The 144,179-nt window shown below is 40.1% G+C and overlaps 3 protein-coding genes across 5 annotated transcripts; all 3 read right to left on the reverse strand.

The window, feature by feature from the left end:
- Positions 1-13,797: 13,797 nt before the first annotated feature.
- Positions 13,798-36,214, reverse strand: LOC306843886 (ubiquitin carboxyl-terminal hydrolase CYLD-like). 2 transcript variants are annotated; one of them, XR_013781874.1, is made up of 17 exons: positions 35,874-36,206; positions 30,328-30,959; positions 29,745-30,041; positions 27,366-27,471; positions 26,391-26,483; positions 22,223-22,614; positions 20,057-20,222; positions 18,662-18,803; positions 18,329-18,451; positions 18,096-18,187; positions 16,952-17,018; positions 16,701-16,833; positions 16,260-16,368; positions 15,965-16,083; positions 15,714-15,732; positions 15,516-15,630; positions 13,798-15,395 (listed from the first exon to the last, which is right to left on the reverse strand). XR_013781874.1 is itself a non-coding variant. In XM_079375584.1 (16 exons), the coding sequence occupies exons 2-16, from the start codon at positions 30,817-30,819 to the stop codon at positions 15,211-15,213; spliced, it is 2,733 nt and encodes a 910-aa protein (XP_079231710.1). In that variant the 5' UTR covers positions 30,820-30,959; positions 35,874-36,214; the 3' UTR covers positions 13,798-15,210. The 2 variants fall into 2 exon arrangements, 1 of the variants encoding a protein (XP_079231710.1); XM_079375584.1 differs by having other exon boundaries at positions 15,516-15,732; positions 35,874-36,214.
- Positions 36,215-36,449: 235 nt separating this feature from the next.
- Positions 36,450-45,207, reverse strand: LOC306843895 (nucleotide-binding oligomerization domain-containing protein 2-like). Of its 2 annotated transcripts, none has more exons than XM_079375600.1 (12): positions 45,122-45,207; positions 44,929-45,008; positions 44,076-44,600; positions 43,567-43,693; positions 41,518-43,282; positions 41,043-41,126; positions 40,858-40,941; positions 40,639-40,722; positions 40,471-40,554; positions 40,186-40,269; positions 39,993-40,076; positions 36,450-37,388 (listed from the first exon to the last, which is right to left on the reverse strand). In XM_079375600.1, exons 3-12 carry the CDS (start codon positions 44,553-44,555, stop codon positions 37,316-37,318), a joined length of 2,949 nt encoding a protein of 982 aa, XP_079231726.1. In that variant the 5' UTR covers positions 44,556-44,600; positions 44,929-45,008; positions 45,122-45,207; the 3' UTR covers positions 36,450-37,315. The 2 variants fall into 2 exon arrangements, with proteins under 2 accessions (XP_079231726.1, XP_079231727.1); XM_079375601.1 differs by having other exon boundaries at positions 44,076-44,603; positions 45,122-45,202.
- A 14,296-nt stretch (positions 45,208-59,503) lies between these two features.
- Positions 59,504-99,274, reverse strand: nkd1 (NKD inhibitor of WNT signaling pathway 1). The gene is made up of 10 exons (XM_079436891.1): positions 99,108-99,274; positions 98,964-98,996; positions 98,621-98,760; positions 71,846-71,903; positions 68,727-68,830; positions 68,209-68,304; positions 67,598-67,745; positions 66,304-66,385; positions 63,952-64,079; positions 59,504-63,008 (listed from the first exon to the last, which is right to left on the reverse strand). The coding sequence occupies exons 1-10, from the start codon at positions 99,130-99,132 to the stop codon at positions 62,500-62,502; spliced, it is 1,323 nt and encodes a 440-aa protein (XP_079293017.1). The 5' UTR covers positions 99,133-99,274; the 3' UTR covers positions 59,504-62,499.
- Positions 99,275-144,179: the final 44,905 nt, after the last annotated feature.

Here is a 144,179-nt window from a genome sequence, read left to right on the forward strand (position 1 = left end):
AGTGAATTTTCACCCACCGTGGGAGCTATTGAACCAGCCATTTGATATTTCATATCGGCTCAATACAGTAATTACCCACAGTTTGGCAACCTTTCCATCAGAGAATATAAGCCAAAGGTGTGCAGATCTACATCAAAACAAAAGTGTGAATCAGCAAGATATGTTTGTTCGGTTTTGGTTGCTTGAGAACATGCAAATGTGTGAATGTGTCTGGTTGCCTTTTTTATCCATTTGAACTGAAAGTTACTTTGCTGAATGTAAATCCATCATATTTGCTCATGCGTGGTTCTCACTGGCGCACAAAATGGCGTCTACATGTTCAACAGCTGAATAACATCAGTGTGTCTAAGAATCCCAAGAACTACCACATCTGTCCCTGTCAATGACCAACATACTGCTTCCCATCAATCCATCTCTCCATCTTTTTATCTGTTGGAGTTTTGTCCTCCATAATTCAGTTATTGTGGGAAACCATAATGAAATTTCTGCATTGTTTGTTATTCTCTCACAGTCTGTAATTCATCCCATCATACAACTAAGTTGAAGTGTCCTTCTTCCTGCTAAATGCAGAGAAAGAGTCTCTTTATATGACCTGGTTATATATCAGGCTGCCTGTCTCTCTGAGGGGAATTAAGTTAAGCATGTGGTTGAAATGGTTGGTTATGAGTGGAAGCATTACAGCAACAGGCTTTTAAAATCCATTTTGTTTTCTCTGATTAGATTTGGTGTTATCATCACTGCAGTGCTGAAATGACTGTAACTTGTTCATTTTTCAGAAGAAAAGCATAAATCCAGCTAATCGGAACCTGTCTGCTCCAGTTAAGGCTGATGAAGAAATATTGCCACAAAAACCACAAGTCACTTACGACTTTCTTCCACGCTGTGCCTGGAATCTCTCTGTTCCTTTCTTTCCCTCATCCATCCATCCATTACAGAATAATTCTATTTCAAATTCATTTTCATCTATTCATCAAAAACTCCTGAAAAAACAGATAGATAGATAGATAGACAGACAGACAGACTAGACAAACAGACTGGACAGACTGAACGGACGGATGGACAGACAGACAGACGGATAGATGGATAGATGGATAGATAGATAATATAAACAAATGTTTCTTGATTGCCAGAAAACATAATAATTATTATTATTAATATTACAAAATAATAAGTTCACAATAGTGCTGTTTTTACTCTATTTTGCTCAAATAAATGTATACTTATAGACCGGCAGTGTACATTATTTAAAAACAGCATGACATTTTGGCAGTATTTTAGGGCTGCCAAATTTCAAAGCCAAAATCCTACAAGTGAAGTCAAACTAACACGAGAGACTCACACAACATTTACAATGCTAAATCCTTTTCCTCAGGGTTACATTACCGTCATGGCAAAGTGTAAAGCAAGCAGTGGTGTAAAACTATCCTAACCTGGCAACACTCATGCAGTGAACCAACACTACAAAACTGGCAATCACAAAGTCTGGGTTGCCATTCACCTCGAGTGTGAGCAAAGCTAAAACTCCCGTTTTTGCCAGGGTTCCTAGCACCTGCAGAGCGGTGGAGTGTGTTGTAATTGCAGTTGTATAATGGCCTGTTTAACACTATGAATAGGAACAGTGCACCTGATGAAAACAATGAGCAAACCCAAGAGATTGAGTGTCTGCCAACACTAAACCCAACCATTCAAACTGCACACAGATAAAGTTACAGTTCACTTCTCTGGACTGCATTAAACTAATGGCGTTCATTGATATGGCTCAAAATGGAGCTGTTTTTCTAAATATTCTTTAGAATAAGGAACGGCTTGAGTGCTTAACATATGGCTCAGCAGATTACTAATTGAATATTCCGTCTCTCATTTTGTGTATCACCTTTCGTCAAGGCAGCATACAATCGCTCACATATTGCATATGTTATTCCGTCCATAAATTACATGTGGCGTCACATGATATTATCAGTTGTAATCATGAATAGGGAGGCAGTTGGCCATTAGCGTGGGAGGATGAAGATGAGTAGATTAACTCATCGCATATCACATTTTGCTAGAGAGCATGTGAAATCTATACAATACACACCATATTTAGATTGAAAACGATCTCTGTAATATATATGGAAATTTTGGTTAAAAAGTTCAAAGAGAGCATTTCTGATTATATTGGACATTATATACACTGTTCAAAAGTTTAGGGTCAGTAAGGTCTTATTTTCTTTATTTTATTTTTTGCAAGAAATTAATACTTTTATATCAGCAAGGATGCATTAAATTGATCAAAAGTGACAGTGAAGACATTTATTGTGATACAAAAGATATACATTTCAAATAAATGGTGTTACTTTGAACAGTCGATTCATCAAATAATCCAGAAATAAATTTGATCACAGTTTCTGTAAATACATAATCATCATTTCGTGAGGTGGAAATCAGTATATTAGAATATATTAAATGCTAGTATATTGGACTGGAGTAATTGCTGGAGAATTTTCAGCTTTGCAAACACAAAAATAAATCACACTGTAACCATTATTTTTAAGTGTATAACAATGAACCTGTAATAATATTTCATAATCTTACTGTTTTTATTGCATTTTGATCAAATAAATGCAACCTTGGTGAGCATTTCACTTCTTTCAAAAACATTTAAAACCTTGCCAACTCTTAATTTCTACAGAGTAGTGTGTATAAATGTTAAAGTGGGACATTCAAAATGTGCTTTTGTTATTTCATAATAGCTAAAGCGGTGTAGTGGTAATGCTTGGATTGTTTTTAAAGGTATAGCAGAAGCTGAGAGATTTCCATTTACATCCCTTTTTAAGAGATTCTGTTTGAATGGTTTGCTCAGATTAATATATGTTAAAAGAGGAAGCAATAAATGATTTTAGTTTGCTTTTAATGCAGGGAGTGTAGCCTTAACCATAACTCTGACACAAGCCCACTGTCTAGGGCTGTTTTATGATTACATCACAATGGTAAAGTTATGGTATAGCTGTATTGTTTTGGATCAGTGGTATATTGCTTTTGATATCGGTGCTTTTATAATAAGTACAGGCTCCATTTGGGTCATTATGTTCTCTACTGCCTGTTCCTTTTGTCAAAATGTCCAACAATACATCTAGCGAGGCATGCTTTGTGTGAATAATTGAAGATATCAGAATTTTAGAAGTTAATAAGCTCAGCGTTCAGTCATGTTAGAGGCGTACTTTGACAAATGCATTATATTTCCTCCTCCCTGATGCACTTACTGTCTGTTACAGCTAATATAAATATGCAAATCTGCCTGTTGAACTTTGCTGGGGCTGCTGTGATTCGTCTCTTTAAGATATTCATTTGCATGACCCATGCATCATGCCAGTGTCATTCTGAAAGCAAATATTAATCAATTTTGTGTGATGTAACCCTTCCCCCAGCAATCCTTGTTTCTTTGTTTGACTGTAACGTTTGCTTTTTTTAGCGTTCACTTGCTTTACAATTTAAAAAAGGTCTTTGTGCATGACCCAGCTATTGTTGTGTCTGGCCCTAGTACAATAGTGAACAGAAATGGTGACATGATGAAATTGATTCATCTGTGTGAATTACTTATAAATGTAATTAAATTGAGTTATGTCCAATATCATCACAAAGGTTCTTTTTGACCTTTTAACAAATATTTCAGGAGCTGGTGAGGAGTTCTTGGGTTCGGTTTCACAGGTTTGCATGCGGCATGGTGGCCAAAAAGGAGGACACTTCACAGCATTTAGTGGAGCCAGGGTAAAAACTGAAAACAATCCCAAACCTACAGCATGATTTTTTTTTTTACCTTTACAAGGCCACTTTTCTAACCTTTTTAAAGGGGTCCTATTATGCTCTTTTACAAAGTCTTGATTTTGTGTTGGGGGTGTACTACAACATGCTCTCATGCTTGGTGGTTCAAAAATTTTTCACATAATTTACATTATTACAATACCTTTCTCCCCACCCTAGCACAAATGGCTCGATTAGTTCCGGGTTTGATGTAGGCCCGCCTTCCGAAAAACAAAATGTGTTGAGAATTGAGATTGGTTAGCTGTACCAGTGTGTTGTGTTTGGCGAACAGCTTAGATGGTGTTGTTGGAGTGGTAGAGATCGAGGTTTCCCCAGTGTTCCCCGCTGTACACAAAGCAGAGCTCCGCTCACAAACGCTGCTTTATCAGACATTACATGCAAGATTAAATGAAAATGACATCCCAAATTTTCTGAAAACAGTCAGTTTCCATCAGAAATACAGTGATATAAAAACACCCGCACCAGATTTTGATTCTGAAACGTGCAGTGCTCAACCAAGTGTTCTCCCCACCCACCAACCATTCGAATTTCCGTAGGCGGAATTTATTTTTGTAATATTACAAATACAGGAAAACAACTTTGTAGTCCAAATGAGCAGTTCATTGTAGTTCTAGAAAAGGGATTTTTTTTTTTTTAAACGAAATATCTGCCTTTGGAGTGGACTTTGAGACTTGTAACTTTGTAGATCTTTTTATGCCCAATCATACACACTACACACTGACTAAAATTCAAAAAGTGAAAAAATATAACAGGACCCCTTTAAATATGTGCCTCCCTCTTTATGCATATTTGTAAATCTATTCAAGGAATGCAACTACAATAAGAAGACATCATTACCAATATATAGAGCTATTACAATCAAATTAAATCAGTTTAAACAGTCTTTGCACTACAGAGGTGCCACAGAAGCTGCATTTGAAGTGGAATTGAGATCTATTTACAGACAGTTTAATGCTGCTCAGAGATGCCATGAATGCATGTACACTGCAGTTGCAACTGCAGAAATAATGTTATAAGATAAATGTTTTAAATATAAAATATACTAAAAAATAGAAATATGAAATGTAAAAAATAATAATAATAATTTATACTTCATGAATGAAACTACCACCAATAAGTGGCAACAAGTCACTGTCTTAATGGTTCATTCATTCTGGAACAAAGCAAGTAATTGTCTTTATCAATGGGTCATTGAATAACTGACTCACCCGATTTGTTCTGAAACACTGAATCATCAAGGAATGAAACACCACTGTATTTGCAGAGATGCAAAAGTTCTTCTGTGATTCTGTTTGGAACTGTTTTCACTGGTGGAATAGAGCAACAATCAATATTTACAATAATTTGTCTAAAACCTCACTTAATATTAATTAAATAGCCTTTAAAAATAATTTCCTATTGGATAAAGTCTAAAACAGTCAGAAGGAGGACATGGTATTTTAAACTCGGACAAAACTGGACAGATGGCCACCCTACAGGTTGGCATTATATACTGTTAGTGCATACAAACCCTGAATATACACTTTTTTTCTTCCTGTTTTATTCCAAACTCTACTGCACTCAGGAACCTCTAAAGAAAGAAAAATACGTGTATGACTCACTCTCTGGATTAAGTTTCCATCATGATTTGTTCATATCAGAATTCAGGGAATGGCATAAGAGCACAGTGTCAGTATGCTTCCTTTTTTTGTTTACTTGATGACTTGCTCATTCAATTTCTCACTCACCCTCTCCAGCAGGGTTAAGAGCACTGAACCGCACACATTCATAACATATATGCTAAATGTTAAATGAATATCCAGTTTGTTGCAAAGCTCGAAATAGAAAGCTCAGAACAAAGTACAAACCCATTCAGAGGGCCTGCTCTTTCTCTCTCTCTCTCTCTCTCTCTCTCTCTCTCTCGCACATGTACACACACACACACACACTGCCCCTGTGGGATCCCCAGTCAGACAAACAATGATAAAGTAGTGCTCTTATGTCTTTGACACTCTGAGGAGATGCAGACCTCAAAACGCCTAACTAATAAACGCTGTCTGACTGCCACACACCCCGTGTACACAGATATCAAATGTAATGTTAGTGATGCCTCAGTGTCTTTCTCAAAGAATATTGTTTATTAAGGTATCACATGTTTTCCCCGGTGCCATTGGAAAAGGTCAGAAATCGACTAAATCAGGCCACTTTTTGTCACTGAGATGAAGTGTACAGAATGCACCCTAATACTCGCCCTCAAACATGAACTGTTTTGACATCTGAGCTGACCGCTGAAAAAGACAACACATGGTCCAGATGACCAATCTTTCCTATCTGGCCATAATAAAACGGCTGGGTTTCATCTGGGTCGAGGCTTCCGAAGTGAAAGGGCACATGAGGAGAGGCAAAAGTTTGATTGTGAGCGAGACCCGCGAAAAAACCTAAGGGAGAATGGATGAGTGGACGGGTGGGGGTGCGGTTGCCGAAAGGTCAAGCATGTAATATAAGAGCAGGATCTCGGCCGTCTCCGTCAGACAATAGCCTCCCGCAGCAGACACTCCGCTGTTTTTTCTCTTCTCTTAATTACAGTGATATCACCCCTCCGCCGCCGCCTGTCCTTAACATATTCCTCTTTATTTGGAGTCCTTTTTTCTCAGCTAATGGAATGTCAGCTCTCTGCTATTCCCTCTCCTCATCTCACGTCGATCAAAGTGACCTCTGCCTCTCCGCCGGCGCGCAAATCAATACGTGCACTGACAGAAAACCACACAACATATAATAAATGACAATCCGTGCACGCACGCACAGAGGCCATCCCGTGGCATATCTGACAAAAGACTTTCATAGCAGTCATTCTGGCACGATGGCAGTGAGTTATGTTTAAGGGAGGATTGGCGGAGCGCTCAGCTCTGCGCAGGTGTGGATATTACAGGGCAGGGTGGGTTTAAAGCATCTCTCCTCGATGTGTGAGAACGCCCGTCCCGGCCCGGGGCTGACAGCACCAATGCCATTACAGTTGTAGCTGTTTATTGTGGTTGTCTTGCTGGGAGAGGTTCAATCCAAAGCAATTTTCCTCTTAAGGGGGCAAATTGCTGGCGGAAAATTGTATGTGCTGTCGCTCAGCCATGATTGGCAGGGAGGCCGAGTTTGGCAACAGCGAATAAAGAAGAATGAAAGGATTTCATACTCGGAGCCGAGAGAGAGTGAGCGAGGGAGGGACGGATGGAAGGAGGAACGAGGAACGAGAAAAAGCACAGTGCATATTAAAATGTGTTGTGAAAAACGAGTGTGAAGTTTCACACAATTCTGAAAACGACTGCTGTTCTTCCAGGTGGAGAGAGAGAAGCCAGGTGTTTGTGAAGACCTCATAGAACTAGTAAATCTCTCTCTCGATCTTTTTCCACTCTCTTTTTTTTTTCCATCGGTGTGCGCTAGCTTTGTAAAGGATCAGGAGGATTTGTAACAGCTGGCATTCTTCCAGTCACTTGAAACAAAGAGTGAGTGAGAGAGAGAGAGAGAGAGAGAGAGGGAGGAAAATAGTGAACTGATGGAGAGAACGACAGATGCTTGCATTCTGCAAACTTTGATAGTTATTAGCTACAGCCACTCTTGGAGAAATAAAGGGGTGAAGTGCTGTGACCTTAAGTTGACTAAACTCTTTAGTTTTTGTTTCTATTGAAGCCTCAATGAGTGTTCTGTCTGGTTTGTTTTTTCTGCACAGACAAATATTTGTTCCTTTCCTCCATCTCTGAACAATACTTTAATTCTTTTATTTCATTCTCTTCCTTTCCATTCTATGCATTTTCTCTTTCTTCCTTTCCTTCTCCTATTCATGCTTCCGTTTCCTTTCTTCCACCCTTACTGTCCATATTATTTCTTTCTCTCACTCTCTCTTTCTTATTTCTCTCCTGCTCTATCTCTCCCTCCCTCTGCAGATGGCGTTTCAGCCTCATCCATTAACTGTTATTGTTTTTCCTAAACATGACATTGATTCAATTTAACACAGATCAATTTCAAACGCTTCTGACATTCAGATCTGACCTTAAGGCAAACGACTCATGAACTATGATCAGAATTAAACTTTTGCTAACGAGGTGATCTCTCAGCCTTGCCCAACAGCAACGTTTGCTAAAAATTAGATCAATTATTATAAGGCAAACAGACCCTAAGTTGATTACCCTGCCCTCACTAATTTGTGTAATTAATAACCAGCCCTGGACCAGAATAAGAAGTTTATTAATCCATATCTACAAGCCGGTAATGAAATTGCGTGGGCAGGTCATCCATTCAGATGGTAATGTCATAATCAATGCCACCACACCATACATGTTAATGAGCATTGTTATGAATTGTTACAGTTAGAGGTGTGTGTGTGTGGCGATGTCGGCCTTTTTGTGTTGTTATGTATGGCAATCAGACGCGTGAAAATGGCAAATCTAATTAGGAATTCCGACTGGAGAGGCTGGGAACACTGAGAGCAGTAGACGGTATCGGAGCTGACAGCTGCCAGCCGGAACGCCGAGTGTCGGAACAAAACCAGCATTCTGCGCCACAATGGGAATGACAGGAAAAAAGCATGTATCACAAACGAATAATTGCACTCTGCATGGCCTCTTGCCATATAGGACAATAGAACTGCCAGCACAGGAAGAAGATGCTATTGTGTGTGTACAAGCACTCTTTATGAGTTTTACCTCTGAGTTGAGGGGATAGACTCGTGTCATCTGCATGGCGATGAGGCTCCTGCTCTCGCATTCTGTCTTCCTCTGCAGGCCCTGTGTGGTCCTCCGCTTCTGCATGCGAGATACTGCACTGCATTCATCTGTTAAATTAATGCATGTAAATTCACACATAGAGGTCTCATACATGTCATAGGGCTCAAATATAGAGGATTCACACTAATTCATAACGTAATGAGGAATGTGTTTCCTTAAGTTATGAATTAGTCTGTGTTAAAGTTGTAGACAGGGGGCCTTGATGCTTTACCATGAGAGATGTCTACCACATTGAAACCTTTGGGTATTTTTGCAATTAAATTAAATGTAATATAAGAAAAATATTAAAGAGTCTGTATATATTTTTTTATATTTTGAAAGAGGTTTTAAGATGTCTTATGCTTACCCAAGGATGCATTGATTTGTGACATTGTGAAATATTATTGCAATTCAAAATAAGATTTTGAATACATGTATATATCACACTTTAAGTATTTAGTGCCACATTATCTCTCAAAAATCATTCTAATATACAAAATTGGTGCTCAAGAATAATTTCTTATTATTAGCAATGTTGAAAATATTTTTTATTAACGCTACTTAATATATCTGTGGAAATAATATATCTGTTCTTTAATTAACATAAAATGTTCTTTTTGTCAATTTAATGCATCCTTCCTGAATAAAGATATTAATTTTTCTCCCCAAAAAAAAATGATCCCAAACTGATGGCCATATGAAATATCTAAAAATAAAAAGCTAGCAGGTGGAACTTGTGTGTGGGTGGGGGGGTGGATCACATAAGACTTCCTTGTGTCCTAGTACGCACCTGTAAATAATGCAGTGTTAGAGACAGACGAAAGGAGAGAAGAGAGAATGAAGGGTGTGCAGGTGTGCAGTCAAACACACCAGTCCTGCCACAAGTCGCACATCGATGCTAACTGCTTTTTGCACCTTACACATGCCACCGTGTGTGTATGTGTGTGTGCTGCCTGTTATGAGGTTAAATATTTTACACAGGCATGCTGCATATGTAGCTCTGCAACACCTGTTCTTCAGAGCCAACAGCAGCATCTGCTACACAGCTCATTAATGACTACACAGATACACACCAAAATGTATTAAACGAAAAGCACACAATGTGTATTTTTCTCCTGTCTCTCACACCTTTCGGTGTTCGTAAACCTTTATAAATTCCCCTTTGATTAGTAAAGACTGTGTTTTACAACTAAAATGACATACAGATAAAGTTTGATCTAAGTTTGATCACAGGCATCAAGATGATCATTAAGAGCTCAAGATGAAACTTAATCAAAGAGATCGTTTAAAGAAGGGTGAATAAGAAGAGGTCATGCTATCATCAGTCATCATTCCTGCATTACCTGCTCCAGTTTTTGAGCTTTGAAGACGGCCAATAAAAGCTGCTGTTAGGATGAAGTTAAAGTGATTCTCTGGGTTTATATTGGGTTAGTACTGATTGGCTTTAAATTGCTCTGTCTTGAGATTCCCTTTCATCTTTACTGCTGGAAATCACTGTTTTCCTGTTGTCTGAGTAGGTTTAAACATTTACTCTCTCTCTCACCGTGGATGTTTTCCCTTGGGAACGTGAGAAGAAACAGCTCAAGGAGTGAATTGCAAAGAACTAGCAGTATAGGTAAAGAATTAGACAGGGTGAATCAGAAAACAACTGTCAAATCACAGCCAGTGCTTGTATATTTCCATTCTGAGTGCACAGATTATAGACATGTGCACTCACTATGGAAAACAAGACATAGGCAAAACTGAAGGCCTGACCTAATGCAATGAGTTTTGTCAACCTGTGAGAGATGCGTAATTACACACAGTGTTCTTGAGTCTCTTTTCACTCATTTTCAACATAAAACTCCACTTTATCTTTGTGTCAAGAAGCCAAAAGCTCAGAAGCTTCAAATCACTATTGCCATACACTCAAAAATATTTTTGGCTTAACTTAAATTTAAATGTGGATATTCCACAATGTTGCAAATTAGATTTATTCACATGGAATTATATAGTCAACTCAACTCAAATATTTTGTATCAAGCTGAATTGACCGTTTGCAAAGACCCGCCCTCCTTAGTTACTGTTTCCATGACCGACAAACAATACCGCTCTCAAACTACACTCAAAATACATCGCAGAGCAAAGAGGAAACTGACAACACACCGACAGAGAAGACAGAGCAGGTTACTTCTGGTATGAAACAAGGTCTCAGGACCCCCAGGTTTTAAATTGTGTCAAAGCAGCTCAAAAAACTAGCTAGCAATAGCAATAAGCTAGCAATAACGCGCACTAGCAAACATGCTATGTCAACGTATGTCCACTAAAATCTCAGTGTTATGTGAGTTTGTGGTATAGCATTCTCCCATAGCAAATTATAGTAGTAGTAAACTCTAATTTTTCTATTAACTGTCACAGGTGTGGAATGCTCAATTCTGATTTCTTGATTGGTTCTACGGTGTGCAGTAAATCCACAGTTATGAAGCAGTTTCAGGTCTGTCAACTGCATTACAGTTTTATATCACTTTGTAAGGACCTTTGAAATAAACTAAATGGTTTGGCAATGTACAAGAACTGAACACAACAAAAGACACTGACCAAGACTTGGTATGAGAAAATCTGACAAATGTCTTGGAATAAAACATTTGAACAATGTTTTAAGTTGTCGTAACTATGGTGAAATGTGGAATAATTAAAAATAATAAAGATCCAAGTGAAGTGATTCCTCATTAATAGTTTTTTAGATATGAAATTATACACAACTTCTTAGTAATGAATTCCAGAGGTTTTAAATACTTGCTTTGTCCTGTTGTAGGACACTCAAGATTTCATTATGTGCTTAATTTCCATATACTGAACTGCACCAAAAGTGGCAGTGGAAAGGTGGAAGCGCTTTTTAATAGAGTCCAATTTCTCATTGAGCAAAGCAATGTATACCACAGTCATGAGCTAGCATTCTCAACCCAAGCACAAGTGCCACTTTTCAGCATTATGGCAACCACCAAAACTCAAGATAAGCGCTTCACCCTTTTATAATCTTGCTCAAAAACATGTAAAATAGCACTTAATTTCAACATTTACTCTGCCCATCCAGTCTCACGCAAAGCATGAACCACAAATCTTCTGGCCATGCAAACATAAACAGATTAAGTAAACTTCTGTTTTACAAATTTAGGTGGACTGCACACAGTGACATTGAGCTGATAAAATGTTCAAGAACTGTGTTCCATTAGCTTACTAAGTAAATTGAACAAGTAGCAAAAATCTTTTTTTTTGAGTGTACAGTACATGGACTATCCGTCCATAGAGAAAGCACACACAAAACTAATCCTTACATTCCTGAACTCTCATCGGGAGACTCTGAGGTAAAGCTCTGACAACAGCAGATCTTCTGTTTAAGAATCAAAGTCGACATAGAAGTACTCCATATGCTTTGATTTTATTTGACATTCACCCCCAAGGCTATACTCTAATGGTGAAAATGGCAATACTGTTCTCCATCTGGTCAGGAAGCGCCAACATAGGCTAAATTAGCACGTGGCACACAGCAGGCATATGCCACAGCATAAAGCTACATGAGAGCATTGTGTGCCAGCTGTTGTGATGACAAATACTAGCACGACAATTGCGCAGTTCACAGGCTTGAAGTGTACAAGACGACAAGGCTCAGAGGCAGTGCTGCTTGAGTATATACATTTTTATTTGGGAGACACATGATTTGGTAACACTTTACAAAAAGGTTTTATTTGTTAACATTAGTTAAAATTAAAAGATGGTGTAGAAACAATTTTCACTAAGAAATAGCTAGTAAATTTCACAAATAATTACAAAGAAACACAAGTGAAATTTTGAAGTAGAAACATTCTTGCAAACGTACTCCAATAATCAGTTTTATTTAGAAAAAAAGTTTGCTTACAGTGCATGGACTAGCAACAGACAATACTTATACAAATTGTATTCATCTTAATTATTGTTAATCTTAACATTTACTAATATATTTTTAAGATTTTTATTAACTAACATTAACAATGGTTAATAAAGGTGCAAGCATATGTTGCTCATTGTTAGTTAATGTTAGATAACGCATTAATTAATGTTAGCAAATGAGACCCTATTGTAAAGTGTCACTTAAGATTTATGAAGCACTAACAGACCTATTACAAGTATCCAAATGTACAGTGGACAATCAACGATTTGGGAAATTTGTTAGCACTTTATTTTAATGTGTCCTTCTTAAACATTACTTGTATTTATTATAGTAATAAGAGTAAAATATTTCTTATTATTAATAACTAACACTAAACCAAATCCTAAAGCTACAATATTACTCAGAACTTATTTGTGTAATCACACTGTTAAGGTCCTTGCACACTAAACAATTTTCATATGCGTTTTTTCGTTGTTTTTGTTTGTATTTGTCATCTTTTCCTATCAAAATGCTTGCTCTGGATGCGAAAACTATGAAAATCGAACCTGGTCCAATATTTTTTTTTTTATGACAAACGTTTCAGAGGCTGTGTGTAAATGTGAATGACACAACGTGAGGTCGTATTTATTTTTTAAAGTGCGAATATTTTGGGGCGAGAATTTCGGGGTGCAAAGACCTTAACAATTAAACTAAAATAATTAAAATATAGTGTGACTTGTATTGCTACATCTACTGGTACAACTGAACATGTAATGGCTGTGACCATATGAGGTCATCAGGGGTGGAGACTTGATGTGGCGCATGTGTGTGTGTGTGTGTGTGTGTGTGTGCACACGTCTGTGTCTCCACCTGCTAAGCCTTCACTACAGATCAGCCCCATCTGTCCAGCTTTGGTGTGTTTGCATCCGAGACCACATCATGCCCTGGTCGTGACACCATGTTAATGAGATCCACACAGGTGACAGGTGAAAGCAGCACCGCTGGCAGTTGACAAATCCCCACACAAACACTCACAGACTTATGACAACACTGAAGGCAACGGACATCCAAACACACCTCGCCCGTCTGCCTGCTGAAGACACACTCTCAGACACATGGCAGATGAAAACACTGCTGGTATCAAAGCACAAATGCTGCACACATCTCAGTGACATGTGAAGACAGATTCTCACAGCTTGGTGACACATCTGTCAACTTTTCAAGGTAAATATTCACTTCACACACACACACATTCAAACTGCACTCCTTCCTCTTGCTTGTCTTCACTTCTATTTAAAAAAAACACACATACACATTTTAACAAACAATCCCAAATAAGCAAATCAAAAGCAGTGCAGCCATTACCACAAAAGCTGTTTTCAAAATGGCGTTTTAATTTAGTTAACATTTAAGAGAACAGCACAGAGATAATAAAGTCCACCTGGCTTCATTTTACACAAGTACACTAGTCGTCATCCTTTCTTCCATTACAGCCGCTCACGGAGAATCTCTCCCATAGTGTACGGTTACATCAGCAGAGATTAAAAAACAATCCCAATGCATGTCTTTCCATAACCCTTCAGTTTAAACCAGGCCATGTAAACACTCCGATAAACCATAGCAAAAATGTTCACAATAATCAATCCAGTATCTCGTTGAACAGTGTTACTGCAAATTAGCCAACAGCACTGAAGTTTAGCGTGAAACAGCTTCTGCCCATTCAGCCTCCACCGTGAACACTCAAAACAGAGCATGTCATGTACAAACAGGAACTGGAATCAGTTCTTTATAACAGGAAAATGTCCTCGACTGCAAAACAGTAACTTTTGGAATTTCATATCATCATAATACTTGCAAAAAATTGACTCGTATCTGTAAGAAGTAATTTACCACTAATTTACAATTTTGAGAGCATGGCCTGGGAAGCAGATAGTATTTTTTTTTTTCAATATTTAAAATAATATAATTTCCACATTTATAAAAACCAAATCATAATAAAATGAAATAATTAATCTTTTAACAAGAAAAAGCTCAATTATATTATTCTTCATGTCAAAACACAAAAAAGTGTGCTTAATCATCTCATCCTTCTGTCTTGATCTGGGACCAGAGCATGGCAGTCAAGGGCTCTGCTGTATATGAACACACCTGACAAAGACTTCACAGCAAAATATAAAGGCAAAAACAGGGACTACACACAAGGCGTCTGAACTATAATTAATGCTGGACACTGCAGTGCATTAAGAGGGTTGATGACGAATGGATGAATTCAGACAGAAGGGAATCATCCTGTTTTGGTCATTCATCCAAGGCTTCATTTACAGGGGTAGAATGTTATGTTGTTTGGAGGGGTCAGTTCTGGCGGTAGGTGGCGAATCTGAAGCCATCAGGTGAGCGAGCGTCTGAGAAACACCTGAGGGCTGGAAAGATTGCAAATTCTCTCCGTGCAAAACACCGCTCCGAACACTCAAGAGTTTGAGCTGAGCCAAAGATAGAAAACAACAACGACACTTCAACAAACACATATGCTCTCACACAGTGCAAATAGGCTTTTTAGTTCGTTCTCTTGGTCTCGCCTTCGCTCTCATGACTGAATTTACCCTGCAGTATGTACAGAGAGATACAGAACAGAGGATGAGGCAACCGGATGTGGGAGTGCGTCTTCCTAGGAGCTTTTTTCCTCCTCGTTCTCTCTTCACCACAGCCCCTTTCCTCTGTTCCCTCGTTCCCTCATCTCTCTCCTTCTTGGCCATTCCCTTTCCTACCTTTCCATCCTTCTTTATTTCTCCCTCTCTATTTATAGAGGCTCATGGTGGGACTCTGGTACATGCACATATAGGCGTCACAGAGAAGTCTGCGTGCATAGCCCTGGATATTCTTGGGGTCCAGTGCGTGGAGTTCCTCTGGGGTCATCTTCAGGTAGGCCCCTACTTCAGGGCATGGGGACACCTGTGGGATGTTAAACCCGTTCTGACCGCCTGCCACCAAAAACAGAGAAAAAAAGATGACAATTCAGTAAAAGTATAGCGAGTTTATTCAATAAAACTCAAGAAGTGGGAGCTTTATTAAAATGATATTAGATAGAAAGTCCTCTGTACCGTCACGATCAGCCATACTGTCGAAGAATAGCCAGGCCGAGTCTGCAGATCCATATTTGACAAAGGCGACATAGTGGCTCGTCTCAATGCAGAGCACAGCAAACAGCTCCATCTGCTGGTGAGGACAAAATCCCTGTCTCCAAACCGACTCCTGCAGCTCTTTAGGTATAGATAACTTAACATACCGATGAGACTTACGCCGTGGGTGCAGATGTACCTAAAGGTCCAGGAAATTAACACATATGTGAGGACAGATATACAGGGAAAAAAAAAAAAACATGTAAACATAAATATGGATATTTAACCACTGAAAGGAACTACTGTTGACAAGCGCGTTTAGGCATTATTCATTTAGAAAAGTCTCCATCTAGAGGATATGAAAGGTACTGCAGACAAAGGTAATTGAATTTTCTTAGAGCTTAGAAGAAGGTTTGTGTCTTGTGTCCTACCTGTGTATTGCACTTTTCGCAGAACTGCTTGATCTTTCCTGGTGTGATGTCACAATCTTCATAGCACTCTCTGCACTCATAAAGAGCCAAGCCACCGCAAATTCGGCATTCTCTAGGAGCTGAGAAAAACATATGCTATATCATTTTCCTTTACACACAGAAAACAGAGTACAGCCAGAATGATGCATATTAGAATAATATTAGTTCTTTATCTCAAACACAGATATGTTACTTTGGTATGTGGAATGGTATTCTAATAACAGCACAAATCAAATCAGTTATTGAACTGACTCACTGTCATCTAATAGATCTGTGATGTCAAGCTCCAGAGAAGGGAAGATCTTATTAAACATCTTAAAGTCCTTCCCAAAACGAGGCATCTGAATAATAAGGCAAGAAGGGGCCTGGACAGAAACAAACAGAAAAGAACATGACACGAGAGTGCCCTTCATTTGGATGTGGAAATTGTCATCTAAATGCATCTTAATTCTCTCTTTTTTTCTTTTCTTTTTTTTTCATTTATGTGCTTCAGCAAGGATACATTAAATTAATCAGAATTGACAGTAAAAACATTTAAGATGTTTCAAAAGGTTTCTTTTCAATGTTTTCTTTAGTTTTTTTCTCAGAAAAATAAAAGAATATGTTGTAAAGAACAATAAAACATGGAAGTGAAAATGGCCTCTCCTCTAATTATGTTCAACAAAGGAAAGATTCAGAGCATACCCTGTGTACATACCTCTGCAAATTTGAGATCACTGTTGATGAAGGACCACTCCAGAAGTTGCTGGCTGGTTGGCACCAACACTTTATCGTTCTTATCCATAAAGATTTGATAGAAGTAACAGTCCTGAACCTTCTGTCCTGCAGACCTGCAAATAATACAATCATGTTTTTACAAAGACAAAAACACCACTTTTTAATAACAGCTTTGTGGAGTTCCCAAGAATGCTGATTCTAGCATGGATTTGAAGGGCGTCAGAGACGCACCGAAGTTTGAGAAGAGGATCAACTCTCAGGATGTGATGAAACAGGATGTTGAGGAACTCCTCAGGATCTAAACAGAAAGAAAACACCTTACTATGTCACTCCACACAGAAGCTTTGATATACTGTAACGCATTTAGATTTTTGAACTATGGCAATCAATCAATTTATTACAATTGATCTCACAATTCTTTGTAGTTAAAATGTAGATCATCTTGAAAGTGTTTTTTAATACAATAAAGTTTTCTGGTGTTGAACATACAGTACCTCCTCGAGAGGTCCCACTTTATATTAAGTGTCTTTAACTAGTATGAACTTATGACAAAAAAAATAGTTTTGTACCATGTATTTTTGATACATGTAAGGTTAGGGACATATTTCATGGCATGGGTTAAAGGTGGGTTAATAGTGTAATTACAGTGTACTTAACAGTGTAATACATCCTTTTTCTTTTTAGAAGTACAAGGTTAAAACATGTATACACATAAGTGCATCTTATCAAATTATTAATTTACATGTTAGCACACAGAAGTTAAATATAGAAACTATAAATAATGCGTTTATAAATAAGTACAATACAATAAATAAAGTGGGGCCATATTATGATAACAGTTACACTTTATTTTAATGTGCCCTTGTTACAATGTAATAATACATTTAAGTACTGGGTAATATTAATAAACTACATATACTTACTATATGGTAAGGATTAGGATTAGGGCTTGGCTTAGAGTTGCTTGCATGTAATTATTCATAATTTACTGTTATTATAATAGTAAGTACATGTAACGTGTAACAAGGACACCTTAAAATAAAGTGTTACCATGATAACTTTGACTACCGTAATATAAACATACAGTAAATATTTTGCATTTAATACATTTTTGGCAGTCTATATCAGCGTAGTTTTTTTTTTTTTTTTCAACCAGTACATTGCAATATAAACATTTCCTGCAGAAAATAAAATCATATTGGTGCACCTCTAATAATGAATGCTCCACCCATTCTGTGTTGTTCTTCAATATTACAAACACTCAACATGAAAATATCTCAAAAGCTGAATAAAACAAGTGCATAAGAGCTTCCGTTTGCATCTCTAGAGGGCAGTATTTCTTTATCAATGCATTTCTTTATGAGACTTTTCTGACCTTTCTCTTCTGAAGTGAATCCTGACGCTGCCTCCACTTTCTCCAATATCCTCCTAAGTTTCATGATTTTAGTGGCGCACACGTAGCCATGTCTAACAAATTCACACACAGAGATTAATAAAAGGTCACAACCAGGTCTGTCACATAGAATGAGTAAAAGGGAACTTAAATGTAGACTGTTTACAAGTTGTATGAGACAAATAATATGCAGTAATAAACTGTATGCCACTCACATTCGTAGTGGGTTGACTATTTCTGTGCGCAGTAAGTCTTGTGTCTCTTTGTAATATTCTACATCAGTTTTAGATCTTGGCCTCAGGAGCACTGTATCCAACACAGAACTAAAGGAGAAAAGACTGACATGCAGAAAGAGACAGAATAATACATATTTACAAATTTAGCATTAAGAAATGATCTTTTAAGCAAATTCATTGCAGTAGGGTCAAACAAGTGTAATGTGTAAAGCAATTAATTATCTTAATTCTAAGTGCAGATATCATCGAGATACAGAGAAATGAAACACTGTGTGTGTGTGTGTGTGTGTGTGTTTGGGTGTGTATGCTCACCAGAACAGAGTAGAGTCCAGATAGCAGGAGTTGTAATGTCCTTGTATTCCTTTCTTTTTCCCCACCATCACCTCTAAACCATCATTTTCTGTCCGAGGAGGAGTGTTCTCATTAACTACTTCACTTAGGTAACCCCCAAAAGCTGCAGATAAAAAAAACACTGATCAGTCATTAATTACAATGTGAGCTTCAGTGCTCAGAGATTTTATAAATTGTGTTGTGACATCAACACGTTAAGATCTACTGTAGAATCTACAGTGCAAATGTTAATTTCTACACAAAATAAACTTTGACTTTCAGTTTATAAAATGTATGCTATTTTCAACATATAGCCACAAGATTTGTTTATTGTACAAGTAAACAATAATACTAGTATGACAGAATCACTTCCTTTTCTCGTCTCTGCAAAATTTGAGGTCATGCATCATTTTCAAAAAGATACCAGAAAAGACATGACATCAGTAAAGCAGTTTACATGGAGGTAACTACACCTACATGTCTGTACTGCAAAGTAGTTCATCCACTTACATACAAAAAGTATACAAACAAAGGAATTTAAAAAACTAACCTAAAAGAAGAAGAAAAAAAAAAAGCTTTCTTTAACGAAAACAAATACTGGAATGTAATTTACTTCCACCGTTATGCCAACAGTATTTTCCCCTTGTCCGGGTTTCGTTCCAGCTCTCAGACAGTCTATGTGATGTAAATTTTGTCAGAACAATCTGCTGTTGTCTGCACACACTGTCCATGTCCATGATTTTTTTTTTATGCGTGGACCTAAAATCACATCATCGGTATGTACTAGTGATCTGAGCTCTCAAAGCACTTTGCACAATCACAACACAATCTATCAATGTTCTGGGTCAACAGAGTATACCTTTACAGGCTTGTGCTTTCAATTATGCACTAGACAGAGTAGAACACAGAAAATGAAGTATACCAAGGGCTTTAGTGTGTTAATGTACCTGCAATTTTTGCTCCAAGTTGCAGTTTTTGCTCCAAATTGCTTGAGTTAATTTTTTTTTTTTTTTAAGATAAATCAAAATGATGCCGCAAATGCTGTTTATAAAGCTATATAGCACTGGACATTAACATTACATATCCCTGAATCTGGGTTACTATGTAAGCAATCATAATCATCAGCATAGGAACATGGACTCTGACAATTAAAGTGTATTTCTTATCGGGTTGTGCGATATATCGAACGCGATGATCATGCGCATCTCATCAGTAAAGCCGGTTCTGTGATTAGTCGTAAATCTCAGCACTGTGTATTAAATGCCGCTCCATTTGAAAGCAGGTGATAGAGATTTACTGATAATCACGGAACAGGCTTTACTGACGAGATGCGCATGATCATCGCGTTCGATATATAGCGCAGCCCTAATTTCTTACCTATGGAGTTGCATCTTTCTATGGGGTTGGGTGAATGATGTAAGGATGGGAATCGTGAGTCAGGCCTGCAGCACCTCAGTTTGACAAACAGAGCTTTTTTTGGTGGACACGTAAAATAACGAATCCCTTTAAACGTGCCATCAGTGCAGCCCACACACTCCTCCTCCTAAACACACACAAAAGAAACACATAACAGAGTTATAACAGAGCAAAACATGTTTTAATGTTTTTGAAAGACGTCTCTGATGCTCATCAAAGATCCATTGATTTGTAATATAAATATAGTAAAACCAGTAACATATACATACACACACATATATACATATATATATATATATATATATATATATATATATATATATATATATATATATACACTCCCCTCCAAAAGTATTGGGACAGTGAGGCCAATTCCTTTATTTTTGCTGTAGACTGAAAACATTTGGGTTTGACATCAAAAGATGAATATCAGACAAGAGATTTACATGCCGGCTTTTATTTCCAGGTATTTACATCTGGATCTGATACACAACTTAGAAGATATCACCTTTTGTTTGAACCCACCCATTTTTCATGTGAGTAAAAGTATTGGAACAGATAGAATTAACAGATTAAAGTGAAAAAGACTTAAAATTTAGTTGCAAATCCTTTGCTTTCAATAACTGCATCAAGCCTGTGACCCATTGACATCACCAAATTTTTGCATTCTTCTTTTGTGATGCTTTTCCAGGCTTTCAGCGCAGCCTCTTTCAGTTGTTGTTTGTGGGGGTTTCCCCCTTCAGTCTCTTCTTTAGCGGGTAAAAGGCATGCTCTATAGGGTTTAAATGTGGAGATTGACATGGCCAGTCTAAAACCTTCCACTTCTTGCCCCTGATGAACTCCTTTGTTGTTTTGGCAGTGTTTTTTGGGTCATTATCTTGCTGCATGATGAAGGATCTCCCAACAAGTTTGGTTGCATCTTTCTTTAAATTGACAGACAAAATGTTTCCATAGACTTCTGAGTTCATTTTGCTGTTGCCATCATGTGTTACATCATCAATGAAGATTAATGAGCCCATCCCAGAAGAAGCCATGCAAGCCCAAGCCATGACATTACCTCCACTGTGTCTCACAGATGAGCTTGTATGTTTGGGATCATGAGCAGATCCTTTCTTTCTCCAAACGTTAGCCTTTCCGTCACTTTGGCAAAGGTTAATCTTTGTCTCATCAGTCCATAAAACTTTGTCCCAGGTTTTTTTTGGCAAATTCCAGCCTAGCCTTCCTATTCTTCTTGCTAAAGAGTGGTTTGCATCTTCTGGTGTAGCCTCTGTACTTGTGATCATGAAGTCTTCTGCGAACAGTAGATTGTGATACCTTCACTCCTGCCCTCTGGAGGTTGTTGCTGATCTCACTTACAGTTGTTTTAGGGTCTTTCCTGACAGCTCTCACAATGTTTCTGTCATCAACTGCAGTTGTTTTCCTTGGTCTACCTATTTGATGTCTGTTACTTAGTACATCAGTGCCTTCTTTCTTCTTCAGGACATTCTAAATGGTTGAAATGGCTATGGCCAATGTGTGTGCAATGGCTCTGATTGATTTTCCTTCTTCTCTCAGCTTCACAATTGCTTGATTTTCACCCATAGACAGCTCTCTAGTTTTCATGTTGGTTACACCTCTTCACTATAAATGCAGTTTAAACAGGCAAAACCCAAATCTGAAACTGAGCGTAGACGTTCAGTGCTAATTACTGTTTGAATAATCATTGTGATAGGACACACCTGGGCAACAAAACACACCTGTCAGTCACATGTTCCAATACTTTTGCTCACATGAAAAATGGGTGGGCTCAAACAAAAGGTGATATCTTCTAAGTTGTGTGTCAGATCCAGATGTAAATACCTGGAAATAAAAGCCGGCATATAAATCTCTAGTCTGATATTCATCTTTTGATGTCAAACCCAAATGTTTTCAGTCTACAGCAAAAATAAAGGAATTGGCCTCACTGTCCCAATACTTTTGGAGGGGAGTGTATATGATTTATTTTTTTATTTTTTTAAATGTGATTTAGTTCTGTGACGGCAATGCTGAATTTTCCGCAGAAATCATACTGATATGGTGATTTGGTGCTTATAACTTATAATATAGTTGCAGTAGCTATAACAAACAAACACGCATAAATCTACTGACCAGCTCTAGCCCAGCTAGTGGCTCTTGTAGTCCTGGAGGTAGACCAACCCAGCGGATGACCCCGCAAAGCGGTGGGTTCTCTTTGACCTCCACCAATGACCCGACCTCCAACCCTGGTTGACCTTGTGGTGGTGAGGGAGGCATCTGGACAGGAGTGGAAGCAGGTGGCAGGACCTCTTGCTGCTCCCCCATCACTGAGCCCGCGGACAGGGAGAGAGGGCCGTGGCTCATGCTCCCACTGGAGCCAACTTTGTGGCTCAAGCTAAAGGGCAGGGAGTGGAACTTGTTATCATTGGAAAGCGAGGAGGTTGTGGGCGGAGCTCGAGAAGGGGACGAGCTTGGGTTGAAGTCTGGGGGCATGTCCGTCAGGGATTTGGCCGGGTCCTCACCGACTATCAAGAAACAAAGCCAAAGAAATAAGAGGCTGTACCAAGAGGTCATGATAACCAGATGATGCATCAGTGTGGAGGACCAGGAATTGCTCAATCAATATAAATTGATCAGATGACATCATAATAAATGGATTTAATGGATTCACAGATACTAAACGGTTCACAATAGAATGGGGGAACTATGACGTCACTTTGTAGGCAGATCGGCTGTTAGCATGAAACTGGTTCCCTCAATAAAAAGTCAATAGGATTTTTCCATAAGATTTTGCATTATCGCAAAAAATAAGCTCTAAAATAAGTTCAATCATAGTTCATGAAACTTACACGTTTTGTCCATCAAGATAATCTTCACAAAATAATATAACTTTGATGAATTTTGAAGCCTAAATAAAAGCGCCAGAACGAAAAAGCTAAACGAACCATAGCACCACAGTCGCTTGCCTTCAGCGTTACCACCACCACGATACCGACAACTGTTTCAAACTTGTTTTAACGTTCAGTGAAATGGATTTACACTGTATATGAATTTTAACCCACGCTACATGAACCTTTTTATATAAACTGGAATAAATACAAAACTAGAGCCAAACTAAAACTGAAATGAGACATTAGTAATAAATAGTATAGTGAATAAATGAAATAATCTTAACTAAAGGACATTTGAAAGCACGTATAAATTTTGAAATAAGGTGCATTAAAAGTAAAAAAATCCTTGATTAATATTTTAATTAAAAACGTATCCCCACGTACTATTCAATATAATTCTAGTGCATTTAATCTATTAAATAACAGCAGATTGAGCGAGTTTTTGGATATGGTAAGATTCAACTTATTTTAGTGAACAAAGTGCCACATTTCAGCTATCATTTTGTACATAATGCTTTTATCCTTGCTTCCAGGAAATCCTCAATCTATATGCTTTGTAACAGCTTTCTAACAAATGTGGTGTTTAAATGTAATATTCGTAATATGAGTTTACCTTATGGTATGAACCATACCTCTCCGCATCACTAGGAAAGCGATAAAATGAGCATTTTCCCTCCGAAAGCTTTGAATTTCGGGGCAAAGCAAAAAAACACTGTCGAAAAACAATATAAAATGCGGGAAAATATTCATTGGTTATTGTACAATTAATTGAATTACAAATTATACTACAATTGGAAAATACTTTAAATTGATCAACTATTCAGCGTGATGACGTGTAATGTCTCCGACAGCGCTTGTGGTCCCATTTAGCAACTTGTTAGCAACCGTCTTTTTTTATGAAACATAACAGTTTAAAAAAAATCACGAGTGTGGTGTAACTAGTGTGGTTGATGTCATAGAATCTAACGTGAAAGTATCTTGAGCTTGAGTGAACCACGGACCTTATTTAAGGGATTTAACCAAAATCCAATTAAAAAAACCCATCGACTCTGGGACAATGAAACCGGAAGTGCTAAAATCCTAACTCACTTCTGGGTTTTTGCCTACAAAGTGACATCATAGTTCCACCACTGTATAGCATCTTGAATTAAATAGTCATCTGTCATTAAGAAGATTTATATACTGCTATATTGCCGTTCAAAAGTTTGAGGTTCTTTTTAAATGTTTTTGGTGAGCACCCTCACCAAGGCTGCATTTATTTGATCAAAAATACAGTAAAACTGCAATATTGTCAACATATTACAATTTAAGAAACGTTTCCTAGTGTCACATGATCCTTCAGAAATAATTGTAATGCTGAAGTGGTGCTCAAACAACATTTCATATACATTGAAAACTGGTAAAATATCCATTTTAAATTCCAGTATTATTTGATGAATAGAAAGCTCAAAATGTGTGTGTGTGTGAGTGTCCGTTACTTTTGATCAATTTAATGCATCCCTGCTGACAGAAAAAAAAAAATATTCCTGACTCAAACTTTTGAACGGTAGTGTATACATAAGTAAAAAAAATAAAAAAATAAAAATACGATGTCCTTTCAAAGCTGATTAGTGCTGGCTATTTTCTCCTCACTGAAGCACACACCAACACATGAAATATGAAGATATTGGAGAAACACTGGGCTACAGAAAAAAAGTCACCACTGGAAGACTGACAGTCTGGTGAATGAGAATGAAAGCAGCACAGGCCACAAACACAATGTAAACCCCTTGACCAATCACAGACTGCCCCTGGAAATTCTCCAATAGTGCTCATTAGTAAAGAGTGACATGAAATATGAAATAATTACACAGATGAAAGCAATGTTTAAGGAATACAGCCTCCCAATGTGTTCAGTGCCAAATACAAACATTCAAACACGCACAATTACACAATGGATGAGTGGAGAAATATCAAATACGCCTGATAGCAAATGTAAAAGGCTTTCACAAACATACTTAAAACTGGCCATTAATACTAAACATTATATGTGTGGTGCAAATTAATGCAGTTTTCTAAAAAAAAGACTAAATAAAATAAAAATAGAAAATAAATATATAAATATTAACTGACTTGAATAAATAAATTTCTCTTTTCTTATTGCCTCATAACTACATTCAATTGAAAGCTGAACTTGAAATACAAACACAAATGACTGCAATACAGAACATCACCTGAGATTTTCTGATCAATGATGTCATGCTATGAGGTCACGCGCCATTCACGTCACAGTGAACCTGGTTCCCAATAAAAGATCTCAGCAGCAAGTTGCCTTTTCAAATCACCACTGATGCATTCAAAGGCATCGATTAACATATGACTTTTTCTTTCCAAGACTATTAAAGGTAACTAAAGTTGAGTGTACTCTAATTTTAGGCTGAATATTAGCAGGAAGGCACCTTGCTGTTAAGATGTTTATTATTAGAGTTTCCCTGTCTGTCCATCTGTGTTGATTATTGATTACCTTCATCTATGTACCATGTGCTTTTGGCTTTGGACTGAGCAGGGTGATCAACCGAGCTGCCATTTAGCGTATAATAAAACTCAGACTTGCTCCTGCTGCCAGGCTGCAGGCCTAACCCTGAATAACAGTCACGATAGGAAGATAGGAAAACAGGAAGACAATAAACAGTGAGTTTGTGTGTGTGTGTGTGTGTGTGAGAGAGAGAGTGAGTGAGTGAGAGAGAAAGAGAAAGGTATAGGAAGAGAGAATACATGTGGGATTACACGTTCAAAAACCAACACATTTGTGTGTGCATTCTAACCAAAATCACATGTCTGGTGACGATTTCCCATGATCCATCAGGACAGAATTTAGGACAAATTTACAAATTTAAGCAAAAGAGCAGCAAATGACATTAGAGCTAGTAAGAGCAAGAGACAGAGTGTGAGAGAAAGTGCTTCATCCTTAAAGGTTTTTCTTTCATTCTTTATTTCCTTCCCTTCTTTTGTTTTTTAAACTATTTTTTTTTTCAAAATAGCAGTTTTCAAAACCACAAACTTTCTGAAAGTAAAGTAAATTGTATTAAGTCTGAAAGCAACATCAGCCTAATATACCTGATGCTGTATATGCTGTTAGTGGTACTCAAACAAAAGGAGAAAAATCACTCATTTCTCTTGATTGAAAAACATTTTTAAAAAACAGTTTACTTTTTTTCAATAATTACTTGAGCTCTTTTTACTCACATTGGTTAGAGTAGTCTTTGCACTGGTATTGAAATAGTGAAATCCCATTGGTATCTAAATGTTGGTGTTGTAAAATTATTTCCAGCAAAAATTAACTATATAATGAAATGATATTACTCATATATAAAAGTTTGCTCATATCGCCAACCACTATTGACTGTATAAAGATATAACAGGAATAATACCTTTGCTCTTTGGTTTGTTCTGGCTGCCAGGTTTGTCACTGCCGCCCCTGCAGGCAAAGACTTTGGGCAGCCTCTGATCCTGCATGGAGTATTCTGCAAACAAAGGCAAATAAGTTTCAATACAATAGTTTTCAATAGATATTTTTTTCAAACTATAGGTACTACTTTATAATTGTGGAATATATCAAACATATTTGCGTAAAACTTTCAACAAATATATCATGATACATGTGTTTACTGTTATTCAAAATACTAATACGTTGACATAAGATTTTGGTAATATCACATACAGCATCACACATACAGGAGCAGGTTACACCCTGGTGACTGCATTTACAGATCCCTTTAGTTTCACAGATAAACTAAGGAAGAGTGGTAGCTTTAAGACATTAACCAAGACAAGACGTTTTGCCCACACATACACATACACATGCACACAAACAAACAAATCAATGAATAGAGGGAACAAAGAAAGCCCCACACACTCACAAAAAACAAGGCCTTTAGACAAAAGAGCTTCTGTTTCCTGGTTGTTAACATGACTCACACACACACACACACACACACACACACACACACACACACACACACACACACTAGAGCCCTTTGCTTTCTGACAACAAATATTTAGCCTACACCCTGACTTGAAAACTAAAACACACAAAGAAATATCAACAATCTATAAACACTCCATTGAAAAGCAATTTACTTACAATTAAAAAAAATAAACTGCATATTCATTTTAATAAATGCAATGAATGTATTTAATTTTCTAAATTCTAAATTTAAATTCATTTATATTTTTGAAAACGTTACGTTTAACTTTTGTACTTTGAATCTGAGGTACTCAAACTCAATTTAGAAACAATCAGTGCAATTAACACCAGGTTTCTAGCAGTAAGCAATCTCAAAGCCAGAATAAAATCTACTTCCCTCATCTGAAAAAATACAGAAGTATGAAGCGAGAGCCCTTACCTGGCATCACATCACAGATGGGGACGAGACGGGTGTGTTCAAGACTAGCAAAATTACACAGCTGTTTGCCGTCGATGATCCCATCCCAGTCTCCAATGGGATTGTCCTGAGGGCGAGAGGTACAGCACCCTATTACTGCACCGGACCTAGATCATCTCATAAACGTTGGCATCTACAACACTGTAATTTCCATCTCAAAATAAACACGTGCCAAACAAAGGTTGGCCTGTCTCATCTGTCTTCATCTGCATTCTTGTTCTGACCCAAACAGGACCCGTCTCACTAACTGAGAGCTGTAATTCTCTAATGGCTACACTACACAACCTACACTATCATCAGAACGACTGATGTCTCTGGACTCTAAACCCACACCCTTTACATACCAGATCTCTACTGTCACGTTTTAATCTAGATTTCTAATGTATAGCCTTTTACTAGGTACTATTTTATGTTTTCTGTTCAGACACATAAAACCAAACTCATCAAATCTTCTTTCTGAAAGTGTATATTAAATTACAGTTAAAACAATAATTCATGCATTGACTTAGACCCAAACATATTTTAAGTCTAATCTATACAATCCATTACTCTTCAAAACCTAAACCTATTCACATCTACACTTAGATGTCAGTGATAGCAAGTCCAGCTGAGCTCTGCTGAAAGAGCAGTGACAGAAGAGACAGAAACAAAGGGTGAAAAGACGAGAACAGTGGAATGGCGTGTGTTGGTTGTGTCTTGTGTGAGCATTTGGCAGCATGCCATTATGGTGGTTACACAGAGAAAACTGAGCTGTCTCTGCATCTCTCCTTCAGTCCATCCCTCCACGCTGACATCTGTCTCCCTGGAGGAGAACATCCAAACTATTTTGACATACACTACCATTAAAAAGTTTCAGAAAGAGAGTCAGAAAATCTTTTTTTTTAAGATCTATGTTTGTCGTTTTATGCCTTTTTATTTAGATAGGACAGTAGGTCGACAGGAAGCCAAGTGGGTGAGAAAGCGGAGGGTGGGATTGGGAAAAGTCCGCAAGCCAGGACTCGAACTCGGACACGAAGCGAAACGATGTTGGTAGGCTGCCCACGAGGCCATTGGCGACGACTAATGTTTTTAATGTTATGAAGTTATGCTTGAATAAGTCTGCAAAATAATATTGTGAAATATCATTACAATTTAACCGTTTTCTATAGTAATACATTTTGTAATTTATTCCTGTGATGACAGCAGAATTTTCCGCAGCCATTACTCTTCAGTGTCACATGATCCAACAGAAATCATTCTAGCATACTGATTCGGTGCTCAAGAAACTTTTTTTTCTTTTTTCCCGGGATTCTTAGAACAGCATATATTTTAGAAATCGTTCATAACATTCTAAATGTTATTATACATTTAATATGCCCATTCTAAATAGAAGTAATATTTCTTTAAAAATCTTAACGACCCTAAACATATGAATGGTAGTGTATTTTAAAGAGATGCACAATATATTGGTCCCATCACTTAAAGTTAGTCCTTAAAAACACTCATAATTTAATAACACTGTTAAATTTAATCTTTATCAAATCTCAAAAATATGTTATTTAGACAAAATAACATAGAATTAAATGGTTAGTTCACCCATAAATGAAAATTCTGTCATTACATTAATAACTCTATACTCATGTCATTCCAAACCTGTAAGACCTTCATTCATCTTTGGAACACAAATTCAGATATTTTTTATGAAATCCGAGAGCTTTCTGACCCTGCATAGGCAGCAACAAAACGGACACATATCACAGATCCAGAAACATAGTAAGGAAATCCTTAAAATAGTCCATGTAACATCAGTGGTTCAACCTTAATTTTATGAAGCTACGATAGTAGCATGCATCGTGAATGGCAGCGGAGACTGACCCAGAAGAGAAGAAATCATTGAATAAAATCGTTATTTTCGTTTTCTTTGCATGCAAAAAGTATTCTTGTACCTTCATAAAATTAAGGTTGAACCACTGATGTCACATGGGCTGTTTTAACGATGTCCTTACTACCTTTCTGGGCCTTGAATGTGGTAGTTGCCTTGCTGAAGTTTGGCAAAACATGAGGGTGAGTAATTAATGAAAGAATTTTCATTTTTGGGTGAACTAACATTTTAATGAATTAGCAGACAAAACATGAAACATGATTACGGTTTCATCGTATCAGCCAGAATTTGTATATCGGTGCATCCTCGATAATTTCTTAATAATAAACTTAATCAACTTAAATAGCACCTTCTAAAATATCTGACCAGCCAGAACAAATATATTTCTTAATGAAAATTGTAATATAAAACATACAGAGCATGCAACTGTAACTTGCAGCTAAGAACAGCTATTCACCACCACCGTCTAATTCATTTACCATATCAACACCAACGTAGTATCCAAGACTCTTATTGCCAGGCAGCAAGTTACAGAAAATAACAGTGCCCCGTTCCGGGCCATCCCGTGTCTGCACCAGCACTCGAGAGTTGATCTCCAGTGGCGGTCCTTCGCCTTCCACTTCCTGGTCATTATCCTCTAGCGTCACACGTTCCACCTCATCTTCCCAGAGCTCAAGTTTATCCAGTGCAACAAAGACACCGCATTCATCTTCACAGCGAAACAGCTGCTGACCCTGATAAGAGCCCTCGGTGAAACCTTGACCCCGGCCCTCCTCCTGAAAGACAGAGGAGCAAAGGACATTACATACACCAACACAGACATGAGAACTCACATAAATAACATCACGCATGTGTCATATAAGCAAAAGACATTGTTGACTTGTGATGGTAGGTTTGAGACTGGCCTTCACCCACACGAACAGCCTACATGCTTAAATTATGTTTGTCCAAATCTCCCAGCTCACCCCCGGAGACAAATGCAGCTTTGTTCTGTTATGATCACATGCTCAAGGACCAGGTGAACCCAAAACCAGACAAACAACGACAAACAGTGTTGCTCACCAGCAATTCAACACCAAACCAGATACCGCTCAGCGCTCGGTCGGGCAGCAAAGCTCCTTTAAAGCGGACCACACCAGGAAGGGGCTCGTCGCCAGACCTCAGCTGCACTTGAACTTTTGATCCGCAGTTGATGTCACGGGCCCTGTCCAGACGCGCTCTGTTGCACAGCAGGCTGTAGCGCTCTTCGCAGTTGGTGATGGGGAACAGCAGCTCCGCCAGCTTCTCCTCAAGCTCCATAACATCCCGTTCATCCACGCTCACCAACACATTGGTCTGGTCCAGGATACGCAGGCTGCGCTTACCCTTGCTGGGTGGGATTGTGCGACCCAGGCTGTTGCGTTCCTGGCAAGCCTGGCCGAGGCTGCCGCGTGGGATGCGCAGAGTCTTCTGGCCCGGCTTTTCCACCGTGCACTCCTTCACCACAATGTAGAAGCGCCAGTCGTCCCGGAAACTGCCTGCTGGCTTTTCCTGGCTCCATAGCGCAGAGCTCATGGCTGCATAGCATGAGAGGGTTGAAGATGACAGGAACACACGTCAGTGGGTCAGTGGGTCGTCAGGGGTCAGTGGGACTAGGAAGAGGGAGCTTTCATGACCTTTTCAAGGGGATGGAAGGACTGAATGGACAAAAAGAGCTGGAAAAAGAGAGAAAGGGAATAATTTAAAAAAGAGAGAGTATAAAGGTTTAAGAACAAAGTTTGTTTAGTTTTTGTTTGTCTATTGTCTTTTAGCTCATGATTTTGTCACAGTCGGCAACAGAGAAAACCTGAGCCACTCCTACATAATATGGTGAAAATTGTAGGGGTCACAATATACCTGTATTGAGGCAAATATTTAATTTTTTTTATATTTGTATCAACATAATTCTACATATTGTTGTTAATCCAGTGCCAGAAACTATCCGGTTGACACTACAACATCATAGGTGGCGGCACTGCACCTATATTTTGGTTGACACCCATCATTACATAAAAAAGAAGAAAAAACTGTGTATAGCTCCTACTACTGCACAACATAATGTCAAAGGAGATGAAGACAAAAGCGAGACACTCTTGCCAGTGTGGGAGATTTTTTGAATTCTGATTAAAAAAAAAAAAAAAAAAAACAGAGTGTCAAGGCTCCAACATACTTCAAGAGAAACTGAAGAACTAACTGGTGTGATGTCATTTCTTACAAAATCAGGCAAAAAAAAAAAAAAGTTTGTTTGAGATCCATTCAGCTTGCCAAAGAAAACTTTCCGGAAAAGTTTACTCCAGTTGGTACACATCTTCAAACTACCTCTGGTCTGTGGCGATTATGTAGTAGGTAGGTGTGCGTTGGGGCTCTGCTTTCTTTGACAGAAATCTTTTTTCTGTTCAGTCCGTCGAGGTCAGAACATGAACACACCAAAGAGATGCTTTATATCTAACATTGTAATTTTAACTGTAAATCTGCTTGCTTTAAAGCAATCTATTGTGTAAAGTGCTTCCGGCTGAATTTTTCAAACTTTTTGTTACCCCTAAGCGAAGAAGGAAAAAAGAACTGCAGGATGTCTAGACTACAGGATGTGCCCGTCATCAGTAAGATCTTTTTGTGTGCTTTTGTACAGTTGTGGTAACAAACACTGCACATTTTGAGTGTGATTCATTGGCCAATTTGACTGATAGTATTTTTAAAAATAGTATCGTTTTCATGAATTCTTGTGATAATCGTTTTGTGAACATCTGAAATTGTGTCACCCCTAGGGGAAATCAAAAATGTAGGAATAAAAGTCCTGCTTTACAGAGCCAATCATTTGTTTGGGCTTATTTACAGTTGGCCACTTCATGCATTTTTACCAATCAGAAAGTTATGTGATATGTTAAAACCATTTACAATTGGCCACATGCTAATTAAATCTTCAATTCCTGTGCTATATTCTTATTCACGATACCAAAAGCAACCGTTTCGGAAGGGCATTTACACCTGGCCTTACACTATAAGAGAACATGTTTTAATAAGGCCTTTGTTTATTCTAGAACATGCATGTGCATTAGCTTGATTTATTTATTTATTTTTTGAAAAATCTGATAAAGAAACACAATTTACATAATTATTGTCAGATTGTATTCCTGGTTTCAAATAAGTTATTTACATACAGTGACAACAAACAGTTTGTATATTTTATCTTTTTCCATTCAAAGGGGTGGTGGTGGTGTGCCTATGGCTGCCGAGTGAACTAACTAGCCTTAAAGGGAATTTGGTACCCAATGTGTGTTGCATCCTTCCTGCTCCCCTCCAGGGAACTAGCAGTGACCCACTAGCATTTGCCATATTATTACCATAATTAGAAACTGCAGGGCTATGGCTGGGAACATTGTGCAAGGATGCATACAGACTCAATTACTGCAGATAAGCCTAAACATGACATGAAGTTAATAAATATACTGTAAGAATGTCTCAGTATCAAAAATGCTGTCAACACCTATCAGAATAGTTCTGTTAAATACTGTCATCAATTTTTAAAATAAAATAAAGCACATAAAAACAGACTGTGACTTATGATAACTATTTTCAATATAATTTATGCAAATGAATGAAATGAATTGTGAAAAATGGAGCACACACATTCAGAGCATGTTGAATGTGGTTCTGTTCTTAACACAAAGTTGTCCTAAACAGCAAAGCATGAGTGAAGTGATCTGAATGGAAACACCATGGAGTCAGATTGCTACAGGACACTGAGAGCTGTCTGTTTCTACCTCTTATACACCACAAAACTCAAGCATTAACATTCTACCTACACTCCACCTCTGCTGCCCCCCCCCCCCCCCCCCAAGGATTGGACACGCATTTAAATCAGTGAATCTTGTTTACCCAAAAAATTTAATTGTCATTATTTATTCACCCTCAAATCATTCCAAACTGTAACAAAAATATTTGTAAAACACAAAAAAAGTATTTTGAAGATATCTCAGTGTTTTTGTGCACACAATGAAAGGTATGGATAACGTTTTTCAGCATCTTTTAAATATCTTCTTTTATATTCTAGAAAGTAAGTCATGCAGTTTTGGCTCGACATGAGGGTTGGTAAATGATGAAAGAACTTAATTTATGGGTGAACTACTCCTTCAAGCAACATCACATGACAGCCACTGACTAGGCTAAATGGCATACTTCATCATTGACCACGACAACTACAATAACCAGCCGAATACACTTGTATCAACACACAGACTGTGTGACTGTTTGGTTTTTCCCCAGCAGCAGGGGAATTCATGCAGCAAATTAAATCTCCCTCAGAGCTTCCTGTATGCTCAATAATGGTGCACAAATAGCACTACTGCATAATGACTAGTATAGAGAATACAAGACGAGACAGAGAATGCTTTACTGCATGACCTTTTACTGATATTGCACGTTATCTCCTGTCTGAAATGTAAGAAAAATCCAGCAGTTCAGGTCGTCCGGCAGTGATTTGGGCCAGCCTAAAAAGGCCAACACGGTTTTGAAAATTACCATGCTGGTAAATATTAGGGATCTGGGCAAACGCATCAAGGGGATTCAAGTCAAGCCAAGCCTACTTGATTTCAGGCTGAAAGGATCAAGGATGCCAATAATACCTGGACAAAGCAATCTGTTAGCATTCCATGCAACCCCCTCTCCCCTCCCTCCCCAAGAAAACAGGGTTAACAACTACTAAATCACTGTGAGGGACTCCAGCTTTGAGTGACAATGTTCATGTTGACTGCTTTCCCTTCCACATCATCCATCATTTAATATTCAACAGTGATCTGAGGACCTGATGCCATGTCAACTAGAGATCGACCGATATATCGATTTACCGATATTTAAGCATTTTTCCATAATCGGATATCGGTTTTGTAATATCGGATTCACCGATAAACACGTTTTGAGAATTGCGCGCAGGATCGCAATTGCAGCGCATCTGAGGGGAGCAAAAACAACGGGGTGCAGTTACTTGATTTGCTGTAGTTAGTAAACTATTTAATATTACAGTCATTAATGCACAAATTAGATGTATTACATAAATGCCTGATATATAGTTTATGCAACTTGGCTCTAAGAAATATGATAAATAAGATACTCTGTCAAGCCCTGTCCCTATAAAGATATAACTTTGCCTGAAATAACACAGCCATGAATTAGAGCATGTTGGAAATAAAAGCGCTGAATTGAATTCTCTCTCTGTGGTCTATTAGTCTCGTGAAGTCGGTGTCACGTAGATAATCCGTCAAGTCCTCTCCAAATAAAGACGTAACTTTGCATGAATTAAATAATACAGCCATGAATGATTGCATGTTGCAAATAAAAGCGCTGAATGTAATTCTCTCTCTGTTGTCTATGCTCATCATAAGTCTCGTGAAGCCGCTTTCATATTGCAGTTCACTCAGCGGTTGATGCTCAAGAAATGCTCAGCACGGCCACTGCATGTAACTTTTAACAAGATTCACTTTTTTGAAGCACCCTAAATTGTATTAACACTTACTATATAACCATTATTTTGTTCTAAATTAATACAACTCTATGGAAATTCTCTGCAATCGATCGCAGTTTGAGTAGCATATAGTTCTGTGTAAATGCATAGATAAACCGCGCTGTCAGCAGCATAATTTAGAGCATGCCAGCTGAGAAATGCAATAAAATACAATGTTTGCTATATTCCAATATTCCAGAGAATATTATTCCGTGAATTAACATTATCCAGTGAATTATTCTTCACTCTTTAGCCTATTAAACAGCTTATAAACCTACTAAAACTGTAGTTAAAAATGAAGTTGATATGACTCCTGTACTTTATTTATTTTCTCCATTTGAAAACATTAGACATTCTACGTTTATTTTGCTTACTGCTAATATTAGTGTTGCTGCTAAAGCTTTTTATAAATAAAATGTGTTTTATTGTTGTAATACGAAGATTAAATTTAACATGACAGGGCTCTAGACTGCGACCAAAATGGTAATTTTTTGCGAGTTAAAATTTGACGTGGTCGCATTTGTACGAGTGCATGGTCTGTGCTGCTCCAAAGCGTCTAAACTAAATGAATAAATATTGGTTCTGAATATCGGTTATCGGGCACATAAACATGCAAATAATTGGTATCGGTTATAAAAAAATCTATATCGGTCGATCACTAATGTGAACACAAAAAAACATGCAGAGCTGGGAACACCCACCTGTAATACCAATACATCAGCAATATGGACAGGCTTTTAGAAGTGCAATTACTGAATTCATTATGTAATACATCAATGTAAACATCACATTAGCGTTATGCACTTTCTGTAGACTGTGACAGTGGCTGCTGGGTGAAGACGATGCAGCAGAGATGGACAGGCCTGACAGAGACTGATCAGGTACAGGATGCAAACTAACAGCTTCCTATTTAGCTGTTACTCCTAGTCCTAGAGCTCGGTTTAGATACAGTGTCATCGCTGGATAACGCTGTGTTGTCATGTATAATCAGTGGATCCTGTTACAGTAACAGATCTAAAGCTGATCATGTATCAGAGTCAGACTCTAGAGGTAAACAGGTGACATCAGCACGAGCCGATCAGACTCCTCTTACCTGATGTTTAAATATCCCGGTGTTCACCCGTCTGTCTTCGATGGCATTTGGAAAAAGATTATTCCAGTGAAGGTCTCGTGGCGCTGCTAGTGATGATGGTGTTTATGTGACATTATCGGGTGGGTTTAGCTGAAGCCAGCTCTGGCTACACTCCGCATTACTACCGGTTAATGGAGGGACAGCCGCCTCCTCCGTGCACTTTAAAACGGCTCGAAAAAATATCGGCGAGAATTTGAGGGAAGCAAGAAAAATCCGGTAATATTGGTAGAGCCGAGGACGTTGTTTCATTTGAAATCAGTGTGAGTGTTATTTACAGTGCGTGAACGTGTAGCTGATGGCTCAAACAAACATGCTACATTAGTGGAGAGAAACTTGCTCTCCTATTGGCCGATGAGTGACAGCTACAGCTTTCATTGGTCATTTCGGATGTCTTTTATTTTGCCCCGCCTCTTGGGGTTTTCCAGTGATTTGGCCGAGGAGTTTAAGGAACTGGCAATGTGACAGGTTGTACATTACAGTGTATTTCCTTCCAAGCAGTTAAGTCTAAATGCATACGGCAAATATAAATACATATTTAATTAAAATGTAACCCTTTTTTATTATTCATTTCGTACTTTTTACAGCATGTTTTACATAGATCCTAGATGGAAGCTCCTGTATAAGTAAACAAATGTTTAATGAATTTTGTGTGAAAACAAATACATATGTGGCTATTATGCAGCTTAATATAAGCCATAGAATGTGTAAAGCAAAGGGAAAGAGAAATTAAAGCAAAGGGATTCAAACCGTCATAAGAAATGGTGCAAGTAACAGATTAAATAGATTATGAATATACAATACGAAAAAAAAACTATTATCTATGTACAATAAATGTAAACTGAGAATGAATGCATGGTATACAGCCAGATAAATCGTGTGTGCTATTTGTCCCACCTTTAGAAGTTCAGTTTGTGTACCATTGCTTCTTGACAGTTTGAATGTTACTTATTCATTTTGTGAGGTTTTCTTCTCCAAAAAAAAAAAAAAAAAACTTTTACAGTACTTTTATCTCATTGGAGCAACATAGAACCGATTCAAGACACAATGCTAACACAGGATATGACAGTCATTGTCTGGCCCCATGTGACGTTCTGGGCTGTGTTTCCCAAAAGCATAGTAAGCCTAAGTACATAGTAAACCCTTTGCCACCAATGGATCTACGATCAACTTAGGTTTATGATGCATTGGGGCAATGCTGCCCTGATACCATGGATATTTAGCTTTTAAGCTATACCACAACTCCATATAAGCATTTTAGCTACAAGACAAGCAGTTTTGACTAGCTAAGCCATGGATTCCTGCATGTGTCTGCCTCAGCTAGATCCAGTCCTTTTTTTTTGTAGTAAAATGATGAGCTTTGGATTTGGGAGTTTGATGGCAGGCATTACACAGCCGTCTTGCTCTCAGAAGGTCAATCTGCTTTCTTGCTTGCTCAGCTCCTCCTCTTCCTCTGGGCTCAGATTATTTCCTCTCAGCCTTTAAGAGCACAAAGCCTTTGTATTAAGGGCATTATTCACAACCCAAACCATTCATTGGGCTTGGGTATTAATGTAATAAAGCATTTAATTTCTATTGAAATTCAATGGGGCAAGTTGTCACAATGGAACCCGCTGTTAAACAACTGGCTATAATCCTTTCAGCAAAATTTAAATAGTTAAACAACTATGAATAAGTCATTAAACAGCAAAATACATGCAAAAATTTCAAAATGTCTAACTAATGTTTTGGCCAGAAATATTAGAATGAATATATATATTATGCAAATATATACAGTCAGGTCCATAAATATTGGGACATCGACACAATTCTAACATTTTTGGCTCTATACACCACCACAATGGATTTCAAATGAAACGAACAAGATGTGCTTTAACTGCAGACTGTCAGCTTTAATTTGAGGGTATTTACATCCAAATCAGGTGAACGGTGTAGGAATTACAACAGTTTGCATATGTGCCTCCCACTTGTTAATGGACCAAAAGTAATGGGACAGAATAATAATCATAAGTCAAACTTTCACTTTTTAATACTTTGTTGCAAATCCTTTGCAGTCAATTACAGCCTGAAGTCTGGAACGCATAGACATCACCTGACGCTGGGTTTCATCCCTGGTGATGCTCTGCCAGGCCTCTACTGCAACCGTCTTCAGTTACTGCTTGTTCTTGGGGCATTTTCCCTTCAGTTTTGTCTTCAGCAAGTGAAATGCATGTTCAATCGGATTCAGGTCAGGTGATTGACTTGGCCATTGCATAACAGTCCACTTCTTTCCCTTCAAAAACTCTTTGGTTGCTTTTGCAGTATGCTTTGGGTCATTGTCCATCTGCACTGTGAAGCGCCGTCCAGTGAGTTCTGAAGCATTTGGCTGAATAGGTGCAGATAATATTGCCCGAAACACTTCAGAATTCATCCTGCTGCTTTTGTCAGCAGTCACATCACCAATAAATACAAGAGAACCAATACTTCTCTTCCCATCACTCTGGTACAAGTTGATCTTGGTCTCATCTGTCCATAGGATGTTGTTCCAGAACTGTGAAGTTAGAGCCCTGCGCAGGACTGTTTTCTTCATCCCGCTCTCGCCCGCGCCCGCCGAATTTCTGACCATTACCGCCCGCTCCCGCAACGTGTGTGTTACACTCCCACCCGCAATATGTATGTCCACTCCCGCCCGCACCCGCAAAACTCTGAGAATTTATTCCCGCACGATAATAGACATGCATTGATTTTGTGTCTTCTCCCGTCCCGCAGGAAAAAAAAACCCGTATTGTATTGCTATTATTAAAGAGATTCATGTTGGTTTCTTTCCCTGACCTGCATGTATTCTGACGCACTGGTAGGGAAGATGAATATAGCCTGGGCTATCGGGGACATCTAAAACGCTTAGGCTACCGCGCGTTTCTTTAGACTTCAAGTACTTTGATTTTGTTGACAATGACATCATGTCGCTAGGCTACCTCCCGATCCCTGTTTTTTTTTAGCCGCCCATTCCCGCCCGCAGCAAAGTTCAAACCGCCCACTCCCGCGAGATTTGCGTTGGGTCCCGCGGGACCCGGCGGGTCCCAATCCCAATGCAGCCCTCTACTGTGAAGGCTTTTTTTAGATGTCGTTTGGCAAACTCTAATCTGGCCTTCCTGTTTTTGAGGCTCACCAATGGTTTACATCTTGTGGTGAACCCTCTGTATTCACTCTGGTGAAGTCTTCTCTTGATTGTTGACTTTGACACACATACACCTACCTCCTGGAGAGTGTTCTTGATCTGGCCAACTGTTGTGAAGGGTGTTTTCTTCACCAGGGAAAGAATTCTTCGGTCATCCACCACAGTTGTTTTCCGTGGTCTTCCGGGTCTTTTGGTGTTGCTGAGCTCACCGGTGCGTTCCTTCTTTTTAAGAATGTTCCAAACAGTTGTTTTGGCCACGCCTAATGTTTTTGCTATCTCTCTGATGGGTTTGTTTTGCTTTTTCAGCCTAATGATGGCTTGCTTCACTGATAGTGACAGCTCTTTGAATCTCATCTTGACAGTTGACAGCAACAGATTCCAAATGCAAATAGCACACTTGAAATGAACTCTGGACCTTTTATCTGCTCATTGTAATTGGGATAATGAGGGAATAACACGCACCTGGCCATGGAACACCTGAGAAGCCAATTGTCCCATTACTTTTGGTCCCTTAACAAGTGGGAGGCACATATGCAAACTGTTGTAATTCCTACACCGTTCACCTGATTTGAATGTAAATACTCAAATTAAAGCTGACAGTCTGCAGTTAAAGCACATTTTGTTCTTTTCATTTGAAATCCATTGTGGTGGTGTATAGAGCCAAAAATGAATTGTGTCAATGTCCCAATATTTATGGACCTGACTGTAACTTTCACGTATAATAACTTGATTATGCAGTCTGTTTACACTCCTGTTGAGTCTTGACTGAATGTATGTCATTGTGCTTTTATTGTTTTCACCTGTTTATATTGAGATTGTGAATTTAGTTTGTCAGACATAATTTATAAATATTATGAGCCTATAACTTAAGAGGGTTTGAACTGGGTAGCACAGAGTCAGCTAAAATACAAAAAAAATGACCTTACCAGACTTCCCTAACACTAGAGTTCATTTTGAGAGCCTCTATTAGACATTCAACCCCCTCTCTGCTGATACAGTTTTTGTTTAGCCTATAAGTGAAAGAGAGAGAGAGGGCATGTAAATCTCAGGCATATACAGGCATGTAAATCTCTAAATTAATTAATCAAATTTTAAAAAGAAACAAAGTGGATTACTCACCATAATTCCTCCAGAGTTTTGCTCTGACTGATGAGTTTAGCCAGAGCGCATGCCCCTGCACTGCCCACAGCATTATCCACCAGACTGAAACAAACCAACATTATCACTACCCACAAAAATGCTGCACAGCGTAGCTCAGCACTAAAATTTACTTTGATCTGACTGGGCAACGTTTTTTCACTGTTTAGAATAAACTCGCTGAAAGTTTATTCTAAACAGGATTCTTTATTTTATAGTTCTATATGGAATGCATAATTATGGTAATATGGGGCTATACAAGATTACCTCAGCCATATTAGCGTTGTGCTATTTTTCAGTGCAGCTGCCAATACCTCAGCTCCCCTGTCCCCAATTTTATTACCCCATAATCTGGAAATGAAAAGGCAGAATGGAAATACAATAGGCACAGTATTGGAAAATACAAAAATGAATTCCTCTCATTATTGACCTCACCCAAGAAACTGCAAAGACTGGTTGTAGCTTAGACCTTCTGCCAGCTGTTCTGCTCCCTGTGACGTGATGTTATTATTTCCAAGCCTACAAAGCAATTATATATTTTGCATGAGAAACCTGTTTCTATATGTGCAGTACAGCCTGAAAAAATGTTATTAGAATCATCAGCATCCCACAGGCCAGAAAAAGCACATAACCTGACCTGAAATAAGCACTGACCTCAAAGACAGGAAGTTCTGCTTTGATTTTAACAGCAAAGCAAAGTGCTGGGTGCAAGCATCTGTGAGGTTGTTGTTGAAAAGCCTGCAGAAATGTTGAGGTAGTAATGAAACTTGATTATTCTAAGTATAACAATAAGATATGTTATTCATAAAATGCAGAGTTAACATGTTCATTATTCTTACGCTATTTTTTGGAAGCTTTCACACGTCATTCCCTTTTCCAGAAGTTTCCGGATACCTTCATCTGATATGTTATTGTTCCTTAAACTGAAGGATTCAAATTCTTATAAATCAATTTGCAGAACAGTTTTCAAAAAAAAGAAAAAAGCCCATAAATGAAAGATCTGTCACTATGTACTTTTCCGCACATCACTCCAAATATGTATTACCAACTACTTCTGCAGAACATACTGTAAGATATTTAAAATTTAATTTTTGGACTGCGAACAACCGTGTACTTCATTGACTTGCATTGTATGGACGAAAAAAAGTTTTCAAAATATCTTCTTTCCTGTTCCACAGAAATGCATACAGATTTGGAATGACAAGAGGTAGAGTAATTGAAAACAAGTAGATGATGACATTTACATTTTTGGGTGAACTATTCCTTTAAACAACATTTCAAACAAAACCACAATGAGTTAACCTCTCATCTTACTAAAGGGAGTGACAAATATGTAGACATGGAAGAAGCTGCTCCGCGCCCACATCTCCCACTGAATTGTTGTCCAACTGGAGCCCAACAGGATTCCGCAGGTACTTCAGCACATACGCCAGCGCAATGCACTCCACAGGACCAATGTTACAGTAGGTGAGCTTCAGGTGCTCAACGTCCAACTTAGCCATGGTATCTTGAGCAATACTGTTGTCTTGCATTTCATAGATGCACTTAATTAGCCAAACAAAACTTGGCATGGCATGCATGCTCTTCTTTTCACCCTCTACAGGACGAGGAATGGACTTGAAATGTCTCTGCATACCTTTAGACAAAGACTTCACTACCTGCTTTACCTTGCGTTGCCGCACAGCAGTAGGACAGCATTCCATAAAGAGATTATGGTGCCGCTGAGATAAAAGTCCTGACACAAACTGAGCTGTAATCTGGAGGTTCAGTGTCTCTGTCACACGGGACTCCACCTCCTCTACAGAACTGTCAATACAGTGTCCCAGACATCTTTGAGACAGGCCCGACAACTGCTTGTACTGGGTCTGAAAGAGTCTGGAGACAGCAGAACGGTTGCTGTTACGATTCAGAACGACATAGAGAGCAGCGAAGAAGCATTGTAAGGTGATGTGCAGAAATTCATAGCGTTTACAATCTGTAACAGATAGGTCGTTGCAGTAAATGAGGAAACCCAGGCTGACATCCTGTTCTGTCAGCCCATTTCTTTGCAGCTCATATCCTGAGAACACATAACAAGAGGCCTCCAGACCTTCCAGCGCCAGCTGTCCAAGTTTTAACACTGTGTCCAAATGTTCCTCCAACCAGGCCTTTCCCAGGACTCCTTGGGGCTGAGGTGTCTTTCGCTGGAAGAAGTGCTGTAAGACCAGGAGGTAGACATCAGTGATAGTCTGGGGAATACCATCATGACCACCCAAAAGCTCCTGGTGGCACTTGGTCACAATCCAGCAGAAGACTGGGATGTGGCAAAGACTTAATAACACTGTGTTAGCCTGGAGGGAGTCTATGACACGTCTAGCCATAGTAGGGTCGCTGTGATGTTTCTTAACAAAGCAGTCAATGGCTCCAGGAGAAAAACCCTTCAGGAGCACTTCTTTGCGGAGATAGCGCTTCAGCGATGGTCCCACAGCCTGTGGCCTGCTAGTGATCACCTTCGTAACGCCCTTCATTAGCGTACCCTGCAACAGATTGAAAAGCAAAATAGGTATAGGCACTTGCTTTGTGGGGCAGCAGTGGCGTTCTTCATCTGTGAAACTCTGTTTAAACTCATCGAGCCCATCAAAGGTAAAGAGGACCAAATTAGGATGGTCTAGGATGAACTGGATAACCTCATCCTGACCTCGATCAGGCCAGCAGCAGTGCAGGAAGAGGAGCTCTTTCAGAGACAGCTCTCTGTGCTCTGCGTTCAGCTTGCGGCAACTGAACGGGAACAGCAGGAAAGTGTTTGTGAGCAAAGCTTCTCTTGCCCAGAGCAAGTGCAGTCGCTGAAGCAGTGTGCTTTTGCCACTTCCTGCCTCCCCAGACACAAGAACGGTGTCAGCATCTTCATTAAGAGTCCCCAGGGGACCCACCACATCCTCCAGCCCTAGCGTAAGAGTTTCACCAAAGCCATCCGTCACTTCATGAAGTCCGTCGGTGTAAATGTCATCCAAGGAGAAACGTCCTGTCCCACCATATGTGCTAAGGAAATGGGATTGGGAAGCAACAGAGCTTCGCAGCTTCTTCTGGTAAAGCAGACAATCTGGAGAAACAATGTAAATAAAAGACATGTGTTATTGACAAGTATATAGTTTGTATTCAGTACATTTACATTTATGTTTTTGAGTATGTAAATATGAGAAATAAAGAAAATAACGGAATGTAAAAATTATTTTAATAGTGTATTTATTATATTATTTATTTCATATTTATATTTAATATAGTGATTACAGTGATTGCACATCTTTGTGTAGTTGACAGACAGTAATACCGAAGACAAAGACATGAGAAGATACCCTGTCCACACAAACGAAAAATGTCTCATACTGGCAGAAAGGTGATTTTCTTTATCTTCAGGGTTTGTTCTGGTTGTCTCGGTTTGCTCTAGATACTGTAGTAAGGTCTTTGCAGCAGTTTCCCCTTTAAACCTCACTTGGTCTAACAGCCTCCGAACCTGCCACAATCCAACAAGATCACTGTCTGTCCACAAGTAATGGACATTTACTGTTAACAAGCTTGAAATAATTACATGCCAAACTGAATTGCACTTAATAAATACTAGAGGAAAACAGTTACATTTTGAGAGTTTGTATGATATATATATATATATATATATATATATATATATATATATATATATATATATATATATATCACAATGTGACAAATTTCATTTGGCAATTATTTGAAAATTGTTCAGCAATTCAACAGTCAGTACCAAGGAATAGTCATGGGGAAAATTGCATCACGATTAGTCATGGGGCACACTAAGTTTCAGGGATTTCACAACACAAAGAAAAAAAACTATGGATTAATGTAGTATTCAAACAAGTTACCTGTTGTGAGGGTGTGTATACAGGTAGTTGCACCGCATCACAATCTTTAATGGTGAAGCAGCCAGTTGTCAGTAAAGTATTCAATGCTCCGTCAATATTATCTCTGACCTTTCTCACTAACACTGGCCTGTCAGCCAGTAACGTTAAAGTTGCAGTGTCTGGCCTGTTCTTCCCCACCACAGCACATTCTTTCCCAAAACACAGCCCAGCCTTCTGCTCCTCAGGTAAGACCTGGTTCATCGCAGCCAAGAAAAGGCTGCACGCATCTTCTCCTTTATCATACATCACATCTAAAAGTTGCCTGACGTTGGAACATAGAGGTTTCTCCGCCACTCGTATGCTTAGGTAATCCTCCCAGACAAGAACCTCCCAAGCCAGGAGCAGGTCCAGAACACATTCCAGAGGTTCGGCACTGCCTCCACCACACAGGACAGCCAGAAGCTCTGCACGTTGTTTTAGGATCAACTGGTAAGCAGTCATTGTGGACTCACCCTTATCTCAAAGCCAACAGCCACAATCAGAACCCTGCTAAAGAGATGATATGGTGACGACCAATAACATCACGACTTCTTTTCTAAATGTATATTGTGGCATTTATTAGGCCTAGATATCAAAGAGATGGCATACACTGTTACAATAATCAAAACAGCAACATTTATATTTGGGCACTCATTTCCTAATTTTTCCCAAAAGCGGACAGTCTAACTATGTTCCTGTTGTTTATTTTCCTAAACTTATGTCTAGATTAGGGCGAGATGATTGTACTTGTAGTTAAATAAGGCACATTATCAAAATGGCTTTTGATAAACATACTTCGCAGACATCAAGAAACGTAATTTTAAGAAACACTTACCAGATAAGGACTAAAATATCTCCTGAACATCATTGCTCCCCACTATGAAGGTATGGTAAATGTTTCATTCATGATCGTACCTGTATCAAGAACAAAAGCGTGTTATTTGAAATTTTCGAAAATATTTCGCAAACGAAACACGATTACAAACGTCAATTTACTAGATATTCCGTATCTGTGGTAAACAGCCTACCCCAGAATATGAAAACACCACAAGCCCATGCTTAACTGTCCAGACCGTTTATCTACTTTATAGTAATGATCGTCCGAAGTGAAAGTGAAAGAGGAGGATCTTCAGGAAGTCCTTAGTGTCAAGTCGGTTACACATAAACCAGTCTTTGGCTAAAGTTGTTACATAGAAAACGGGGTGTTGTGACACTTTGTTTACACGTCAGCAAGTGATTGTTGTTTTGCACAATGATTTAATATTCACACTATCTGCTTCAGTTTTAAAACGTTTTTGAAATACAGGGTTCTTATCACTCATACTGCGTAAAGTTAGTGTCAAGTAAAGAGTGTTGTTACTAATTACTTTGTGTCCTGTAAACCCTGGTTTTTAACCAAAAAGCTGTACAAGTTCTGTCACATCAGGAGGGTGGTGCTCCCCGAGACGGGTCTTGTAGGCAAAGTTTCGGGAGAGTTTAAATACGGAAGTGAACTACTGTAGTTAAACAAGTGCTCTATCGATGACTGACAAAATAACAAACGATAGCAACCTTTTCGGCGTCTCTCGGCTGTCAGGGGGTAGCTGCAGACTGGAGCAATGGGCGTGCTGAAATGAGGCGTTCCGAAAGGTGAATCAGTACAACAAAATCTACCCCTAACACTACCCCCACACCCTGACAGACAGCTTTGTCGACCAATCATTAAGACCTTTCTCCACGCCCCTACCTTTTGGCACGCCCTAACCTTTCGCCACGCCCATTGCTCAAGCCTGCAGTTATCCCTACTTGACAAGAAACGTCCCTTTCACAGTTGTAAAAAAAGCATGCAGAACCACCCTTCAAACACCAGAGGGAAGTCTAACATCATGTAAAACATTAGGGAAGATGCCCCCAAGAACAATGTGCATTTGCTGTTAAATTGCTAAATATTTAGAAACAATTTTAGAATTAGGTTGATGGTGCATCAGCAAATGTGTTATTAATGGAAATTAAATAGAAACAGGTCTCACAAAATGTACAATTATTCAAAGAGGCCATTTCCCCAACTTGCTGGAGTAAGATGACCCCCTACCTGGGACAAGAAGTTTACCCTGGGTATTACATAATGTATAAATCTTTTTGATATAATTTATACTAATAAGCTATTCATAATTTTTCTCATAATTTTTCTCTACCTCATATTGCTGCTATTTAAATACCCTGTACAACTTTTTTGCACATTATTTTTGCACATTCCTCTTATTACTATTTAAGTCAACAACATACTGACCTGCACATTTATATTTATATTTTTTATCTTATCTTATCTTTTATTTTATTTTATTTTATTTTTTTATTTTATTTTTTCTACTTTTCTTCTTCTTAATATTTGTATACTTTATAATTGCACTGTCCTTGGAGCGGACCTGACCTACATTTCACTGCTGGTTATACTCTGTATAATTGTGTATGTGACAAATAAAACTCTTGAATCTTGAATCTATTAATGAAAAACACTAAATCAAATTGAGTTTTGACAGTTTGGATTAGACGAACAATTGAATAATGACAGACAAGGCAGAATTCCAGTAAAAGAGATTCCTTTGAAAGGTAAATGTATTCCATGTACAGGTGTATGAATATATAAATATTTAAATTCACAGATTTGAACAGAAGATATGTTGAATGGTTGAATGAGAAGATGTCTGGAAAGCAACTCTTGGAATTATTGCATAGCAATCCCATGAATTAAAATTCAAATTTTAAATTCAATAAGAAACACTAGTAGTAGTAACACTAGTAACTCATGGAAAAAAATACAGTAATGAGATTAAATATATATTTAATATTTATAGTTAATAGTCTTAATATGTTAAATTATTGTGTTAAGCCTATGTATTTTTTAGTTCTTGCAAATACTATGGTGTGCACATTTTCTATAATTTATTAACATTAATATTTTCAGCCAATTTCAACAAATTATTTATTTATTTGTTTGTTTGTTTGATGGCTTAGTGACCTTGACCGCTTAGGGCCTTAAACCACTCAAGGAAATGATTCTGTTCTGTAGGCCTATAGCTGTTCTGTAGACTCATACCATAAGCAAACACTGAGCATTTATTATGTTTATTTATTTTAGTCTACAATCCTAAATTGTCAGTTCTGGAGATTTAATTCCTCAAATAAAGCAATATATTCTGATATCTTCTGATGATGAGACCCAGTAGTCATCTGAGGAATAGATGACATTTATGGCAGTGTGGGCAGTGGAAGGTGCTGTGAGGGTTTGGTGTTGATCCTGTGTGGGGGCTGTTTGGCTTTGATGACACCAGAGCTGATCAGCATGATGTCTTCATCTCTCTGTAGCTCTGTCATCCACAGTGTAAAAGACATTGGCTAAAAAGGCTATCTAAACAAACTTTGATTTTCTAGATAAAAGAAATACAGTTACATGAATTTCTTTGAATTCTTGAACACTTTATTTGAACTGTATCTCCATACGTTCAAATTTTAAATGCAACTTTACATCCTGTTTGCTTCCTCAATTTATGCTTTTCAATTTAATTCAAATTCAGGAACATTTTCAATTCAATTCTGAAAGGTACACAACCCTGGTTGTTAGCATGGAGACCATGAAAAACAAGTCTGCCCAACAGCAATGGTCATTTTCTTCCATTAAGGAGAGACAACCAAATGAACTAACTCACTCTCTTTAGTATCTCTCAGTGAACTTGTCTATCATGCTGAATGTGGTGCATGTCTGGCATTGCATTGGACACAGAAGAACAGTCATGCAGTGGCCAGCTGACATGTGCTGACAGTGACAACACAATTAGCCAGTGACTCAGAAACAGAGCAGTAGTGCGCATGTTGTAAACAGATTACCTTCAGTGTGCTACAGCTTTCTCTAGTTTTTATCTCTGTTTTTTTTTTTTTTAGAAGTTGCACTATTGTATACCCAAAACTCTTGTAAAAAAATAATAATAATAAATTTAAAAAAAATCAAAAGCTTCAGAACTAGTAAAAATATTAAGGATTTTATATAGCCATGAAAACGAAATGAGACACCCTGGTCAAATCAGGCTTATTGGCATAATACTCAAACAGTTGAAAGAAATGCAAAAAATATTATTTATACCTAAAGTGTGTGCCTCTCCAGTCTGTCTTTGTCTTTGATCTACATAATAACAATGTGGGAAATAGAGTTGATTTGTTCCTTTATTGTCTGTTGTTTTGTCATGATTGCTTTATCTCATATTTCCTCATGTGCCATGATTAGTTTTTCATCTTTTCTGTGTAGAATATAAAACTCTGACGAGTCCGACAATGACAGATGTAATGACAAACGGTGAGGTGTGGGTTGTCACGTTGATTTTCCACAAAGACTGTTGGGGTACAGAGAGGAGAGTTCTGACAGAAATGCTAATATCCTAATCAGAGAAGTACTGTGAATTGAACTCCCTTAGCACAATTGTTTTTGTCATCTCTTGTCATTTCACATTTTGTAAAACTGTGACACTAATTGTAAATAGTGGAGGACAGGAAGAGATGCAGAGTTTTTACTGTCCCCTCAGCATGATAGCATGACCATATGATAGGCTAACCTTAGTAGACTATACATGTGGTGTGGACGCAGACATGTCACAAATACAACCATACATAGCTAGCAAGATTTGTCCTTCATTTATTATTGTGACGAGTCAGCTGCCTCCCCCCTTTCTATCATCACCACCCCGTCCCGTATTCGCCGCCCTTCACCAGGCTCCCGACGGGAGTGGGTGTGTGAGAGAGGAGGGGCGCTGAACACCTATGGGCTGGCGTCGTGTGATGAGGCGCACCTGATGTGAATAGAGCCTCATCACCGCCGCTGTTTAAACGCCGAGCGCGCCTCTCCTCGGGAGACCGGTCTCTACCCCGTGCATGCACGCTGGTGTCCTCGTGGGTCCAGGAAGGGAGCGTCGAGGAGGACTGCCGCACCCGTTAGGCGGCTGACGGGCCAGGATGCCGGGCCGTCGAATCCCCCCAGAAGCGCCGGGGGCCCAGGAGATGGAAGAAGCCGCGCAAGAGACGCCGCCGCCACTCGCTCCCGGCCCCGAGAGGAGAGCGCGTGCGGCCACCGAACTCCGCCCCTTCCCTGGACCCTTCCCTGACGAACACTACCCTCCTGCACAAGCCCCGCAACACAACGAGGACACCAGATTCCCCGTTTATTTGGACACTTTTTCCCCTTTGGACACTTTATTTTCCCTTTTTATTGTTTAATAAAAACCTCTCCGAGGCTTGACGCCACACCCACTGTGTCTGTCCTTTGCTCCTCCCGCCACATTATACAACAAACCAAAATGTGCCTATAGTTTTGAAATAAAAAGAAAATGCTGTCATTTACTCCCCTTCATGTCATTCCAAACTTGTATGACTTCCTCTCTACTGTGGAATGTAATACAAGATATTTTGAATAATATTGGTCACCAAACACTTTTGTTCCCATTGGCATCCATTGTATGGACAAAAAATTGCATGGAAGTTGGAACTGAAAAGGGAACTGAAACTTCAAAACATCTTTTGTGTTCCGCAGAAGAAAGAAATGATTACAGGTTTGGAACAACATGAGAGCGATTTTCTTGGCCCAATCTTATATTTTTGAACTGGCTCAAAACAGTCAATTGCTTGGGAATCAGAATACACTAGTCATGTTCATGTAGTCAAGTCTTGCTTTATGTTTTTGATTCACTAAAAAGAACTGGTTGATAAGAGTAATTTTTTCGGGTATCAGACTACACTGGTCACACTATGTTTTGGATTGATTAAAAGAACTGGTACAGGGCACACTGGTAGGCTACACATGTAAAGTATCTGGCAGGTTTATAGTGCTCTAATTACAAAGAACTGAATTAATAACTTCATTTGAAGGTTCTGTATTAATTTTCATTAAGGGTCTCATTTTACCACAGGCAGATATGCTGGTGAGCTTCACTTGTCACAGTGGTCACAGCTGCTTGGAAGGGCAGGACACCAGGGAATTTCAGGGGTACAGGGATTCATACCACATTTACCCCAGAGAACATGAAATGAATATCCACTTTTCACAAGTCCAAAATAGCCATCATACTTTCTGTAGAAATGATCTTTAAAGCTAGAGCCTGGTCTGCACTATTGAAATATTTAACTACATTATTAAAGAAGAGGTCTGCTGCACATCTCTTTCATCCCATAAAAACAGCCATAAATTCGTATTTCTGTCCAGCATACCTTCATGACAACAATTTATATAACATCTGGTTTTGTAAAAACCATCAGTTAAGATAGGTATCTCATTCAAACAAGTTTGTTCTTCCATTTGATCAGACTTCAGCTGCGTTCAGCCTAACAACACTTCATCACACATGCATTGCAGGACATTCAGTTTGCACTTTTTTTCTGAAATAGCACATCAAAGAAATAGGTGAGTTGACACTGTTTTGAGATTCTGATGTAAAACTCTGTCAGCACAGCGGTGGACAATGGCTTCAAACAGACCGGGGAGGCAAGCCGGTAAGCGATGTCCTAATTGAGTCGAGTCTTGGTGAAATTGGAAGCCAATTAGTGCGGCGCTTAGAGAGACATGCTCTGTCAAAAAGAAAGAGATCAAATGTCTTTCAGATATAGAGAATGGAACAGAAGAAGTGCCAACGCGTGTTGCAGTGCATCTGCGTCCGCAGTCGCAGGCACGCGCCTTTATCTTTGTGTTTGTGCGGTTGCTTTGTATTGAGTTTTAATTGACACGAAGATTAAAGCTCACTTCTTGGGAGTTTTCAGCGGACGGCTAAAAGGAGAGAGCGAGAGAGTGAGCGATAGTAGTTAGAGGAGGAGTGTGGGGCGTTGTGTGCGTCGTTGAATGTTAGCTCTGGCTCCCGCTGCATGAGCACTGCCTGAGATGGGCTACTTGTTGGACATTCATTATCAAACCCTGTTTGGTCCTTTCATCTGCTGCTCTGCAGAGCCCTCCTCGCAAACTACAGAGGCACCTTGCAGCTTGACATCTTTCCATTCACTCTGTACCTTAAACAGCATGCTGCCACATCAAAGCAGACACAAGCCCTTTGATGTTGCAAAAATAAAGAGCCCCAATGATCTACTCAAAACCAATGGAACTTTTTCGTGCCTCTCTCTCCCATACGCACTCACGCACTGTATCTCTCTCTCTTTCTAATTTTGCATCGGAGTTTGAGGAAGATAACTATGATAGTAACGACCCGTTTACACCTTTGAAAAAGTGTGAACAGCGTGTATGCGGAATTAACATATCAAGGGCTATATGTAATGTCAGATGCAGATAAGCAGAATAATTGGAATGTTATTAAATTAGACTCGCACTGTGAAAATGCCATGCGCCCATCCCAACTATGAACTGCATCAAGGTAAAATGGCAAAAAGTGGGAATTCCACAATGATTGTATGGCAGCTTGCGTATCCAGTACCAAAACAAACCTGTACCCAGTCAGCAGTGAGGGGCGTGTCTACTCATGATGTGGAGGAGAGAGCGTTCAGTGAACAGCCGAGATGGCGGCTGATGGCGGATTTTTTTTTTTTTTAAATAAGCCTAGATGGCGGATAAAAAAAAAAAAAGAGGAAAACGTCTGCAGAACGATAAGGCGATAGACGATTAGAAATAGGACCTGTGTAAATATCGGATCAGCTTTCCAGCGCTGGAGGGAACTCAAGGACCGGAAGGCCTGCAATCGGACGGAAGGAAACACGATGCATTAAGAGCCGGGGGGTGAAAACTTTTGAACAGGATGAAGATGTCCAAATTTTTCTTATTTTGTTGAAATATCATATTTTTCCATTTAGTACTGCCCTTCTGACGCGACAGAAGATACTTGCATGTTTCCTGAAAGACAAATGAAGTACAATTTACCTTGATCTTCAAATTCAAAAAGTTTTCACCCCCGGCTTATAATGCATCGTGTTTCCTTCTGGAGCATAAGTGAATGTTTGAACCTTTTTTAATAGTTGTGTTTGAGTCCCTCAATCATCCTCAGTGTGAAAAGGTGGATCTCAAAATCATACAGTTACTGCTGGAAAGGGATAAAATATGCAAAAGATGCTGGAAAACTGAAGATTCTGCAGGACCTGGAGGATTTTTCTGAAGAACAGTGCTCAGTTTAACTGTTCAGAACAAACAAGGGACTCATGAACAACCATCACAAAACAAAAAAACAGTCGTAGATCATCCAGGTAACCACACACAGTATTAAGAACCAAGGGTTCCCAAACTTTTGAATGTGGTTATTTTAATAATTTCAGCTATTTTTTTGTCTTGTGGACTATATGTAAACATCTTTTATGGAAAATATCTTACTCAGGACAGTACTAAATAAAAAATAACATGCATTTAGTATGATCTCTCTTATTTTGGTAAAATTATCCACATTTTCACAGATTCTGCAAGGGGATCCCAAACTTTCGATCCCCACTGTAAATCCAATAAACATTAAGTCCAGATCTGATTTGTCTGGGCACTTGCTCATGTCCAGTATTCGTAACGCCTGAAAGTAGTTCAGAGCTAGGTAACTAGTTATTGATATAGCTAGGGAATACTTTCAGGCGCTGCGTAATATAATTGCGCCTGCTGCACCCATGGTACGGCAGCAAAGTTCCTTGATTATTACGCCGGAATGAGAGTATAGTTCCTAGTCATATCGGCCTAGAAAATCACAACTTTTCATTTTCCGTTGGTCTTAGTAAACAATGTAACAACAGAAGGGTCAAGCTTTAAATAGGAAAATTATCCAAACTCTTTGGTCATTTTTGAGCGAGATGCTAATGGTCTAATCCGATTCAATGATCTATGCTAAGCTAAGCTAAAAGTGCTACCAGACCCCGGAGATCAGCTGAATGGATTCAAAAATGGTAAAACTCAACTGTTTAACTCTAGGGGAGTTGTAAAATGAGCCTATTTCCAAAAAAAGTGGAGTGTTCCTTTAAAGACATGTCATAATTTGTTTCTCTTATCAGTCTTAATTTACCATCTAAAATGTTATAATTACAGGGGTCTTCTAAAATATTGCCCTCAAGCATTTTCTCTTTCTTTTCCCCCTTTCTCTCCTTCTGAATAATTCACTACAGTTCATTAGCCGTTAGGTTCCTGGCTTTAAAAATGTCTCCATGTCTCCACACACCCTCACGTTCCAGTCACACTACACCCTGGGCTGATGTAGAGATAGTTATGATGGAGCAATCCATCTGAAAACAATATTACAAATAGTTGGAGGTCATTATCTGAATATGTTTCTCTGATGTATTTCTGGAGGGTTAGAAATCAGCATTAAACATGCATGATTTTTTTAAAATTAAATTTGCATGATTTATGTTATAATTAAGTGCATTCTTCAGTTGAATAAAAGTGTTTCCACAGCACTGCAATAGTCAGATAGAGTCACAGTCAGTGTTATATTAGTATTATTTATATACTATTATAGTTTATACATTTTTTGCTTTTAATAGTTCTTCTATTTTAATATTTAGCTTTTTTTAAGTTTTGGTTATTTTAGTACTTAAACTTATTTCAATTAGTAGCCAAGACAATGCTTTTTTTTTAAGTTCAAGTTCTTCATCTCATATACAGGTGCATCTCAAAAAATTTGAATATCATGAAAAAGTTCATTATTTTTTTTAACTTATTTGAAAAAGTGAAACTTTCATATAACATTTCAAAAAAGTTTTGATGAGCTTACAGCGCATGAAAGTAAAAAATCCAGTATCTCAAAATATTAGAATATTTACATATGAGTTTCATTAAATGACCGTCCCTACCCCTGATCGCTTCCATGCCACACCTCACTGATGCTGTTATTCGGCCTAAAGGAGCCCCAACCAAGTATTGAGTGCATAAATGAACATACTTTAAAGATCTTGAACTTTTCTATTTTGCAAATCCTTTTTTTTTTGTTTGATCTTCATGTCACGGTACGCCGTGAAAAGACGAAGTCTGGGTCCAAGTGCAGGTGAGGGTTTTTAATGGAAACAAAAAGGCCAACACGGCACAAAAAAACGAAACAGAAAAGGTCTGGGATACCAGACGGCAGCACAGTGCATGTATCCCAGACCACAGCAGACACTAGAAACAAAACACTGTAACACATTTACACACGCCAAATAATGCAACCAGACAGAGTGGTAGGAGAGGGGAGATTAAATAGTCCGTGGCAATTGGGAACAGCTGTGGGTGTAATGAGTGGGACAGGTGTGTGTAATGTGACAGGTGTACGTGATGTGGCAGGTGTACGTGATAACGTGAGGTGAGTCCGGGTGGAAGGGAGATGGTGACCTCTGGTGGCGACAGGGAGAAGCGCAGGGCCCAGACTCGTGACATGACCCCTCCTTTAAGGAACGGCTTCCAGACGTTCCACAAGATCCCCCCAAAAGTCCAGAGGGAGGTGGAACAGGGGGAGGGATGGTGGGCCAGGCCCGTGTAGAGGAAGGGAACCTGGGCTCTGAGGCAGCGCCGGCGGGATGGAGACCCAGGGCAGAACCGGCGGCCACCACCGCGGTGAGTGTGGAGCTGCCACCCTGGAGCGGGCAATGGTGGGCTCCACCGCTTCGGGGGGCACATCAGGGTGGGGAACATCAGCAAACACCGCTCTCACGGGGGCTTCGTGAGCGAACACCGCTCTCTCGGGGGCCTCGTGAGCGAGCACAGCTGTCTCGGGAGCCTCGTGAGCGAGCACCGCTCTCTCGGGGGCTTCGTGAGGGAGCACAGCTGTCTCGGGAGCTTCGTGAGGGAGCACAGCTGTCTCGGGAGGAACGTGAGCGAGCACAGCTGTCTCGGGAGGAACGTGAGCGAGCACAGCTGTCTCGGGAGGAACGTGAGCGAGCACAGCGGTCTCGGGAGGAACGTGAGCGAGCACAGCGGTCTCGGGAAGAACGTGAGCGAGCACAGCGGTCTCGGGAAGAACGTGAGCGAGCACAGCGGTCTCGGGAAGAACGTGAGCGAGCACAGCGGTCTCGGGAAGAACGTGAGCGAGCACAGCTGTCTCGGGAGGAACGTGAGCGGTCACCATCGCCTCGGGAACCTCGTGAGCGAACACCATCGCCTCGGGAGGAACGTGAGCGAACACCGCTCTCTCGGGGGCTTCGTGGGGGAGCACAGCTGTCTCGGGAGGAATGTGAGCGAGCACAGCTGTCTCGGGAAGAACGTGAGCGAGCACAGCTATCTCGGGAAGAACGTGAGCGAGCACAGCTGTCTCGGGAAGAACGTGAGCGAGCACAGCTGTCTCGGGAAGAACGTGAGCGAGCACAGCTGTCTCGGGAGCCTCGTGAGCGAGCACAGCTGTCTTGGGAGGAACGTGAGCGAGCACCGCCGCTTCGGAAGCCTTGTGGGCGTGCACCGCCGCCTCGGAAGCCTTGTGGGCGTGCACCGCCGCCTCGGAAGCCTTGTGAGTAGGCACCGCCGCTTCGGAAGCCTTGTGAGCGGGCACCGCCGCTTCGGAAGCCCTGTGAGCGGGCACCGCCGCCTCGGAAGCCCTGTGAGCGGGCACCGCCGCCTCGAGAGGATCGTGAGCGGGCACCGCCACTTCGGAAGCCTTGTGAGCGGGCACCGGCGCCTCGGAAGCCTTGTGAGCGTGCACCGCCCCTTCAGGAGGATCGTGAGCAGGCACCGCCGCTTCGGAAGCCTTGTGAGCGTGCACCGCCGCCTCAGAAGCCCTGTGAGTGTGCACCTCCGCCTCGAGAGGATCGTGAGCGGGCACCGCCGCTTCGGAAGCCTTGTGAGCGGGCACCGCCGCCTCGGAAGCCTTGTGAGCGGACACCGCCGCCTCGGAAGCCTTGTGAGCGGGCACCGCCGCCTCGGAAGCCTTGTGAGCGGGCACCGCCGCCTCGGAAGCCTTGTGAGCGGGCACCGCCGCCTCGGAAGCCTTGTGAGCGGGCACCGCCGCCTCGGAAGCCTTGTGAGCGGGCACCGCCGCCTCGGAAGCCTTGTGAGCGGGCACCGCCGCCTCGGAAGCCTTGTGAGCGTGCACCGCCCCTTCAGGAGGATCGTGAGCGGGCACCGCCGCTTCGGAAGCCTTGTGAGCGTGCACCGCCGCCTCGGAAGCCTTGTGAGCGTGCACCGCCACCTCGAGAGGATCGTGAGCGGGCACCGCCGCTTCGGAAGCCTTGTGAGCGTGCACTGCCGCCTCGGAAGCCTTGTGAGCGTGCACCGCCGCCTCGAGAGCCTTGAGAGCGGGCACCGCCGCCATGGAAAGACCACGAGCAGACCACGCTGCTCGCACCGACATCAGCGAGGGTTCCCGCACGCTGCGCATCAGACCAGGATGCTCCGGAAGCGGGCGCGAGGCACTGGGCGCGTCCGCCGCCGTCCCCCGGGTCGCCACCTCGGGAGAACTGTGAACGGGCTCCGCAGCTAACTCCAACCTGAAGGCTGAGCCGCTCACCTGCAGAGCCAGGTTAATGTAGTCCTCCAGCGACTCCCCGGGGTCCCAGTAAGGTACCAGGGACTTGAATGGCTCAGCCAGGCCTCCCCAGAAGAAGACCATGAGGCAGGTCTTCTCCGTCGCCGACTGACGAGCTCCTTTAATGAAGTCCCTGGCATAATCCTCCATGCTCCGGTCTCCCTGGCGGATGTGGAGAAACCTCCCTGCTGGACCCATCTTTGCTGGTTGCATTCTGTCACGGTACGCCGTGAAAAGACGAAGTCTGGGTCCAAGTGCAGGTGAGGGTATTTAATGGAAACAAAAAGGCCAACACGGCACAAAAAAACGAAACAGAAAAGGTCTGGGATACCAGACGGCAGCACAGTGCATGTATCCCAGACCACAGCAGACACTAGAAACAAAACACTGTAACACATTTACACACGCCAAATAATGCAACCAGACAGAGTGGTAGGAGAGGGGAGATTAAATAGTCCGTGGCAATTGGGAACAGCTGTGGGTGTAATGAGTGGGACAGGTGTGTGTAATGTGACAGGTGTACGTGATGTGGCAGGTGTACGTGATGTGGCAGGTGTACGTGATAACGTGAGGTGAGTCCGGGTGGAAGGGAGATGGTGACCTCTGGTGGCGACAGGGAGAAGCGCAGGGCCCGGACTCGTGACACTTCAAATATTCTAATATTTTGAAATACTGGATTTTTGACTTTCATGAGCTGTAAGCTCTAATCATCAAAATAAAATAAAAAATTTTAAACTTTTGAAATGTTTTACTATACATGTAATGGATGTAGAATATATGAAAGTTTCACTTTTTCAAATAAGTTACAAAAAATAATGAACTTTTTCACAATATTTATTTATTTATTTATTTTTTTTTTTAGATGCACCTGTATATACACTGGTCAAAGCCATTATTTGGAAGGGATCCCATATATCGTAACTATAACAATTACACAATAAATTAAATAACACTAATCATAAGTTATTTTTAATTTCCCTTCATCACTACTTTATTTTTGATTCATGTTATTACCATTTCTTTGAAAATGTTCAAATATTTAAATCAATTTAAACTGATAAAATAAAATGTATTCACAGACAAACCAAGACTTCTATTGTATTGTGTACTCAAAAACCTATGCAGCCAGTTATATTCACACTTCCATTAGCATTTCCCGGCTCTCAGCCATCAAACATGCCCTTGTGATTACAACGGGATGCTCTTAATCTCAATGACTGTTATCTCATCATACCCTTAACAGAAGTCACTGGAGCAAATGTCAACAGGCCACTGAGACCTTGAGTGCTACAAACAAACCTCAAAGACAGATAGAGAGAACGTGAACTTTAGCACTCTGCCAGCGTCTCGCCTAATTCAATGAACTTGACAGTTAATAAAGTGTTTTATTTTCACCCATCTTCTCATACATAAAAGCCTGCCACACCAATTAGCTTTAATTCGCTTTTTTCTCCTCTCTCTTTTCTTTTCATGCTTTCAAGCCTGCAGAAAGCGCTATATTCCAATCATTTGCATTATCCAGAGAATCTGCTTTGAAGTTGTGAGATACTGTAAGAAAAAGCTCCACTTATCCCGTAGAAAAAAAAAAAAAACGTTCAAAGCCTCTAAATACTCTGGAACAGATGTACATTATCATTGGATTTGCGTTTTCGCCTCTTTGCTCCTGCATGGGTAATAGTGTAGCACGTAGTCGCTTGTCCCTCACATCCTCTGTTTAGCATTTCCTCTCAACAGAAGCTAGCACCCCACTGGGCGAATCGGCATTTCAAAGCACTGTGTCTATCTACAGGAGACAAAGTGCACTCCACACATATGGAAGCAGCCTCCTCATTCACGCTCAAGTCAATAGCATCATTCGCTGGCTTGCTCGCTTGCTGTCTGTTTGTTTTTGTGACACAGAGATATGGCGCTTTCACACATACAGTCCCCACCATCCTCCCCACACAGATCCAACACCCAATGTGAACCTGGTGTCACTTTTATGCTCTTGTGAAAATATTTGTTGAGTTGAGAAGAAAAAAGTCCAAGGAGAAAGGAAAGTAGGCGTGTTCAAGTTCAAATGTTGCTAAAAGTTCATGGGCTTCATTCCCAGGGAATATGCATGCTGATAAAAATTTTTAGATTGAATGCACTGTTACTTTTGATAAATGAAATGTACGCTTCTTGTGTAAACAATACTGGGACATCAACATACTTGTTCTGTATAACATTCACTCTTAAATAGAATTTAAGACTGTACAAGTACAGTACAAGTAAACTGGTGTATTCCCATAGCGTTCCTCACCTACAGCTAATTTGATTTATCCATCACAATTTAAATTACATAATCTACCTTTCCAAAGTCTGTGATCTTTTGAAATAAATTAATGCTCCTGTTATTTTGAACTATCTATTTCTTAAAAAAATCCTCAAAAGTGTAACATGGTTAGAAAATTTAATTAAATTAAATTAAGCAGTACAACTGTTTTCAACATTGATAAAGAAATATTGCTTGAGCAGCATATCAGCATATTAGAATGATTTCTGAAGAATCATGTGACACTGAAGACTGGAGTAATGGCTGATGAAAATTTAGCTTTGCCATCAAAAAATTAATTGCATTTTGAAATACATTCAAATAGAAAACACTTACTAATATTTTTCAATAATGCCATTCTTGCAGGATTTTTGTTCTTGGTGAACATAATAATTTTTCCAGAAACATAAACAAATCTTACCGACCCCAAATGATAGTAGAGATTGAGATGTGTTAGAAGCTAGCTGTAACTTAAAACTTACAGGACTTTATTACTTTCTTTGGGCATGTGCTAAACTGCAACTACGGCAAACATTTGAAGCAAGACATGCAAACAAATTAGATTAAAAGAGGACATACAAAAGAATTTCTACTCAAAAGCAGAAACAGACCTCTGCATCCAGCCATGATGAGTGTACATGCATGCAAAGAAATCATCAGAACATTCTCAAAACCAATGGCCAAAGAAATCACAGACACCCAGTCAGTAAGCAACAGTTCAGCTTTTAATGAAAGGTTTTCTCTTGGCACAGGTTTGCTATTAAATAAAGCAATTATTTCCATCCATCTATATAAACTAAACAAAAAAGCATTAAAATTATTGGGAAATTTCACAAATTATCTGGACTAGGGTTCGGGTGTTGCATGAAATGCTACCAATTCGTGTTATTTATGTACAAGCACCTCCATGAATCATTTGCGGTGAGCCTGAGTGTGTTGTCCTACACATTCACTCAATCACACTAAACAAAAGCACAATAGAAATCAAGAAATGTTGTAAGTACAAATGGCACTATACAAAATAACCATTCATCCAGACAAATAGCACAGAATCCATCTAACACACTGTTATCACCACAGCTGTCCGCTCATGATGTATTTACAACCATCAGTCAAGTGAACCTATCAAACATCTAAACAATGTTAGTGTGATGATTCGTTAAAGGATAAACAAGAACACTGTGGGACAATAGCGAAATAACTGTGCATTTAGATGTTTTGCACATGAGGCATGTTTGACTTTTTCAGTTTCTCATGATGATGCTATGGATTTGTTTTTTTTAGCAGCAATATGTGTTTAAGAAAAGGTCAGAATCATTTAAAACAACAACATCTCACTATAAACGGAGAGAGAATGAGAGGGAGAGCTAAGCGCCATACCACACATTCATTCCCCCGCAACAGCAAAACTGAATGAAGGTCAAATGTCGCTAACTTACTAGCTGTGATGAGACCACGCTGAAGCTGCAGGTGGGTTTTCCAGAGTTTAGTGTAGTGTGATGCTCTCACATTTCCACCGTCCTCCTGAGCAGAAGAGTCAGCCGATCTCATTCTAAATATATCAGCAAGTCGAACAGTTTCTAACCAAACATAATCAACTCATCTCATCACTGACAAAATTCTCAATTTTAACTCCTGTCCATATCAGGGCCCAAAATTGGAAGTACAAGTTCACATTATTGTAGCTTTCAATACAAGTATTTTTTTCTGTGTATAAAATCATCAAAAAAGAGAGATGAGAACAATTATATCGCACAAACGTGGAGTATTAACACACACGTGGAGCTTCAACACACACCTGCTTTGCTGAGTTTGAACGAAGGCTGTTGTGTTTCATAATCTTCCGTAGTGCTGGTTTCAGATGCACATGCACTCGTTAACTCTCTGTCAGAGGGGTATTGGTGAGTTATGGGAGGACTGGAGACTTCTAGGCGGCGATACTGTCATCCTGCCCCTGAGGAATGAGGCAGCTGCCATACACACTCACTCATTCCCTCTAGGTGACTTGGGATACATTGAACCTAAAATAGATTCATAATGTACTATTTAAATGCTGTTTTAAACTGCTGCATGGGAACAGATGAACCCCTATTAAACCAGACTTGTTTTCTCACTACCTACCTCACTTCTGCCAATACCGAGCTAAAGGCACCAACATACTGTCTAAAAGATCCTAATTTAGTCTGAGAACATATTCTTGGATTCTGAAAGAAATTAAAAACTCTAAATGGTGATTCTGTACCAAAAAAAAAAATCAGTGGTTTACAGATCCCTTCAAAACCAATAACAATGTCTCGTCAAATCAATGACTCAAACTTGAGATGAACCTGAGAAATAAAAATACTATTTTTCCTTGGCAGCACAGATTCCTTCACACTTTACTACTTCAATTGTCTTATGACTGAACTGATAAGAAGGAAAAGTTGAAACCACAACTAAACAAGCAAAAGATACCATACTATCAGGTATAATATTGTCATACAATATAAACAATGTTCAATGTTTTCCAATCATTTGATTAGACCCATTTTGACTTGCCATAAACCTGACAGGAATATGTTTTTCAAATAAATAATTTTTTTAACAAGATTCAAAACATTATTCTACAATCATCAGAATATTATCTTAAGATTTCATATTGTCTGATACACATAATTACACTATAAACTCTGATGCCTAGTGGTCTTAGAATGCAATTAGCTTAAAGTTACAGGGACAGGAAAACACCAAAAACAAAACAAAACAAAAAAAACAACAACATATGAATAGAAATGTTTCAGTAATAAAGCTTACAATGGACTTAAATCCGATACATCTTGACATGACTGCAGATTGGTGGCATATTACAACAGACAGACAAATAAAAAATAAAATCTGAATAAAAAATTGTCAATACCGATAATCATAATAATACTAGAGGTAGCAGCTGATTATGATGCTCTGTTTTCTTCATGTAGATTGGTAGAGTGTAGTTCTCATACTGTCCTTCAACAAAGTCCTTTTTGACGGTTTGAGCGTCTTTACTGGCTCTTTTATGTACATGTGTCCTGTATTGCATTTTTAAAGGTGTTGATTCAGATCTGTTGTTTAGGAGAGAGAAGCTCTTCATAGATAAAGTGTCTCGAATGCAATGGCACAAGAAGTGCTTTTCAAGTGGTCATCAGTGGAAAAAAAAACAAAAAAGTATAAGTGTAAAAAAGACATCTTAGGCACACATAGATGCGCAGATTGTGCGCACACAAAATTTAAGTTACAAAACCAAGGAATTGTATTCCTTCAAAAGTGGTTTGACAACTCAAAATTCTTCATTTAACAGGGCTGACCACCTTTTCAACCAAATAGACCAATCAGATAAGAATTAAGAGAGGGAGAGAGAAAAAAAACAAAGGAGGCAGACAGGGTGATAGAGAGAAAAAAAAGAGAAAAGTGAAAGACAGAGCCCTTACGTAGTAAGTAAACCTCTCCTGCTGCCAAAGACAGGACTGAATACATCAGCACACATTCAAACCGACCCACACACACACACACTTATATATACAAATGCGTACATATTGTCTGCCACTTTGGCATGAACATGATGCTTTGTGTCCTTCTCAGCCTCATTGTGGTCATGCAAGAATATTTAAGATCATTCAATTGTTACGTTCCTTGTTGTTCTTCTAATTTAGATCTTTGATGTAGCCCATCTGTGTTTTACTCTTCAGGACTGATAGAAGTGATGGTAGTGATGATGATGTTCATGATGATGATGATGCTCGTGTCGCTGGACCACCTGAGCTAGTCCTCCTTCATATAGGACCAGACTGGGCAGATCCCTCACATGCTCTTTCTCCACGACTGGGCCAGACGTCACGGTCGGCCCAAGAGCCCGATAGTGCAGACCTTCTTTAGGCCTCTGCTTGTGTCGTCGGTATGGGCCTGAGCTTTGGTGTGGAGGGGTCTGGTTGGGGACCGCCGGGGGAGGGGGCGCTCCTCTTCTTATCACCCGACCGACGGAGGCCTGTGTGGGCGGTGTGCGGTGCGTTTTGGGGGAACGGAGTGCGTGTGTGTGCCGGGAGAGGATGGCAGGAGGATCTGTGGAGATGGTCTGTGAACGCCGTTGGTGAGCGGAGTATGCGTGGCCATTCTCGGGTTCCTGAGAACGTGAGCGTGTCTGATTGGATGAACGCGCGGTATGGTTGGGTTTTGCTGGCTCTGTGGCAGGAGCTGCTAGAGGAAGCACAAAATAATTAGTTTTAAGGGTTATTATTATAAATATGTTTTATTAGTATATAAATAATTGTGCCTTTACCAAAAAAAAAAAAAAAACATTGTTAAAGGGATAACAACTTCGGAACACAAATTAAGATATTTTTGATTAAATCTTTCTGACCCTCCATAGACAGCAACACAACTACCACATTCAAGACTCAGAAAGGTAGTAAGGACATTGTTAAAATAGTCCATGTGATATCAGTGGTTCAACCATAATTTTATGAAGGTACAGGAATACTTTTTCTAAGCAAAGAAAAAAAAATAATGACTTTATTCAATAATTTCTTCTTTTCCATGTTAGTCTTCACTGCGCGTTCATGAAAGAACTATGATGCATGTCTGCATTCTTCTGCTTGCAAACAAGATGCAGCACATCGGGGTTCTGCGTCAATAAAGTTATTTTTGTTTTCTTTGGGCACAAAAATATTCTCAAAGCTACATAAAATTTAGGTTGAACCCCTGATGTCAGATGGACTATTTTATTGATGTCCTTACTACCTTTCTGGGCCTTGAACGTGTGAGTTCCGTTACTGTCTATGGAGGGTCAGAAAACAAAGATTCCATCAAAAAGTATTAATCTGTGTTCTGAAGATGAACGAAGGTCTCATGGGTTTGGAACGACTTTTTTTCCTAAGAAATCCTGTCTTAGGAAAAAGAAAAGCACTTCTTTTTAACAAAGACTATACTATGTTATTTTATATAAGCTATTACAACTACCATAATGTTACTGTATAAAATCTTACAGTAAGGTGTTACTGATGCACGTGACACATCAATGATTTTGGGCGGATTGGTTGTGACTGGATCACACGGGACAGATTTAATCACCAGGTGTGAGTAAAGCCTAAATTAGAAAGCTCTGTTGGCTCCATTTACTTTTTTCCAATTAAGATTGTACCTGTTCCAAAGCGGGATGTGTAGTTTTCAATGCCGGCCAGGTCAAGGTAATGGTTTCTTCTCTCCAAGTTCTCATCCACACAGTGCCGCTGGCAACCTTGCTGGTTGTGGTGATCAGCATGGTAACGCCTAATAAGACAGCATCATACTGTCATGACTGCCAGTACATTGCTCTGAGGATGTGTACACAAAGCGGGCTCGAACCAATCATTGTCCGTTAAATGTTCATTTCTATTAAGATTCTGTGACATGTTCTTCCAAAGTTTGTATGGGTAATTCTAGAATTGGGGGTACATTTTGCATCTCCCAGGTAAACCTTCTGTTATTTTTAAAAACAAAAACTTCACTGAATCAGTTTTGAATAATAACACAATTTATATTAAGCTATCACCAAAAACAATGCTTTAAGGGACATTTTGTCTTGAAAATAATAGCTGACAGACTGCCACTACACCTATTATTGACTGTCTTTGCCTCCTGATTCATACATTCAGCTTGAATTATCATGAAATAATTAAGTCTAATTTTCATATTTTTGTGTTTACTCTATTAAGTTACATAAACAATTGCATACAATATCTAATTTTTGGAATATTTGTAATTTCATTAATAAAAAAAAAAAAATGTTGTGTCTGTCCCTACGTTCTGGTCAACTCTGTTACCTCAGTTATAAAAAGGCATAACAATCTTTAAAACATTCATAGAAAAAAACATGTGACTTGCACCAAGTGATGTCACTTCCTCTGGTAGGAATCTTTGGAGGGTATTGATGTATGTGTTTACGCTCATTAATTTGTACAAAATGTTTAGAATACACCAATAGTAGATTAATTATTTGTCAAATCTGTTATTGTGATTTTGCAGTGAATCTCTCATTCACTTTTTAAAAACAATAATATGGAAATCCATAAAATTCTGTTTTAGACATGCCATGTGGTATCTGGTTTGAGGGTTAGCATCTTGAGCTAAAGCACAAAATGATGGAAAATGTTAACTCTGTTATTGTCAACTCTGTTAGTGGTTAAAAAGTTTAATGATAGCAGAGTTGACAATGAGTAACAGAGTCAAATGTTCCCAGTCACATTTAAGTATTTAGCATTATTATTATGTTTATTTTGGATTCTGGATCATTTTACTGTAAATTATACATTTGTTTTGTATCATTACAGGCTAAAGAAATTGAATTACAGGTAAATTAACCTCTCAGCGGCAGAAAGGCAAGGGCAACAGAGGGCACAGCGACATGCTGACCCTGTAAGGAAGGCAGAAAATAGACAGAGATAGACGGCACAAAAGGAAAAAAGCACCACTACTCAAAATGAATGTTTTGCTCTAATGTGTATGAATACTAAAACGTGGCTTCAAAGTAAATCTAAAATTCTTGCAAACTGCTATTCCTTGAATCAAGAGCTCTGTCTTTTATTATGTCTATAAAAAACTTGCATAGTGCACATTTAAATACTAAATAAAGACATATGGCTAGAAATTGCCAATAACTGATTTGCATGCCCAGGGTGAGGGAGCAGCTATGTTGTTTAATTTTCCAGATATTCAGACACATGAAGTTAATTTTCAATTACATGAAAGATCTGTAATTCACATGTATTTTATAAAATTAAATAGTTGTTACATTTAAAATGGTTTCAGTTTCAGAATCTGGCAGAAAATGTTGCTGTTTTTGGTCTTTTAACTACAGGTGGTCAACTCTGTTTTCTGATGTCAACTCTGTTACCATCAATTGTCAACTCTGTTTTTTTTTTTTAGTTTTGCTTTAAAAATAATAATTATATATGTTTCATTGTTAACAAATTGATCAGAAATGAAATGAAATTTTAAAGAATTTCATTCATTTTTAAAGCTACGTTTAGAGAAAATGCACACCATGTTGGCAACTTTTCAATTAAACGTGTTGATATTTTTACTCTAAAACAAAAAGTCTATATATTTTTAGGTTTAAAGTTGAATTAATGGATTAAGAGACAGATGTTCTTCTAGGGAGGACAGGGTTTTAAATTGTGTTACATTTGTTAACTGTATATGTTTGATCCAATTTGTCTACAACAGAGTTGACAGATTCTTCTGTTAGTACATTGATTTTCAGAATAAATATTTAAAATCTTACAAGTTTAAGATCAGCAAATGTAGAAAATATTCAATTTAAAGTGTGTTCTATAAAAATAAAAACAACAACAAATAAATCCTATTTTTTTGTTTTCTTTCTCAGCTAGAAAATGTACCCGCAATTCTGGAATGAGCCATATATTGTAGTTTTATGTAACAATTACAGACACTAATGTGTGAAACTGATTTACATATGATGTGGTCTGTTTATGTAGATTAATTTCATAAGTACCTAAGAAAGGCTCTTGACTTTTTCTCTGAAGTCTTGGAGTCCTCAATGCACTTTTCTCCCTTAAGCTTGGGATGGGGAGTGTCTGTTAGAGAGAGAGAGAGAGAGAGAGAGAGAGAGAGAGAGAGAGAGAGAGAGAAATAAATAAGATAAATAAATAGAGAGAGAGAGAGAGAGAGAGAGAGAGAGAAGAGGGGGTCTTTATCAAAGAGAACGGCGTTGAGTTGCACATCATCACACGCACGCACATATACTGAAGCAGCTTTAAAGACCAGCCAAAATAAGAAAGAAACCTTTGTTCCCTGCTTTCTATTTACTTTGAAGGTTCATAAAAGAAGAAAAAACAACAATGCTTCATTTATTCTATTTTGAACCTCAGGCCTCATATAAATCTAAAAAACACACACTTGTGAATTTGCATGAAGACAGCTGCTGTTCAAAGGCTCTTCTCTTTCAAATACATGACGGGTATAAATAGCCAAAATGACAGCACTAAACAAACAGAAACACTTCTGTTTCTTCAGAGTACTTTCTGTTCACCTTCACATTGTTTTTACCAAGTAACACAGTTAGAAAGTGTCTAAATGTGGATTTATTTATTTTTTCAAACAGCAAAAGACTATCTGAGCAAAGAGGGATAAGATAGCACTTTCCAAAAGGAATCCAAAAGCTCAGAGCTGCAGAGGTTTGGGTTTTTTCTTTCTCGTCTTCTGCCTTTGACTATGAACTCATCTTACAAGAGATGCAATGACATGGAAGACAGGGAAAAGGAGGAGGGCAACAGTGTAGGAGACAGCATAACAAGAACTTAGATTTTTTCTTCCAAAAATTCTGTCATCTTCTACTTGCCCTCATGTCCTTGTTTTTTTTTTTTTTTTACTCTTTTATAATGGAACACAAAATGTAGTATTTAACACAAAATTAGCTATTTAACAAAATGTCAAGGATGTACTTGTCTAATGAAATTGAGACTTTCAAGTAAAAAAAACAAAAAAACAATTACACATCGCATCTATACATTACAGTTTGACCATCACACAGTCGTATTGACTGATTTTTATTGTCTTTTTGAACAAATTTGATTGATCCAGTTACCATCCACTAAAACTATGTGGAAAAGAGCCACATCAACATTCTGCTAAACTCCCTCTTGTGTTCCATGGAAAAAATAAAAAAGTCATACAGGTGTGGAACAACATGACGGTGAGTAAATGATGACAGCTGCATTTTTGAGTGAACTCTCCCTGATATCCCTCAACCATTTTTCTGTTGTTCTGAGCAAACTCTCTCCATGTACCTGTGTTGGTCTGGGTGCAGTTCCTCCATCTCTGGCTGGAGTCTGGGGCGACGGAGAGCTTCACCCTGAGGGTCTTACTGCTGCTGGGGGAGTGATTCACTGACGCGTCCACTACCTCATATATGGTGTGCAATAGACTGGTGATGTCCTGGACGTAGTGAGATAAAGAGGGAAAAAATCACATGAAATTAAGAGATCTTCACTGACACGAGATGGTCCATTAGTCTTTTATATGCTGTTCAAGCCTGTACGTGATATATGATAAGATTCATGCATTATTCATAAATTATACACAGACATGTCCATAATAATGTGTTAATCAGAGTCTCCTTAGCCTCAGGGAGGGAAGACAGATGCTGGCAGCAGTGGAGAGCACATGTGCACACAAACATGAAACATGCTACACATCTGAGGCTATTTAGCATGTGGAAATGAAATGTAAATGCAGAGCAACTATGAAGCTGAGGAAAACAGCAACTGTGTGGTATGGTGGAAGAAAAAAGACATAATGAGCGGCATCTATTTAGTATGTCCAGTTATCTCTGTTTCTGGGCTTTCCCATGACAAAAACCTCAGTCACTGTCATTAATGCATATATGTCTCAGTCGTACCTCTCTTGTGACCTTGCCATTGTTATCGAAGTCGTAGAGGGTGAAAGTCCACTCCTGCCTGTTATCTTCTTCAACTGATACGGCACACTCCAACTCCTGATTAATAAACAACAATGGATAATCACTGTTTCAGTAACACGTTTAAAAGACTGGTCATACATTTATTTTTAAAGAAGTCTCAATTGCTCACCAATGCTGCATTTATTTGATCAAAAATACAGTAAAACAGGGAAATCTTACATTTAAAATTTTCATACATTTTAAAATGTAATTTGTTCTTGTGATAGCAAAGCTGAAATTCCAGCATTGTGTCAAAAGATCATTTAGAAATCATTCTAATATGCTTATTTGGTGCTCAAGTAACATTTCTTATCATTATCAATGTTGAAAATATTTGTAACATTATGGCTTTAGTGTGACTTTTAATCAATTTGCTTTTAATGCTTTAATCCTAGCAGAATAAAAGTATTAATTTCTTTAAAAAGCCAACTAAATATGTTTGTTTGTTTTATACTGACCTCAAACTGTAATTGTTTGTGTGGGCCGACAGTGGCAGAGCCTTCAGTGTCCTGCATTCTCTCTTCCACACTACAGCTGTCAGTCTTCTCAGGGGGCAGGGCCACTGCAGGGGACACAAGTTCACATAATGTTAAGGAAACCATCAAATGCTTAAAAAAAATGTAAGAAATTTCATATTTAAAATTTGTTATTGTATTTTGTGTCTTCATTTCATGTGACTGTACCTCATTCATTTTGAAAATTGTTCAGACGTGTTATTCATTTTTTTAATGAGGAAAAAAATACTGAAATGCAGCTTTATGAGCATATGAATTAAAACAGACAGAAGAGAGAAGGGAAAGAGTTAAAGGAGAATGCCTAGGAAGCACCCAGCTATTTTTGAATGTAGCCATGACATCTCTACTATTGTAGTCATTACACTGAAAACACTCATACAGTCTCAGAGTATGGGTCTCAGTCTCAGAGTAATATCACACCCTGAATATTAATCTCAGAAGTACAGTCTTGGAAAGCAATGATGGACATGTGAAACATGTAGCTCATGTCCACATCTCAATTCAGGACCATTTTTTTGTGCAGTGGCAACGCTTTCACAATGGATCGTCAGAAAGCTGCTTTACACAGAAGAGTGTCTTATATTCCCCACTAAGTGAGCCAAAGCCAACAGCGAGGCACTCTCTAAGATGGTTAGATAGGATGAGGAAGAAACCCAAGGAACCAAGACAGCAGATCAAAATGTAAACAGTTTAAGACAAGACACAATGTGACAGGACTAACGTCAGTGATGTTAAACGGCACAAACGTGACATGCCGAGTTTTATATGTTGCAACTGAGATTGGGTTCTTCAGCTGAAGGCAAGATTTTCAGTCAGTAACCACTAGAGAATTTTGGTCTGTTTTTCATACAAAACTATTGTCAGATTTGGAATATAGAGTTATTATAATGCTGTTTTACCTTTGAAGTGTCTGTGCATTGCACTTAACTGCCTTCTTTTGCGTTCCACAGAAAAAAAGAAAAGGAAAAAAAAGTCATACAGGTTTGGAACAACAACACAAGAGAATCGTCATTTTTGGGTGAACTGTCCCTTTAAGAGCAGACTATGGGAAATCAGCCCCATGCCTTGCTAAAGCTGCAAGTATAAATGCGTAAACAGGCCTAACTGCTGCCATCACATCCTAAGGCCAGGCTTCACAAACATCCTAGATACCCTATTTGTGTCTATGTCTGAAATCACAAGCAAATTTAAAGCGAGTCGCTGAGGAAGACGAAGTCTAACAGCGGCCCGTTCCGATGTAGAGAATGCCTGTCAGGATTAATCCTGAACTCAATACCCAAATTTCAGAGGCAGTTTGTCTCTTTGTGTATTGTGGGTAATAAGATGGAGATGTTTTAAACGAGAGCAGATCTAACGCAGCTCAGTGAGGACTCGGCTCAGCACCAGGCTGGGTCCTGCAGGCTAAATCCTCCCCCCTGCCCCAAATCCCTGCGCTTTGAAGTTCCATTCTCAAACCTTTTGGCCCAGGATCAGTCCGTCTGTAAAACAGAATCTCTAATTAATTAAGCAAAGTCAAATCTGAAACAGTGTTTGTTGTATGAGCCAAAAGGATAGGCAGACACAACAGTATCTCTCTCTGTCTTCTCTCTCTCTCATTCACTTCTTCTCTGCTGATCCGCTCAGATCAAAGAGGACCTGTCTTGTCCCTCTGCAGCGAGAGGCAAGGGAGGATGAAAAAAGAAAAGAAAAGCACCAGAGGATGAGAGCAGTCGTCCCAGGGAGCTTTTACAGGTTTTTTGGAGGGAAACAGCGTCAGATCAGGGCTTTTGATCAGGGCCAGAAACTCAAAGGCAACGCTGAGCTCCAGGGCCAAAGCCTGCTTGCCAGCCAGCTCACAATATACAGGAGCTGTTTATCTAGAGGACTAACAAATGGTCACAAAGAAACTATACACACACATGCACACACCATAAACACAAAGGAAGTGCTAACTCTCACAGCAATGGTCAAAGTCCTTCCCCACAGAGTGATGAGACAGCCAAACCCGCTACAGAGCTCTGGTGACGGAGCTTAAAAACCACACTATACAACACAGAGGGCAGCTTGGCAGCGTCCCAAAGGTGGCTTTGAATCTAAAGGTTCACCTGGAGTTCAGAATAAACTGTGTGGTGACTGGTTAATAGCTAAAGCCTAGTGTGTTTTCTCAGTGTGGATGCTTGGTACAGGCTAAAGTGCAGTAAAACTGTAACATCAAGTGATCTTTTCAAGTTCTTTGGTCAAAACTTCACATCCTTGCCTTCAAAAGTATGTTTTTGCCTAAACAATCTTTTAACATGCTGCTATGAGCCTAATTAGCAAATTATGACATCCTGATGATGAATCCAACAGGTTTGTGGGAAACTAGAAAACTACATTGCTTCCATTAAAAAAGGAATAAGCTGTCTAGACTCAATTGTTTTGCTATCAAGATATCTTTCTCCTCCATGAATTTAAAAACACTGCTATACGACCTCTGTATGTGTACACATATGATAGCAAAAATCTTTGTTTTACATTTTTACAGATCCACTAAAAAATGTGCAATATGGAATTCTAGAGGTACCAGACAAGGTACAGCTTAACTACTGACTATGAGGCAACAATAACACCACAAACACCTAGCCAATCATACCTCTCCTTGACTGACCTTTGACCCACACAGATATGAGCAGACCACTTTTAAGCACGTATAAGCTGTAAACATTGTTTGTACAGGAATCTGACCTGCTGTAGCCTCTTGATGATGACCTTCAATTCACAGTCAAATTATTAGATTTTCTTTTGCCTAAACCCTAGATAAGAATCTTGATCCCCAAGCAGATGCTTTCATTTCAACAAAAGGAGATGGAATATCCTTTATCTGACTTTTGACAATAAATCTTTTAACATGCTGCTATGAATTTAATTAGCAAATTACAACCTTCAATTTACAGTCAAAAAAAGCCAAGAAACAAAGCATTCTATGCCAATATTGTGCAAACAAATGATTTAACAAAAGAAATAATGAAACGGAGCAGAGTAGAGATCAGTAGCTACATGCAAGAGAACATCAGTTGCTCAGGGGATATAGTGAGATAATTTACCTTCTAAACGATAATGTTCATCGCTGATACCTTCAGCATAACCTTCATCCAATGGGTCCTGCAGAGACAGTGGAAAAGAGAATTAGGTCTCTTTAAAAGAAAGACTGTAAGAAGGTAACATGACACTTCTTAGACAAGCAATTAATTTTTGTGCAATTTGTATTATAAAGACAGGAAAAGGGTGAATTTGACGAGGATACGATTGCAGGCTGGATTTTAATTTGCATCCCCTACTTGGGCACCTCATAATGGGTGCGAACACCTCCAAAGACTAGATGAGTGACATAATAGAGTGACTGAAAATCCTAAAGAGTAATATATAAAATTTATGCAATCCTGTCTACACATCCATATCAGACAATATAAGCAGGTGTGGATACGGGAAGCGTCTCATCTAAGATATTTAACCATGCTACACACGCACAAGCAGCCTTCTATAACACTTCTGTCATGTTCCAAATCAACCATCAGTCTAGAAGAAGACCATTGTCTCAACACACCTGCTACCTTTGTCTAATTTCAACACTCCAGCTGTCTGCATACTAACAATTCATTTCTCTGGCCCAAAGACTGACCATACAGCCTCCGCTGAAGTTCTGCAGCTGCGTGTGTGTACATGCTGCTTCTGCCAATGAGGAGCTGCTTTGTCTTCATCCACATTAGACAGGCACACTAAATGTCTTGCTGTAGTGCCTCAAGCCATACACTGGCTGCTAGAGACACAAAGCCGCACACACAAACACACACGTTCACCATAATGCTCGAGAGGTTAGCCGACAGCATGTGAGGGGAACAAGCTAATTATGCGTTGTCTGGATGATGGATGGGCTGCATTATAAATATGAGTTCTTCTCAGTTGGTTGAAATAAGAATCGGTCAGCAGAAATTCTTCTCTATTTTTTTTTTGTTCTTGCTATCATTCAAGGTCAAGTTTGGCTAAAGCACTACATGGCCCTTTCAAATGAGTGTGCTGTATTTGAGAGCGTGGATACGTGGCTATGTTTTGTACAGGACATTGAGGGCTGTGAGAAATTCACTAATCCCTGAACTTCACCTCTAAGTGGCGTTTAGCACAATCACTGTGGCGTCTGTCCACCCCTCTCAGTCACTCTTAAAAGGCTCTATAGAGTCCCACTCTCCCCATATATTAAAGCCCCTTTTCTTGCACCTTTGCTCCACAACAGTGCAATATATGTGAAAATGTCTCACACAGCCCTAACGATAATAATAAATTTTTTTAGTAAAATACTGCCCTTCACAAACCCAAGAATGTCTCACGATGTATTTAAAAAACTAATCAGAAACACATACCAATGAATAAAATAAAATACTAAAATACATTACATAAAAGTACAAATTAATTAAAAATATATAAGACTATGTAAGACTATTTATGCTAAATCTCCATGTTACCTTTTAGTAATGAAATCCAGCCATGTTCCAAACAGGAGTGCTAAGCAACATAAACTACATAACACACGGAGAGACTACATTTCAGTGACCTTGCCCTCTGAGATGGTCCTTCTTTTCTTAAATTGTATGTTTTTGTACACTTTCAAGAAACATCAGAGGCTAATTGGCTGTAGAGAGTGTAATCAATAGAGGCTGACCTCTCTTCAGCGGTGTAATGAGAGGCTGAAGAGGGATCTGTACACACTCAGTGTGTGTGAGGGTGACCATGTGCTTCAGGTCACTGACTAATGTATGGAGACTAAGTGCCATTTATAGCACTAACAAAAAAAAGGGACAGAGTTTGCGTGTGAACAGTAAGAGAGAAGGATAGGGGCTTTGATTAAAAGCATTATCTTGTCATTTCACAGATGAAATCTTGTGAGCGACATTTTAAACAAAGAATAAAAAACATCCTTGTGTCCTGTGACTAATTCCTGGTATGAACACATTCATGCCCATATTTGTTACTGGCTTGTGTTTATAAATGTTTATAACAGATGGAACAATGACATTTCTGCTGTGGGTCTTTTGCCTCAGCAGCATCATGAAAAGGCCTGTGAAACATAAACAAGGGCTTCACTCAATCTGTGCCAGCAACCAGAAACTCTTTCCCAGACACCATGTTTCACACTCTGCAGAAAACCAACCAGATCTTTCTGTTTTAACGCAAGCCAAAACAGAAGAGAAGTTTGAGTACTTTACTACAAATGGATGCCCACAGAACCCAGTGCAACATAACAGATTTGCCAAAACACATAAACACACACATCAAGTACTCCAGTGCTATGTTTTTGTTGGCCCTGTGATCAGTGGAAGTAGCCTAAATGAATCTTTCAATATGAAAGGACGAGTGAATTAAAAACAAACTAAGAGCAGGGGAGAGACATAGAGTAAGGACTCTTTTTGTTCCACATTGTGCCATTGTGATGAAAATACTTTTAAAAGCATTTAAAAACAATGGACTAATCTGATTTATCTAGGATCCAGATCATTATGTTGTATGCACTGAGTATGCATATGCCTAATGCTATAGAGTTAAAGCTTTTCTAAACAACTGCTTTCATTATAAAGCTAATTTTAAAGATCCTTTTGTCCAAGTCTGTGGTGTCTATCTGGATTAGGGGTCTCCAACTACTGTATCACAGGCCAAACAGTATCATACAACTTCTCAGATGTTAATAGTTTACGTGAGTGAAGTGACATTCAGCCAAGTATGGTGACCCATACTCGGAATTCGTGTTCTGCATTTAACCCATCCAACGTGCACACACACAGCAGTGAACACACACACACAGCAGTGAACACACACCCAGAGCAGTGGGCAGCCATTTTATGCTGCAGCGCCCGGGGAGCAGTTGGGGGTTCGGTGCCTTGCTCAAGGGCACCTCAGTCGTGGTATTGAAGGTGGAGAGAGCGCTGGACATTCACTCCCCCCACCTACAATTCCTGCCGGCCGGAGACTCGAACCCGCAACCTTCGGATTACAAGTCCGACTCTCTAACCATTAGGCCACGACTTCTTAACTTATGCTTAAACCCTGCCTGTAAATCAATTTTCACTTTGGTTTGGCCTGTAATGCCATACCATATAGTCTAATATAAGCTACATACTTTTCCAGACGGCTTATTACAGGCCTAAAACATAATAACTTTTCTGATAGGACTATCACCTCCCACTGATCTAAAAATGTGTAAATAAATACCAGTTCTGGATGAATTAGTGCTCATTAAATAAATAAACAAGCAGCAGTTCTAGAGGAAATATAACTAAATAAGTACATAATTTGACTACTTTCTGTTTAAACTGTTCAACTACTCTGAAACACCACCTGGCTTTAGTATAGTGCCCACCAGGAGTTGGAGACGCTTGGTCTAGCTGTTTTTAATGAATAACCACGTCTTGAAGATAATGATTTGTGTGCAGAATGCAGGAGCACAGATTAGATGTTGGTTCTTGCCAGTTTAAACCTGGAAACACATTCAAACGCATTGCCAAGTGTGTGTAGGTGTGTATAAGGGTCAACCCCAAGTGTCTGGCACATTAATATGTAAGCACTATAAAAAAATGCACAGCAAAAAATGCAAAGAGAAAGCCAGGGGGATTTCTCAACCAGGTAAAGTATGAGGATGTGTCTAAATTAAATTACTCATATGAATGTGGCCTTGTCCATTTTTGTCATTAGGGTACGTGTGTGTCTGCATCTGTACATTTGAATGTATGTGGGTAAGGGAGTGTGTGTTTGTGTGTGTGTGTTTTGGAAAGTCCCACACAACTCTGTGTCTGTATTTTCTGTCTGCGTGCCACGCCACAAGGGCTGATGGACAATTTACGCAGCTGATGACAGTTCTGCATGATCACGGGCCAGACACACACACACGCACACATAAAACACACAGACACGATCAGTCGCCAAGCCTTCACTAGGCCACAGCCTTGGAACTTCATCAAACCCTGGAAAACCTAATTAAGACTGTCGTCTCTCTCTGTCGCCTTCTCACTCCTTCTCTGTCACCTTCGGTTTTCACACTCGCAGACCACAGTCCTAATCATATTAAAACAGGGAATGAAAGATGGAGGGTTTCAGCGCTGTGAACTGCAGCCAACCAGAACCACTCCATTTTTAAGACAATTTAAGCCTTCACAAAGACACATACACCTACAGGTGCCATATTTCACCAGCGAGACAATCAACTACGAACATATAGTCACGAGCGTAGACAGAAAAAGACTCGCAACTGAATTCCTGTTTAATCTTGCATGTCTGTTATCTTGCTTAAGCGTATACGGTTACATGCGCGGGATCTCAGGAGAGGGGATGTATATGCTAGTGCGTCAAAACCGGTCCTCGCTAGCTACAGGGCCAATCCAAAAATGACTCCCTACACTCCCACCAGTACCCTACATACTTTCCTACATGTGAGGATGAAAGAGTCTGGAGTGCAGTGACCTACATAAGTACCTCGTACTTTATAATGAGCAGAACAGGCAACCCAGACAACCTGAACTACTGACTGGAGTGTCAGTATTTCACTCTAAAAGGGACCGGTCACCTAAGATTCGGTCGTTATTTCCTCACCTTCATGTCTTTCTACACCTGTCACTTTCTTCTGCCTTTTGAATAAATGTTTTTAGTCCATACATTGAAAGGATACATTGTTTTGGACCCCACTGGCTTTGACTGTATGGACAAAAACACTCTTCCTTCCACAGAAGAAAAAGTCAGGAGAAATAAACAAATAAGCCAATGTCTCACTGCTGTTCCTGAAATTTTGTGGTTCTGTCACACTCACTGAAAAAGACAGGAAGAGAGGTAACAAATTAAACAACTCTCTCTGTGAATCCTCTCGGATTCCCTGTCATGTATTGCAACACCCCGTTTTGGCAGCTTATCAACGTGAAGAAAGAAGCACCGTGCAAATGAAGACAATTTTATTAGGATGCAATTCATGAAGCGACTTCACCCTGTGAATGCGTGTGATGTGTATTTGTCCCTTCGGGGCTCGCCGTAGAAAGTATTTGCTCATGTGCGCCGGGAGCGCTTGTCAGCTTCACAGAGAAAAAGATTTACATTCTTCTATCTTGTTTTATTATTCATTCACGTTTAAGCGAATGCCAGGAAAGTGCTCAGTGACACAGCATTTGTGATGGATTTGTGCCGGTACATACCAAGCCGACGGTCGGCCGTCAGGCAGTTTTTGTTCGTCGGCCGACGAAGTCTTCTCAGTGTGTTCCACGGCGTCGGCTGAAGTTGGTCCTCGTCGGCTTGTTTTCGGCCGATTCGACATCGGGGCTTGTCGGTCAGTCGGGCCATCTGATCATTCTGATTGGCTGTTCAGCTGGCGAACCAGTGGCCGAGAAAAAAACCCCCGGAAGTGACGAAGTAAGTAAACGACGAAGTCAAGAGGGAATACACAGAACGCTCATTATTTGTTTGCATTTCTCATTCCGATACGTGAATATTTAAAAAAGATATGGCTGTCTGGAACGAGGCAAGTGAAGATGAATTGATTAGCATGATCCAGGAAAGGCCAGCTTTGTATGACATTAAGGAAAAATGTTATGTCTTTTTTTATCATATTGTAAGCTGCATTGTTAATATGTTATGCACAGTTGTAATTTACATTATAGTTCTTGCAGAATTCTATGTAGACTTTAAAGTATCTATTGATTTTTTTTTCTTAAATTTTGAAAATCTTGGATTTTTTACTGATTTTAGTATCTAAACAGATTTTTTATCATATTGTAAGCTGTATTGTAAATATGGCATGCACAGTTGTAATTTATATTATAGTTCTTGCCGAAATCTGTGTAGACTTTAAAGTATCTATAGACGGTGGGCCGAGGGTCCGTATCTGCTTTACTTTTCGAAATGGATGATCCCCATGGAGGGAGAACCTGGATTTGTAAAGTTGGGACGGTTGTTTTATTCTCAACGATATGAAAAGTGTTGCCACTCCCATTTATTGCACATTTTCCCAGAAATCATAATGCACGAACCGTAAATTTGCAGGCAAACGCGGTTGCCTACTATATCAGTTGAGCCAATAGCGCGGCAAGATACTGACATGGGATTATTATTAACCAATCAGATGTAGTTTATTTAGAACAGCTGTTACACGTCACAGATGATTTAGCTATCAAACATGAGCAGCAGCAGCGCATTGATCATCGTCAAGGACATTCTTTGTGTGATTGTAAGTATTCATTTAATTATAATATATCTATATAAAATGTTTGTTTTGCACACTGTGTTGTTCAAACATGTGTAAGCGTCTCGTTAGTGTCGTTTTAAGTTGGGTAACGTTTCAGCTGGCGAACTAGTAGTAGCCAGAGCCGTCGTAGAATAACATATTTATCGGCTCTGGCAGTAGCTAGCATCATGCGATTGCATATTTGATTTGGTGTAAACATTCCATTCTAACGGTAATACTTCGTCCAACTCACATAGACTACAGCTCCACTGCATGTTGGCGGATAATTACCTCAGACCGTTTTGCAAACGTTCGCCAAAAACTCAAGGCAAACATGAACCTGTTGATGTTTTAAGACAGTTAGAACTGTATGTATTAGAAATAAGATTATAACTATCAAATAACATAAACTGCATGTAAAAGAAACAAGATTATAAGTATAACTATCAAAGAACATAGGCTATCAAAGAGAGCTGAGTTATAATGTACATAAACATGTCATACAGATTTACTTCTGCAGGAGTAGCCAACACACAAACACACCACTCCCCACATGTGTACATGCATACACGCATGTGCCCTAGTCATCTTCAAGTGACTTATTGTCACAGTTTACACACTGACAGAGGTTTGTACATGGCAGCTCATGCAGTTTACATGTGCATCTACCCTTAACACAATTCGTTTTTTTTTACATGAGTAGTGCACAAGTTCCAGTATGGCCTCTGGAGCTGGCGGAAGTGTCATCCAGTCCACTCCGTAGAAATCTCCTAACATCTTCCAGCCATGATTTACAGGAGGAGGAATGTCTGGCATGCAGGGGAAAACTTATGCTCCATATATTGGTTCCACCTATTCCCTTAACATGGGTAATAAACCAGTTTCACAGCGTTCAGGTGCCCGGCCTTGTTAATGATGCCATAATTCGAAGGGTAAATTTTTGCAGGGTGTTTTTATTATATTACTGTTAATTAATTGTATTTATCTATATTAAGTTGGCTTGAAGTTTCTATATCTTTTCTAACTGGTTGGACTTAGTTTTCCTAAAAATGACGACTAAAACTCTGGAAAATCCCATTGACTTCCATCGCAGAATGTTCAAATTGAGCCAAGGCTACGGTGGCCCAGTAGTGCCCAACACAAACTCAAATCTAAACTCCCTGAGGTCTTACACTCAATTAAACTTCCTTCCTTCCTTCATATCTATCTTTTTTCTATCTATATTTCTTTCTAACCTTTCTTTCTATATTTCTTTCTAACCTTTATTTTTTATCTATTCTTTTTTTCTTTCCACCTAATTTATTTATTTATTTTTATTTTTTTGACCCATATATCGAACTGTATTGCCTTCACTTTCGGGCTAGGCCTTTTCAAGCCAACTTAAAAGTTTGCCAACAAATTTCATCTAGTTTCTTGTACTAATCTTATATTGTTACTGCAACTACACTGCGCACATCTGTATATGTTGTTCATACTGTATATCTATTCTGCTCTTATATATAATATATTTAATTTATATTACTGTAACCTATACTACTTTCTTAACCGTATACTACTGTCCATACTGCACTGTACAGTACAGGTCAAAAGTTTGGAAACATTACTATTTTTAATGTTTTTGAAAGAAGTCTCTTCTGCTCATCAAGCCTGCATTTATTTGATCAAAAATACAGAACAAAAACAGTAATATTGTGAAATATTATTACAACTTAAAATAATGGTTTTCTATTTTTATAATATAAAAATAAAATATTTAAAATATCATTTATTTCTGTGATGCAAAGCTGAATTTTCAGCATCATTACTCCAGTCTTCAGTGTCACATGTGACATCCAGTCTATCACATGATCCTTTAGAAGTCATTCTAATATTCTGATTTATTGTGAGTGTTGGAAACAGTTCTGCTGCCTAATATATTTGATGAATAAAAGGTTAAAAAGAACTGCATTTGTTCAAAATAAAATATTTTCTTATAATATAAATCTTCTTTACTATCACTTTTTATCAATTTAACACATCCTTGCTGAATAAAAGTATTGATTTTATTTAAAAAAAGAAAGAAAAAAATTACTGACCAGTAGTGTATATTGTAGTTACAAAATATTTCTATTTTAAAAACATAGCTTCTTTTTTTTTTTTACTTTTTATTCATCAAAGTATCCTAAAAAAGTATCACGTTATGAAAAAATATTAAGCAGCAGAACTGTTTCCAACTTTGATAATGAATCATATTAGAATGATTTCTAAATGATCATGTGATAATGATCCTAAAAATTCAGCTTTGTGTCACAGAAATAAATGATAATTTAAAGTATAATAAATTGAAAATCAATTATTTTAAATTGTAACAATATATAACAATATTACATTTTTTCTGTATTTTTGATCAATTATAAAATTTTATTAAAAATAGTAATGTTTCCAAACTTTTGACCTGTACTGTATGTCTAATACTGCACCGCCTGTCTATACAATATAATACCAACCTTCCTTTGCAGTTTCTTCAACTAATACTGCCTTCTCTCTTCTCCTTTGTGCTCGTTTTATCTTCGTGATATTTGTGAAATGGCTGTAGCACTCCCTGTGGTAGCCAGTGTTAGCTGGTTTGACTAACTGGTTTGTAGGTTCCTGGCTTTGTAACTTGTATGCCTGTACTGCCTCTTCTGCAATGATACCTTCTCTGCCCTCAAGGTCTTTCCACAGAAACACTGATTTAATAAATTTCTCCCAACTTATGTCTGTGAAGGGAATGGTGGGTCCACCACTTCCCTCAAATATATGCATACAGCACTTCATGTTTTGCCATTTCTTCCAAGTAAACATGGGCGGGAAAAAGAGTTGTCTGTCTCGTTTTTTCATGACGTTGTGTTTCCAAGCAAGCCATTATGTCAAATGTGTTAAATCAGAAGGGTATATTTATTAAAGATTACAAAGAAATGACAGGACATCGTCTGACAAAAGGTGGTTACATAAAATAAAAATAGTACAAATGGATAACGTTACTTCTACATTCTCATTTTGTCAAACTGAATATGTAGCAAAATTAGGTAAAATAGTTCTTATCTTAAATAGAATAATCTGAAATCCTGGGCGCGAAGCGCGCCAGTGTGTCGCGTCACCAACACCGACACTTTCCACGCACGCTATTGGATGAAGGCAACAAATACGTCATGCAGGTCGGACCCCGCACGTAGCTGCTTGCTCTATTCGCCGGGAAAATAACCTGGAAAAAGTTACCGATATTATAGTAATGGACAAGGTGTGTGAGAGGCAACAATTTTTATTTGCTTTGTTGAAAAGCGTAGCGGTTACATATAAAAAACTGGGTTATCCCTCACCACAGATCGTTTGAAAACACGAAATCTCCCCTCGGCCCACCGTCTACTACTGTTTGTGTTCATTTTATATCATTGCCTTGTATTTTTTGAAATTTTTGAAAAATTTTTGCCCATTGTACTGCACATTGGAAAATAAAACACTTTTGACTTTGGGTAAAATGTACTTGCATTCACAATTCTTTATGTAAAAAAGGATCACAAAACACAATTTTGTAAAAACCTAACCTTTATTTAGCAATGTCACACCATCTTCATAAAACAGAAACCAAGGTTTTTATCATAGACTGGAAACAAACAAGTTTGTCACATGCTTATATTTTACCCCACTGAAAGGGCACTGCACCAATGTCTGAATTAAAATACTGGCACAGTGTATCCCTTAGCTGTTTGGCGTGTGTTGTACTGTTGGTTTAACCTGTTAAACTGAACAGGAAAAAGCCAAGCAAAATTTTTAAAATCAGAGGTTTCACCTAACTCGAGCTCTCGACACAGGTTCGGGAAAGCCCCTTGAGCCTGTCTCTGGAGTATCCATGTTTTCACTCATTTAGTGCGCTTTCTCCGTATTTTTTGCGGCCGCTTCTTCTTTTCCTCTTCAACAAGCAAAAGACCAAGAGCTGACAATGCCAGTGCCATTTGCAACGTGTCAGACATTTTCGAAATATCAAGATTCCGTCTGTGGTGAGCGAGATTCTGATCTGATTTCAGGCACATTTGTTTATGTTTTGTATTCCTTTAGCTCTTCAGGTTTCTGGCTTTGAGTAACAAACACAGACTACTGCCACCTGCTGGTACGGAAAGGAATTTCTTCAGAAGGACGTGCTACTTGGCCATCGGGTGTCGAGCATCGGCTTGGTGTGTCAGGGCAACTTTGGACCCAGACGCTGCCGAAGTCGGCAGACGTCGGCCGACCCCGCAGTCTGCTTTCGTCGCCACTAGTTTCGCCGGCGTTGGCTTGGTGTGTACCAGGCTTAAGGTTGCAAACAATATGGCTCATCAGTTCTTCAGCACAATCTGGAGGTGAGAATAAGCTCAATGGTCAATGCCAAAGCCATGAGATCCCACTGAACCCCTAAAAGATTCACCTGGGCCATTAACTCAGCAGGAAGTTGAGTCGGAGGATCTGTAAATGCTCACCTGCTGACAGACACGGTCATGCACATCAACTTCGATTTGCTTTGAACGATTAAGTATATGATGCCGCTTATGGCTGAAAGTCAGAGGAACAATCAGTTACAGAGCTCAAACTGTAAAAATCGAAAAAAATTTAATAAAATAAAATTCTGGCTGGACTGAACACAGATGATCCGGTGTAGAGAACAGTGTAGAGAGATTGGCAGAAGATGGACTGTTAGTGATTGTGTGTAAAATAGCTCTTGATTCAATGTTTCAAGCATTTTAAAGTTACAAGTTCTGATAATCATATACCCGCCCTGGCACAAAAAGCTCATTCCACGCATCCAGAATCCAAACACATGCTGCTAATTTACTGAATCACAGGTTTCTAAATCAAGTCAAGCTGAGCAACAGAAAGGCAGTGAATGAGCTTGTGTGTCTGTGTGTCTGTTCAGATGGTTAGTTTGCCTGAAGGCAAAGATAAGAAGAATTAGAGCATTATTAGACGTTTAGCAATTTATGCATCGCTGATGTCTTTATCTAGGATGGAAAGCATCACTATAGTCTCAATATACTCCTCTCATCAAACAGCCACAACAGAAAACAGGGACAGATTAGAGAAAGAGAGAGAAAGGGACTATTTACACAAAAAAGTGCTGGTTATTGGAAAAGCAAAAACAAAAGATGCCTGCATTGATGAGCATTTGTGTGAGATGGTTAAAGAGCCCCTATTATGCCATTTAGAATATTGTCTTTCATGCAATGTGTAATGTATGTGAATGCAAATGATCTGCAAATTTGCAAAGCCAAAAGTGCATGGTAAATAAAGTTAGTGTCTCCCAAATGAAAGAATCTACTCTGAACAGCTTTCAAACATTAGTTTTTTTGCATTTTGATAGACCAGTGTAGAACGGACAGGAAGTGAAGTGGGAGAGGGATGGGATTGGGAAAGGTCCTCAAGGCAGGATTTGAACTCAGGATGCTTGTAGCGCAATGGCACAATACGTAAGCACGCAGCCCACTAGGCTATTGGCACCAACACAAATAAGCCATTTTACTGACAACTGCATCTCTAATCTCGGGGAGTTCAATGCAGGATTCACAAAATGCTTGCTCTTGAAAGAAGGCTCACACTCTAAACCCGGATTTTGTTTTAAATAAACATTTTTAGTTGTCGTTAATTATTCTTTCTTGTTTTTGTAAAACACATCGCCATTACTAAATATAATTAGTTGTTTGAAGTATTCAGACGAAATATTGAATGTAATGATTATGTTAAGTAGAGATAGCTTAACGTGTTAAGTTTCTCTATGGGGGAGGAGCCCCATTCGAACACGTCTGAGTGAGCGCGCCATATTTGAAGAGACCTGAGACCAGTGTTGCCAGATTGGGCAGGTTGCCGCCCAATTGGGCTTCTTTTGATTGGCTAGGACCAGAGAATAACACATTGGGCGTCATTGGGCGTTGCATTTTACTGTTTCACAGTAAAATAATGTGTAGTGCAGTCAACAACTAATTTGTCCTTAACGCAACCCTTATTGGTTCAGTTTAACAGAGACTTGTTAATCAATTTACCTTCTTTTATGTTTGTGAGATGTGATGACTCGTGAGTGACGGGTTGTGGCGGAATAAAGGGCAAGATTTAAATGTGCAAAGATATATTCATTCATTCGTTTTATTTAAGTGATTGCGATGCCAAAGTGGCCTAAATATAAGTTACACGATAAAGAGTCTAAGAGTGACTCAAATCTCACAACGTGGATTACACGTGGTGAGAGATGAATAGAAGACTTCTAAATACAATTGTAACTGAAATAAGAGAACAGTTAAATGCTTTAATAAAAATCAAAACTGAATATGGGACTATACGGTGCTGTTCTGCATCAGATCATCTTTTAAACCGTCCAGACTGGTATACTTGGCAGTTACAGCTGCTGGACTTGAACAGTTTTCTTTGCAAAGTTATGCATGTTCTAAAACGTGTACTTCGTGAAATACGTGCTGTAGTTCTGTAAAGCACAATTAAGACAAATGTAAGCGCATTATTGTTGTTATTATTATTTAATTTTTTACTGTCAGATTGTCATACAGTAGCCTATGTATCAATGAATAACACATTTTTGGATGTAGCGGCTGTGGCTGTGTGTGCATGAACGAGAGTAAATGCCAGCTAATTTACAATGCTTTCTGATCACTTTATTGTGCACTTTTTGCACAAAATTGAGCTTATTCTTACTGTGGACATTGAAAATGATGCAGGTGTTTTTCCGAGGGTTAAAGTTTTGATCCATATTCCTGTGAAATTGATCTTTATTTTATTTTGTCGTTATTATTTTATTTTAAGGAGCTAAAAATTGTCCTTATCAACCTTGATTGAAAAAGCAGTAAAATTTGAACACATAATTTTGGCAGTTAAAATTCTGGGCTGGTTTTTGTGGAAGTGGGTGGGTTTTGGTGAGCTTTTGGGCTGGAAATTGTCAACTCGATCTGGCAACACTGCCTGAGACCGGTTGATGATGCACGCGATGGATTTGGAAAACGTGAAATGGTGAGTGTGTAAATTAGCTTCTTTCTCTTTCTGGGAACATTTATTATCCAAAAGACTGGTCCGATGACAGCGTTACTGTAGTTAAAGCTAAAGTAGTCTTATAGCCCTAACTTACTGATCATCGGTCTTTCTCCTGTCGGTTCACAGAAGCTATCCTAAGAAATCTGTGTTTCTTTTGGTTCACAGTTAAGATAAGTTCAGCAAGTGTGTTTCTGCATGTTCAGTTTAGCTGTAATGTTAACATTTCAATACCCTTAGCTTCAGTCATTTAATATCAGCACGTGTGCATGAATTAGCTTTTTGTTAAGGCTAGTTTGTCTCTTAGATATATATTCGTAACTATTATTATTATTTATAATAACTGCAACTGAGTTGTTGAGCTTAAAGTGATGTGCATATGCTAAAAGTTACAGTTAAGCCCGATTCGGACAGTAATTGTTTCTCATATGGACGTCTGTAAAAATAAATTTAAATATCACCTCAGTGATAAAACTCATGGATTCGGACAGTGATTTATTCACAGTGGAGGAGCGAGTTCTGTGATCCTGTGAACCAGAGAACGCGCGCTGCTCACGTGGCCAGTCACGTGATTGTGTGCTGTAAATAAAATGAATTTTATTTACAAATTCATTCTTATTGTGGAAAATGTATTTAAAAATACTTGTGAGAAATGTATTCTTATGATTCCAAGCATATTTTATAATGTATAATCATATTTATTATTTGATTATTTAAATGTTTAAAAATAGGAAAATATGCGTTATAGTTGTATATAATTATACGCGATATATATCCGTTTATAATACACATTTTAAAATTGTATTGCATATCTGCTGCTCTGCTATGGTGTTCGGGAGTGTTCATTGATGTATATGAACAATTCATATACACCAATGTGTTATACATCAATCGAAACTGTTAAGTGTCTACTTTTTTTGAGTACACTCACGATTACAACAAAACTTTGTGGTTTTGGGGAAAAAAGAAAACAAACAGGGTGCGCTTTCTGTCTTCTCCATCTCCGCGATCTGTTTATAGTAACGCGTCACTAAAATGAAGTGTAACTCAGCAAATACTCAACACAGAAACATGAGGGTTATCTCTATATCACTTGGCTCAAAAATCTGAGGGGCAATGTGCACTCTGGCGGAGTGGAGCGGCAACAATTTCCCCTCTGCGCTCCGAGCATTTAATAATCACTCTGCTCCTGGTTCACCATTTCCTGTTCGCTGATATCAGAAACACTGCTACACATCTGAAGTGTTTCAGTATGTTTGAAATATCACAATTCTGTTTATAACGTATATTAAAAGAAGAAAATAAAATAACAGGAGCGTTTCAAAGTGGCTTATTGGAACACTATAGTGTGCAAACTTTTTACCACATGCCGAGCTAATAACATGGTTGTCAACATTAAAAGGTATAATTGCTGCTTTTTGCAGTGCAAATTTAGTTTGAGATGAAAATAACAGTAGCCTATGTTTTCGTCTAGTTATTTTACCTACGGATCACTGTAGCCTATTTCTTACAGATTTCCGCTCATTTGAAATCGGATACAGACAAAGTAGCACGTAAGATTACATTTGTTTAATTGCATTATTGAGAGAGTGATTGCATGTGAATAAGTGTTGTACCTGTTTAAATCACATGCTTTCACCTGAAAATATTCAGTATAAGGACGAACAAATTCCTTGAAGTATAACTTCCCACTCACGTCACCATAGCCTTCACATTCTTTCTGATTTGAGTGATCCTTCTCTATCAAGCTGCTAAATACATTTAACGTGAATTCTTGCTAAATATGCAGTTATATTATGGGCCGTTGGCATGAATTGTACTGGTGATGGAGCGATGGTGGAGCGCTTTTAAAAAATCCGCTCCTCCCTCCATTCAAAATAACACCGCTACGCTCACATACTGCATGCTAAGCGTTCACATTTAAACTGAAGTAGGCCTATACTTTCGGCTTAATAGATAAAATCAGTTGTAATCATTTGACAAATCATAGACAATCAGTTGACAAATCATAGACAACATAAAATATTAAGTCAAATAACATACATACGTGTATGCACGTACACGTTAACTGTGTAATTATAGTGTGTCCATGTGAACAGTTTACTTGTGTGGGGTTTAAGATGTTGAATATGGCCAAGCAGTCAAGCGATTATCAAAATACTGCTCAATATCAGCTCCATTTTGGCAGTCACAGTGTTTGGAGAAGGTGTTGTGTCTGGTATCCTCGATACTGGTGATTAGATCGTGACCTTACACAAATGCGTCTGTACAGTTTATGCTCTTTTTTTAAGGGGGACATAAAGAAATCATTAAAGTGTGTGTGTGGGCAGCTGCTTGTGTCAGTGTCTGTAGAGGCTCCTTAGTAATTTCTCAGATGAGATTAACATTGCAAACATTTCCTCACACATTACCTCATCCATATCAAAGCACTCTACGCTGATGTCACCACACACTTACTGTCCATAGAAAAACACACACACACACTCTGGCCTCTCATGCACTCACATACACACACTCTGCAGTCTCTATAAAGATACAGATCATATCCAGTGATGGAATTACAAAAAGCTTAACAAAATGCAGATTTATTACACTGGAAGAGAACATGATTGTGTTTATCAAGTCTATTTAATCCTGAATTTTTGTGCATCAAAAACGCTCCGGTTACTCACATAACCTCGGTTCCCTGAGATTTGGATGTGAAAGTAAGCATCTTTCAGATCCACAGACAGGAGCCAGTCCTCGGGCCGAATTTGCACGAGGATCTGCTTCAGCGGTAACATTCTGAACAGCCGTTGCATGAGGGCTCGATTCAGAAGTCTGAGATCGAGGATCGATCTGAGCCCACCGTCTTTTTTGGGAACGAGGAAGAAACGGCTATAAAAGCCTGACTCGCTGTCCGCTAAGGGGACCGTTTCTGCGGCATCCTTTGCAAGCATTGTGCTTATTTCTGCTCGGAGAACGTGAGATTCGTTGTGCTGCACGAAGGTCTGCACCACGCTGCGGAATGCAGATGGTCTGCGAGCAAACTAGAGCGAGTAGCCTCATTCTATGGTCTCTAGAACCCAACTCAACACACCTGGGATGGCCTTCCAAAACAATAGCCGGGAGGCGAGAGGTTCTATTTTTATTAATGACATATCGCCACCCACAGGGGAAGAAATTACATTTGTGGATAATTTAAAAGAGGGCAGCTTTTTTTGCCTTGGCTTTATTAATGACAGTTTGTCACAGACAGGGGAAGAACTGACGTGTGAGTATATGGAGAGGAAATTTGCTCTTTATTGTATGTGGGTCCGCTATCACAGCGGTAGTTTGGGGCACACACTGAAATAACAGTGCTCTGTTACAATACCTCCACCTCTCAGAGGCATTCGAAGGGGTGGGAAATAACTGCGAGCTGTCTTCGAGAGGATTCTGGCGTCCGCGAGAATTAACCCCCTCCATTTTCTCTCCGCACGCAGATCAGGACGACTTCTGAGGCCCAGGGTCCAGCATTACGCGAGGGCGGGGGCCCTGATGCTTGGGGAAGAGATACCTCTTTGCTGATCTGGAACGCTGTCGAAGCCCCGGCTCCGGCTTTTGTGAGAGCTGAGGCTGCGCCAGTTTCTCAGACTGCTGAGTGGACACTGGCTTGGGGCGGCTTGAAACAGTCACCGTGCTGGAGCATTTGGACAGGAAATGACGCAGTGCTTGCGACATTTTCTGTGCCTCGGTGAAGCGCTCCGTGAAGCCATCCACAGCTGGACTGAAGAGTCCTTTGGGCGAGACCAGAGAATCAAGGAAGACCATTTTCTCCACGTCCTTGATATCCGTGAGGTTCAACCATAGGTGGCGCTCCAGCACCACCAGGTTGGCCATGGCCTTGCCCGCTGCCTGCGTTGTTGCCTTGGTAGCGTGCAGAGCCAAATCCATGGCCGTTTGGAGCTCCGTGAAGGCGCCGTGATCTCGGCCAGACTCGTCCAAATCACGGAGAAGTTTGGCCTGAAATACTTGGAGTACGGACATAGTATGCAGGGCTGAACCGGCCTGGCCAGCCGCTGCATAGGCTCTGTTGGCGATTGTTGACATCATCCTGCAGGGCTTTGAAGGATGCGTTGCCGTCTTCAGTCCACGTCTCTTCGAGCAGATGTGCAGCCACCGCCTGCTCGAAAGGGGGGAGCTTGCAATATCCTTTTTCCTCAGCACCGTCAACGGTGGTGAGAACTGCTGAAGTGGAAGGATTAACACGCGCCAAATAGGGGGCTCGCCAGGTTTTAGTGAGCTCCTCGTGGACCTCTGGCATGAAGGGAGCTGGTTGATGGGAAGGCTGACGGCGATCTTTGAGGAACCACTCGACAAAGAGGCCGGGGGCGGGCTTATCCGGGGCCGTCCATGCCAGGCCCAGCTGGTCCACAGCACGCGAGAGGACTCGGATCAGCTCCGAGTCCACACTAGGCCATGCAGACTGCGATGGAGGGGGAGCTTCGGACTCTTCACCGGAACACGCCCACTCGTCAGCGTCAGATGCCGTCAAGGACATAGTTTCGTCAATGGCTATCTCCTCCTCCCCCTCCGATGCTCGCAAGGAAACCAGGCCACTCGCATCCGATGAGGGGCGTTGCTCCTTCCATGTGAAGCACACTGGCGGCATGAGGCACTGAAGGGAGAGCGAAGCAGCCGACGCAGCACCGCTCATACCGGAGAGAGAACTTCCACTGTTTCTTCCTGAGAGGAGACGGGGGAACGGAGCGGGGAGGACCGCCCTCGTGAAAAAAGGCTATCCACGAGCGAAGGCGAGCAAGGTTCATATCCTCGCAGTGAGGACACATGGGCGACGCCCAGACATGCGACACACTCATCGTGCCCGTCAGCATCATGCATGGGATCCCTGCACGAGCTACGAGCTACACATTTGCAACAACGCGCTTGGAATTTGCTCAGAAATTTGCTCTTTTCCTCGCCGGATGGCGGATTCGATGGCAGGAGAAGTGAAGAGCAGCGTAGAGCAGGTAAGCTTTCTAGCTTTCTTCTTCGGCGTCTTGTAGAGTCTGCAAACAGATGGTCTCGTCGCTGAAGGAGAAGATTCTGATGAAATGCCGCTTTGGGACGATTTATATAGCAAGTGACCCCCCCCCTTTTTGGCGGGCTCAAGCGCCATTGGTTTGTGCAGTACACAAGCGATAACTAATCTGGCTTCAGTAAAACAGTAAACAGGAGTTTCCTCATTAGCAGTCATCAATGAAATGTGACGACACAACGGGAGTTCCCTTTCGATAGGGAACCATGAAATGGCTTAACATTATTTCCTAATGAAACAGGAAGTTGGGGCAGGACTTCAGACTTAAGGAAGAATATTTCAGCTGATTTTAATACAGGGGCCTTTACCTCCCAACACAATGCATTCATTCTCACAACTAGACAAACACAACATCCTGTATCAGTATCACTGACACATTCAACTGAAAGAGGTTGTTTGCAGAATAGTTATTAAGAGATAAAAGCATCAATCTTATCACTTTGCAGGCAACAACAGGACACTAATTGAGATAAAATGAAGCAAACACAGTACTGGTGCGGCTACACTCTCATTTACTACAGACACCTTTAAAGCATGAAAGCTGCAGTGTGAGAGAGTGCTTTGAAGCCTTGAAAATGAAGCAGCTCTCCCCGTTTGTTCTACTCTCTCTTCCCCTTAGGTGATCCCTCCTTATACCCTCTCCCTATTTCCCCTCTTCCTTTTCTCTTTAAAGGCAGAGGAAAGGAATAACTAAACTGCCCCAAAAATACAGAGAAAATACTTTTCAAACATTGTTTGAAACTCCAGCCTCTTCCTCTCTGAAGGACTTTAAAGACCAGAGTAACAGAGAGCTATGGATTTGTGGAAACATCAAGTAAGAGATTTACCAAATCCATCAATATTACTATTTAATAAGTACTCAAAACAGATAGACAGTGATAAAAACATGAATTAAATATGGTGACAAAAAAAATAAGCTTTTGTGATTTTTCTTATTTTTGTATCTTAATGTGATGAGCTAACAAATTATAAAATCATATCAAAGAAATATTGGATCTGTAAGATTTTTTATTTTTGTTTACATCTTTTACACTCACCAAAGTATTCACTTTATTACTCACTTCAGTAATAATATGAAGTGTTATTATAATATTCTATTTTAAAGTTTAAAATGTAGTTTAGTTTATTCCTGTGATGGCTAAGCTGAATTTTCAGCAGTCATTACTCCAGTCTTCAGTGTCACGTGATCCTAATATTTTTAAATGTTTTTTTTTTATTATTATTATTATTATCAGTGTTGAAAACTGCTGCTCAATAATTTTGTGGAAACTGTGACAATTTGATTTGAGTATTTCATATAATGCATGTTCATCAGTATATATACATACATATACATATAAACACACACACACGCACATACATTATATATATATATATATATATATATATATATATATAAATGTTTATTTGCAAATAACAAATCAAGAATCTCAATCATAGCCTTTGAAGTACAGAAGAAACTTAAATGTGTAAGAGCAGCTGAATAAATAAGGGTTTTGAGGAGGTTGGAACAACACTGTCCTGAGCTCTGCTGCTTGTGGAGCGTGTGTGTGTTTAAGGAAATTTAGAGAAAACAGCCCAATTCTCAGCTGTTAATCCTGGCAACTGAGTCCACACATTCCCACCATGTGCTTTGATCTCTAGAGCACATCCGGACAGACATGCTTTAATGCACAACACACACACACACACACACACACACAGACACTTTCTCTCTCTCTCTGATGCACCTAGCCAGACGCCATCCATTCCCTTAGCACACCCCCATGCCACACATACCTAAGCACTATTTTTACACACATACTTACATACACACTTGCATTACACAGCAAAATGGAAAAACACATAAAAACATGGGCAAACCATTTAAATCACCTACAACTGACATGACTGCAATGCTTTCTGTTTGTACAACAAGCCAGCGTTGCATGTGTACTAACCAAGAGTAACTTGAGAGGAAAACCTCAGTCCTGCGTTTCAAATTTCTCATCTCATTACAGGTTATCTCAACTTAGATTTAGTGCATGTGCTGCTATTCCTGGATACAGACTCATTCATATACCTCAATTAATGACTGAGTCAATGACAGTCAGTGTATTTACATAAAATATTTATAAAATGTGATCTAAATGCTTTAGTCCAAATTAAACTTTGCCAATTCATTTTTTGCAAAGTCGGACTAACAGACTTTGCAAAGAATAATCAGATAAATAATCAAAAAATAATCAGATTACAGTTGGCTTTGACATTTTTTAAAGAAAATAATACCTTTGAGTTTTTGTTCAAAATCGACAGTAAAGATATTTACAGCGTTACAGAAACATTCCATTTCAACAAATGCGGTTATCTTGAACTTTATATTCATCCAAAAAAGGCAACAAAAAAAACATCAAATTCATTAAGCAGTTGTTTTTAAGTAATAAGAACTATTTCTTGAGTACCAAATCAGCATATTAGAATGATTTCTGAAGGAATAAATTACATTTTAAAATATATTAAATATTAAGCCGTTGTTTTATATTTGAATAATATTTCACAATATTACTATTTTTACTCTATTTTTGATCAAATAAGTGCAGCATCTGTGAGCATAAAAGATGTCTTTAAAAAAAACTTTTGAACAGTAGATTTCATTTTTTTTTTGTAATTAACATACTTAGGCCTACTTATTTAAATGATTTAAAAAAATTAGTTCATTCACCACTTGATATAGGTGACAGAGCAGCCACCAGCAGGTCCCTTCACTCTTCCTGTCCTGGAAGAACGATCTACTTCTCCTCTGTTCCCCTCCTCCCTTCTTGTCTCTTATCCTATTTTCCTTTCTCATAGGAGCCCTTCAACAGCCCTACACTGGAGCCAGGTGCTGTCCCACTCCCCAGAGGCACCCTCTTCCCTTTTCTTTCTCTTTTATTGAGAAACAGCCTTTCCCTTCCGCCCCCACGCTCTGTCTTTCAATCTCTTTCTGTCATCCTTTCTCAACCAGCCCTGGAGAGACATGGTAAACCTGACGTCTAGAACAGAAAGAGAAAGAAGTCTGAGGGTAAGTGCGTGACAACCACATTTGAAGCTTAAAGTGAAAGAAATACGTTGGATATTGGGAAGGGAATAAAAGAGACAAAGGATATAGTGCATATACTGTCACTCTTTGTGCTACAATAAAGAAAATTCTGTAGTAAAGACAGCAAGAAAGAGAAAAAGTGTGTTGGTTGTCAGGAAAGGTTTAAATAGCAAGCCTCGGAATCTAAAAAATTCCCCCAAAAAAGTTCTAAAATTCCAAAAGAAATTATTTTTAGAATTACAGCTCTCTATTTGATCTGGGCTTCAAAGTGTTTGTTCTCTGAGTGTTACTACACACAGAGTGATACAGAATGCTTTCAAAGTCATGATCAAGCCTGGTTTATAGTTGACCTATTGGCCGCTTTTGACTGTGCTGGAGATTGTGTTTAAAGCTGTCATGTTTCCTGGTTTGCCCTAGTTTAGAACTGTTGTGCCAACTGGTTTCAGAGTGAATTTCAAAAGCCACATTTCAAAGCAGTAACATCGTCTGGTCTTGGCACTTTGATTTTGACTGATTTTAGAGCTATGATGTTGAGTTTCTTCTTTGGTAGTGTAACTCGGACTGGTTTTAGTGCTGAGGTGCTAACTAACTGAAAGCTGTGATGCAGTGTAAAAGCAGTGTGGACATTGGTTAAGAATGTCCAATCTCAGTTTGACTGATGACTATAGGGACAGTGGTTCAAAACAGCTAGGTAATGGGACTAACACACAGAGAAAGAGCAGTAAATTCACTGCAAAAATGACAGCAGTTTTAACAGTAAAAGACTGTAAAAATGCTACAGTAAAAAGCGATATAACGGTAACTTCCCCTACTATATATGGTGAACAACTGTATTGGACATTACATGTAATTTTGAAAGTGAAAGTAACGTGACATGTGGCCAAGTATGGTAGCCCATACTCAGAATTAGTGCTCTGCATATATCCCATCCAAAGTGCACACACACAGCAGTGAACACACACACCCAGTGCAGTGGGCAGCCATTTTTGCTGCAGCACCCAGGGAGCAGTTGGGGGTTTGGTGCCTTGCTTAAAGGCACCTCAGTCATGGTATTGCGGGTGGAGAGAGCGCTGGTTATTCACTCCCCCCACCGACCTGAGACTCGAACCCACAACCTTTGAGTTACGAGTCTGACTCTCTAATCATTAGGCTACCCCTTTTTTTTTTTCTTTTTTTTTACCGCAGTCTGCAGTTTTTGGAAGTGAAAAAGAATGTAAAATTTACAGTGAATAACCTTAAATTGACATTCCCAGAATTCCGTTACATTTCACATTTGATGTTTTTCCATTGAAATAACGTTTCTTAGTTTTTCTGATTAGTTGAGCACATTAGGGTTGTATGTTTCATCTAATGTTGTTAAATTAATGTTTATTGGATTATTTCTGTATCATGTGCGTTACCATGATGGTGTTTAGTGTTTGTGTGAATGATACTGTGCACATTCTATATATGCAAGTATTTAAAACTGCTTGTGATGAGCTTGGGTTCATCATGTAACTTTCTCACTCCCTGTTTTTGGTGGTTATCAGTGTATTACAAAGGTACAAAACAGATTTCATTACTTCCATAAAATACATTACATTTACATTTATGCATTTAGCAGACGCTTTTATCCAAAGCGACTTACATTGCATTCAAGTTACAGTTTTACATTTTATCAGCTCTTGCTTTCCCTGGGAATCGAACCCATGATCTTGGCGTTGCTAGCGCCATGCTCTACCATTTGAGCTATAGGAAATGTAAATGTAATGTAATAGTATCATCTGCATAAATGTGTACATTAAATCCATGAACCTAAAATGTTGCTACCGTATTTTTTTTAACGTTAAAATGGCAGCTGTCAATTTTTTACTGTAAATTTTACGTTTTTTTTTACAGTGTGCAGCTGTAAGCTACACAATAACAAAGCTGCACCATGTGACACAACACCAATCAATCACCATTAAAGGTGGGGTAATCGAAAAACAAAGCAACCTCAGCGTCCGATCGCAGGCCTTCCGCTTCTTGAGTTCTCTCCAGCGCTGGAAAGATGATCCGATATTTACACAGGTCCTACTTCTTGCCTTATTGTTCCGCAGACGTTTTCCTCTTTTGTTTTTTATCCGTCATCTCTATCTCTCTGTCGCTCGGCTCCGCTGTTCACTAAACGCTCTCTCCTCCACATCATGAGTAGACACGCCGCTTACTGCTGATTGGCTACAATTGTCTTGGTACTCTGACTTAAATTTACATTGCCAACATGAGAGTCACAGTGCAGCATGCTAACAGCAAGGCCACAAATCTGGCCCCACCTCTTTTTCAATAAGAACTAATAGTATAATTTACTAATAGCACAAGACCTATGCAAACCAGACTGGAAAATGTAATAGGCAGTGCTACATAAAGTCTTGTGTGTGAAGGCCAGTTAACAGAGCACAACACAAACACACTCATCAAACAGATTCCTGACTCAGACTCCCCGCTGTCCATACCATCTGAACCATATTTACAACAGAGACACACACAACTGTCCGAACTTAAGCACAGCTGCTATAAATAACTAACTCTCCAGGTAGCCTCTATTATTCCCAGTATTATCAGCCTGCGTTTATGAGTGAGGTTTATGCTTTCTTCATGCTCAGGGAGTGAGGTAATTCATTGAATTTCACTCAGTGGCTTTTCTCAATAAGACAAATCATAAAGTTAGTAAATAAGAAAAATTTATTGTTTAACTTAACTTGGGACAAGCTGGTTTTAAAAGATGTGTATTATATATCAACATTATTCTAAAGCACCTCTAAAGACCAGGGAAAAAAGTGGTGGATGGCTATATTAAATCTCCAGAAACATTAAAAAAACTAATGAATAAAATGGAAAAAACAAACAACAACACCATGCTTTTAATAAAGATTCCACACACTGATCCAATCAATATCTCTCAATGAAATAATAAAAATAACATCTTCAAATAGTTAATTTTCAATCAAATCAAAATCAAAAGGGGAGAACTAACAAAGGGATGCAAATCCTCTTTCCAGCTAAACCAGCCTCAAATTTCATCACTACATAAAATATTAAATTGTCCCGGAGATGCTTTATGTCAAAACAAAATGAGTATTTCCAAATAAATATTTATGGAAATACCTTCTCTCACTCTTTCATTCTCACAACGCTCCATTAAGCACACACCATTCAGTTATTCAAAATTGTTCAAATGTTTGAATTCGTTCAGCAGGGATCCTTTCCCAGCCTGGCCAAATCACTTCACACCAACTGGAAAAACACACACTCACACACACACACACACACACACTTCAGTATTGGTATACTGAATTAGTACATCAGAAGGAAAACAATCAGGTTGTGTTAAAACAAACCCTGTTTCAGATTATCATATTTAAGTAATGAAAGCAACATTAAAAGAGAAAAGTGAAAACTTTATGACTTTATAATGCTGAATAAATATAAAACAGGTAACTCAGTGAAGTCATTTCAGACTTTGTAACTGTTGTTCAGTGCATTATGATCTCTCCAGCTACAATAAAACCTCCTTCTCACAGCAGAGAGTGAAAAAAGTAATAAACTTCAAACTGTGTGAACTTTGAACCAGGCAAGAACTATGTGTTCCACGCTCCTTAAACTTATTTTCTCCCCTTCACACCACAAGATCTATAATCCACATCAATGTGGTTACAATTTCTTTGCTTGCAGTGCAGTACTATGTATCTTACATGCTAAATAAACGTTTATTGACACTACTTTCTTAGAGAGTTAGAAAAGAAATGCAGCATTTCTCCAGCAACACTCCGGACTCTGAAAGTTTGAGAGCATCAGGTTTGTGTTTGGATGTCCACATATGAGGATTGGGTTTAAGAAGTTGTGGCTGCATTATCCTGCTGGTTGAGACGGCTCTTTAATGGCAGCCTTCTGGATTTCCTTTCGCTTTTTCTGTCACTCTCTGCATCTTACTATCTCTTCAACCCTCAAAAGACTCTGCAACAGCCCTTGATCAAAAGAGGCTTACTCTGAGGTATTTCCAGAGGATTTCTCCTCTCCTAAACGACAGTGCTCTTATGTGTTTACTAGGATGCCAAATCTGAGACAGAGTGGCCCTCCCTCCACCCCTCTCTCGACTTCACAATACAGCGCTGTCACCAGCCTGTCAGCCTGCAATGCTTTTAACCCGCCGTGATCTATTACCTACAGAGAGAACTTGCATCTGTTCCTAGCCCTCACACAGTTTTTCCCACCATGTTCAAATAAACCATTTACCCATGTGAGCCGCCAGTGAAAAAGTTGACGCGCCTTTTGTCTAAACATGACTCCTAAAATATTTTCCTTGTTGAGCACATTAAAGATATAAACGCGTAACTTTTTGCATGCAAGAAGAAAAGGGATAAAAATCCAAATATATGTTTTCAAATACATATGCCGCCTTTAAGATACCAAACCTACTTATTTATTTACCTATTGATATTTCCTCTCAAAATGATGTGCCTGTAAAAAGCCTGAACCTGTCTGGAAACCTGGCTTTTCCTCTTCCTATCATTCAAAGGAATAACAACACAAAATCTCCTCCTCTGGCTTCAAAGGCAGCAGCTGAAACCGTGGAGAGCGTTATAACAGACATCATTAAAGGGAAACGTGTATCCAGAGAGTGTTTTTCTCCTTTAATCACTTCTGGTAATAACGCGTTTGACTTTTATAGTTGGGCTCAAACTACAGAGTGTTTCCAGAGAGTAAACTATTGTTCTTGGTGACGTCACAAAACAATGGCACGATCGTTTTCAAAGCGCGTAAATTGGGTGGTCTGGGAGCGCGTGTGGCCTCTAGAAGCAAGCAAGGATAATATCGCGAATATCGCTTATGCACGCTTTTACCATCTATAACCCACTGAGGGTAGTTGACTTACAATATGACCATTAACTTTTTTATTCAACACGGACATTATTCAACATTTATTCACTTCCAACATGAAACATTTCTTTCGAGCTGATCACCATTGTAAACCACATTTTTTACCTCACTAGCTCATTTTAAACAGTTATGGGATGCAACAACTGAATTCTTAAAATTACAAATATTTAATTTATTCTCTCAGTTAATATGAGGTCATGAAATCTCAAGTAGCCTATATAATTACAGAATATTTGTAATTCTTTGTTTAAAATAGTTTTAGATCACTTGCAGCGCGTCACACCGCAAAACACCGCTGACACTGCTTGATATTTCATGAACTGAATGCATGCAGAACAACGGAAAGAAAAGAGTTGTATTGCAGTTTGTAAACGATGTTTATCACAACAAAACAAAGTTTTATCAGAGCACTTTAAAGAGCTCCATGCATTACTTCAAAGTGCGCAACATCTCTCCAGTCAATAACTAAACACCCAAACAGTTGATACAGTCTTGGAATGAAATGAAGGCGAAGCGCAGACAAGTGCACTTTCTCAAAATCCAGAATCTTCTCACATTTAACATGCACGTGTGATAAAAAGCCATTAAAACCGTTGACGTACCCGTGGAGACAGTGCGCAGGTATGTTTCTGTTGGCAGTCCTGCTGATCTACACGAGAGCTCGAGCAGTAATACTTCTGCTTAACCATCCAGTCATCCAGTCCTTTCCTCGCCAAACACGCGTTAACTACAAAACTATCGCCTAAAAGAGCAAGAAAATACAATTTATACATAATACCATTGTGTATTTATCAGTTAAACAGCTTCCAAGTTTGTTTCTAACGCTTTTCGTTTTGTTTACGCCAAATGTTCAAAGATGCAGCTTTGTTTTATTAGTCATTTAGCCAGCTCACCCGTTTCAAATAAAAGCGTTATTATTTGTATAAAAAAGATAAAGTTACTCACCTTCAGGACTCTCCCTCGCTTTACAAATAGCAGCTTTAAAAAAAAGAAAAAGACGTCGTATAAACGGATTAGTCTAAAGAACTATATCACAGGCGCGTTAAAATCAAAGACTTGCTCTACAACACCAAAGAGATGCCGTCTTACCATGTTTGGAATGAAGTTTACCCATTTCTCTGCATCGGAGAGCAAGTGAGAAACATCAGAAATGAAAAACAATCCAGAAAGAGTGCGATATTTGTGAGCGTCCGTGAAGAACAGCGCGCGGGGTCCGTACACATCCAGCAGCGGTGGAGGATCGAGTGATCTGCGGCTCCAGCTCCACTCAGCGAGCGTGATTGACGCCTCGCGCAGGCCGCCTCTCCTTCAGTCTGATTGGACCGAGGCGGCACATGAAAGGGAAGCAGAATTCTTTTGGAGTCTCCAAATATAAAAAGAGCAGCGCAAAGCCCCCCGTGGGCGCCCATGAGCAGGACGTCAGCTAAACACGTCCAGCCGAGCGGACGCCAATCGCTGATTTGGACAAGAGCTGAATAACATTAAAGTGTGAAAAACGATTGTCTGGATAAACTCCACTCCGGTAACACATTATCTTGAAACTTTTTTTTGAAAAACACGTTAACTATCTATGTAATGTAGCTAGTGTAGCCTATATAGCGCACTAATGTACACCAGTAATGGTCTAGGCTAGATGTGAACAAATCTCACAGACAATAGCTATTTACCTACAAGCTTTCTCTATCTATCTATCTATCTATCTATCTATCTATCTATCTATCTATCTATCTATCTATCTATCTATCTATCTATCTATCTATCTATCTATCTATCTATCTATCTATCTATCTATCTATCTATCTATCTATCTTATCTATCTATCTATCTATCTATCTATCTATCTATCTATCTATCTATCACAATGCTTTATTGACAGGATATTGTTATCAATTACAATATTGCCAAAGCAAATGTAGCCTACTTACAGCACCAAATTTATGAACACCAAAGAAAATAGATGTGTTTGTTAAAATAATTATATATGACATTTAAAGACAGTTAAAGACCTATATCAACTTTAGCTCCCCCATTCCCTTATCCTGAGAATTTCTTTCTTTACAGTGCATTAAGAAGCCACAGCTTGACACAGGAACATGCAGGTTACACCAGTCACACCAACAGAGAGAAGAACAGAACAGAAGTCATCTCTCATACAAATCAGCATAAAGGTGCTTCTTTCTCTGTGCACAGTGTTCTACAGATGACAAACACACAGTCTGTAGTTGTGGTGCAGCTCATGATGCTTCTGGGAAACCCATTACTTGGATTCCAATTTGTCAGATGGCAGTGACAAGTATTCATGAAAAACATATTCTGCAATTCTTTGTCTACAAAGAACTTCACTTCACAGCCAGTGAAGGTGCAGACAACTGGCCATAAGCAAGCTAAGTGTGATGTAAATAAAGCACTGATATTAGGTGCCAAACATAAATAAGTCAACTGAACTCCTTAAAGTCTTTCTAATGAAAACTGAAGAGGTTTGAGAGAGTTATGAAGAAAGACATTCCAGTGTATTACTCTCTACTCCTCAAGACGAACCTTTTCCAAGACAAGTCGTGCGTGTCCACGGTCTTGGAAAAACTCATGCGCATACAAACAAACATGTGCACATGCCAGAGCGGAGCATCAATGCCACAGCAGATTTCACATCCTGCCTCTCAAAGCAGAGGATTCTGGCTGGCTTTGAACCTCCCAGACACACAAACATAATATATATACACGCACAGAGATGAGCATGTTATTATACACTACATACACATATTTTCTCTCTCTCTCTCTCTCTTGCTCACACACTAACACACACGCAAGGGCTGGGAACCAGCCGGCTAGTCGCTTTGACACACTTCCTGTGCTTTGAAGCGGCTAGTGGAGAGATGGCTTTTCCCATCATCGCCTTTGATGCCTGCGTGAGGAGGAGGAGGCTGTGTGTGTATACATGGTATGGGGAAAGGGAGGTACTGACATTAATTCATGTTAATGGCTCATCAGTTGCTTTTACTTTGCAAAATGATTAAAGCATCATGCAAAAGTTTGTCTTTCTCAATATCTATTCGAATAAATGATTCAATCTCACCACACATCCTGTGGTTCTTCACATGATGTCCCTGCAGTAAAACTGTTACATTCCAAAATGTCCTTGGAATGATAACAAACATAATATTTTAGCGCTTTAAATCACCTGTAAACATTTCAGCAGATAGACAAACAGCAAGAAGAGTACAAGACCAGCAGCTGTGGGGTGTTCAGTGGACATGTGACTGTTGCTTTTTTTTTGCGGGACAAAAGAGTGCTGGGTGTGCGAGAGGGCAGAGGGCAACAGTCCTGCAGTACAGTGCAGAGTCCCGGGACGGCTGCAGAATGGGGCTTTGTAAAGACCCAGCATGCTGTGTGTCAGAAGAGGGGGGTCTGGGACAGTTGAGTGTGTTGGGGGAGGGTGGTGAGAGACAGCAGCCTGGCATGTGTGTAGTGTGTATGCCCACTAGATTAGCACCATGACCCTGTTGTGCAGTGAGTGCAGACACAGTCAAAGACCGGCTTCTCACGTGATGGGTAAAACAAGCCACCCTGTGTACTGCAGTAAATTATTTACTTTAGAATTTGAAAATTCTTAAATGGATAGTTCAATCAAAAAATAAAATAATAATAATCATTTAGTTAGTCTCATGTCGTTCCAAACCTATGCAACTTTATATCTCCTGCTCAAGATAATTTTAAGAACTTTTTTTCCATATATTGTAAGCCAGTGGGATCTAAAACAGCACTGCTGATCCCATTGATCAAAATATCTTCTTTTGTATTCCACTAAAGTAAAATTGGAACGACATAATGTCGACAATGCTTACTTTGAGGTGAATTATCCCTTTAAGAAAGTTTACATAAACCTAATTGTCCTATCAGACTTTATTAAAATTGCTTTAAAGACAAATAATTAAAGATGCATTGAAGCCCAACATAGTGTATGCTGTGCTCTAGGAGTAAATCATCTTACTGGATAAGCTTTTTTTAAAGGTTCATCCTGTAATTAAAAGGATGCTGATGTGGTGTTTTATCTGAAGGGCTCCTGGTGTAAAAAGGGGAAACTGTGGTGTCCCACTTAAGAATGCCGTTTTATCTGATGAGGCACACACAAACATCCGGACGCATACACATACTCAAACACATGTAGGGCTCCTCATAATCAGGCATCACAGCTGAGAATGTTTAACACAAGATATTAACTCTGGTTATAATGCAGATGCATTTATACGCACTTTAAAAGTTCTAAAGCAATACAGTTGGACTAAAGCAATACCTTGATTTTTAACATGCAAACTCTTTAGTCTGACTGAAATTGTATTGTGAGTGTTGGTTTTTGTGAAGTGGGACTAAAAGATAATGTGATTGTAACTTGGCTTCATCCAGCATGTATACACATTAATCGGACTATACAGTTATGGGTATTTGAGAATTTCTCCTTCATGGTTATCTGCGGCCTTTTGGTTCTTATAGGTCACAGAGACACCCAACACTTTGTGTGCTTTGTGTGCACAAAGTAAATATTACTCTGTCATACTGAGCTAAGACAAGTTTTGCAGCCTAGTATCCTTTTTTAAGCATTACTAGGAAAATCGATCACTGGGCAGCGTAAAAGTAAAACTTCTTCCAAAGCTGTTATCTGATTGTGTGTCCCCTCTCTGTGCTATCTGTGCCCTGCACTGGCTGGTTTTGAAGCAGTTGGGGGTTTTGCCCCATCCAAAATGAGGACACAATTAGAGCGCTGAGCGGAGAACAGTGGGGATCCCTCTTTGAAGTGTGGATCAAATAGAAGAGCCGCATGGTTTTGTTCAGAATGACAGAGCTGGCAAACTCACCACAGCACGGCTAATAGAGAGAGCGCTTTATAATGCTCGTTAATTACTGTCACAGGCCGTAGAGAGGAAGAGAGAAAGGAAAAAGGAAGTAAGAGAAGGACAGAGTATGAAAGAAAGCTACTGTAATGGCATAGTGGGAGGATGTAGGTGAGTGGTAGACTGCATGCGGGGAACACTGAGACAGCTGGAGGGAAACGGCATGTGGTGAATAGGAGAAAGACAGACATGATGATGAAATAAATGTTGCTTAGTAAGAGTTTAAATAGAGTTTGGTGGTTATTTTGAATAGAGCAGATGGCCAGAGAGGAAAAAACAGAAATGACAACAACAACAACTAAACAGGAAGCAAAAGTGGAGGGAAGAAACAAAGCAACGAGAAAGGGAAGTTAGAGATAAACAGTTTCCTGAGATAAGAGGTGCCACCAAGACAAATCGAGGCTTTAAAGTGTGAGACGCTCCCTGGGGGCCGCTGCACTGTAAACCTTTAACCACGGCTTCAGAGACTAATCCTGCACCTGATCCAAACACTGGCCAGCCTAAAGCATCCACACTTCTCTCTCTCTCTCTCTCTGAGCTTATTGTTCCATGAAGTGACATGAATCATTCCCCGTAGCTTAAAAGTGAATAAAACATTGAGATCGGCACAAAAACTACAAAAAGTATATCCATAATGAGAACATTTGAAAAATCCACAGCACTCGAAGTCAGACAGAAACACAAACTGCTAAAATGCTAAGAAAACGTTCAGTTTATACTGATCTGAAAACAGCAGGAAAAAACAAGATTACTCTTGTTTTTATCCTTCACCCTAGTATTAAACTAATAGTACATACAGTACATTGTTTTTGTCATCAGTGCAGTCTGCACAGAAAATGAAGTATGCCTGGGCCTTGAGAGTTATTATGAAAGCCTAAACATGTCTATTGTGCTCAAAGACTGAGGTTTGTGTAATACTGTGAGCAGTCTGATGGTTTATTTGAAGTCCAATATTTGACCTTTAAACTTTTAGATTGAAGGCATTGTGTGGAAGAGATTGTTGTTCTCAGAGGAGTCAAACAGATGGCAGTCAACCCGAGATATATGAAGAAAGAGAGGGAAGGTAATAATATATCCATGTGTACTGTACTTCATGGAAAACTGCATACTGTGTCTGTGTGGTTCAGGTATACAGTATGGGGACAAAACATCCCAAAAAAGATGGGGGCATTTTTGGTCCCTATGTGGAAAACAAGCTTATAAATCATACAAAATTAAGTTTTTCCCATAAAACATGGAAACCCAACGTGTGTGTGTGTGCATGTTTATGTGGTTTATGAGGACACAAATTTGTATAATGACATGGGTATGACAGAGGTATTACAATATGAAGGTGGTTTATGAGGACACTGCCTATGTCCCCTTAATTCAAAAGGCTTAAAAAACGTACCAGGTTACGTATGTGACCCAGGTTCCCTGAAGGGAACGAGAGCTACGCCTGAAGACGCTATGGGAACGCCATCAGCGTAACCGGCGCTCTGAATATTTTATACAACAGTCTAATGGATGGGCGAGGCGTCACGGGCGGGATGACGTCACGACCAGGAAGTATATAAGCACGTGCGGCGGAGCCGGCATCAGCTTCAAGTCATGAAGCAAGCGCTGGCAGGGATGCCGGAAGTGTGGCTCGGGACGTAGCTCTCGTTCCCTTCAGGGAACCTGGGTTACATACGTAACCTGGTACGTTCCCTTCCAGGAACTTCGAGCTACGTCCGAAGACGCTATGGGAACGCAATACCAACGCCGCCAGACTGACAAGTCCCTGCCTGGTGTCAGGCTGAAAGGACGGAGGAGCCTGGAGTGGCTCTGATGTCGAGGTTGTAAAACCTGGCGAATGTCAGGGGCGTGGACCACCCAGCAGCGTTGCAGATGTCTTGCATGGAGACACCTGCCCAGAAGGCCTTGGAGGCCGCCACACCTCAGGTCGAGTGTGCTCTGACTCCCAACGGCGGGGGAAGGTCAGAGGTCTCGTACGCCAGATTGATGGCATCCACTATCCACCTGCTAAGAGTGGGCTTCGAAGCTGGAAGACCCCTCTTAGGCGGACCAAAGCACACGAGCAATTGGTCCGTCTTTCTCCACAGGGCAGCTCTGTGGATGTATGCGTCCAGTGCTCACACTGGACACACACAGTTGTGCCTTTCCTGGTCGGGCTCCCTGAAGGGAGGAGGACAAAAGACCTGGAGTACGACCGGCTGTGGTACGACCGTCAGAACCTTCGGTATGTACCCCGTACGGGGGTAGAGGAAGACTTTCGCCGAACCGGGCGCAAAGTTGATATGCGAAGGGGCCACAGATAGGGCCTGGAGGTCACTCACCCTCCTCAGAGAGGTGATAGCCAGCAGAAAGACGGTCTTGATCGTGAGGAGTCTATCAGTTATCTCCCCGAGAGGCTCGAAGGGTGCTCTGCCCAGAGCCTCTAGTACCACAGCCAGGTCCCACGTGGGGACACGGGGTCGTACAGGCGGCCTCAGCCTCAGCGCACCGCGGAGGAAACGTGTAACCAGGGGGTGTCTGCCCACTGACTGGCCACCGATAAGGGCGTGGTACGACGAGATAGCTGCCACGTAGACCTTAGTAGTGGAGTGGGTTAACCCTGCGGAGAAGCGGGCCTGCAGGAACTCCAGAACTGCGCGGATCGGGCAGTTGACTGGGTCGAGCTGGCGGTCCCCGCACCATGAAGTGAAGAGTTTCCACTTCAAGGCGTACAGTTTCCTCGTAGAGGGAGCTCTGGATTGGAGGATGGTCTCGACAACCTCGGTTGACAGACCGGAAGCTATGAGTTGTGCCCCCTCAGGGGCCACACCCACAGCCTCCAGCACTCCGGGCGGGGGTGCACAAGGGTGCCCCCGGCCTGTGAGAGGAGATCGCTCCTGATCGGTACCGGCCACGGGGTGCCGTCGAGGAGGGAAATCAGATCCGAGAACCATACTCGGCCCGGCCAGAACGGCGCTACTAACAGTAGGCTTACCACGTCCCGGCGCACTCTCGCCAAAACTCCCGGGAGCAGAGCGATCGGGGGGAAGGCGTACAGACGAAGCCTCGGCCAGGTCTGTACCATAGCATCCAGTCCCAGAGGCGCTGGAGGAGCTAGAGAGAACCAAAGGGGACATTGCGCCGACTCTCGAGTCGCAAAGAGGTCCACCTGTGCTTGGCCAAAAACCTTCCAGATCTGCTTCACCACCTGGGGGTGAAGCATCCATTCCCCGGGCCTCGGCCCCTGTCTCGACAGGACGTCTGCTCCGATGTTGAGATACCCAGGAATGTGCACAGCTCTCAATGATAGGAGCTTGCCCTGGGACCACACAAGGATCTGGTGTGCCAGCTTGTACAAGGGGCGCGATCGCAGACCTCCTTGGTGGTTGATGTAAGAGACCACTGCCGTGCTGTCGGTGCGGACCAGTACGTGGCGATCTCTCAGGTCTGGGAGGAAGTGCTTGAGAGCACGGAACACAGCTAGGATCTCTAGCCAGTTGATATGCCACGTCAGGTGGCGACCACTCCACAGACCGCGGGCAGGGTGGCCACTCATGACCACACCCCAACCGGTGAGGGAAGCGTCCGTCGCTAGCGAGACGCGGCGACAAGGAGCTCCCAGCACCGGGCACTGGGACAAGAACCAGGGTTTCGTCCACATGTCTAAGGCACGGATGCAGCGCCGTGACACCTTGACAGCGCGGAGCGAGTTTCCCCTCAGGGAGACCCCCCTGGTCTTGAGCAACCACTGTAAGGGCCTCATGTACAGCAGGCCAGAAGGAATCACGCTGGACGCAGCTGCCATGAGCCCAAGCAGCCTCTGAAACTGCTTGACAGTGAATGGCTGGCCTTCTCGCACTCTCCTGACTGCCGTGAGGATCGACTCGATCCGAGCAGGGGTCAAACGAGCCTGCATCGTGGTCAAATCCCACACCACGCCTAGATAAGTGGTTCTCTGAGCTGGAGAAAGCACACTCTTTTTGGCGTTTAGTCTTAACCCCAAATCTTTCATGTGGGCAAGAACGACATCTCGATGCCGAGCTGCCAACTGCTCTGATTGAGCAAGGATCAACCAATCGTCGATATAATTTAGTATGCGGATGCCTTGCAGTCGCAACGGGACCAGGACCGTATCTACACACTTGGTGAAAGTGCGGGGTGAGAGTGCTAGGCCGAAGGGAAGAACCCGATATTGGTACGCTTTGCCCCCGAAAGCGAACCTCAGGAACTTCCTGTGAGAGGGAAGGATGGACACATGGAAATAGGCGTCTTTGAGGTCTATCGTGACAAACCAGTCCTCGGACCTGATTTGAGATACAATCTGCTTGACCGTCAGCATCTTGAACTTCAGCGATCTGACTGAGAGGTTCAAGAGACGCAAGTCCAGTATGGGCCTCAGCCCTCCGTCCCTCTTCGGAACAATGAAGTATCGGCTGTAGAAGCCGGTGTACACTTCGTGAGGTGGAACTGACTCTATGGCTTCCTTTTTCAGCAAAGTGTTGACTTCCTGTTCCAGGACCAGAGCCTGCTCGGGGCGGACCGTAGTCACACAGACCCCGTTGAACCGTGGGGGTGGCCCATCGAACTGGATGGAATAGCCATCCTCTACCATCCGCAGGACCCAGAGAGACACGTTCGGCAGCCGTTGCCAGGCTGCCAAACGATCTACTAAGGGAATCAGTCTCTCGAGACTGACCTCTGGTGTTAGAGAAGCGGCCAGACCGCTGTCTTGCTGCGGCGCACCGACAGGAGACGCGTAATCTGGCGGCTGAGGCGAGTCTCTCAGGCCCGCTGAAGTCACAGGCGGTAGAACCTGAGAATAACGCTCGCTGGGACCTGCTGTGCCCTGGAACTGCAGGGTTGGCAGACAAATCCCCGGAGGGCACCGAGGGGAGACGGTCACCGTGAGCCGCGGTGTGAGCCGCTCCACCCCAGTAGGGGTCGTCCTCCGAAGTCCTGGGGCTCGCCCATCAGGACTTCCTTGCCGCGGACCTCTTGGCCGCCAAGACATCCCTCAGGTCTGTCTTGGGCTTTGAAGTCCCCGGCGCGGAGCGCCGCTGCCCTCGGCTCCGTCTCGGGGGAGCACGAGAGGTGACGCTCTCTTTCTGCGCAGCCCTGTGCGAGGAGCTGGTATGCGGAGGAGGCTGCTCCCGCCCAGCAGCCTCCAGAGTTAGAGAGCGGCGGGGAAGGAACCGCCGAAACGCCTCCGTCCAGGAGGCAGACCCTGTCCTTCTCCTTGATGTCGGACAGGGTCAGCCACAAATGCTTCTCCGCTGCCACCATAGCTGCCATGGAGCGGCCGATCGCACGGGCCGACTCCTTGGTGGCGCGGAGAGACAAATCGGCGGTTCTCCTGAGCTCTGCGATATCGTCGGCTCTGATATCCCCGAACTCGTCTAACTCCTTCAGCAGTTCGGCCTGGTACGCCTGCAACACAGCCATCGTGTGCAGACACGCACCAGCCTGTCCTGCTGCCGCATACCCCTTGCCCACTAGGGATGATGTGGTGCGCAGAGGCCTAGTGGGCAGGGTAGGAGCCTTCAAGGACGACGCCGTGGAAGGAGACAGATAGCCCGCAAGCGTCTGCTCAATCCGGGGCATCGCCCTGTATCCACGCCCGTCCAATTCCCGCACATTACCGTAGTAATCTGACGCGGGAACGAAAGGCGGGATGTATACGGTTTCGCCCAGGATCTCGACACCTCGGTGTGGAGATCGGGGAAAAAAGGAAGGCTCCTGCGTAGAGGTGGCGGCCGCGAGCGCAGGAAACGCTCGTCCAGGAGGCTGGACTGCGGCACAGCTGTTTTCTCGGGGGGCCAACTGATGTCAAGCTTGGCCGCTGCCCGAGTTACCACCTCTAAAAGCTCCTCGTATTGGGGCGAGAGAGGCGGCGCAACCCCTTCAACGCTCGTCACATCAACCTCCTCGGAGGAAGATAGACGAAGCGCTGAGTCCTCATCTCTGGGGGAAGTAACCGCTTCCCCGAGAGACGGGACACCAGATCTGGCGGACACGGGAGGAGATAGAGACATGCCCGTCTCACTCCCGCCAGCCAGATCAGCCTGCGAGCCCCACGAGTGTAGCAGCCGCTCTGCCTCGGCAGCAGCGGGGCCAGCACCGCGTGGGAGGCTCGCGAAGGCTCCCTTCTCAAAGAGAGCCTTCCGGGTGCGGAGTGTGCGCAGCGGGAGCCGCTCACAGTGCGGGCAATCGGCTCCCTCGAGAGCCAACGCCGCATGCTCCGCACCCAAACAGACCACGCACAGGTTGTGTGTGTCCCCACTCGTGATGTAACGAGGGCAGGGACTAACACACAACCTGAAACGTGATCTGGGATCGCCCCTAGTCTTTGCCTTAGCTTTTGGCATGTCTACTTTCTTTCTAAGGACAGACAACAGTAAATAAGACTCACAAGACAGACTGGACTGACACACACACAGAGCGCTTGCTGAATGACAGAAAGCTAACACGGGCGCCGCCTCACGTGCTTATATACTTCCTGGTCGTGACGTCACCCCGCCCGTGACGCTTCGCCCTTCTATTGGACTGATTGCATACGATATTCAGAGCGGAATGACGCTGAGAGCGTTCCCATAGCGTCTTCGGACGCAGCTCGACGTTCCTGAAAGGGAACCAACATGTGTGTGTGTGTGTGTGTGTAACCAAATGTGCCCACAAGTATAGTAATACCAGTAATTTTTACATTTGGTCCCCATAAGGAAACAAGCTTATAAATCATACAGAATGAAGATTTTTGACAATTTAAAACTGTCAATATTTCTGTGAGGGGTAGAGGTTAGGGTAAGGGGATAGAAAATGTAGTTTGTACATTAGAAAAAACATTACGTCTGAATGTCCCCACAAAAAAAATCTAAACCATTGTGTTTGTGTTGAATGTCCTTAGAATGAGCTTACTATAGCCTGAAAAGCAAACAGAGGAAAAGAGAAACAGATTTAAATGAAATTTTCTGCCAGACACAAACTACTGAACTCCTTAATTTGGTTTAAAATAAACCATGTAATAAATTCTCAACACATTATCTTGAATTTATGTCAACGATCTTTTAATCAATGCACAAATTAAACAAAACTAAGTACAAAGAGACTTTTGGAGCTCTTTGTAATCTTATGGTAATCTTAGCAGCATTGTTTTTTTGTTTGTTTTTTTTTACTTGTTATATGAACCACATTCAGAATAAAAAGCTCATGTACAAGACAGTTGTTGCCTAAAACTGAAAGCCTATGTTTCTGCAGGCGTAAGACCAATACAAGCAATACTGTTAAACATATGCTTTTTTTCCCCTCATGTTGGTGCAGTGCAGGACAGGGCTGTGGCTCAGTTGTTTCTGACTCAGAAGCATTAAAGCTTTATTACTGTACGTCTTTATGAGTTTTTAAGCCATTCGATGTTTAAATTACAGCACATAATATTGTAAACAACAACACTTGTGTCTATAGTCTGGAGCAAGTTGAAGGTTTAAACTGAAGGTTCGATACAGTTGCATACGCTTAGTTGTGTGTGTGTGTGTGTGTTTGTGTGTGTTGATCTGGGACCTTGTCCTCTACAAGAGGAAGTCACAATTTCCTCTAGGATTTCATCAAAACGCCAGGCAGGATCTCTCACCTCTACCCAGAATCCCTGCACCGCCTGACACATTCAGCAGATGTGTGTGTTCCTTTGCTTGCGTGCATACACACCTTCCCTTTTCATAAGCCATTTGACTATTTGTGTGACTGTCTGTGAGTGTGTACGTGCACGTGCTGTACTGTCATGGCCTTCTGTGAGTGGTCAGAAGACCTTGAGGAAGAAAAACATGCTTCAGTCTCACGCACTAGGCAGCCTGGGCTGTACACTCTCTGCCATACTCCACTGAATACATGGGCACATTCAGCTCTTCTACTTTAAAACCTTGATTGATCACATATCAAAACAGGAAACATTATTTAATTTTACTGTTATGCTGGGGTTTATTATTTAAAGTTCTGTATGCATCAGAGAGAAAGTGAACATTAATTGTCAAAAAGCATTAATAAATTACACTACAGTTAATTTTTTAAGATGTTTAATATGCTCACCAAGGCTGAATTTATTAAATAAAAAGACAGTAAAAACAATAGTATTGTAAAATATCATTACATATAAGTATTTTCTATTTTAATATATGTGACCCTGGAGCACAAAACCAGTCATAAGGGTCAATTTTTCGAAATTGAGATTTATACATCATCTGAAAGCTGAATAAATAAGCTTTCCATTGATGTATGGTTTGTTAGGACAATATTTGGCCAAACTACAACTATTTGAAAATCTGGAATCTGAGGGTGCAAAAAAATCTAAATATTGAGAAAATTGCCTTTAAAGTAACTTTTTTTGGTAACATTGTTTAAAAAATAGTGTGCTGCTTAACATTTCTGTGGCCACCATGATAATGTTTTATAGAACAGATATTAAAAAGAACACAATTTATTTAATGTACAAATATTTTGTAACATTAGAAATGTCTGATTAAAAAAAAAAAGTGTTTAATGCACCCTTTTCAATAAAAGCATTAATTTCTTTCATTAACAAAAACAAAAAAACAAAACTGATCTTAATCTTTGAACGGTATTGTACGTTGTCACTGTAGCAATTTAAGTATATTTATTTCTCATATTTAGTTTTCTAAAGTGACCCATAATCAGTAGATGTATTAAACAGGTCTCTGCTGGAACATGTTTTTGAATGAAATGGTGATTTTGATAGATCTTCTTTTGTCTGGCCATGAAGGGAAAGTCTGGCACAGCTCCACAGGGTTCTCTCTCAAGCTGGCAGGCATTTAAACAAGGCAACAACAACAGTGATGAGAGGAAGTTCCTCATTTTAACCTAGAACATAATGTTAAAGGAGAAAGGAATGTTAAATATAATGTTAAACATAATGTTAAAATACACTTTTTCCGTCAAATATTATTCAAAGTTTTGTATAGGTAAAACAATAATTTAGTTTTCTATGACTACACTCTCTCTTATCTCTTAGATCATGTAGCAATATTCTTGCAGCTCCAGATATACGATGCATAAAGTATAATCACAAGATTCCTTGATCTCCTGAAGTAGACAAATTTACATTTTAAAATTCCTATCATTAAAGTGACATTAAATACAACCCAGGTGTTCATGGTTTCTTAGAACTATATAGTGATACACGGTAAAGCATGCACAACATTGCATTGAGAGAAGAGAACAGGAGAGGAGGTGTCAAAAAATCAGAAGAGACAGCAGTGAAAAGAGGGAATGGTGGGAACGACAGATGTATGAGCATTAGAGGAAGCACAAAGGTCTAATGAGCCAACTGTTTCATGGCCTAAGAGCATCATTCATTCAGGGCGTGTTTTGTTCTTCGTTGGACAACAGGCCTACTTCATAATGAATAACTAACCAAACGATATGCGTCTCATTGCATGTTTCAGAATGTGACCGAGACTGTAAAATCCAACCTTCTACAAAAAGTTAAATTCAGTATGTTTGATTGTAGATCTCTGAAATGTTGTGATGTAATACATATTTGGTTCACATCGATTTAGGAAAAAAAATAAATAGATAAATTTGGCAAATTTGTAAGAGTAATAGAAACAAAAGAAATACAACCACAAGGAACAAGCCAGTTTAAAACGTGGAAGGCTGACAATATTATTTTTATTATCGGTCCCTCTTTATATTAGGTGCCTTAACTAGTAATTACATTTAAATTAATCATTTGGTCAATGCACTTATTGTGTACATACATGTTTTTACATTGTAATTATATTTTAAAAATACCTGCATGTAATTACATCTGTAATTAATTTCTATAATTAAATTTACAATTACACTGTTGACCCATCCCTTACACTTTAAACCACCCTTAAACATACCCATACCACCAAACCTGTCCCTAACCTTACCCGTATCCCACCTCAATAGCAGCAGAAGTGTTTTGCAATAGAATATGAACACAATAAGTGCATTGTACTTATTTTTGATGTAAGTACATCAGAAATAAGTATAAGCATACTATAGTTAAAGCCACCTAAAATAAAGTGGGACCATAATCCATCCATCCATCTATCTTCTTCCGCTTATCCGGGGCCGGGTCGCGGGGGCAGCAGTCTAAGCAGAGATGCCCAGACTTCCCTCTCCCTAGACACTTCCTCCAGCTCTTCCGGGGGGACACCGAGGCGTTCCCAGGCCAGCCGGGAGACATAGTCTCTCCAGCATGTCCTAGGTCTTCCCCGGGGTCTCCTCCCAGTGGGACGCGCCCGGAACACCTTCCCGGGAAGGCGTCCAGGAGGCATCCGGAACAGATGCCCGAGCCACCTCAGCTGACCCCTCTCAATGTGAAGGAGCAGCGGCTCTACTCTGAGCTCCTACCGAGTGACCGAGCTTCTCACCCTATCCCTAAGGGATCGCCCAGCCACCCTGCGGAGAAAGCTCATTTCAGCCGCCTGTATCCGGGATCTTGTCCTTTCGGTCATGACCCAAAGCTCATGACCATAGGTGAGAGTAGGAACGTAGATTGACCGGTAAATCGAGAGCTTCGCCTTGCGGCTCAGCTCTTTCTTCACCACGACAGACCGGTACATCGACCGCAGTACTGCAGAAGATGCACCGATCCGTCTGTCAATCTCCCGTTCCATCCTTCCCTCACTCGTGAACAAAACCCCAAGATACTTAAACTCCTCCACTTGAGGCAGGAACTCTCCACCAACCTGAAGTGGGCAAACCACCCTTTTCCGACTGAGGACCATGGCCTCGGATTTGGAGGTGCTGATTCTCATCCCAGCCGCTTCACACTCGGCTGCAAACCGTCCCAGTGCCTGCTGAAGGTCCTGGCTTGATGAAGCCAACACGACAACGTCATCTGCAAAAAGCAGAGACGAAATCGTGTGGTCACCAAACCTGACACCCTCCGGCCCCTGGCTGCGCCTAGAAATTCTGTCCATAAAACTTATGAACAGAACTGGCGACAAAGGGCAGCCCTGCCTGAGTCCAACATGCACCGGGAACAAGTCTGACTTACTGCCGGCAATGCGAATCAAGCTCCTGCTTCGGTCATACAGGGACCGGACAGCCCTTAGTAAAGGACCCCGGACCCCATACTCCCGGAGCACCCTCCACAGGCCGCCGCGAGGGACACAGTCGAATGCCTTCTCCAAATCCACAAAACACATGTGGACTGGTTGGGCAAACTCCCATGAACCCTCCAGCACCCTGTAGAGGGTATAGAGCTGGTCCAGTGTTCCACGGCCCGGACGAAAACCACACTGTTCCTCCTGAATCCGAGGTTCTACTATCGGCCGTATTCTCCTCTCCAGTACCCTGGCATAGACTTTCCCAGGGAGGCTGAGAAGTGTGATCCCCCTGTAGTTGGAACACACCCTCCGGTCCCCCTTCTTAAAAAGAGGGACCACCACCCCGGTCTGCCACCCCAGAGGCACTGTCCCCGACCGCCACGCGATGCTGCAGAGACAGCCAAGACAGCCAAGACAGCCCCACAACATCCAGAGACTTTAGGTACTCAGGGCGGATCTCATCCACCCCCGGTGCCCTGCCACCGAGGAGTTTCTTGACTACCTCGGTGACTTCAGCTTGGGTGATGGACGAGTCCACCTCTGAGCCCTCAGCCTCTGCTTCCTCAATGGAAGACGTGACGGCGGGATTGAGGAGATCCTCGAAGTATTCCTTCCACCGTCCAACGATATCCCCAGTCGAGGTCAGCAGCTCCCCACCTCTACTGTAAACAGCATTGGTAGGGCACTGCTTCCCTCTCCTGAGGCGCCGGACGGTTTGCCAGAATCTCTTCGAGGCCAGCCGATAGTCCTTCTCCATGGCCTCACCGAACTCCTCCCAGGCCCGAGTTTTTGCCTCCACAACCACCCGGGCTGCAGTTCGCTTGGCCTGTCGGTACCCGTCAGCTGCCTCAGGAGTCCCACAAGCCAGCCAGGCCTGATAGGACTCCTTCTTCAGCTTGACGGCATCCCTTACTTCCGGTGTCCACCACCTGGTTCGGGGATTGCCGCCTCGACAGGCACCAGAGACCTTACGGCCACAGCTCCGAGCGGCCGCTTCGACAATGGAGGTGGAGAACATGGTCCACTCGGACTCAATATCTCCAGCCTCCCTCGGGATTCGGTCGAAGCTCCGCCGGAGGTGGGAGTTGAAGATCTCTCTGACAGGAGACTCGGCCAAACGTTCCCAGCAGACCCTCACAGTACGCTTGGGTCTGCCGAGTCTGTCCAGCTTCCTCCCCCGCCATCGGATCCAACTCACCACCAGGTGGTGATCAGTTGACAGCTCCGCCCCTCTCTTTACCCGAGTGTCCAAGACATACGGCCGCAGGTCAGATGAAACGACCACAAAGTCGATCATCGACCTACGGCCTAGGGTGTCCTGGTGCCACGTGCACTGATGGACACCCTTATGCTTGAACATGGTGTTCGTTATGGACAAACTGTAACTAGCACAGAAGTCCAATAACTGAACACCACTCGGGTTCAGATCAGGGGGGCCGTTCCTCCCAATCACGCCCCTCCAGGTGTCACTGTCGCTACCCACGTGGGCATTGAAGTCCCCCAGTAGAACGACGGAGTCCCTGGTTGGAGCACTTTCCAGCACCCCTCCCAGAGACCCCAAGAAGGCCGGGTACTCTGCACTGCCGTTCGGCCCGTAGGCACACACGACAGTGAGAGACCTATCCCCTACCCGTAGGCGCAGGGAAACGACCCTCTCATTCACCGGGGTGAACTCCAACACATGGCGGCTGAGCTGGGGGGCTATAAGCTATAAGATCGGGTCGTCAAGGCCCCCGCCTTCGACTGCTGCCCAATCCTCTTTGCACCGGCCCCTTACGGTCCCTCCTGTAGGTGGTGAGCCCACGGGAAGGTGACCCCACGTCGCTCCTTCGGGCTGAGTCCGGCCGGGCTCGGACCCCATGGGGGGAGGCCCGGCCACCAGGCGCTCGCATACGAGCCCCAACCCCGGGCCTGGCTCCAGGGTGGGGCCCCGGCTGCGCCATACCGGGCGACGTCACGGTCCTCTGATTTTTCTCTATCATAAGGGGTTTTTGAACCGCTCTTAGTCTGACCCGTTACCTAGGACCTGTTTGCCTTGGGAGACCCTACCAGGGGCATATAGCCCCGGACAACATAGCTCCTAGGCTCATTCGGGTACTCAAGCCCCTCCACCACGTTAAGGTGGCAGTTCAAGGAGGAGTATCATTCATAAATCAATCATAAATAAATCATAATATCATTCATAAATCTGTTCTGTCCAAATATATATAAAAGAAGCACCTATTTGAGAAAAAAAGCCATCTCATTCTCTCAGTTTTCAGGTTCAAAGTGCTTTATTTGCTTACACATCAGTTGCAATATTGCCACAGCAACAATGACAATCAAACGAAAACAGCCACAAAATTGAATGGGTGCTTGTTTCTAATGGTGCAATATTTGAAAACAAATTTTGCTGAACTGGTTACGTGATTTTCCTCCACCAATATAATTTGCATTTGTTCAGCTTCAGACAGAACATGAAAGATACTCTACACCAGACACTCTGTCATTCTCTGTAAAGGCTCTGAGGACAGTCTCCATGAGCTCGTTCTTACACACATGGTTCACTGACCCTTGAAGGAAAGGTCACCGTGTGATGCCCTGATGTCCAGTATAGGCACACCCAACTGAGTGATCCTCCAGGACACACACACACATGTTCCCTGAAGCATTCTCACAATACATTCACAAGAGAAGAGAAGAGAAGAGAAGAGAAGAGAAGAGAAGAGAAGAGAAGAGAAGAGAAGAGAAGAGAAGAGAAGAGAAGAGAAGAGAAGAGAAGAGAATTCCTCATCCAGGAGGATGCTGGCTGATTGATTGATTGATTGATTGATTGATTTGGTTTGGTTTTCCTATGTGATGATCCTCTAACAGTAAAATGGCTTGGTGTTTACAACAAGTGAGAGCGCAGGAGGGATGCATGAGAGAGTGCGTGTGAATGGAGGGGAGGAGGTGTGGGAGGACTCTACTTGAAGGGCCTGGTGATGTCATCTGAACCCGAGCATCAGGCTAGAGTTGTGTTGCCCCTTCAAGGCCTGGGAAAATGCTCCTCGGAGTGCGACAGCGTCTGTGTGTGAGTGTGTGTGTGTTAGGTCATGTGTTTGTTAGAGTGTGTGTGTGTGCCTGCAGTAAGGGAAAACAAAGCCTGAACAAAGAAACAATGCCATTCAATGTATTCCTTGAAAACGAGAGAGGGAGAGAGAGGGGAAGAGAAAGGAATGTGGGAAGGATGGAAAGGGAAAATTAGGCACGGATGGGTGTTTATTGAGAGTTGGTTTTTCTTTCATACAGGTGTTGGTTTATTATTAAATGCTTCAAAAAATTGATACCAGACCAAAAATGTAAATGCTGCATGCTTGGGATGACTTCATGAAATTTGGAATAATGAGCTAGTCTGTATTTCACAGGGTTTCATATGTGAAACTGTTGGGGGGTGAGGTCTGAGCTTTCCGGATGTAGACGTGATGCTAAACAGCCATGTTCTACCATAAAGTGAGTTTGGGTATGTGTGTGTGTGTGTGTGTGTGTGTGTGTGTGTGTGTGTCAGGTCCTTCTGCTAAGCTTTTCGGTCACACTTTATATTAGGTGGCCTTAACTTCTATGTACTTACAACAAAAAATAAGTACAATGTATTTGTTGTGTTCATATTGTATTGCAAAACACTTCTGCTGCTGTTGAGGTGGGATACGGCTAAGGTTAGGGACAGGTTTGGTGGTATGGGTAGGTTTAAGGGTGGGTTAAGGTGTAAGGGATAGGTCAACAGTGTAATTATAAATGTAATTACAGAAATTAATTACAGATGTAATTACATATAGGTATTTTTAAAAATATAAGTACAATGTAAAAACATGTATGTACACAATAAGTGCATTGTATCATATGATTAATTTCAATGTAAGTACATATTAGTTAAGGCCACCTAATATAAAGTGGGACCAGCTTTTCTCCTTCGTGTCTCAGCTGTGTGTAGGAGAACATCTGGAGAATGTATGGGCCTCCTCTGTTAGGCCTGATTTTTCTCTCTTTCTTACTGTCACTTTTTTTCTCTTTCCCATGATCACTCCACATCAGTCCCACTCTTACTGCTGTTTATCAGACAACAGAAACAGCAATTAAAATAATGAACATATACTGTATCTAATTCAAACATACACACACACACACATTCAATACTCTAAGCAGAAATTATAATTGGCATCAAAGCTGACTTTGATGTATAATGATGTATAATGAGATTGAAATTTACCTGAATCAACAACATTGTTGGAACTGGCAAACATTTTTTAAGTAGTTAGATTATAGGTTTAGGTTAGGATAGTCTTAGAGTTTTGAAAACTTTCATCAACCTTTTATGATCTGTTTTTATAGGTGAAGTTTGTAATTTCTGTGCTATTATATTCACCAAAAGGAATTCCAAAAGTAATGGGAAATAACAGTAAAAACTGCTTTTGTGAATGGCTTACTTATAGTTGCCTCTGTATATTAAGCTGGAATAGGTGTATTGCATATTTCAATTTTCAATAAAATAACACTTAAAACACCAAAAAAAAAAATACTAATTAGTCACCACAAAGATTTATTCTATGTATGCATCAATGCATAGGCCCAAATTATTCAGCAATTATGTTTAAGCCAACTTCTAATGTGATTCACGGTTCTAGTTTTATGTATGCCAAATAAACCGAAATTACAGTGATTTTAAACTCCATCTTAGGCAGTCTGTTGCCTTTTTGGTCTTTTACTGAAACAGTATATAATATGAACTAATAAAAACAGTAATGACTGACTCTGTCGTTGAAGTTGACCTTTCCAGTGTTTATAACAATCCATCAAGTTATCCGCAATGTCTTATGTTCTCTCTTTTCAAAGGCTTCTGAACTTTGATCCCTCCCCATTAACTCTGCCATAATCCCAGATGAATATTCTAATATACCGATATGAGTTCAAACCCTCTCACTTTCTGTTCAATCAGAGGAATGCTTTTCAAAACATCACTCCCTGCCAAACTGAAAATGGAAGCCAGTCAGCCATGAAAAATAAAGAATGCAGGAAAGAGAGTGAGTATGTGACCAAGAGATGCAGAATGGAAGAAAAACACAAGAAGACTTATGAAGGTATTTTTTTCCTTTTTGTTTTTACATCCAGAATTCCAAGGATCATGCAAGTTTACTAACTACACTACTGGGAAACAACTTACTGGCAAATACTGGCACTTTTCTACAAAAATCATTATTTTTCGCCTACTCCAAAGAATTCTTAAAGACACTAATAAAGAACACAGTAAATATACAAAGACCAATTTATAGTTGTACATTCTTTGTGTGTACTTTCTCACTTGCATGTGACTTAACAATTATGTTTATCATTTTAGCAGACACTGTTAGCCAAAGTGACTAATGAGGAATAATTTTGAAATGTTTTTGAAGTCTCTTATGCTCACCAAGGATGCATGTATTAGTTCAAAAATACAATAAAACAAGTTCTTTTGAATATATATATATATACAGGTCTTTTTCAAAAAATTAGCATATTGTGATAAAGTTCATTATTTTCTGTAATGTACTGATAAACATTAGACTTTCATATATTTTAGATTCATTACAACACAACTGAAGTAGTTCAAGCCTTTATTGTTTTAATATTGATGATTTTGGCATACAGCTCATGAAAACCCAATATCTCAAAAAATTAGCATATTTCATCCGACCAATAAAAGAAAAGTGTTTTTAATACAGAAAAAAGTCAACCTTCAAATAATTATGTTCAGTTATGCACTCAATACTTGGTCGGGAATCCTTTTGCAGAAATGACTGCTTCAATGCGGCGTGGCATGGAGGCAATCAGCCCGTGGCACTGCTGAGGTGTTATGGAGGCCCAGGATGCTTCGATAGCGGTCTTAAGCTCATCCAGAGTGTTGGGCCTTGCGTCTCTCAACTTTCTCTTCACAATATCCCACAGATTCTCTATGGGGTTCAGGTCAGGAGAGTTGGCAGGCCAATTGAGCACAGTAATACCATGGTCAGTAAACCATTTACCAGTGGTTTTGGCACTGTGAGCAGGTGCCAGGTCGTGCTGAAAAATGAAATCATCTCCATAAAGCTTTTCAGCAGATGGAAGCATGAAGTGCTCCAAAATCTCCTGATAGCTAGCTGCATTGACCCTGCCCTTGATAAAACACAGTGGACCAACACCAGCAGCTGACATGGCACCCCAGACCATCACTGACTGTGGGTACTTGACACTGGACTTCAGGCATTTTGGCATTTCCCTCTCCCCAGTCTTCCTCCAGACTCTGGCACCTTGATTTCCGAATGACATGCACAATTTGCTTTCATCCGAAAAAAGTACTTTGGACCACTGAGCAACAGTCCAGTGCTGCTTCTCTGTAGCCCAGGTCAGGCGCTTCTGCCGCTGTTTCTGGTTCAAAAGTGGCTTGACCTGGGGAATGCGGCACCTGTAGCCCATTTCCTGCACACGCCTGTACACGGTGGCTCTGGATGTTTCTACTCCAGACTCAGTCCACTGCTTGCGCAGGTCCCCCAAGGTCTGGAATCGGTCCTTCTCCACAATCTTCCTCAGGGTCCGGTCACCTCTTCTCGTTGTGCTGCGTTTTCTGCCACACTTATTCCTTCCCACAGACTTCCCACTGAGGTGCCTTGATACAGCACTCTGGGAACAGCCTATTCGTTCAGAAATTTCTTTCTGTGTCTTACCCTCTTGCTTGAGGGTGTCAATGATGGCCTTCTGGACAGCAGTCAGGTCGGCAGTCTTACCCATGATTGCGGTTTTGAGTAATGAACCAGGCTGGGAGTTTTTAAAAGCCTCAGGAATCTTTTGCAGGTGTTTAGAGTTAATTAGTTGATTCAGATGATTAGGTTAATAGCTCGTTTAGAGAACCTTTTCATGATATGCTAATTTTTTGAGATAGGAATTTTGGGTTTTCATGAGCTGTATGCCAAAATCATCAATATTAAAACAATAAAAGGCTTGAACTACTTCAGTTGTGTTGTAATGAATCTAAAATATATAAAAGTCTAATGTTTATCAGTACATTACAGAAAATAATGAACTTTATCACAATATGCTAATTTTTTTAAAAGGACCTGTACTGTATATATATATAAACTTTACAATTTAAAAGGTGTTTACAATTTAAAATAAGTGTTTCTATTTGAAAATATTTTAACATGCAATTCAATTCTGTAAGTAGCAAAGCTGACTATACACCAGCCATTACTCCAATCTTCAGTGTCACATGATCCTTTGGAAATCAGTCTAATATGCTGATTTAGAGCTCAAGAAACATTTCTTATTATCAGTGTGGAAACGCTGTGTTTTTGTGGAAACTTTGTCTCACCATTCTTTTGATGAACATAAAGTTCAACCAAACATCAAACATCTCAGTATTTAACCAACTCATGAATATTTTTTCAGTATCGCAATCCGTTCATTGTAACAGCCCCATACTGCAATATACGACAATATGCATTGCACATGCTACATACTAATTGCTACTTCACGCCTTGATATTCTGAAAAGTCTGTTTGGTCTGTTTCCCAGGTTCTCCTAGTTCTCTGGCTGCTGTTGCTGCCCCACAGCAGGTTTATTTAGAGGAGGTCTTTCTAGCAGGTTTAATAACCTTCTGAAGCCCTTTCCCAACCATAAGTGTTCTGAGGATTTTTCACTGGATGTGTGTGTGTGTGTGTGTGTGTGTTTGTGTGTGTGTGAGAGAGAGAGAGAGAGAGAGTGTGTAATTGAGAGCAGACGATGAGGGGCCTGTGGCCTCTGCGTGTTTCCACAGTGATGTCAGCTCTGGCGGTCTGTGGGCGATGGGGAAATGAGCGGCAGAGCGGAATGTCTGGGAGGACGCGCTCTCGCTGTAAGGTTGTATTGTTTCCGATATCTTCTATTATATCTCCCATTGTCTCAGTGGAACCCCAACAAGTTAATCTCTGACGTATTCTTTTGTTTTATCTCTACCTTACTCTGTTTAAAAAGAAAATGCCAAGTAGACTATTACACAACAATTGACAGTTGTTTGGAAAGACCATCTTGTCAAATTAAGGGCAATTATGTTTGACTGCCATGAGGCTGTAAATCAGCTACTGTTAGGATATTTGAGTTCCACATACTTCACTGTAATACAAGATATTATTCCACTGCGCACAAGTGGGATTACTGAAGAAAATTAATACATACAGCCAAGCTTTTGGTATTCCCTTAATGTGACAATCCCCCTCGACTAAGCAGAGTGGAGCAGACCTTAAGGGGAACCAATAAACACTGTCTTAATTACTCTCTCTCGTTTTCACTCTGTGATTTTTCAATTTAAATATCTCATTAGGCTCTCTGTAGACTGCAGAGCTCAAACTGTAACAGGCATTTAATGCGCACACACACACACACACACACACACACACACACACAACATAACAGATGTACACATGCATCCATACATGCACACGCTCTCACAGCGTGCAGCACATATCATCTTCTGTTCCTGCCCTGACCCATTTCACCATGCTCTGGATCATTTGCATGAGAGGATGCAGGAGATAAATGCCAAAATCAACATCAGTTATAGCTGTCATCATCTAGCAGCCAAAACAGCTGCAGCTTTGAACGGCACTGCTGTGGCTTCAAACACAGGACCCTTTAAAGCACAGCTCTATACAAACTAAAGGCCAGGCTGTTTATAGACTACACATACCCAGTACAATGACCTCTGTGGAGGATTACATGAACTAATGCATGGTTATTAAAATGTGAAGTGATGCTTTGTTAGTGATAAAAACATGGGGTGTGTGTCTATTTGAGTGCATGCAAGAGTGTTCTCACTTTTAAAAAGAAGAAAAAATTAATCTGTTAAGCTCTAATTTGATTGGCTGAATTTTGCCAACCACTATATGTAAGAGCAGGCCGTTTTTTTTTTATTATTATTATTATTACTCAATCATTCAGAAGCAAAGTTGTAATAGCCAGATGATGTTTGATCAATCACAGGATTTTACCAAGTTTGCGAGGTTAGTGGTATGAAATATTTGACTGTAAAAGATACTCAGAATTTGGTTTGATGCACTTAGTAGCAAGTTAACTGTTAGACATCCACAAGTATCACAATATAATCACTGGCCACTTTATTAGGTACACCTTGTTAATACCCGGTTGAACTCCCTTTTGTGTTTAGAACTGCCTTGATTCTTTGTGGCATAGATTGTTCTGGAAACATTCCTCAGGGATTTTGTTCCATATTGACATGACAAATATCATGCAGTTGCTGCAGATTTTTTTGGCTGCACATCCATGATGTAAATCTTTTATTCCCCCCACATCCCAAAAGCATTCAGTTAGTTTGAGATCTGGTGAGAGTGGAGGCCATTTGAGTACTGAACTGATTGTTTAAAATGGCTTTGTAACATCGCACATTATCCTGCTTGAATTAGCATCACAAGATATGTTATTTTTTTCACCAAATTGACCCTTCGCAGGAAGATTGATTGACAGGAAATCTGACCAATTAAATTGCTGAATCCGCCATGTTATCACAAACAAACCAAACAGGAGAGCAGATTAACATGGGTGGACTTAAACTTGAAAAACTATGTGTACTGACGTCTTTCCACAGCTGAAATAAAATGCATTATCATGTTCATTCATGTTTATTTCGTTCTTTAAGTAAATATGAAAAGATGATCGGTTCATGCCGCTTGAACCGAGGCGTAACAGCGATCTGTCACAACACATTAAAGAGCCATAAAATAGTATTTATTGTTTGAATTTCTTAATAATTAAGATATTTTGAAAGCTAAGACTTTGTTTCATACTAGAAGTAACACACATTGTCAGTGTCCTCTTTGCTCGGCAATGTATTTTTCACTCATTTTCATTTTCATTTGCAAAGGTTCGATTCTGACCCTACCATATATACCGAATACGTCAGCAGAAATCAAAGCTCATCAGACCAAGACAAACACTGTCCAATTTTGGTGAGCCCGTATGAATTGTAGCCTCAGTTTCCTGTTCTAAGCTGACAGGAGTGACACCCGGTATGTTCTTTTGTTGCTATAGCCCCATCTGCTTCAAGGTTTGATGTTTTGTGGATTCAGACATGCTCTCCTGCATACTTCATTTGTAAGGAGTGGTTATTTGAACTGCTGTTGCCTCTCTATCAGCTTGAACCAGAACCAGAACTGGCCATTCTCCTCTGATTTCTGACTTGAACAAGGCATTTTCATCCCACAGAACTGCCACTCACTGGAAATTCTGATTTTCAGATCATTCTCTGTAAAACCTAGAGATGGTTATTTGTGAAAATCCCAGGAGATCAGCAGTTTATGAAATACTCAGACCAGCTTGTCTGGCACCAACAACCATGCCACGTTCAAAATCTCTTAAATCCCCTTTCTTCCCCATTCTGATGCTCAGTTTGAACTTGTCTTGACCTACATGCCTAAATAGTTGCTGCCATGTGATTGGCTGATTAGATTTTTGCATTAATAAGTGGCCAGTGAGCATATGTTTTCTTCAGTCTATGAAGAAATGCTACAAATGATGTTACTGAGGCAGTATCATTTCAAAAGTTACACTTTTGTACCTTATTTATTCCTAATGGGCGCATATTATGGCGCTTTTCCACTGCGTGGTACGACTCAGCACGACACGGCTCAGTTCGGCTTGTTTTGTGTTTCCACTGCAGTTTATAGTACCGCTTTAGAGAGGGCGGGATTATTCACGTGTCGTTATAGTTGCACGGCCTCTACTGCCGTGACTCTTGAAAAACTTTTTCATTCTGCGTCGCTCCATCACGCTCTCACTGGATCCGCTCCTCGGCTATCAACGAGAGGAACATCTGTACTTCCTCAACAGACAACGAAATGTTCAAAAAAGGTGCGCTCATTCAAAACAGTTGCATTCGATCCTTCGCTGGCTGTGCTGCTGATTTAAATCTAGCGGGTCTGTTGTGTCTTGTGCTGAAAGTTCGTGACGTTTTTCTCCGGCCAATCAGTGATCAGCAGAGTTTAAACGTCATGTTTTTGTAATGGTAAGGCTCGCTTGGAACCTCGGCCGAGGTGGTACTAAAAAAGTACCATGTACCAGGAACTGTACCCAGTGGAAAACCCGCCAAAAGTGAGCTGTACTGAACCGTACCGTGCTGTACCATGTAGTGGAAAAGCGCCATTAGTAGCCTACCTAAATTTGACATATTAGTACCCTTTGAAAAGGTACCAGTGGTATCATTCTTTACACATCATTAAATATGTTTTTGTTCAACAAAATGTTTTCAAAATGAAATTACTCATGGAGACTGCTACAGCATTTAATTTTTTTTTCCCCATGCTGGCCAATTATTGTGAGATAACTTTTCTTAAGCAAAGCAAAACAAACTGATTGATCACTTTACATCGCCAATAAGACAGACCTTTCTTGTTATCTAAGTGGCCAGTTCTTGGACAGAATATGCTGCAAAGGTCTATGTGAGACTAGTAGACAGAGCACCAACACGTCCTTTTGGCTGACATCAAAACCGACATCAAAGACCTAGTGACGATGAAAGCCTACTGTGTTGTCGCCTCACGCCGGCTGCATCTGAGCCAAAAAAGTAGCACTTGAACACACCGCAAAGACTACAGGCAATGGTCAACTAGCAAATGCGTTCTGCACTTGTGAGAGAGGAAATTATTGTCTACACCAGCAAGTGGCAACAGTCTATATTCATCATTCAAATGGGGAAACTGAAACTAGTACTGCAGATATACATTCACTGGCCATCTTATTAGCTATACAACTCACACCTGAGGCACCAGCTCAATGAATTTAGGCATGTAGACATGGTCAAGACAATCTGCTGAAGATCAAACAGGGCATCAGAATGGGGAAGAAAGGTGATTTAAGTGACTTTGAATATGACATGGCTGTTGGTGCCAGACGGGCTGGACCGAGTATTTAAGAAACTAATGATCTATTGTGATTGGCTAGATGGGCTACAGAAGCAGAAGATGACTTGTGCCATTCCTGTGGCTACTATTCAAACAAGCTCACCTAAATCGCACAACAGAAGATTGGAAAAAGGTGGCTTCATGTTACGAGCACTTCCTCTGTCTGACTGCCTCTTCAAGATGAATCGCTTTTTGTATTCCCCAATTGTAAGTCGCTTTGGATAAAAGCGTCTGCCAAATGACTAAATGTAAATGTAAATGTTCATTTGATGAGCCTCGATTTCTGCTGCAACATTCGAATGGCAGGGTCAGAACTTGGAGTAAACAACATGAAAGCATGGATCTTGTACAGTTCAGGCTGCTGCTGCTGTAATGGTGTGGGGGATATTTTCTTAGTACCAACCTTAGTACCAACTGATCGTTTAAACACCACAGTCTACCTGAGTACTGTTAGTGAGTGTGTCCATCCATTTATTACACAGTGTACCCATCTTGTGACGATATTTCCAGCAGGATAATGTGCCATGTCACAAAGCTCAAATAATCTTAAACTGGTTGTGTTCACTAGTCCACAGTCACCAGATCTCAATCCAATAGAGTACATTTGGGATATGGTGGAACTGGAGATTTGCATCATGGCTGTGCAGCTGACAAAACTGCAGCAACTACATAATATTCTCATATCAATATTGTTCAAAATCCTTGAGGAATGTTTCCAGCACCTTGTTAAATCTATATGCCATAAAGAATTGAGGCATTTCTGAAGGCAACAGGGGGTCCAAACGGATACTAGAAAGGTGTGCCTGGTGAGTGTACAGACCATAAACAAAGCAGTGATTTGATCAGTTGAATTGTGTTGATCGGTTCTCTGCTTTCTTCATTCCAGTCAGATATGTCGTTTTGTGCATTGGAATGCTCGGGTAAGATGAAGATGTAAAATTAGAACAACTTCTGTGCACACTTTTGACTTTGTTGTTTGCTTGCTTGCTTCAATTTTGCTACTCTTCATGAGCACTGTTCACTAAGCTGAACAGCCAATCAGAGTAATCTGTCTCACTGACTGCCCAATGCTGATTCAACTTGTTCAATCGGGCAAAAAGCCACCAATGAGTTCCAACATGTGGTGACAGTGCATATGTGGAACACACCACAAAAGTTGAAAGATGCTCAACAACGGCCCGACTTTGGACAACTGCAGACCGTCAACTTGGTATGTCAGGGCCTTTATTTTACCAATACATCAGCAATTATTAGCGCTGCTGTATCTGGTATATTACACTGTACTGAAAGGCTTGAGAAGGAGTTTATAACTGTGGACAATCCTCCTGGTCTAATATTTCAGACGTCAGATGGTTAAAAGACCCACACTGAGAAACATGTTGAGAAACACTATGTCTTACAACAGCACAATGACAAGTCAACAAGAACGTATGTGAAAGAATGTATACTAATATATAGCTGGGAATTGCTCATCCAGTTGTGTTTGTAGGCTATTTGCATCTTTGCAATCATAGCTGGTACACAAGGAATCTCTAAGACAGAAAAAAAGCAGATTACAGTAAGAATGGGTGAACTGCAGAAATGACAACCTCATATCAAAGTGGCATGAGTGGTGTGTTATTTTCCATAAGGAGCAACATATTAACCATAAAAGAAGAACTTTTATAGTACAGCAGAATGCTAAAATAAGAAACAGCATGTTATGCTGCAGGAAGTTACATTACAGGGACAGAAGAGCAGGTTACTTATCTAAATGGCCTCCATCAGCACAGCTCTTTACTTAAAAGGATGGGTAATTTAAAACATTAGAATGAGAATTAGAACAGGATGAGAGGAGAAAAGGCAAAACCCAAAGGCTAAATGATCAATTGAGCCCACAGAGGAGGGAGGGAGAGGGACAAGATTTCCAGTCCTCTTTGATGTTAATTCTTTAACTGAGGTCTGCTCCGCGAACGCTAGACAGCAGCTTAGAATTTCCTTCTTTAGAGTCGCTCTGCTTTGGCTGGTCAAGGTAATTTTGAGCCACTTGGCCTGCTTTGATCCTCCAAGCTTCCTTCACAGATCCTAAGAATCTGAGATCTGACTGATTTCATCAATACCGACTGAAGCGCAGAGCTAGAAATCAGAGAGCGTGCTCATCTGCAATGAGCTGCCATGCCAGCTGACAGCCAGCGCTGTTGAAAGCACTTCCTTATGCTGACAGTCAGTCACAGTGACTAGCTGCTAATAGGTTGAACATTTCATTCTCTCCTCTGTGCTTTCTGTTTTCTCTACTTTGGTGCTTTTGAGGTTCTTTTCACATCGCTGAGCTGCAGTAAACGCAAGTAAATAATGACAACTGCTTACACGACAACAGCTAAGCGAAAAAAGTGGAACATCCTCAGTTGATAAGATTATTTATAAGGCAATTACTTGGTTGGCAGTTTTCTGGAAACACAGTTTTAAACTTCAAAAACGTATCGTTCTTGTCAGAATTATTCATTTGTGAAGTGCACTGGTTTTTAAACTAGAGACTAAAGTATATATTTTTGTGTATATGCACAAATGCATTACTTTTATTTCCCTTTATTTTGAACTACAAGCTACAAGACAGGTTGTTCACTTGTTGAGGTGGAGTAAATTGAACATGTTCAGAATCAGTCCTGGAGATTAAAGAAATATTCCATGTTCAATGCAAGTTATAATATTGATTTCCATAAAAATCCATTTCAAGTTGTCTGGGTTACTTCTTACAAAGACATTTTTAACATACTTTCGACCCCAGACTTTAGTTTGTATACAATTTTTCAACTAGGTGCTATGACAACATAACATCTAAAAACCTAAAATGATCATACAAATGATCAGAACTAAATTTATAGCTCAAATAACATAGGTTTTAAAAGAAAAATCTATGTAAGTGCATTTATAAAATTATAAGCTTCACATTTCTGCTTTAAATCCTCCATATACCCCTCATTCACTAACGTGACCTAGACAATTTCTTTGATGAGAAAACAAATTATGAAGAAAACTCCTAACACTTTATTCCCATATACTGTATACACTCTTGCTTCACGATGTCATAGAATAACCTTTTTGTCTAAATGGTTCCATAAAGAACCTTTCACATCTGAAGAACCTTTCTGTTTCACAAAAGGTTCTTTGTAGTTCTTCAGATTATAAAAAGGTAAGGAAGAGATGGTTATTTGTGTAACCAAAAATGGTTCTTCTATGGCATCGCTTGAAGAACCTTTTGAAGCACCTTTATTTTTAAGAGTGTATGTAAGCATACTAATGACACTTAAGCAGTGGACAGGATCTGAGTGTTTCTGGGAGTGGTCCGTGGTTCCCACAGATTTCCATTTTACAGAGAGAGAGACAGTAATGGAGAGCGAGTGAGACAGGGAGAGACAGGAATGTTCCCAGCCTCCCATTCAGAGAATAGGGCAAGAACAAAAGAAACACTTTAAACTTCCACACAAACATGCATGAAATCTGAAAAGAAATTGTGCATCTCCTCTGGGTGGCATTTGCACATTATTGGCTAATGAAACTCTGCTGTGTGCTGCTTGGTGCATTGGAGTGCAGCCCTAATGCTAATTAATTGATTCCTAACAAAACTGCATGGCAATTACAACATTTCTGCAGAGCCGCGCTCCGGCATGTACAACATTAATAGCATAACCTTCATTTAAAGAGAAAGAAGAATTTGAGATGTCTCAAAACAGCTTCTGCTCATTAAAGGGAAATCTGTTGAGTCTTCATTAAGGGATTTCTTCCCACCTTTTCCATCGTTCACCGGAAAGCTGACGGAAACAGCGAAGAAAGAGCGCTTTATTTCCCTGAAGTAGTCAGTAAGTGAAAAGCTCCAAAGACATTTGTTTTAAGTTGTAAATGGTCAAGCATTCAATATTATTCTTTATTTTATATGAAAAGGGTGAAACTTTAAAGGCTGTTTTTACGCTAATGCAAAGCTTAATTGGCATTAGCAAAATTGCTGTGGCATGCTGAGGGGCTGTGAGATTAGCTAGAGAGAAAGAGCGAGATAAAACCTTCAAAAGGCCTATTTCAGAGGAATTATGGGTTTCCTTTTAACATCTTCCAAGATTTAAATACATTAAAAGCCTGTTGGCATACATGTAAATTAAGCAGTACCAAAGCGTTCCAAAGAATTCATGCCGGATAATGCCAAGGGTGGGAGGACAAATAAGAAAGGGCCCAATCACAGGGGAAGTGAAGCCAGCGATCCCTCCACTGCCTGGAATCCCTCTCAGCTCATTCATTCTTCCTCCCGTTGTCCATCGCTCTTTCTCTCTCTTTCTCTCTCTTTCTCGCTCTTGTCTGTCCGCAGGCCAAGTGGCTTAAGAGATGAAAAGGCAGCAGAGTGGTGAGTGATCCCAGAGAGACAGATTCATCTGAACCCACAGCTCAATGACAGAGTATCACAAACACACACATACACACACACTATCAGACACAAAAGCCCATTTAACACCACTCAGTCAAGAGCAGTCACAGCAAGCCTTGCAGTGAGAGTTCAAAACGCGCACACACAGAGTTAAAGGAAGTCTTCAAGCATCTGTTGTGAGTTACCTGTTCTAAAGCTGATTGACGAACGCAACTCAAGTGGATGTAAAGCACATGCACTGATTGAGTATCTAAATTCCAGATCCAAGAAAGCTTAGACTCATTTATTTGATGATATTAGTAGCAGTAGAAAAAATGCACATTATTTTATCCTAAATTATTAAACTACACTGCCGTTCAAAAGTTTGGGATTAGAAAAGTTTTTAAATGTTCTTCTTTTTTTTTTTTATAGGTTTCATATGCTAATCAAGGCTGTATCTATTTGATCAAAAATACAGAAAAAAAACCTGTAATTTTGTGAAATATTATTGCAATTTAAAATAAGTTTTCTATTTTAATATACTTTATTACTCAGTGTCACACAATCCTTCAGAAATCAATATGCTGATTTATAATCAATGTAATCAATGACCTGAAATACTTTTGTCAGGATTCTTTGATAAATAAAAAGAACAGTGTTTATCAAAATAGAAATTTTGTGTTACAATATACACTACTATTCAAAAGTTTGGGGTCAGTAAACTTTTTCTTTCTTTTTTTAAAGAAATTCATACTTTTATTCAGGAAGGATGTGCTAATTGGATAAAAAATGTGAGCATAAGAGACTCCATTAAAAACATTTTTTTTTTTTTTTTTTTTTTTTTTTACTGATAAAACATTTAAAATGTACTGATCCCAAACTTTTGAACGGCAGTGTATGTTGATTAACAATTTACATTCAAAATGTTTTCTATCACAGATACCTGGGTAAACCCTCTGGCCAATTCAATGTAAATCCAATGTAATGTTCTTGGCCTTTGATCAAATCAGCAGTAGCTCTGACATTGGGAAAATGTGTTCAGCCTTTTTTTTTAAGAATAAATAATTTTGAGGTCCTTGAGTCAAAGACCTATGAAAAGTGACAGGCAGTGTACAATCAAATAGTCTATTGCTATCATTTATTTATTCAGATGCTAGCACCTTCTATTCAGCTATATCAGAGCATTTCACTGCAACTGTTGCATCGTGTTGCAAAGGAAGTTAAAAATTAAAGTTTTAAATCTCTCTAATCACACAGAAAGAGACACATACACAGGCACTGTGCTTCTGAACAAAACAAAGACCAGTACCTTTAACAGCTAGAAATACTCCTGATGTGAGGAATGACATCCTTAGCTTGTGACCTCTATCAGAGCCCTGAAAGGAATAGTATGCATTTCACGTCCCTGTGTTAGCAGTTACCTCACCATACCACTTCATCACTAATTTCAGGGACAACAACAAACAGATACCTACATAAGAGGAAGAGAGAAAACATTCTTTTGGTGAGTCATTAGCAATACTGCAAACATACAAACACTAACAAACACCCAGCCTCATTCTCACACATACACACTGATATACAAATACACGCTACTGATGACATCTGAGTTCTGGAGTTTTGTAAATGTGTGTGTTCTTATACAAGGTTCTTATACTTACACGAGTCAAAATCTTTGCTTCATTTCCAGACTTGCTGGAATCTATCAGATGAATCTATCTATCTATCTATCTGACACCTCAAGCAGGCCACAGCACTTAATATAAGTTAAGAAGATTTAGATCAAAAGGTTAGCGAGGAGAAAAAAATTAAAGGGCAACTCAAATGAAAAACATTGCCTTTGCAGTTTTTAAGCTGCATGAGTTTCTTGGCCGATGTAAGACTCTTCATAGCCTCTGACACATGAAAGAGAAGATTGTCCAGTAGCCAGCGCCACATTAGATTCTGCTCCGTCTGACCATGCAGCCAGCTGAGAGAAAGTCTGGCAGATTCATAAATGTGCTATGAGAGTGGCCCATTACAGCTGTCAAAGTGGGGGATTTGTATAATATTAATTATTTTGGCTTATGATGATAGGGCTGTGTGGACTGAAGCCTTGTTGTTTGACTCGTGTCAAAGCAAGGACAAAGAGGACTGTGAATCTGTTTTCTTTTAAGACTGAATCAAAAAGTATTCTATGAACCTCATCTTCTTTTTCTCTCCTCTTTGTTCAGGACACTCGTTTTCACATTTATTTATTTTTTTCCCTCTCCAAAGTGCTCTATAAAAACAGCTGGAGTGCTTTAAGATGTTCTCAACCACCTGGTGAGTATGAGACAGCTAATTGGTCAGCTCTTGCTGATATTTTATAATCAGCAAAACAAGCATCAAACAAAATCAAATCAAAAAAGAGAAATGCAAACATAAAGCAGCAAGCTGAAATCGTGGGGTATGTAGAAGGGAGAGCAGCGGTATGGGGACTCAGCCGGAGCTTGCAGGTGGCTAATGGCTAAAGCAGTCTGGAGTCATATTGATACCGTTTACCGGCCCAGCTGTGCAAATGACAGCTAAGTTAATTAGCCCATGCCGAGCTTTTACGCTCAGCCAAAACATTTAGCACAGTAAGGTGAATACCCATAGGAAAAATGTATTGCTCAGTGGTTGCTCAGGAGACTTAGATGAGATTCTCATATTATAGCTCTCATTTTAGTATCAAAAGCATTTCAGATGTTTCTCTTAAAATTCCTTAGGAGGAATAGAAGTAGACACAAATGAGACATGAGAAATATATTTTTTTAAAAAGAGCCAAAACTGAGAAACTGGTGGAATAAACAGAATATCTCTTTATTGTCTCATTGCAATCTCTATCAAGACTCTATTATAGGAATTTTATTGCTCAGTGGTTGCTCTTTCTAACCTCAGGAGACTTAGTTATGAATCTCATGTATTTCTCATTTTAGTCTCAACAGTGTCTCAAGTGGTTCTCCTAAAAATCCGTAAAAATCAGTAGACACAACTGAGACATGAGAAAGTTCTGAAACAAAGGAATGCAAAATGACAATGGGAGAGAAATGTGGGAGATCTCTTGTCTTGTAATCTCTTGCAAGACTTCATTATAAAAATGTTTTATTGCTCAGAGGTTGCTTTTTTATAGCAATGGGGTTTTTCACCTTTAATGGTCACAATTGTCTCCTTTAAAGCTTTAGAAGAGATCTCAACAACATCATACACTGTGCTTAGATTTTTCTCCTGCACTAAAGACTCGAGAGCTCTCACATTTGTCTCCTCTAAATTTCAGAAGTGATCTCAAGAACTTGCGTGCACCAAGTCAAATCCCTCAATATGAACTCAAACTTTTCTGCATTTCAAACATTTCATATAATGTGTATTAATATACCAATTATTTAATTAATAAGCCATTTATGAGTCATAAGCCATTTATGTGCCTTTCAGCAAAGAAAGCTCCAGGGTTAAATTTTCTGTAAATCAGTTTTGATTAAGGCATCCGCTACATTACTATTTCCAACAACAAATAGGTTGTTTTCAATCACCTGATTCTGATGACGCACGAAATGCAGCTTGAGGACAGGAAGAAATTTTTCCCCATAGGAATCAGTAGCAGAAACTCAAAATGCCTATGTTTTGCATTGTTTATGAATGCTTAAATCGGTCAAACTGAGAAAACACAAGGAGCTTTTATTGTGTACGAAAATGTGTTGTTCATAAAGGAGGAAACGTCAAGAAATTGACTGAAAAATGCAGAAAAATGCTTGTAAGCCTGCATCTGCGGTCAGGAGGAGCTGAGTCGGATAATGCTTGTGTGTGTATGGATAATATAAGATATAATAATATATTATGATATTAATAAAGATATATATAAATAGATACATGGTGACACAGTCCGAATTCACTCAGTGCTAAATGCCACACGTTGACATTCATAAACAACGCAAAACACAGGCATCTTGAGTTTCTGTTTGTAATGACGTCATGTGCAAACAACCTAAGTACAAACATTGTCCTATAAAAAGTAACATTATCCTTATTTCTGCATAAGGCCTCTCTCAATATAGCCTAGCTTCAACTCTAAATTTATGATTTATGATATTTCCCCCTTTATTTAGTGACTTTCAAGTACTTGACGCAGACTTTGTACAGTTGTTGAGAACCTTTGACTAAATGGTTCTTTGTGGAACCAAAAATGGTCTATGGCATCGTTTGAAGAACCTTTATTTTTAAGAGTGTAAAGAGAATATGAGCACAGTGTTTGATGTTGTTGAGATCTCTTCTAAAGCTTAAAAGGAGACAAATGTGAGAGATCCAGAGTCTCTAGCTAAGGGAAAAAATCGGAGTACAGTGTGTGATGTTGTTGAGATCTTGTTTGAAACTTTGGAGGAGACCAATTTGAGACCACCAGAGTCTCTAGCTAAGGAGACAAATCTGAGCACAGTGTGTGATGTTGTTGAGATCTCTTCTAAAGCTTTAAAAGAAACAAATATATGAGATCACCAGAGTCTCTAGCTAAGGAGAAATATCTGAGCAGTGTGGGATGTTGTTGATATCTCTTTTAAAGCTTTAAAGGAGACCGTTGTAAGAGTGTCATTCATGCCTTAGGAGAAATATTTGAGATGTTAAAGAGATCTCATTTTTGATTTTTCTTTCCTATGGGTATTTCCCTTTGATTTGGATGGACTGTACATGGTTCGCATCAAATCCCAGTTTGTCAAATCTCTGAAGAATGTCAAAACAAAGTGTTAATTAAATTATAGTAATTATTATTTTTTTTATTATCATTATTTGTAATGTGAAATTATTGTGTCCAGTCCTATAAGGCTTTCAATTATTTTCGAAACACAAACACACACAAAAATGCATTTGCGAGACTGCAGTCCCTCCATTTAAGGTTCATTTAACTAAAACTGACAACTCAAAAAAATGATTTACATGATGAACAGATTACATTTAGGCATTTATTCATATATCAACGTTGATCAACGCATCGCATATACATTGATCATATAAAATATGGTAACTGGAATCAATGAGGTATAGTTCTTGTGCATCAGTACAGTTGTACTTTGATTAATGTGCCTCAACCAATGTTTATAAGTGAATAGAAGCCTAAATTAAAATCAGGTCATCATAAAAATACACACTCTATTCTATGTTTACAATGTTTTAATGAACTTTTAATGAATTGTGAAGTTTATGTTACATGGACTTTGAATCAGGGGACAGAAATATCTCAGAAAATATCTTAATTTGTGTTTCTATGGATGAACTAGTCATACAGGTTTAAAATGACATAAGGTTGAGTAAATGATGACAATTTTCATTTCTGGGTGAATTAAACTTATAAAGTAATATGTTACCTTTGAGTCTTAGAAGCCTGGTACTGAAAGAAAATAAATAAGGCCTTGACTGAATCTATAATGACTTGAAGACATGCCATTACAGGATAAATTAATCTCTTTTTCTTGGTTCTAGTCATGAGACTTTTAACAGCATTTTAACTGAAAGCCTGACATATACATTTATGAAACTTCCACGACATATTCCTTGAATACAGGCCTGTTACATGTTTTAGTACATTGGTGAGATTTTGCCCTGTTGATATAATTTGTTGAACTGATATTCAATTCTCTGTAGCAAAATATTTTTATTAACAGACAAAAAACTGTAACATTTAGAATAGATGAGACATATTTTTTTTTAATACAAACCACATTCCTTAAGATTGTGACATCCTACAAATAACATTATTCTCAAAATCTATTACAATATCTCATTGCATGTTCGCAATTTTTACACTGCATTTATCAAACTCAAACATTTATCAACCCATTACCCGAACTACTGAAAACACTATAGATATTGAATAGTAAAACTAACTCAAATAAAACCAAATCAAATACAAAATTAATATGTCTTGCTTTTGTGTTTAATTTAGAGAATCTGACCCAAGGTTTTTCATTTTATCTTAATATTTGCATATTTATAAACTAAATTATTGGAGCATTGGAGTAATAACAATAGATTTCTTTAGACTGCAGAATAATTAGTCCAATAATTAATTAAAAATAAAGAATTAAACCACAGCTACATGTGGTTTATACACAGCTTATAAGAGGTTAGAAGATTTCTCACAGGAATATTTGAACATTTGCCAAATGTGAGAAGTCAGGTAACAACTGATGAACTGTTTTAACTAAATCAAGTTTTCAAAGCAGGGTTCTTATCAAAATAGTTTTGGAACAAAGAACAATGAGACAACAGATAATTAATAAATTAATGACGTCTAATGAATGAAGCAGGTTACATTCTCCCTCTTTCCATCTGACTGTGAATGTTTTATATGGCAGATGGTATGCTGTGCTCAATGCATTCCTATAAAAGACGCTTGAACAGGTCTCACAGTGCCAACGTGTGTGTGGTCAGACATCTGATACCTATACAAATACATGCACACATGGGTCATATTAGGATCAGTTAAAGGATTAGTTTACCCAAAAATGAAGTTTGTCATTGTTTACTCACCCTCATGTTTTTACAAACCCATATTATACACAGTACTTTATCAAGCAGAATTGTTGGCATTTTAGCTAGGGGGACATAATTAAGCATAATTAAGCCATGCCAAGCGCTGTTATGTCCTGTGGGCCAAGGCTCATTTAAAATGGACTGTTTCAAAGTGGAAAAGTGTTCTATGGTCAGATGAGTCCAAATTTGACATTCTTGTTGGAAATCACGCATTCCGTGTCTTCCAGTCTAAAGAGGAGGGAGACCTTCCAGCGTGTTTTCAGCGTTCAGTTCAAAAGCCAGCATCTCTGATGGTATAGGGTTGCATAAGTGTATATGGTATGGACAGCTTGTATGTTTTGGAAGGCACTATGAGTGCTGAAAGGTATATAAAGGTTTTAGAGCAACATATGCTCCCCTCCAGACAACGTGTATTTCAGCAGGACAATGCAAAACCACATACTGCAGCTATTGCAACAGCGTGGGTTTATAGTAGAAGAGTCCGGGTGCTGAACTGGCCTGCCTGCAGTCCAGATCTTTCACCTATAGAGAACATTTGGTGCATCATTAAACAAAAAATATGTCAAACGACCACGAACTTCAGCAGCTGGAAACCTATATCAGTCAAGAATGGGACCAAATTCCAACATCAAAACTCCAAATTCCAACACCAAAACTCCAGAAACTCATAACCTCGATGCCCAGACGTCTTCAAACTGTTTTGAAAACAAGAGGAGATGCTACACCATGGTAAACATGTCCCGTCCCAACTATTTAGAGACCTGCAGCAGGCATCAAATTTGAAATGAGCTTATTTTGTGCATAAAATTGTAAAATATTTCAGTATAAACATTTGTTATGTTATCTATGTTCTATTGTGAATAAAATATTGGCTCATGTGATTTGAAAGTCTTTTAGTTTAATTTTATTCAAATTTTAAAAACGTCCCAACTTTTTTTTTTTAAGTAAAATAAAACAAAGACCACAGATGTACATTTTACAAGAAAATACGTTTTCAGTATTTACCTCTGGTTTTGTAATTTATTGTGAAATTTCCTAGCAATTTACTAATTGAAAACTTTTAATTTTTTCAGTTTATATCATACAAATGTATTTGCTTAAATGCATAATGTAAAAATATATAATATTATTTTATTTTACTTTTTATTGTTTTTATTGTTTATCTCTCTCTTTTGGTGTTTACAATGAGAAGCTCTCTTCTTCTTTCCCACATAAAAACTCCTTCCCTACAGTTGTCTTTTGTCTTGCTGTAAAGCTGCTAAAAACAGTTATGAATAATCCAGTGTCATTACAGGACACTTTTACTGCAGTTTACCAGCCTCTGTTACACTGCTCTGGCAAAGGGCTTTAATCTGTCTGCCATGGTAGAGCAGTCAAAGTCTGAACAGGTGCATGCCGGACATATACACACAAATCCTCCATGCGCACGCACACACGCGCGTACAGCTCTAAACACTATATCTGTATGCACTTCAGAGAGGACAAAAGGGGCAAAGTGAGACACGAGTGTCCATTGAATTTTGTGTTGCGTCAACATGAGGATGACATTTACAGTGCCTTCCAAAAGTCTCCCACTATCTTTCTTGAACTCTCTCTTTCAAGCTCGCTGTCTCTCTTCCTCTCCTGCAACATGCCTACAGGGTTTTGAGGACAATGGCGCTCTTCTACTTCAAGTAGCTTCAAAGGCTTAGCTACAGCAAGCAGGCGTCTGTGACTTCCTCTGAAGTGCCTCGCTATAATATATTATATCTAGATGTCCCCAGAGTGCCGCCCAGGCCTGCAGTCTGGACCAGAAGGGTCTTTGCCCTTCCTCATAAAGTCTATAATCATTCCACTGCCATCATGATGAATTTGAGACGACATGAGATATGAGGGACGAAAGAGAAAATCAAAACGGTGAAAACAGAAATGGCGTCTTTGTTAAGCCAGCGAAGACTTCTAAGATATGACTTTAGAGAGTTTGTGGGTACACAACAATGACACAAAGGGAATACCAGATGAAAGCATTAGAGATGTAAATAACTCTTCTGCTAGAGAGAGAGAGAGAGAGAGAGAGACAAAGAGAGAGAGAATATATGTGTATGTGAAGAGATAGAACGAGAGCAATAGAAACAGAAAGACTGTAAAAAGAACCATATCTATATAGAAACCTGGTCTGAACTGATGATTTCCAGAACCTAATTCACAAAGTTCTCCACCTCTTGCATATTTGTTACTAAATATTGTTTAACTGGTTAATTTGACTCTGCTGATCAGCATGTTCAGATGTATTCTGCAGATGTCCCACTAAAATAAACACAGAAACAACTTAGCATATGTCTGGGCCTAGAAAATGATGAAGGAAGGGAAAAATTTAAAGTTTCATTTGAATAATTTTTAAACTGTTGCTATGAAATAGTCTATAACAGCATATTATCTACATATGCTAATAATTAAAAAAAATCCCACTAATTGTTTACACTTAGTATTAACATCCTTCTCAGGTGATATGATAACAGGTGTTCAGTTCAAATGCCAAAGACTTTGACAAATAAATAAAACATGGTGGCTGCTAAGTGCTGTATTTTATAAGGAATTGGATCATTAGATTTAAATAGTAATCTCTAGAACAATGATTCACAACAAGGGATCAGCAAACTTCCAAGGGGGCTGCATAAAATGAATCGTGGTTTATAAATTTCATATGCATCAATACTTTGAAGGTTTTGAAGAGAGGGCTGTTTGGAATACTGTGTGGGACACCAGAGGGTCTTTGAGTCAAAAAGATTGAGAACCACTGATCTAGAAGGTTATTTAGGATGAATAAACTTTTTTCTCCAGAATGTGATGACATACTCTACCACTAAAAGGTTTGGAATAACTACAATTTCTAGATTGTTTTGAAAGTGGCCTCTTGCTCACCATGAAGTATAATGTGACACTGAAGACTGAAGTAATGTCTGCTGAAAATTCAGCTTTGCCATCACATCAATAAATTACATTTTGAAATATAATAAAACAGAAAACAGTTATTTTAAAGTGTAATGATATTTTACAACAGTTTTTGCTCTATTTTATATCAAATAAATGCAGCCTTAATGAAACTAGTTGTGGAACTACAATCACATTAAGCTTCTTAAACTAAAATACGAGAAAAAATCATGACGATCGAGGATAAAACCCTAAATTGTCAGGGACAAAAAATGTATATATAATACATTTATTTACGAGAATAAAGTTTCATGTCTAGAGAGAGCTATTGATGGTTGGGACTAAATTCACCCACCAGTGGCAGGTTAATTTTAGGGCCTGGTTACATATAATAGATCAAATTTATTTTGCATTGTGTGGAATGCTCATCCTGTATCGCATAGTAAATTTATCGTTCAGGATGAATGAAGTTTAGCCTTCACTGGTTCTGAAGGCTTTGAAATCAGGACACAAACAAACAGGAGATGTGAGCCTGGAACGGAGCAGGAAGCAGAGCTCATTCTTTCCTTCTACCCCTCTGTATTTGTATCCCACGTCCTTCTCCTTCCTTCATCTTTTTCTTACTCTGTCTTGTGCTTCCATCTTTAAACATTGCTCATTTGAAAGGGAGATTCATCAAAGATGGAATTTCAGTCAAATTTGTCTTCAAAAGAAGGTAAAGTCTCTCATTATGTGGGCTGTTCCCCTTCTTTCCCATTAGAAGGGCTGAGAGAGAGAGAGACAGACAGAGAGAGACGTGTTAGTCATGGCCACTTATCTAGCAACCTTATGAGTGCAGGATTAAAAGATGAAAGAAGAGAGAAGGGTTAGTGTTATAGAGAATGTAAGCCATTCGTGAGCCCCACAAACTCAGCCTTTAACTCTTTCACAACATATTCAAACCTCTCACTGTCTCTATCAGTGTCACCCAAATGAAGAATAAGTGAAAGTATTAACTAGATTCTTACCAGTGAAGGCTGTTTCAGACAGCAGAGTGACAGCGATATTTTGCTTTTAACACACATTGGCATATAGGTAGTTGACATAAAATATGTGGTATGTAGGGGTGTAACGGTACACGTATTCGTACCAAACCGTTTCGGAACGGGTCTTTCGGTTCATTAAGCATGTGTAGGCCTACCGAACGAATACGGTATTTTTTTTATTTACTTTTTCAGGAAATTCAAATAATAAATGGTGTTTTGACAGTCTGATGTGGCATTACAGATCGCTGTATAAACACCTTGGAGAGCCGCTTCTGGGACGCTTCAGAAACGTGCTGGTATAAACCCAACACAAGCATTGACTCGAGCGGTGGCGATCAGCTCCGGTTCCCATGTCTGAGTCGTGATGCGCCATAGTGAACGCGATCATTCCTTTCCTACTAATTTTAACGCAAATAAACATGACTAAACATCTCATGCCTCATGTAATCACTGTCAGGGTTTCAACTGCAGAAAGACATCAACAAAACAGCGTGGAAATAAAATGTCACGTAGCATTTAATTTACCTCAGCAAGTTATCAGTGTCCACAGCTCGTTAGTTCACTGGAGAAATGAGAGGAGCATTGCACAAAATATTACATATTTTCTCTCTCTATTTGTCTCTTTGTCTCTCTCTCTCTCTCTCTCATTATATTTTACTAAACCTGTTAGTCTTAATTATTTAATGTATGTTTAAATTAATCTGTTATGCAAAATGCTAAGCCAGTGTAATTTAATATATTTTAACAAATAGCCTAGAAAATGTATTATTTATAAGTGAATTTAAAAACTGCATTATGTGCAATTTACATGTTTGCATACAATTTGTTTTTAAAGTTGAGTGTTGATCATCTATTTAAAAATAGTATCTAAATTAAAGTTTGGGTAAAGTTTTTAGGCCTAATTGTTGGTCTAATTTAAAAAAAAAATTAAACTATAACTGAATGCATTTATAAAAAAAAGAGCAACTTGTTCAGTAAAAAAAAAAGTTTAGTTTTCCCTCTGCTGTGCCGAAATCACACCAAACCGTGACGTTGAAACGTTTAAAATTTGTGTACCATTACACCCCTAATAGTATGACATGCAATAATAAAATCAGCTTTTTTTGGTTAAAAAAAAAGAGCTGGAACATCAGCTACATGGGTGCTCATGTTAATAAAAGCATTAAAAATTCTTCAAATTGTTACAATAGCATATACCTTTCAAGAAAACCATGCTGCAAGATCATTTCAGGTTTCAGAAATAAAGGGAGAAAAATAATTTTGACATTTTTTGGTTGTCATATTTTTGGATGTTCATAATTAAAGGAATAGTTCACCCAAAAATGAAAATTTGCTAATTTTTTTTTTTTTTGTTTGTTTGTTTTTGAAAATGTAGCATTAAATGACTGGGTCAGAAATGGATCCTCTGCAGTGAATGGGTGCCGTCAGAATGAGAGTGCAGCAGCTGATAAAAAAAACATCATAACAATCCACAAATTATTCACATTACTCCAGTCCGTCAATTAGCTTTATGGAATCATTATTATGGATTATGGACAGGAATGAAAGCACTATAATGATGGATTTCTTTCTTCCAAACAAACAAACAAACAAACAAAAGCTTTTCACTTCACAAGAGGTTAACTGATGGACTGGAGTCATGTGATGGATTATTGTGATTTTATATTGTGATGTTTTTAGCAGCTGCTTGGACTTTAATTCTGAAGGCACCCATTCACTGCAGAGAATCCATTGGTGTGCATGTGATGTAATGCTAAATTTAAGAAAAATCTGTTCAGTTGAAGAAACAAACACATCGACAACTTTGAAATTGTTTGACATTTAATGCATTGAAATTCATGTTTTTTGTGTGACTTATGTGTTGTCTGCCCATATTCAGGGTTTTCTTTTCAAACCTAATGGTCTTTGCCTTTGATGACTTTGAAAGTGACTGAATTGCTCAACACTAATTATGCATAGATGCAGTTCACTTACACACTGAAGAAGGGAGAAGCATTCATATCAGTGTGAGGTGTGAAGCTCACAGTCATTATAGTACGGTGCTCTACAGTATATGCATTATAGCTGTGAAAATGATCAGAAAACAAAGAGTAAAGACAACAGGAAGAAAGAATTAAGCCCACAAAAATAACAGAACAAGAAAAGCAATGTGGGAGGAAGGAATGTGTTTGTTATTTTAGCAGTAAATAAATAAACAAATAATCAACTTTAAAGGTCCAGCTGACCCTATAGCAGCAGAAGGATTATTTCTGTGGCAAGGTCAGCTCCAGAAGGATTGCTGTACCGCTAGCGCTATGTTCTTGAATGTGGTGTGGGGGCATGTTCGAGCGGGAGGCATTCTCTAAACAATGCTGAAGCTTTGAAGTGCTTCATCTTTTCATCTGTTTCAGCAGCCTATTTAAACACAGCTCTGAAAAGTGAGAATGAGGGGAAAGAGAGAGAGGCTGCGTGGAATACATGAACTATATATTAAAATAATCCATCAATTATGTTCAGAAACTGTCATCATAAAGTATTTGTATGTTCATAATGGTAAATATATTTGGCTTGCTGTCTATGTTGGAGACATACATAGTCTCCAACATGTATGCCCCCCCCCCCCCCCCCCCACCACCACCACCACCACCACCAACTTAAAAACTGTGACCAGCACCTGTCACTTGTGCAGCTTTGGACTGATCACTACCTCATCCAGCATTGACTGCAAACTACCTCTTTGGATAGTCTGATAGAAGGACTGTTCTCCCTACTGTCAAGCTCTTCTTGCACTACACATATATCTGCACAGTTTTGTTTTTATTTAACTGGTTTGCACTATCTATTCTGCCATGCGCCTTATGCCACTTTATCTATTTCTTTATTTTTCTACAATGTCCTCATTTGTATAGCTGTATAGTTGTATGTACATATGTTTAAACTGTATTATCTGTATTTGAACGTGTTTAATGTTAACTGTATGCACCAAGGGTCTGAGAGTAACGCAATTTCAATTCTCTGTATGTATGCGCCGTACATGTGGAAGAATTGACAATAAAGCAGACTTGACTTGAAAAAGGAAATTGTAATTGGACAATATTCAAATTTAAATAATAAAAGTGAAAAAATATATATATTTTAAGTACAAAATAAGCATTTAAGTGCTTAATAAACATAAAAACATAGACAACTCTTTAATCTGATTATCAAAAGCAGTGACAGGTTTTGAGCCCAACTGGTATGAGTTGCATGAGTGACCTCCTCCGTAACACCTTCGTCTCTCTCTCTCTCGTGTTCCATCACAATCATCTCAATATCATTATACTTACTTCACTCACTTTCCATCTATACCTCACCTCTGCCATCCTCTCTCTCCCTCCCTCAGCTGGGGTCCCGTGGGGTTGTGAGGAGATTAAAACAAACAGGGTTTAATCAGCGGGTCCTGCCGCAGCACAGGAGCAGCAGACAGAAGGAGCCCTCTCCAGGAGAGCAGCCTGC

The sequence above is a fragment of the Barbus barbus genome (assembly GCF_936440315.1).
Source record: "Barbus barbus genome assembly, chromosome: 2".
Classification (NCBI taxonomy): domain Eukaryota; kingdom Metazoa; phylum Chordata; class Actinopteri; order Cypriniformes; family Cyprinidae; genus Barbus; species Barbus barbus.

Coding starts and splice junctions, on each gene's coding strand:
- LOC306843886 (XM_079375584.1), bottom strand. CDS start 30,819: ATGAGCTCTGCGCTATGGAGCCAGGAAAAGCCAGCAGGCAGTTTCCGG. Junction 22,615..26,390: donor GAACAAACCAAAGAGCAAAG/GTATTATTCCTG, acceptor GTTTCTTGATAG/TCGGTGAGGACCCGGCCAAA. Junction 16,369..16,700: donor GTGATCTCAAATTTGCAGAG/GTATGTACACAG, acceptor GTTTCTGTCCAG/GCCCCTTCTTGCCTTATTAT.
- LOC306843895 (XM_079375600.1), bottom strand. CDS start 44,555: ATGACTGCTTACCAGTTGATCCTAAAACAACGTGCAGAGCTTCTGGCT. Junction 43,283..43,566: donor AGAAAATCACCTTTCTGCCA/GTATGAGACATT, acceptor TTGTTTCTCCAG/ATTGTCTGCTTTACCAGAAG. Junction 41,127..41,517: donor CATATTTGTCACTCCCTTTA/GTAAGATGAGAG, acceptor TGAATCCTTCAG/TTTAAGGAACAATAACATAT.
- nkd1 (XM_079436891.1), bottom strand. CDS start 99,132: ATGGGTAAACTTCATTCCAAACATG. Junction 68,831..71,845: donor TGAACATTATCGTTTAGAAG/GTAAATTATCTC, acceptor TGTCCCCTGCAG/TGGCCCTGCCCCCTGAGAAG. Junction 67,746..68,208: donor ATGGCAAGGTCACAAGAGAG/GTACGACTGAGA, acceptor CACTACGTCCAG/GACATCACCAGTCTATTGCA.